This window comes from Carassius auratus, unplaced genomic scaffold (assembly GCF_003368295.1).
Source record: "Carassius auratus strain Wakin unplaced genomic scaffold, ASM336829v1 scaf_tig00214077, whole genome shotgun sequence".
Lineage (NCBI taxonomy): Eukaryota > Metazoa > Chordata > Actinopteri > Cypriniformes > Cyprinidae > Carassius > Carassius auratus.
In genome coordinates this window covers 1,292,334-1,416,263 of record NW_020527513.1, presented here as the reverse complement: position 1 = coordinate 1,416,263, position 123,930 = coordinate 1,292,334, and the positions used below count along the sequence as shown (strand labels likewise).

General features: G+C 37.6%; 3 protein-coding genes and 1 long non-coding RNA gene across 4 annotated transcripts; all 4 read left to right on the top strand.

The window, feature by feature from the left end:
- The first annotated feature begins 7,539 nt into the window (after positions 1-7,539).
- LOC113091139 (uncharacterized) lies at positions 7,540-9,759 on the top strand. Its single transcript, XM_026256587.1, has 2 exons — positions 7,540-7,821; positions 8,664-9,759. Exon 2 carries the CDS (start codon positions 8,716-8,718, stop codon positions 9,664-9,666), a length of 951 nt encoding a protein of 316 aa, XP_026112372.1. The 5' UTR covers positions 7,540-7,821; positions 8,664-8,715; the 3' UTR covers positions 9,667-9,759.
- Positions 9,755-11,132, top strand: LOC113091141 (uncharacterized). The gene is made up of 3 exons (XR_003287288.1): positions 9,755-9,817; positions 9,891-9,954; positions 10,610-11,132. It is a non-coding gene; the product is annotated as an uncharacterized LOC113091141 (long non-coding RNA).
- An 8,040-nt stretch (positions 11,133-19,172) lies between these two features.
- Positions 19,173-76,900, top strand: LOC113091116 (follistatin-related protein 5-like; the record flags this gene model as incomplete). The annotated part of the gene is made up of 12 exons (XM_026256550.1): positions 19,173-19,415; positions 23,269-23,389; positions 36,379-36,545; positions 40,597-40,717; positions 44,174-44,335; positions 45,853-45,987; positions 54,871-54,897; positions 55,035-55,153; positions 57,321-57,470; positions 61,968-62,075; positions 62,509-62,633; positions 75,165-76,900. Coding segments are annotated over 12 exons (2,181 nt in total), but the record flags the coding sequence as incomplete, so codon positions are not given.
- A 24,104-nt stretch (positions 76,901-101,004) lies between these two features.
- Positions 101,005-107,410, top strand: LOC113091110 (dihydropteridine reductase). The gene is made up of 7 exons (XM_026256546.1): positions 101,005-101,180; positions 101,360-101,452; positions 101,913-102,009; positions 102,159-102,299; positions 104,766-104,874; positions 105,735-105,818; positions 106,850-107,410. Exons 1-7 carry the CDS (start codon positions 101,094-101,096, stop codon positions 106,950-106,952), a joined length of 714 nt encoding a protein of 237 aa, XP_026112331.1. The 5' UTR covers positions 101,005-101,093; the 3' UTR covers positions 106,953-107,410.
- Positions 107,411-123,930: the final 16,520 nt, after the last annotated feature.

Here is a 123,930-nt window from a genome sequence, read left to right as displayed (position 1 = left end):
ATGATTTTTTTCTTCCACTTGCTAAACCTAAAAGATGGAAGATGTTTTGTTCCTCCTTCTGTCACAAATGCATTCTGAATACAACAGATGGTCCTTCTTTGTCTTGTTTATCTCTTCTACTGATGTTATCAGGTAATATGTCTCTTCTAATACCTGCTGTTCTCTAGTCCTCAATGTCAGCATTCATCAACAGCAATAACTCTTGACCACAACAGCTCAGTCAAATTCATCTGATACCAGCGCCTAAAAACAGCCCCACACAGAAGAAAAGAGTGACATAGCCTTAAGAAATCTCTCTGTCCTCCTCTCATATCTAGTCTCTCTCTGACACTGACCCTCAGGGTGGCCGAATATTGTTGTTGAGATGGCCTTGTCAGCCTCTCACTCGTTATATCTGTCAAAGTCAATTCCTCTGAGTGTGTATGGGCCTTCAGCTCTTAAACTCTGGATTTCGCTTCCACCGACCTTGCTAAAACTTACTGGAGTATACAGCACTTGAGTCTGTCCAATCGAATTAAAATATTGTGATGTGACCTTGTGTTATTTTTAACTGCGAACAGCTGTGCTTTAATATATATATATATATAATATATATACCTGCATACATTGCATGCTTCGAAGTGAAGCTCCATTTTTCTTACTTTTTCTATAAATATAGCGTTGAAGATCATCTCAGCAGGTGCTATGAGTTTAAATTCCGTTGTACACTCTGATTCCCTTTAATTGCACATTTGCACCATTACACACTATTTTTCTAAAGTTTCTATAGAAATCTAATGCACGTGCAGTGTTCCAACTGTGTTTTTCAATCTGAATGCCAGTTTTTGTTGTTGTTGTTGTTGTTGTTGTTTTTGGTGGAGATTTTCTTTCAGCTACTATTTCAACAAATTGTACCAATTATGCCAGTAGGTGGCAGCACGTGACTGTCAGCTATAAGTGAATCATTTGAATCATTCACTCAACTGATTTATTCAAAAACACTGGGTTATTTAGGAACAATTCAAGTGTTTATGAGTGAGTCATTGGATTTTTCATTCAATAGATTCATTCAGGAATGGTCTTTATGAATTGTTCACTGATTTGATCAAATAAGCATAGATTTTATTAATATAAATTTAAAATAAACTTTAAGTTAAATTTGCTTTTGCATGTGTTGTTATATGTTATATATGTTGTTTATTAATATAAAATTACATGTTATAAAATAGATAAAATATATACATACAATTTATTTTTTAAATATATATTTAAAATATATTTTAAAACTTAATTTCACACCCTGTTCAATGTAAAATGCTGCTGTTTTCAATTCTATTTGTCACTATTATGTTAAATGTTTATCATAATTCTTGTTAAATTGCAGTCACAATGTTTGGCAAAATAGTCACATTTTTAACAGCTTACTTAGTGCGTTACAAAATCAGAATACTGGCAGTAAAAAAAAAATAAAATAAAATAGAGTATATATATATATATATATATATATATATGTAACCCATATGAAACATAGGGCTACTAAAACCATATATGTTGTTTAGAGGTGTAGTTCTATATTTTCCCACCAGAGAGCGCAATACACTAGAGCGTCATAAACAGACTGTATCAGGATTGGTAGAGAGTGCTACGCGCAGTTTTCATGCTTTGGTAGATCTCTTCCTGAAACCGTGTGTGAGCTGTGAGCAAATTGCTGGTATGTTACACCACATAATAGTGTGAAACTTTGATTATATACACGTATCTACACTGATAAGTCCCTTTATTAGTAGAGCATCAACTGTGAGCACGAGAGGAGCAGCCTCAGTCGGGTTGTTGTTGTTTGAAACTCCGGTGAGTTTAAACATTTATTTTGCTAGTCTGTTGTTAACCACAGTGAGCAGAAAAACCACTGTAAAGTTCAGATACTTAACATAAAAAAAAACCAATCGGGGTTATAGACTGTTGTCTAATGTTCAGTGTACTTTGGTGCATATTGTATCATTGTATTTATGTTCACAAAAGATCGCTAGCTAATCGCTAACCGTTAATCATTAATGGCTAAGTGCCAAGCTAATAGTTTAAGGAGGATTTATAGCTTGGTTTGATTTATAGCCAACTACAGTGTTTGATTTGGTTTATTATAATGTTAAATGTGTTAGCACTGATAATTTAATTCAATTCATGTTGAAAAGCGTTAATATTAAGATGTGTGTTACCTTAAAAGCAGCTAAGGAAAAAGGATGTTACATATAAATGTGATGATAAATAATTAATTTGTCAATGTTAAGTGCAAATTTTGATATAGAGTTCATGATATATGTATTTAGTGCCAAAAGACCAGTTGCCATTACATGTGGTAATTCATTTTACAGTAAGCAAGGTATGTCTCTAGCCATTGGTCATACACTGTAAGATGCACTAAATGACAGAAACAAGTTAATGAGATCTCATGTTGGAAATGGAGAAATAGAACAGAATAACTTACTACTTTACAATGCTTGTGTAGGTTGGTTTTTGTTATTTTGATCACTACGAGAGAAATAGACGAATCAAAGATGGCGAGCCCAGCCCAGAGTGATGGTGGATGGTCGTGAGAACGGTGTGGCCAGCCGTGGGACCAGCCACCGAAGACGTCGGACTAGTTTCGTTCAGACAGGATACAGATAAGAATACACTTACGCTATTAACTCTACCCGGGTAGTAGTACTGGACTTAATATACACACACACAAAAGGACCAGGAACTAAACTCTGAACTCAATTTCATACTCCTCGACTTAAAGGAGCAGTGAGCTGAAGTGTCAGCTCACAGGGACATTTTCCTTTCCTTTTATTATTGAAAGAGCTCTATTTTTGTTTTATTTTATTTTCATTCTTGGTACATTATAGTACTGTGTTCATTGTTGTGTCCCTAATGTAATAAAACTGTCAACTGTTCAACTCATTACTAACTCTTTTGTGAGTCACTCAAGGCAGACCACACCCCGGACCTAGATAGATGTTAGTTGCCCTGTTCTGGTATTGGTTAGCACTAGGGGGCGCTACACAAACTTGGCGAGCCAGCCAGGAGTGGTTTTGAGTCCTTATTTAGTGAAAGTTGAGCAGTTTGGCACTTCTATTGCATTTCATCTTTGAACACTGGAAATTTGCCTGAATTTATCTTGCTGTCAAAGGGTAAATATGGATATAATTCAATCTCAAAGCGTAAAAGTATCTGATTCTGTCTTAGTAGGAGGTGTAACTGGTGATGAGGCAGACAATGAAGTTATGGAGTATTTAGGGCAGTTTGGTTCAATTGGAAGGATAATTCAGGTGACTAGCTCTGAGCCCCAGTTTAAAGATACGGCCATTGTGGAATTCAAGTCAAGCGAAGCCGTTCAGTTCCTCCGGGAAACTTTGCCATGTAAAAGACCCAGTAGTAATCCAAATATTGTACACCATATTCGGCTTCTATCTGAGCTGTATGTTGCTGACAAAAGTTCAAGCTTAACCCAGTCTTACTTAACTGAGTTGAGGTATATTGCTAAGCTAAGTGGAGCAGATTTTGAGAAGGTTTTGATAGATGAGCTGGTTAGAATTCAGGAGTCTACCCAGAGCCATGACACAACTGAATTAAATGTGCCAAATGTAAGCCAGGAGCCCCAGCCTGCTAGTAGCACAGACCAAACTGAACCCCATGCCAATGTTAACCAGCCTCCTATGGAAAAAGATGGTGATCTGATCCAGCCCCTTACACATGACTCATTTCCATTTGCTGCCGGTGCGGGGCATCACCATCACCCTCACATGGGAAACGGACCCTCTACTTACCTTCAGAGCAGCTCATCACTCCGGAAGTGCAGAAGGTAGTGGTTGAACATGTCATTAAGAATAGCGACATATCTCCTCAGTATCATGGCCATACCAAACTCAGACCGTTTTCAGGAAAGGTCCCTTGTCCCTATTTAGAGTCTGACTATGACACATGGCGCAACAATGTTGAGTTCCACCTCACAGATGCCACCGTGTCTGACAAACACACTGTCAGGAAGATAGTGGAGAGCCTTCTTCCGCCTGCTGCTAATGTGGTTAAGCACCTTGGGCCTAATTCTACTCCCCATGACTACCTTTGCCTTCTCGACTCCGCCTATGGTACTGTCGACGACGGGGATGAACTCTTTGCAAAATTCCTGAACACCAATCAGAACTCGGGTGAAAGGCCTTCTGGGTATCTGCAACGTCTGCAGACAGCCCTGAGTCAAGTAATCAAAAGAGGTGGCATTGCGGCCAGCGAGTCAGAGCGTCAACTGCTCAAGCAATTCTGTAGAGGTTGCTGGAATAACAGCCTAATTACAAGTCTCCAGCTTGAACAGAAGAAAAACAACCCACCCCCGTTTTCTGAGTTACTTCTTCTGCTACGTACTGAGGAGGACCGGCAAGCTGCTAAGTCCAGCCGCATGAGACAGCACTTAGGGGTTCCTAAATCCAAAGCCCAGTCAAATTCTCTTTCAGTAGAAGACCATGTCACTGATGACATAGACACAGAAACTGCTGCAGATAGGACATCCCCCATCAATGCACCTAAGCTGGAAAAGCAACTTGCAAAGCTACAGGCCCAAATAGCTTCTTTGAAAGCATCTTTGAGCAGCAGCTCAAGACAGGCTTCTGTTAAGCCAAGCCAGAAGTTAAAGTCTAAAACCAAGGCCTCAACTGAAGAAAAATCCTCATCCTCCGGTGAGTCAAAGCTCACAAGGAAGCCTCGCCCAGGATATTGTTTCAAGTGTGGTGAGGAGGGCCACATTGCATCCTCCTGCAGTAACAAACCAAATCCTGACTTAGTTGAGATAAAACGTAAAGAGTTGAGACAAAAACAACAAGCCTGGGAAGAACAAAACAGGCACGATTTAAACTGAACTCAGTTTCTGAGGAGGGACTATCAGGAACTGAAATAAGGTATGAATGTCCCAAAACAAAACCCTTGACTAAAGCCTTCAGTAACCCTCACAAAGTGGAGCACCAAATTAAGCTACCTAAAGGACTTGTAGGACAGAAATGTACAGCTGATGTTATTGTGTCAGGGGTTAACTGTAATTGCCTCCTTGACACTGGGTCTCAAGTGACCACGGTATCTGCTTCCTTCTACAACAGCAATCTGTCAGAACACCCCATTCAGCCCATTGACGGTCTGGACGTTGAGGGTGCTAGTGGCCAAAATGTTCCGTACTTGGGCTACGTACCTCTCATCCTCAAGTTTCCAAAGAGCTTTGTTGAAACTGAGCCTGAAGTTTCTACTTTAGCGCTAGTAGTTCCAGACTTACGCATTAACTATGACTTACCTGTACTGGTTGGGACAAATGCACTTGATGTCTTGTATGATGAACATTGTCACGGAAAAAACCCAAACGACCTTTCTTCTGTCTATGGCTATAGACAACTCCTTCGCACACTTAAGCTCAGGAGAGAAGTGAGCTCTTCAGGGAGAATGGGTTTAATGACCCTTAACGACAAAGTGCAGCCAGTGATACCTGCTCAAGGGAGAGTCCTTCTCGAGGGCAATGTCAAGGCTAGTTCCTTTGAAGAATGCGCAGTAGTTGAACAGCCAACCTTATCTATCCTGCCGGGTGGGATCTTTGTTGAGTGCTGTCTTGTCACCTTGCCTAAGCAGAACCCCCACAAATTACCTGTGTGGATTAGGAATGAAACTGAGCACGACGTGACACTCCCCTCCAACTGTGTCCTTGCTGAGCTTTTCACTCCTGAGGAGATCTATGACAGCTTAACTGCTTCAAACAAAAATGTTGATCCTGTGAAATGTTGCACTGCCGCTTCTCAGTCAGTCAGTGAACCTACCAAGGAAAAACTAGCATTTCACTTTGGTGATTCTCCTCTCCCAAAAGAGTGGAAGGATAGGATAACCCAGAGTCTACATGCTTATGCTGATGTTTTCGCCCAACACGATCTCGATTTTGGACACGCATCCAAAGTGAAGCACCACATAAACCTGAAAGACGAAACACCTTTCAAACAAAAGTCCAGACCAATTCACCCAAACGATTATGAGGCAGTACGGAAACATCTGAACACACTCCTGGATGCAGGAGTGATTCAAGAATCAGAGTCCCCTTACTCATCGCCAATCGTGGTGGTCCGAAAAAAAAATGGAGAAGTCCGCCTTTGCATTGACTATCGCAAGCTAAATGCTTTGACGATACGAGACGCATATGCTCTCCCTAACCTTGAGGAAGCATTCTCAGCCCTTGCTGGATCCAAGTGGTTTTCAGTAATGGATCTCAAGTCTGGTTATTATCAGATTGAGATGGAGGAACGTGACAAGCCTAAGACTGCTTTTGTGTGCCCTTTGGGTTTTTACGAGTTCAACCGTATGCCCCAAGGCATCACCAACGCTCCTAGTACTTTCCAACGATTAATGGAGCGGTGTATGGGCAGTCTCCATCTGAAGGAAGTACTCGTATTCTTGGATGACATCATTGTGTTTTCAAGTACATTAGAAGAACATGAAACCAGACTTTTACATGTCCTTCAGCAATTGAGAGAAAATGGCTTGAAACTTTCTCCAGCAAAGTGTCGGTTCTTCCAAGGCTCAGTGCGCTATCTAGGGCACGTTGTTTCCAGCAAAGGGGTGGAGACTGATCCCGAAAAGGTCAGTGCACTCCGCACTTGGCCAAGACCACAAACCCTCAGCGAGCTCAAGTCCTTCCTAGGCTTCGCAGGGTATTATCGCCGGTTCATAAAGGACTATTCCAAAATAGTCAAGCCCTTGAATGACCTCACCGGGGGTTACCCACCTTACAGGAAGGGTAGAAAAGTAACACCATGCCCTGGAAGGTTCTTCAACCCCAAAGAACCCTTTGCCGACCGGTGGACACCTGCTTGCCAAGAAGCTTTTGTGGCGATTATAGACAAACTCACCTCCTCACCAGTACTTGGATTCGCTAATCCAAAACTACCCTATGTTCTTCATACAGACGCAAGCACTTCTGGTCTTGGGGCTGCCCTGTACCAAGAACAGGATGGTGAAATGCGAGTAATCGCCTATGCTAGCAGAGGGCTTTCGCCAAGTGAAAAGCGGTACCCAGCCCATAAGCTGGAATTTCTAGCTTTGAAGTGGTCCATTGTGGAAAAGTTCCAAGACTACCTCTATGGAAACACATTCACAGTTGTAACGGACAACAATCCGTTAACATATGTGCTAAAGTCAGCTAAACTTGATGCTGCCAGTTATCGCTGGCTAGCTTCACTTTCCACCTTCGACTTTAACATAAGGTATCGGGCTGGGAAAAGCAATCAAGACGCAGACGGCCTTTCCAGGCGGCCCTGTGACACTCTGGCCGATGACCATGTTTCTCTTGAGGAAAGAGAGCGAATTAAACAATTTGCTTCTCACCATCTGTCTTCATCTCCTGCCCAAGCAGACATTCCAGCTGACACAATCAATGTCTTGTGGCACCGCCATATTTTAAGTGAGGCTGACAACAACCTACCTTCTATCACCTTGGTAGAGTCCCTTGCCCTTCACACAGACGCAGTGCCTGATATCTATGAAGATGAGGAAGCGGTGGGTTGTTCTACCATACCTAAGTACAGTGAGGAAGAACTCCAGCAACATCAGAGGTCTGACCCGGTCATTGGTCATGTTGTCAACCTGTTGGAGGTTGGAGATGAAGCAAACCCCAATCCCAGTCCTGATTCTCTGGAACTTAAGTTAATACTCAAGGAATGGAAACGGTTGGAGATGAGAAACGGTCTCCTCTACAGAACCCGCCGATCAGAAGACGACATCACTTACCAGTTTGTGGTCCCAGAGCCCCTAAGGTCTGCTATTCTTACATGCCTCCACGACGATATGGGGCATATGGGTCTGGAAAGAACTCTCGACTTGGTCCGATCAAGATTTTATTGGCCTAAGATGGCTACTGATGTGGAGAAAAAGATCAAGTCATGTGGACGTTGTGTAAGGAGAAAAACACCACCTGAAAAATCAGCTCCTCTAATGAATATCCAGACAACTCATCCCATGGAGTTGGTATGCATGGACTTTTTGTCTTTGGAGCCTGACAGTCGCAACACCAAAGACGTCTTGGTCATAACAGATCACTTTACAAAGTATGCTGTTGCCATACCAACCAAAGACCAGAAGGCTACAACAGTTGCAAAGTGTCTTTGGGAGCAGTATTTGGTGCACTACGGGTTTCCAGAGCGTCTGCTTAGTGATCAGGGCAGGGATTTCGAGTCTCAACTCATCAAAGAGCTCTGTAACCTAGCCAGCATTACCAAAGTACGCACAAGTCCCTATCATCCGAGGGGAAACCCGGTCGAACGATTCAACCGAACACTGCTAGGCATGTTGGGAACCTTGAGAGAAAAGGACAAAAACCACTGGCGTGACTATGTAAAACCCCTAACTCATGCCTATAATTGCACCAAGAACGAGGTTACCGGCTTCAGTCCGTATGAGTTGCTGTTCGGGCGCCAGCCAAGGTTACCAGTAGATATTGCCTTTAGCTTACCTGTTAAAGATGGTGCTCCTAAATCTCACTCCCAATACGTGAGAAACCTGAAAGCACGTCTTGAGGAGAGTTATCAGATCGCCACCAGGAATTCACAAAAGGTTGCTGAGAGAAACAAACGTCGCTTTGACAAAGTAGTAAGAGAATCAACGTTAGAGGAAGGTGACCAAGTGTTAGTAAGGAACTTGCGGTTGAGAAACAAACACAAGCTTGCGGATAAGTGGGAGCCCATTATGTACAAAGTTCTGAAAAAGATGGGCGACTTACCTGTGTACACAGTACACCCCCTGAACGGAGATGGTCCCAGTCGCACCTTACATAGGGATCTCCTACTCCCTTGTGGTGACTTATCTGAAACAGAGGAAACGGAACGGCCCGAACCAAAGGCCCGTCGGCCAAGAACTAGGCATAGTCAAACTCAGCCACTTGAAGAGCATTCAGAGTCTGAGGATGATTCACCCTTTTGTCCTACCCAGCTGTCTGTCATTCCTGAGGAAAGGTTCTTTCAGGTGTATGAAATTCCCAAGAGGAAGCAAACCATTTTAACTCCAGCCGCAGGGGGTAACAATTTACCAGTCATGCCAATAGCCTCCTCAAACTCCTCAGGCTCTCAGGATGAGCCTATTGTAGGCAGTCCCCCTGAGTCATCTACAGAACCTGATGGGACACCTCCTGAGATGATTGAAGGAAATGAGTCAGAGATTATGGATAAGCAAACTGCTACCGGGAAAGATGTAACTTCAACGGGCGTGACGAATGTAATTCCAGCGGTTATTGAGTATGACAGTGATGTTTTTCCTGTTAGCCTAGAGGACCCTGGAAATGGAGAAGCTGTTGATGAGGTTCAGCAAAACGAATTGCCTCGAACACAAACCTCTGAGATAACTGAAAGAACAGAGAAAAGTGAAAATATTGAGGACGGAGAAACAGATGACCCTACACGCAAATCTGAGAGGTCACGGCGACCACCAGACCGCTTCCAGTACATTCAATTGGGGAAACCCTTAATATCCCTTGCACAGAGTCTTTTAGAGAGCTTTAAACAAGCATTTGACATCATTGGGGGTAATGATAGTTTCCAAAGGGACCCCATATCCAAGCATGAAGGGACCCATGCAGAGTCAAGGGGGGAGGGTGTAACCCATATGAAACATAGGGCTACTAAAACCATATATGTTGTTTAGAGGTGTAGTTCTATATTTTCCCACCAGAGAGCGCAATACACTAGAGCGTCATAAACAGACTGTATCAGGATTGGTAGAGAGTGCTACGCGCAGTTTTCATGCTTTGGTAGATCTCTTCCTGAAACCGTGTGTGAGCTGTGAGCAATTGCTGGTATGTTACACCACATAATAGTGTGAAACTTTGATTATATACACGTATCTACACTGATAAGTCCCTTTATTAGTAGAGCATCAACTGTGAGCACGAGAGGAGCAGCCTCAGTCGGGTTGTTGTTGTTTGAAACTCCGGTGAGTTTAAACATTTATTTTGCTAGTCTGTTGTTAACCACAGTGAGCAGAAAAACCACTGTAAAGTTCAGATACTTAACATAAAAAAAAACCAATCGGGGTTATAAGACTGTTGTCTAATGTTCAGTGTACTTTGGTGCATATTGTATCATTGTATTTATGTTCACAAAAGATCGCTAGCTAATCGCTAACCGTTAATCATTAATGGCTAAGTGCCAAGCTAATAGTTTAAGGAGGATTTATAGCTTGGTTGATTTATAGCCAACTACAGTGTTTGATTTGGTTTATTATAATGTTAAATGTGTTAGCACTGATAATTTAATTCAATTCATGTTGAAAAGCGTTAATATTAAGATGTGTGTTACCTTAAAAGCAGCTAAGGAAAAAGGATGTTACATATAAATGTGATGATAAATAATTAATTTGTCAATGTTAAGTGCAAATTTTGATATAGAGTTCATGATATATGTATTTAGTGCCAAAAGACCAGTTGCCATTACATGTGGTAATTCATTTTACAGTAAGCAAGGTATGTCTCTAGCCATTGGTCATACACTGTAAGATGCACTAAATGACAGAAACAAGTTAATGAGATCTCATGTTGGAAATGGAGAAATAGAACAGAATAACTTACTACTTTACAATGCTTGTGTAGGTTGGTTTTTGTTATTTTGATCACTACGAGAGAAATAGACGAATCAAAGATGGCGAGCCCAGCCCAGAGTGATGGTGGATGGTCGTGAGAACGGTGTGGCCAGCCGTGGGACCAGCCACCGAAGACGTCGGACTAGTTTCGTTCAGACAGGATACAGATAAGAATACACTTACGCTATTAACTCTACCCGGGTAGTAGTACTGGACTTAATATACACACACACAAAAGGACCAGGAACTAAACTCTGAACTCAATTTCATACTCCTCGACTTAAAGGAGCAGTGAGCTGAAGTGTCAGCTCACAGGGACATTTTCCTTTCCTTTTATTATTGAAAGAGCTCTATTTTTGTTTTATTTTATTTTCATTCTTGGTACATTATAGTACTGTGTTCATTGTTGTGTCCCTTAATGTAATAAAACTGTCAACTGTTCAACTCATTACTAACTCTTTTGTGAGTCACTCAAGGCAGACCACACCCCGGACCTAGATAGATGTTAGTTGCCCTGTTCTGGTATTGGTTAGCACTAGGGGGCGCTACATATATATATATATATATAATAAAAACAAATAGGGAAGGATTGAAATGTTGCTCTGTTGCAGTTTTAGAACAGTGATAATAAGACCCCTGAGCTGTTTAATGTCACTGTCACCTCCAGTCTGAAGAGAAGCCATGTCCGCGTCTACCGGCAGGTAATGAGCTCCTCAAAGGTGCACCAGCGTCTGCGAAAGTGAGAAATCAGAGATAAAGGGACAGGGGTAAGAGAGGAGAATAGGAAGAACCGGTGACAGGAGAAAAGAGAGTGTGGAAATCAAATTAAAGGTGAAACAGCAGGTAGACAGCTGGAGAAGATGACTTACTTTATGTAGAATAAAGCAGCACTACTGAGACACAGAGAGAGACAAAAATTATAAAGACGAGAGAGGGGTGGGGGACAACAGGAAAAATCAACTAGGCAAATGCAAAGTTTTCCACTTGCACATCACACCGAGAGAGCCTGAATAATAGCCTGCCAGCGAGTTGTAAATTTGCCTTTGCAACATCTCATATGGATATCCAGTGGCAGGTAGATTGTTATTGAATGCACTGGCTGTGAAATTCTCCAGTGAGATGTTAGGTGGTCAGGCGCAGCAAGAGAGAGAGAGCAGACTTCACAGCCCACTGCGTTTACATGTCCAATTCTGCAGCACCAGAACTTGACAGCAATGGCACTGGCCCTGTGCCCTTAAAGAGCAGAGTCAGTGACCTCAGACTGAAGCCATGTGTGTGTGTGTTTGATGTGTAGGGCATGTAGAATACGGAGGGGAGTTCCCTGTTGAGCAAAAACAGCACATGGTGGTTAGGTATGTCTTGAAACATAGTAACTGGTTTTAGCTGGTTTAAGCTGGTCATTAGTTGGTCATGAGCTGCTTAAGCTCATCCTGGGTGGGTCCTGAGCAACTAGCTCCATCTTATAACCAGCTCATGGCCAGATTAAGCCAGCTCAAACCAGCTACTATGCTTCAAAACATACCTAACCAGCATATTTTATTTTATTTTTTTCAACTGGGTTGGCACATGAGACCCTGATCTACTATAAATTTTTTTAGATATGTTTTGATATATCCATATGCTTTACAATATTTTGCAAAGAGGAACATCTGGCATCGTTAAAAGTTACAATCAGCATAAAAATATCACATCAAATCAGCAACTTCTTGAAATACAGAAAACTTGCTTTGCTTTCATTTTCATCACACTCTCTGCATAGCAGTAGCAAAGAAAATCTTCATATCATGTCTTATTAAAATTATGTAGAGTTTATTGGCTATTTCAGTTTTACTAAATAATCACAGTACAGACCAAAAAATAAAAAAAACATAAAAACATTAGCACTATTTGAGGTGTACCTTATTAATATATATATATATATATATATATATATATATATATATATATATATATATATATATATATTAGAGGTGGGCATAGATTAATTTTTTTAATCTAGATTAATCTCACTGTGATCTTGAAATTAATCAAGATTAATCTAGATTAAAATGGCTCATTCGAATTCTGCCGACAGCATTCAGAATATGTATGTTACCCAAATCAAATTGACAAACAGTAAGTCTTTGAAAAGGGGTTTATCAAGCTAGATGGTGCATTAGAAATGTACATCTCCTGTTTCCAAAATGCATCACAAACTGCTTGAAAAAGCTGTAAACTAATTCCACATTGCACAAGCGGGGACCCGGTGAAGGTTGTACCAGTGGGCCCTGTTTGAAATTGTCTAATTTGTATGTTCGTTTATTTTTATTTATTTGTGCTATTTACACAATGTTTAAGGTTTTTTCAAGTTTGTAGGTGTCAAGGTACAGAAACTAAATAATTAAATGTAAAAAAAGCACTGGATAGTCTTCAATGTAAAAATGAAATATACAATGAAACCTACATTTATTCAGACACCTTCAACATTTCTGACATTATTACAGTTTTGCTATATATATCAAAAATATATATCTGGTGTCTGAATAATTTTTGGTTTGACTGTTAAAACTACAAAGTAGTCAAGAGCAGTGAGTGATTTTCATTTTCATTTTCTTGGATTAACATTACAGCAGCCAGTAGCTAAATTAGGCGTCCAAATCCAATATTTCAATTTCAATTTATTTATTTAAATGGGACAGTGCATATTCATGAACGTATAATCAAAGTTGAACGTAACTTTATAATACACATCCCATTTTTCCTCAACTGTTTACTTTCACTTAAGAAATAACTGACAGTTTTTTCGAGCATAATTTCCAAGGTTTATATTTTTACATATTTCGTATGTATTTGTCGGCACTAGAGCAAAAATAAGCAAATTCGATGTTCAAGTATTTTGATCAAAACACTTGAAAACGCTTATTTTTAGCGTCTCGAGACGCCCTCTCTGCGTGAGCCCTGAACACCAGAACACCGCGAGTACTGAATTAGGCTCTTTCACATCTTGTTGTTTGTTTCAAACTGCGATTTGTATTTGTTCGTTCCGGTGCAGGAGGGACTTTGAGGAGAACTTCGCAGAAGAGAGCTCTGTTCAGTGTCGCTGTCCGTTAGGCTGGCCTCAGCCAGTCGGTTATATAAAATATCAAGGTGAAAGTCATCATAGCTAGTATAGACCCAGCTCCCAACCCAACTTTGAGAATAGATTAACGGCGATATTTTTTGTTATCGCCCGATAAGAGATAACGGCCCACCACTAATATATATATATATATATATATATATATATATATATATATATATATATATATTATTTATATATATATAAATATTTTTTTATTATTATTATTATTGTGTCATTATTATTATTCTCTCAAATATAGGAAACACAAATAAAAAAGACAGTTTCTTACTGATTAGTGTGAGAGATAATTTAATTACACCCAAGAAAGAATAGTGGTCAGCTTGTTTTAAAAGGGGATAGTTCATCCAAAACCTATTAACCTCAACCTCAAGCTATTTCAAATCATAATGCTTGCCTTTGTTCTGTGAAACTTTTATTTAGAAAAAATGTATAATGTTGTTTTGTCAATACAGTGAAAGTCAGTTGGATCCATTGTTTGTAACATTATTTGCATTCAATGTATTGAAAATCACACCTGAAACTTTTGAAGTTTCTTTTTTTGTGTGTGTGTTCCACAGAAGAATGCAAGTTTTCAAATTACATGAGGATGAGTAAATGATGAAAGACAGACAAGGTCAAGAAGCATGTTACATTAATGGTACTGTTAAGCAATCTCAGCTGAGCAATTGTATTTTATCTTTGATATTTACCTTAATATGGTAAATGACTTACAACATCAATACCAGAATGTCCATTTTATTATTATTTATTATTATTCAGTATCTAAATGATCAGAATGATCAAATTGGCTCATTAATGTTAATTAGCTGTCCTTCAAGGTGTTTTTATTAATGCTGCCATTCTAAACCCACCTTCGGAGAGGACCGCATTTCATCTGATCTGACTAGATTTACCAGTGTGGTTTTCAAAGTGAATCAGGGTCCCATGCGTCACATGCAGTGGATCAAACATGCAGATATGAATGCAGGTGGCCGTCTAAACCCTTTTCAAACACAGACAGATCAATCTGCTTTTCCTCTGTGCCATTCCTCTGGGCTGCCTGGATGTGTCAAGTTTTACTTCAAAAGTAAATCACACAAGCCACTTGAGAATGGTTTTATGGCTTGTAATAAATGTCTTTGTGCTTAACGCAGCATTTGTGTAATGCTTGTCAAAGAATACGGATATTCTGAACAGTGAAGGGTTGTGTGCCATTCAAAACTGAATTTAGAATATATATATATATTTTTTTTAATTCTGAAAGTTCTGAATTTGAAATGAGATAGCAAACAGGATATAGAATTTGAATTATTTTTTAGAAATATCCAGACCATATTTAAATACAGGCTTGTTTTAAACAATCGTTCTGATATTCTGATTTGGTGCTCAAACATTTCTTATATTTATTATTAATGCTGATATCAGTTGTGCTGCTCAGTGTAACTGTGATACATAAGGATTGCAGAAATTCATTTGAAATAGAAATCTTTTGAAACATTCTAAATATCTTTACTGTCACCTCTGATCAATTTAATGCAGCCTTGCTGAATAAAAGCTGAATAATTTTTTTTAAAGTCTCACTGAACCAGAGTTATTATATTAACAAACTAAAGCAATTAAAAACAAAATTAAACTTTAGATAAAATTAAAATGGAAAAAAGGTAAAAATAAAACTACAAAAAAATTAAACAAAAATTAAACTTACAGTGTGTTTTAAAGAGCGAGAGACAGAGAGAAAGAATGTAAAAAAAAAAAACACAAATAAACATGCATTATAAATGTATATATATATATATATATATATATATATATATTCATGACTATATTTAGGTTAATGTGTATTGCTGTGACCTCATTTCTTAGCACTCAATCCTTTAAATGATTCCACCGGTTCCAATTAACAGCAGCTAGCCACAGTCTGTTAGACACAGCCTTACACTTTAATTTGCCTGCGTGTCTTGAATTGCTCATCACAAACTTGTTTGTCACAGCTGCTGACTTTTGCAAAGTAAAATGATGACCAGAATTCCCATCAGGATGGGCGACCAGCCGTGGCACGCTTTTAGCTGCCGCGCCATGGTTCATGACCATCAACTGCACGTGTCCTATGTGAGCAATGCCGTCATACTTTCATTTATGAAGGAACACAGAAAAGACTGAATCTGGGTTCATTTTAGAAATGGTGGGAGTGGTAACGACAGACCTGGTGAGCACACGCTCCCTGCACATGTTTAATGAGATGAGAAACAGGTGCATGATGGATCCACTCTCAGTGACCTTCTATAGCACTAGAGGTCTCAGTTGTGTTGTACATTAAAGGACAGATATATATTTAATAGCCCTCACCCATGCGAAGCTCTCTGAGGGATGAAGGTTGAGCAAATAAAGACAGGAAGGTTATTGTAGAACTTTGTAAATGTGTTTCTCTGTGAGGGAAATTTGGAGAATGCATAGAAAGATCACTTGGAAACAATGTTCTTTCTAATTTAAGCAATAAAGTAAAACCTGTTTCTGTCAGGTGGTCGTTTTTCAACTACCTTCTGTATAAACACACCATATATATTGGGAAATGGAGCATAATGTAACATATATCATAAAAAGATGCACAATCTCATGCACAGAGGACTGAAAACATGTTGAAAGTCATGATGCAAGCACTTGTGTTTTTCCAATCACCCACATTCACAAATCCAACTGCCGGTCAGAGCAGTTAAACACATATGCCATAGAAAACACTAGATTTGATACTCCTTTAGACTATATTGTCATTTTCTTTAAAGCTGCTTTGAAACTATTTATGCTGTGTGTTATATAAATAAATCTTAATAGAACTAAATAAATTACTAGTGATTTAAGGAGCCATCTTGAAGAGATTATTGTGGGCTTTTTATTATTTACATTTATACTGTATATACAGGTGCATCTCAGTAAATTAGAATGTCATGGAAAAGTATGAAAAGTATGCATGAGCCTGGTTCATTTCAGAAAGAAGTTCAGTGACACCGAGATGGCAGAAAGCCCACCCTGTTAGGTTTCTTTTTTTACAACAGAGTTTTGTAAATTTTATTTGTTATTGAGGCTGTTTTACGACCAAAACTGATGGAGCTAAAGCTCTTTCTGCTGTTGTCTGGATGACGCGTGCCGACCGGAGAAGTGCGGTAGCCTACTTGTTGAGGTTTTTCTTAAATAGGCTCAAAATCGGTTGGCTTTCATAGGCCTATTCCATGTTATTGTAGATCACATAAAGTAAAATTCAAATGCCATTGAATAAAGTCATTTCTGTTTTGTCAATAACATGCATATATATTGAAAGCATCGCTAGCAAAGAATCCGCAGGATTAATGAACTGCCGCTTTTCTCCTGCTGACAATGAACTGAGCTTGTGGTTGCCTCATATAGGTGCAGTACAGAAGGGATGAAAGAGTTGTTTCATCGCCACCCACACATTCCAAATAAATATTAAAGCATAATCAAATTTTTTTACCCATAGACAAAAATACGAAACAATCAAACACTTAATTTTCATTTTCTGTTTATTTAACAAATGAAAAAATGAAAATCACAGACCAGACCACTATGTGGGTTTCATTTTTAATATTTTTTCATTTTCAAGTCAAAACTTTTCATTTTCAACTCCCTGTTGTGTTACTATAATATCTCTGTACTACAAAAAAAAATTCTGGTGCGTATTTCTACATGCAAGATTTCTACATAGACTCATATTTTCTGTCCACCCTGAATATCAGTGCACAGGCAGATGGGCTCCTGTTGAAACACAGCTCATTAATGTAGCTCTGATTCAAGTAATCTCCAGCTTTCCACACATTTTAGAGTTTTCCTTCTGCACGGTTGCAACATTGCTGGGAACTACATCTGTCAAATCACAGGTGGATAACGCAGTATGGATATTCCCTAAGTCACACATCTGCAGTTCTGGAAGATGATAGAAGACATGCAGTTGTTCATTTGCCACCATGCCAAAAAATGAATGCTAATGTGCCGTGTGTACAAACGTGCACACACAGACAGGTTTGACGACACTGACCTTCATCTTCTCTGGGCAAGGCAGACTCTAGGCAGCCATTTATCTTTTATTCATCCTGCCATTTCTAAGGAAGGAAGCTTTCCTGCCAGAGTGGCTTGTCAAAGTAGAGGCCATTTTGTGATGTGTGGCATGATCAGCACACATACACACAGCAGGTTCATTCACATATATATATATATTCATATATCTCAGTATATCACACACACATTGTAGTTAGTGGTGCAGTCATGTGGAGATGAGCTGTGACTGACTTGACATCTGTCAGTGATACTAGCCTGACAGTCTTTAAAACCAGCTGCTTTTCCTCAACCTCCTTCTTTCTCCCTCTCTAGCTTTCATTTCTGATTCTGCCTTTCATTATCCATCTCTTATGCTCCAGAAACAACATTGGTATTCTCACAAGAAGCCATACTGCACCACCTGAGCTACATATAATGACGAAAACATCTCAGATATTGTCAAATGCTTTTTGACAAGCTTTCCCAGCCGTTGTTTCCAGCAACTGTTTCAAGTCCATCCCTAGCACCTTTCCAGCGCTTTCTCTGACGTGATTGCTAGAGTAATGTACAGAGTCTGTCCTTCTCTGCCATGTTTGCATAACACTGCATTTTTTCACGACAGAATTGTAAAATTTTGTCATAAATTTGGCATAGTTACGTCAGTGGGTGACGGCAAGTTACTATCTTCATCAGTGAATCATTCGTTGAGAAGATTTGCTTAAAGCGCTGATTCATTCAGGAATGAAACGGTTGACTGTTAGTAGTGATTCACTGAATCATTCGTTCAAATACTGAATCATTCAGAAAGAAATTACACCACTGTCTATTGTTTGGAGATATGCAACTGTTATGCTAAGGCTTTGTTTGAAACTAATGGCAATATTGTGTCAATTTAAGTCACTTACTGTAATATTAACTCTATATATATCTATAACTGTAGTATGAAATATATGATGCCTTTATATATATATATATATATATATATATATATAATTCTTTTTAATTTTATTTTATAAATCTGTTGCTTGACCACAGGTAATCACAGTCGTGCAGGTATAAAAAATAAGTATAAAAACAGTCTAAACATAGTGATTTTATTGAATATTTGCATTATTTATTTATAACCTGGAATTTTTCATCATTGAAACCCTATGTTCTTTAGATAAAAAAATAATTAACATATAATACATTGTGTGCGTGTTTTCTTAAACAATCACTAATAGTCTGATGTATCAAATATAATGCATACAGTAAAACTAAACATTTATTTATTTTGATTCTTCTTGTGAGATCCACAAAATCTGTTAATTCCCAGCATTTATTTACATACCAGACCGATTAGATTTCTCACATGTCCATTTTAGAAATGGGCTTCATATTGTTACACTATTGATGAATAAATGCTTCAGAACAGTGAATATTACTCCATTTACAGTACACTGATCTAACCAGCATTTATCTCCAACACTTTGCAGATGATAACTGTCATCTGGGAGACTATAAAAAATTGAAGACCAAGATGTTGGACTTACATGCTCAGAGGTACTTGACCCCCGGTAACCATGACAGCCACGAGAACGATATGGCAGCTAGGAAACATCTGGTGGACATGATGTTCAAGCGCTTTGACGCAGATGGTAATGGAAGAGTTGACAGCAGTGAGCTCTCACAGGTAAGACCGAACAAGACTGTTTCAAAGTCAATCTCTTTCTTTTCTTTCACCCGTTTAATTAACGTTGCAATTAGATGCCGTTTCTTGACCTTCTTAACTGTCATGATGATTTTGCCTTAATCAACATTTTCAAACCAACAGTATAGGTCAATCTTCAGAGACAAAAAATAGAGATTGTTTATTATACCATTATCTCAATTTCAGTTTACTGAAGTGTGCATGTGTAATATTTGACAGTAAAACATGCTTATGGCAAAAGTAAGTGCATCCGGAGTGTTTTGTGGTAGAGAAGGAGAGACTAAATCTCAAACTCTGAATTTGATCTAAGAAATGTGAAATAAAGTGCTCATCTTGTGTAGCCATAAGACATTAGAACAGTCATGGAAACTTCAGATATGAGAGGTGAGTAAGTTTTTCTCTGATATTTTTTGAATATTCTAAGGTTTTTAATGCTTTATTTAACATCACTACTCACATAAAAAATTGAATACTCTGAGTAGAACACATAGATGCTTATATTTGGATGTTACTTTCAGGGAATAACTTATTTTTAATATAGTCTTGTGAATGCTGTTTACTTGTATTGCCAGGTTAGTGATGTAAATGAATGTAAATGTGTGAATTGGGTGCAGCTGAATGCATTAATTGCATGTCAGCATGCATTGGCTCGTTTAGTTTATCGAACGACGTGACATCTCCATTCCCTCCTTCAGGGAACAAGGGTTACCATACGTAACATAGATGATAGAGTTAAAAAAAATATATAAAAAATAAAAAATAACTGGTAGCTAAACAGTTTGGTTGTCATTGGCTTTTTATAGTATTTTATGGAGAAAAATACTTTGAAGTAAATAGGAACTGAAACTGTTTGGTTATCAACAAAATATCTTCTGTTTTACAGAATATAGAAACTCATACTGGTTGGGAATGAGTAAATAGTGAGAAAATGATGACAGAATTTTGATTTGTGGTTGACTGTACCTTTAACGTTTTGAGTAAAAAGAAGAAAAAAAAACATTTCGAAGTCCAGTCATAGTCATTGTCCAAATGCATCTTGTTTTGTTTACAGTAATACAATATCTGATGCTTAAATCTGACAGATAATGACAATGGCTGGGGATCACTTTAACTCATGTTTTATTGCATTAATTTGAAAACCGTTAATGAGCTGGCAAGCTTGTCTCTTTTACAATTTCACTCATAGACTGATCACAGATCAACTGTGCTTTATCATGTCCTGCAGCAGAGAGATTACACCTGTCCACAGCAAAATGAGCAAAATATTAATGTATTCATATTTCTCCAAAGAGAAATCTCTGAAAACACTTTCACTCTCAGTTACAGGCATGAGCCATTTCAATTTGTGCAATATTTTCATGTCATTTGAATATTTCTTCATTCTCAGTGGGAGAAGAATAGATCTCTTTTCATGCAAGTTAGTTTAAAAAGAAAATGTAAAAAGTGAAAATTTTGTCTGCCCCTGAATACAAAAACCTGGCCTTTTGACATGAAGCTAGCACAGGTTGAAAGGTGGTAGAGGAATGGGAACATATAGAGAAATGCCTTCCAGCAAATTCAAAACATTCTGTCTTAATAAAGCAATTAAACTCCATTAGTATTCTGCTCAAGTACGTCTTCTGGTACTCCTGAAATGATCTTCAGTCCATGAACCCTTTCTGACTTATTGAATGAGTGCTTTTTTATGTCATATCATTAGTTTTACATTAAAATAACATATTTAATACATTTTGTAGCATAATGGAAACTCCTCAAAGCTAAATGACTTCAGAAATTGTAATTCACCTAAAAAAAAAAAAAAAAAAAAAAATGCTGACAGTTTACTAGGGCTGCACGATTAATCAAAAGCGATTGTCATGAGCATTTTGTTAGTAAAGCCGGCTCTGTAATCAACATTAAATCATCACGTGCTTTCAGATTGAGTTAAGTTAAGTTAAGTTAAGTTAAGTTAAGTTAAGTTAAGTTAAGTTACACAAAATAAAATAATATCGCAGATGATAGTATTGCGCGGTAATGAAATCAAATAAATTGTTCCCTATAATGAGAGCTGTTTGCATAGCTTTTCAGTGAACTGCGGCTCTGGGTAGTAAATGCTGCTCCATCTGAAAGTATGTGAAAATACAACATTTAATTACACGTTTTTACTCCAAACTCACTTCATAATGTCAGCCGAGTGTTCTGAAAAAATCCTTCTGTGAGATGAAGTGGCTTCCTACACACTACAAGATGTGCAACATATTACATAGAATTATAAGCAGTAATAAACACATTGAATTATAAATATACTTTATTTTAATGAAAACTATAATAATAATAACTCCAAAAATTGAAATTGATTCCATTTCGATTTATTGTGCAGCCCTACGAATTTACTCTCCTTCAGGCCATCTAAGATGTATATCACTTGCTCACCAGTGAATCATCTGCAGTGAATGGGTGCCGTCAGAATGAGCGTTCAACCAGTAATCTACACGAACCCAGTCCATCAATTTACGTCTTAAGAAATGAAAAGCAGAGTGTTTGTAAGAAACAAATTCATCAAGACATTTATTTAACCAAAAGCAATGGTTTAAAGTTAAAACTATGTTGCTTTTGTTTTATTACAAACACACACCTTTTTACTTCACAAGACATTAATTGATGAACTTAAGTGGATTATTGTGATGCTTCTAACAGCTATGTAAACTCTCAATCTGATCACATCCCATTCACTGCACAGGCTCTAAGTGAGCAAGTGATGAAAAGCAAAATTCCCAAATATCTTCTAAGAAACAATTTCATAAACATCTTGGATGTCCTGAGAGTCAGTAAATTTTATTTTTCCTTTAATAAAATATAAATGCCAAAATACACAGAACAAAATACTACATACGTGTATGCTTAAGACACACTTTAAAATGTGTGCATCACTGCATTAGATGCAAAATATCAAACTTCAAACAAATGATGCTCAAACTTCAGCCAATTTTGTGTTAGAAGTGTAAAAATTAAGAATGTGTCTGAAGCTCAGACTGTTACATTGACAAATTTCATCATTTGAAAGTTTGCTTTATTGCTTGCTTGTTTTGTCTTGTAAATAAATGGTATATCAAAACCGCATGGCTAAAGAGGTCAAAGTGAAGGTTGCCTGTCAGTTTCCAAGCTGGTATCAAGTCTCTATAAGAGGATTAGAGTTAGCAACAGATAATAAAAGGACAGGATTGAATCTGAACACACAGGTCTGGTTTTAGTAATAATATAGGCTAGTTCGGGTCAACCTTAGCACTGCCCTTACCAAAAAGTAGTATACATAAGTTAATTATCATTCATAAGTTAATTATGATTGTTCGTATGCATATGCTAAAGGCATTTTGTAAACCACAGTGAATCTAACCCCTAACATGCATTATAAACAAACCCTCCAGCTTTCTTTCACTAACTGTAATTAACATCAGATATTTCTGGCATGGATGAATGTATGACAGAACATTTTACAGGAATCCCTCATGTTTTCAAGCATAAGGCTGTTATAAAATCTTGCTCAGTTCTGGATGTTTGCCAGCTGACAGGATTCACAGTGTCTGATGCAGATAGGAATCGCATCTTTAATTATTCAGAATGGTACACTAGAGCAGTGCTTTTGCTTCAGAATGGAGATTTTACATCAGACGTCATGTAGAGACCCAAGACGGCACTAAAATTGTGTAAACAAACATGCCCTTAAATTCAAACATCAACATTTGTTAATATTACCACGAGCTACATTCAGCACACCAAACACATTTGCTTTTTATTAAAGCGTCAAACAGTAGGTTCTGCTTTGAATTTAATGATCTTTAATCTTGTTGTCGTGCAGGTCATCAAACAGGAGGGTCTGAGCAGTATGGCGTCAGAATGCACTCTGTTCGATCTGTTCAAATATAACGACGTAAACGATGATGAACACCTAACCAGAGAGGAGTTCTACACAGCTTTTGGTGAGTGTTGGGTTAAAAAAAAAAAAAGAAAAGATGTTGTTTAAGACTAGGAGTTAAAGCTAGGAGAAACTTTCAGCTGCATAATTAGCTCCATCAGGGCTGGATGCACCTTCAGTAACTGTGACACTTATTTTCAGTGTCATTTGTTAATATCACAATGGACAATTGCTGTATTTATTGAAGAAACTATGAGCACAATTTCAGTCTTGGTTACAGCCGTAAGAATTTTTTTATTTCATTGTGCAATATTTTATGTAATTTGGATATTTGTTTATTCCAAGTGGAAGCAGAATACTCTCTTTTTGATTAGGAATGGGACTGTTGAGGAATTTAATCTTTCCAATTCACTATTTCCATCTAATTGCACTACTTCAGATTTGCCGACTTGCAGTTCAGGGAGTAAGTTGAGAACTACTGATTTAGTCAATGATTTAAAAGAATGGTTCACCCAAAAATGAATTTAATTTACTCACCCTCATCCCATCCAATATATGTGATTTTTTTAATTTTTTATTCTTTAGAAGAACACTAAAGATGATTTTTATAGCTGAAACTATGTTCCTTTTGATTTATAAAATGCACGTCAAGGGGTTCCATCACTTGGGTTCCATGAGAGTCGAAAAAGCAGGTACAACAAACACAATATTAATACCCACATCTCCTTATGATATATTGGTTCTTATGAAACAAAACAATAGTTCATCAGCTAATTGACCTGAGGGTGAGTAAATAAACAGCACAGTTTCATTTTTGGATGAACTATTCCTTCAATTGTTCACAGTCAGACTGAGCTGTAATGTGTTTAATGTTGCATGCAACTACAGAGGACTTAACAGTAGGAAGATGTGTTTTCTGTTTCTTGTGTTTATATTATTTTGTAGCACCCAGTCTTTTTCTCTCATTATATTTAATTAGTCAGTAGTGGCATAGTGCCACCAGTGGGTCCAGATTTGGCCGGTTAGCATAGTCTAGTTATCAGGATGCTGTAACTTCACCCTGTGGATGCAAAAACATCTTTCTGCATTGAAGTCCATTCCGGAGTCTGTATTCATACAATAATGTGTTTATTTTAGTTTTTTATGTGTTTTTTTTTTTTTTGTTTTGTTTTTTTTAGTCTTGTTCTTCATTCATTCATTTATTTGTTTGTTTGTTTGTTTGTTAGATGAGTAGAAGATCAAAAGAACAACATTAGGACCAAATGCCTTCTATTCTTATTGCGGTTTTTTGTCCCAAATAAGAAATCCTATCCTAATAGAGAATAAATTAGTGCTCCCAATGCCTTGAGTTTTTGGTTATAAATAAAAATCTCCATATGGAAGGCTAAGACATCCCTTATGTCACAAGAAATGACACATACTGAAAGATTCTGAGTAAAAGTAAAGCTTGCAAACTAAATGAGGAAAATAGCAGTGTTCCAACCTTTCACACTGATGTTTAACACGTCTGCTCTGTTTCCATTTCCTTTTTAGTCTCATCTTCCTCTGACATTTCAATTTGACTCAGTTTGTGCTGACATTCAACAAAGGCCGACAATTTTAACATGTGGTTCGGGATGAAAAAAAAAACAATAATGCACTTGCAAAAGAAGCCTTTTTGGAAGAATCTCACTGTTACACACAGTTTTTGAGCAAAAGACAGGTAGAAGGTTTTGGAATGAAAATGGCAGCCTCTTTCTGCCCCTGTGCCCTTTCACCGATCTCAGCAGGGGTTTGGGCGAGGCGGGAAAAGCCCTACAGGGAATGAAAAAAAAAATGTGTATTGCTACTTTCACTTTTCTTTTAAACTAAAGATAAAAAGATAACAAGGCATTTTGTCTGACTCCTTCACACCATCTCTATTCAGCTCCTGACACTTTGCTTTCTGACACTTTGCTTTCTTTAAAAGATTGAAAAATACTACTTTATAAACAGTGCATGTTTGTTGTACCAACAGCACTAGGGTTCATGCTGTGAGCTTGTGCTTTAGATACCTGCCACAAAGGGTGTTTGAATATGTGCATTTGCTTAGTCGGTTCGACCTTCAATGTGCAATTTACCCACAGATATAAGCTTCTCAGATTCACCTGATCCTGACATGTTTTTCCATGGCATGGGCACTTGTCAGTAAGTTTTCTCAGTCCACTTCTATACTCAGTGATCCTGTTTAGGGGCATTCACACTGACAGTGATTTGCAGCATCAAGGCAAATCAGTTTAATGTCAGCATCAAAACACTGAGTCGAGAAAAGTGTACCTTTATGCAAATGAGCATTGATAAAATGTTCCTGTGAGCAATTTCACCATTCTGAGAAATTTGTCTTGACCCACATACAGCAATATCATACAAAAAGATAAATAAACTATATCAGAAATTGCTAGTATTCTCAGTGAGTTTGATTCATGCATTTAATAAAACTAATTAATCTTGTTCATGATATCATGTATTATATTATGCATTGCAATTCATGCACAAATACTTTCCCTGAAGCAAAAAAAAAAAAAAAATATATATATATATATATATATATATATATATATATATATATATATACAAACACACAGGGGTGCACATAATTGGTCCGCAGGTCCGCATGTGCGACCAAAATAAAAAAATGCGGTAATATAAATATGTTCTTGAATCGCATTCGCATACCTACATGGCTGACAGCTGTTAATAACAATAACCATTTTAGATCACAAACTGTACTATATAAGTTATATTTTCAAACTGAAAGCATAAATCTAGGCTATGCCTACCTTTTCAAAGCACAATGCAAAACTGTGACATTCATTCACTGACGCTCTTTAATCAGCAGCGCTAAATCCGGAAGTGGGTATACTTACTTGGCGGCAACCCGCCAAAATAAAAGGCTGCTGATTTTAAGTTTGAATATGATGGAAATGCTTTTATTTATTTATTTTTAGACGCTTTTATCCAAAGCGATTTCAAATTGGGGAATACATAAAGCGATTCTTCTTACAGAGGCAAACAAATAAAGTAGTAGTAAATATTAGCATTTTATTTTTAGGTTTACTATAAAATAATTGTATTTAATACTAGGAATGCCTTTTATTTTTTAATAATATTATCACACACTATTATTTAGTTTATTTACTATTGTTTTATTTATTTTTTTAACTAAATGAATAAAGTGCAATAATATTATAACTATTATTAATTCATTTTTTATAGTTATATTTAATGGGTCACGCAATATGCAGCTATGTTCCTCCATCATTCATTGCCATATTTGATCTGACTTTGTCTGTGGTGCAAGATATTGTGATGAGAGAGTTTTAGCTGAAAATCTGTAAATAATATAATTTATTGTTTGTGTTTTCAACAATAGTTTATTGCATGAATAATTCATAATTTTAATTCACTCTAATAACTCTGACATATTCTTGCATGATCTTGATCTGGGTGGTCTGACTTGGGGGCAAGTAAACTATGGTTAAGACACTATGGTTTCTTCTCTCTGATGGAGTTAGTATGGTTGAATCTGGTCTGAAGTGGTTTACTGATGTGTGAGTGAATAGAGCTTGTCAGCGTTGACTTGGGATGTTCAAACTCTCCAGGTCTGGGGGAGTACATCGGTCACATGGGTATAGATCTCAGTCCTGATAGAGGTTGACAGGCCATGAAAGCATAAAATGGTCCAGTTTTTTGTTTGGAGAGTCTCTGGCCTCTCCAGAGTAAGCCAAGAGAATCTAAAAGAGCTAAGAAAGGTATCTTTTGCCATGTGTAGGTCATGCAGCCTTAAAACTTGTTAATTGCTCGGCATCTAATTACATTATTGAAAAGATGCTGTCTGGGTTCTTCATGCCCTCTTGATTCGTTATTGCAGCAATTAGCACATGATATGCAAGAGGTTTTTGAGAAATGCTAAATATGTTTACTCAGATTCTGGCCCTTACCTCTGGCTCTAGGGAGCATTTTCATTTCTCCTCAAGAGTCTAAGTAGTTCACACATTTAGGCTAAATGTGTGGCTTGTTTATTCCTAGCTATGCAGTGGCAATTAATGTATACTTATATTTTTCATCAGACTCTGTTACCATGCATTTCACAGGCTCCGTGGATATTGTGGGAAAACTGGACTGGTAATGTCTTGTATATATTTTAGCATCAATTAAAAAATGACAGTTTTCCAAATCTGAGCATTTATCGTGATTGCAGATTGCAAGCGTCTCCTCCCATGCATTCAGTAGCTAATTAGTAAATACAGAGCCCCGCACATGACTTGCAAGAAAAAAATTATACATTTTGGGCATGATTTATTAATTAGTTCCCTCAATTTACTAGGATTTGCGCACAAATTTCATAATTAATTCCCTAGTTTCAAGTAAATTGTGCACACGATTTAATAATTTGTTCCCTCATTTTAAGTAAATTGCACTAGATATAATAATTTGTGCCCTCATTCTAGGTTAATCGTGTGCACAATTTAGTCATTACGTCCTAACAGGTACTGGTGCTTTTTTCATCATATAAGTATCATATCGGTATCTGCCTTCTTTGTGATACGAATACGCATTTTTTGTATTTAAGTGATACAATGACATAGCCTACTTGGACCTTGACTGATTAAATTTTCCCAGGTTTTAGGAATCTTATAAAATCAGCATGGATGCTCATTTGAGAAATTTCTTAATGAAGCACAATATGAGATGAAGATGAGATGAAGATGAAGAAGTGATTAAGAAGCTTGAAGATGAAAATGTAAGGCATTTACTTAACACACTGGTAGAGGTTTACATTTGAAAACAAAATGCAGAATCTTTTCTTTTTATGGAAACACTTTTAAATCATCACAGAACAACACATCAATAACTGCTAAGCCTTAGCAAATACTTGTTTAGTGTCTACAGAATCTAAAATTAATTATCTATTACATAAATTATCTATAAGAGGGAGGATCCGATAAATCACATAACAAATTTCAGCTATTAAGTGAAAGCATTATTATTATTATTATTATTTATTGTAACTGCTTCACTGAAGTCAGTGATACATTTCTTTAAAACAACTATAGTGTTTCTGGAAAAATCTGATTGTACAGTGATCAAGTGTTAAAGAGGATGTGAATAAGAACAGTGAAGGAAAGCAAAGCAGTATACTAATACACAAAGATAAATGGCTGCATTTGCCACATGTACTTAGTAACTATGCAAAGGAACATCATTTGGTTTTGTAACTAATTTATACATTTTATATTTTTGTTTATTCATTTATTTTAAATTGAAATGAAATGAAAATGTCATCCCTATGATGACAGACAGTGACCTGGCAAAGTACATCCCCAAAGCTGGAGACAGAATCTCTACTCTGGTCTTCTGTAGACAAGCCAGTGCATCACAACTTGTCTACTAGGAATGAGAGTGTACCTGCAAAGAAAAGTTTTTCATGGGTAGGAAACATAAGTGCCAAAAAGAAAGAAAGATGCATTGAGCTAGGATGGATGGATGGATTTTGATGAGAAAGAGGAGCGGTTCAAACAAGTGAAATCACTAAATGGTGGCGGAACAAGACATCTCTGTGTTGACATAAACAAAAGAGTGAAAGATTTGAAACCTGAGGCTGAAAATTAGTTGTTGTTTTTTTTCCCAAATAGTTATTCAAAGAAACAAAACTCTTGTCACTCTATACAACTGATTGAAATGCACATTGAAATGTCCAAAACTGTAGATCAACTGTATAGTGAAAGCAAAGTCCGAATGCTAAGACTCTATCTGTGTACCAAAATAAAATCAGATAGGCAGTCTTTAGAAGATGTTAGTAAAGTTATAGCTCTCAATGATGAAATTCAAGGAACCAGGGAATCTGACTTAGTGACTGACCCTGACATTACAACTAGAGCTTCCATAAGCGAAGACAGGGAAATGAATGACACATTGCCACGGGTTGATTCCCCACAACAAATAACTGAAGAAAGTATTGACCCTGAAACAGTGATTTTTCTAAATGAGGGTGTTATTGAAGATCCACAAGTGAATGACAACATCCTGAAACTCAAAATGCAGCTAGAGAAGACGGTCTGCCTGCTTCATTTAACAGCAGGGCTGGGAGTAACGAAATGTAACAGCATTACTTATTTAAAATACAAAATATGAGTAACAGTATTACATTATAAATACATTTTAAATAAGGGGTAATCAGATTACAGTTACATCTGAAAAGTATTTTAGATGACCAAAGTGATTACTTTTAATTTTTTTTTAAGTCATTTCTTAATTTAATATTTAAGTAAACAGTTTCACTTGCTTGAAGGGGTGAAATGGATCGTAGTTGATCGTTTGCACTTTAAGTCTTGTCGATTCAAACGTTTTAAACCTATTGCGTGCATCCGGAGCTTGCGCGCACTCATTCAAAGCATGCACTGAGAGCAGAGTTTCAGACAATGTGCACACAGAATTGATTCCTCTTTCGCATATCCTTGCTTCTGAATGAACACAAAATTATCTCAAAATAATTCTCTCTGGAAGTATTCTCGTAAACACACTCAGTTATGTCTTAAGTAATCGTATACAGTGGAGAAAGAAATCTCCACTTATTATATTGGATCCGTGCATTAGGTTTTAAAGAGGCTCGCTGACCTGATCTTTGCTTTTAAGAATCCAGAAGTTATTGATACATAGGTTATTGTCAAGATGCGATATTATAAAAATATCACTTTGGATTTGAGGCTTTAGTCTTTGCAACTTTACAAATCTTCTTTATGCACCAAGAGCTTGTAACAGTCCAAAGAGATTTTCAATTTAAATCGCATCATATGACCCCTTTAATGAATCTGCAGAACCAGTTCACAAATCTGGACTAAATTATTTGTTCTGGAATTGCACGGAATCAACCCAGTTCAGTGCATTGATTATTTTTTACATCATTACTTGAGTATTAATATTGGTTGTATCTGAATTTGCATATTTTTCCACTATAGATTAGACATAAATTATTCTGCTGAACCATTTTCACAAAACTGGCTGCTTCATTTAAAAACTGGGCTACATCAGTCAATCTGTTTTGTAAAAAAATTATTTAGTCTATAGTTTTGTGAACTGGTACAGACAAAAGGTTTCTCTCCAAATTTGTGCCATAGCATTTTTATGCTTGTACTGATGAAATATCCACTTGGAATTACTTTGGGCTTTCTTATAATGTTTGAAATGCAAAGTTACTAGTTTGTAAAATTTCTATATATTGTTCATGGAAGTTTGTAAGTAAAAAAAAAGTGGGGGGGGGGGGTTAAAAGTGGCAAATCTTTCTGACTTCAAGTAATTTTTTTGCCTTTGACCCTTGTTTATTCATGTTCCTACATCTATGTGGTTCGTTGTCATGATTGGTTTGTTCAATTGGCATATCTGTATGCTCCATGCACAACTATTTTCATCCCCCAGTAGAGTCAGAAGGCAATTACTTAGCGCCACAATGCCGTTCCTTTCATCTGTCAAGGCTGATATGCCTCTGGAGAGAATGTCAATCCAACTGCTCTGTCTGCTAAACAGACAAACGCACACACACACACACACACACACACACACACACACTCAAACAGAGAAATACAGGAGCCGCTCATATCATTGGCAGTGTAGAATTGTGTGATAAGAAACTGGGCCTCACTTGAAACAAAATTGACTTCAGTAAAAGGCAATATAGACTTTTAAAGATTGCCATATGGGAAGTGAAGAAAAAAAAGGTGTAAACTTAGAGAGAGAGACAGAAAAAAATTAATTAACAGCTCTGTAATGTGGTGTAAATTGCACTTTCATTTATCAAATTTAACCAGGTGTTTATCCTACTTTATTCTGCACTGTCCCTCTTGTATATGAACCACAAGTAGCCCAATTAGAAGTATGCATAGTGGGATGGTATGCTAATATGAGTGGGCCTCCGGCGTTCCTACTGACAAGTGCCATGGAAATGGTGTTTTTCACAGGTGGTGCGAAGTCAGCCTTTCTTCAGCTTCTATTACTGCCTGTCTCTCACATTGATTGGGTCACAGAGGTTTTCTTCCATCTGACTTCAGTGTGCAACACTTTTGAAAGATTCTGCAGCGATCACAGAGGCCTTACGGGCTCATAAATGTACTAGTGGATGGGGGCAGGATAGGAGAGCAGCTGGTAATTCTGATTGAAGACCTTTGACGGCTTTGCTGCTTGTTGGAAAGGCTCTGTTGTTGCTTCTGAATAAGCTTATATTGTATTTTGTTTATTATATATAATGTAATATTTCCTTAGATTAAAAAAAAAATGATATTTATTTGGTTGTCTCTTTAGCCATCTGCACATAGTTAGTGTTTGGCATTTACATTTGTTTTTACTAACATGTGTGACCCCAATTTTGTACTGCTCTTTTCCTGGGTTGTGTGCCAAGAGTTGTTAATTCCCTTTATATTTTAGTTAAATTCCTGAAATTTAATTTAATTTAAATTAAAGTCACAAAGATCACACTTTTGATCAATTTAATCTAACCTTGCAAAATAAAATAACTTTAAATAAAATAAGATAACTTTGTGTGTTATCTAAATGAGCCAATGCACATTGGCATGCAATTATTGCATCAAGCTGCAGCTGATCACAGCTTGAGCATAAAAAGGCAGCAGGTGCAATGAATGCCAGCCTTTTGCTTCGGAGCCGAGAAACAACATCGTTCCGCTCCATTCAAGTGTCTTCAGTGAGCTACGAGTTAAACTTTTGGAAGCTTTTGGTGTTGGCAGTACTGCACTTCAGTGGCGGTCATTCCTGTGTCAAGTGGGTTGCGCACTTCCGGTTGCACTACCCCCTGTTGTGCTGCAAGTAGCCATTCCCCTGTGCGCCTCAGCACATAAGAGAGCATTTCCCTAAAAGAGCAATTTCTCTAAAAGAACAATAAACATGTGCGTCTTTGTAAAGATGACAGATCATCATTTTAAAGATGCCATTTCACCCGTGCATTTCTGGATGCAGTTGTTACCCGCCGCTGAGTGATGGTCATCTGTCCCCGAGATTGGTTTGCAGCGATTGAGCTGAAAGATGCGTACTTTCACGAACCGATCCTTCCATGCCGCAGACCTTTTCTGCGGCTTGCTTTCAAAGGACGGTCATATTTGGGCGGTCCCTGTACCCCCATGTCTTCACAAAAGTCACAGAGGTGGCTTTTGTTCCCCTCGGAGAGCAGGGTGTTCACATCGTCAACTATCTTTGATATTGGCTTATACTAGTGCAGTCTCAGGATCAGTTGTGCGAGCAGAGGGACCTGGTGCTCCAGCACCTCAGCCTTTTGGGTCATTGGGTCAACTGGGAAAAGAGCAAACTCTCCCCGATGCATAAGATATCTTTTCTCGGTACGGAGTTGGATTCGGTAGAACAGACAGCACGCCTCACAGAGGAATGTGAGTGGTCAGTGCTGACCTGCTTAAATTCGTTCAAGGGCAGGACGGCGCTCCCACTTAAACTATTTCAGAGACTCCTGGGCCATCAACTGACAAGCTGGTCTGCTCTCCCATCGCATGTCACAGGCTGTAAACATGATTTTTTTCTGCTGTAAAGTTGGGCATTTTAACATGGGGAGTCTATGGGATTGACTCCCTTTTGCAGCCAGCCTCTAGCGACCAGTCGATGAATTGCAGTTAAAGTCACTTTCATATGGGCTTCACGATAGAGAGCGGGAGGTTGCCATTTGCATAGACTGGACACAAAGCTTTAGGACCTCAGACCAGCTCTTCTTCTGTTACAGAGGCCCGCAGGAGGGGAATGCCATCTCTAAGCAGAGGATGGCCCACTGGATTGTGGATGCCACGTGGAATGCTGAAAGAGGATAAAAAACATATTCTGTTTCCGTGTGACAGTGGGCTTTCTCATACCGGTTTTGATTTAGCTCTTCCTGCAGTAGTAGCATTACTGCTCTGGAATGGGATAGAGTTTAAACTTAATCAAAACTTGAATCAAAACTGCAGTCATGCACTTCAGTTTTAATTCCACACTGCTGATGTGAGAAATGGTCGAACCCTGAAGGAGAGTCTACTCATCTGCTATACGTGCCGTAAATGAAGGGGCAAAACCTCCACTTACTATACTGTCATTAATCACAAACATTGACTCAGGATTAAATGTCCGGACAGCACCTGACATCATTTTAACATCATTCACAGTCTTGCAGTATTATCAGTGCACCATATTTGTTTTTTTTTTATCTTTTATATCTTAAAATGGACTCTTTATCTATTTCTGTTTCCCTCACTGACATACACATAAACAAATACTCATCTTCACTCTTGCGTTCCTTGTTCTGAAAAATCAATTCACTTTCCAATCCTACAGGGAATTGTAAAATGCAGTGGCTTGCCCTGGAGCAAATTCCAAATCTATTAAGACACAAAAGAGTTTAATTGAATTGCTAGGCAGAATATTACTGAACGACAGAGATGGCGTCAGAGTATTGCTATACACACATACTGGTTTGATGAGAAGCTGTACTTGTACTGATTTACTACATTCAAGTTTTATTTATTGAATTCATTAGAGTTGACAATGACAATGGGGCAAAAAAGATTGGGTTGGGTAACCAACACCAGACAGAGTTTAAGAACAGTTCACCCCTAATGGAAGGTAGACATCTTTACACAGACTGATTAATTCTGCTCAGAGGTGGCATAAATGCATTTACACAGATACAAATACAACTGTATCCTTATGGGACTGTGGTGGATCAGAGCAGGTTTGATTTATTCTGGCCTTTATATGGCATTACATCCTTACACAGAATTTTGACCAGGCACAGAGCAGCCTTAATTTGGCTACGTAAAGATGGCTTAAATGCTACTTACGAAGCATTTTCATGCCACCTTCGCAGTATAAATTAGGCAAGAGAGACGTTAAGGCATCTCTGTGCCTGCTCAGTATTCAGTGTAAAAATGCAATGCAGCATAAAAGTCACACTAAATTATGCTTGCACTGACCCCATCTCCAAGTATCAATGTATATAGTTGCAATTGCTGTGTTGTAAATGCATTTATATCACCTTTGAGCAAAATTAAACAATCTTTGTAAAGACCCTTAAATGCCATTTCAGAAGCACTTATGTGTCACCCTTGCAGTGTAAATTTGCCATATATAGAGATTTGGAAATAAGCAGACTGTTCTAAAGACCTCATCTCTGGATAAATATATAAAAAGTTATGCTCATAAGTTTGTTCTATTGTGCATACTCCCAGATTCCTCGCTCAAACAACTGTTCCAAAAAAGTATTCCTTCATGAACACAGAGAGTGTGACAAGCAGAAGAATCTAACATTAAATGAGGATTGCTAAAGGTGCACCTATGTCCGCTATATGAGCTGAGAGTAACAGTGAATAAAAGACATTACCGACTAATTTGACAAATTAGATTTAAAGGAGAGCACAGACGATGAAACGTAAAATTGCAGTTTGCGAGGTGAGAAACTTGATTGTTTAGTGCATAGGCTTGTTTTAATTTCCCAGATCTTTAACTGCATAATCATTTTCGATACCCCAACCCATGTTTTCATTTGTTTCGCTGCAGCTTGATTATGTTTTCCACTTTTGTGTTTCTAATAAAAAAAAGAAAGAAATAAACATTTTGGATGTCATTAAATATGATCCTGAGAAGAAAATCAAGTCAATCAAGGCTTTAAAATAAGTGAATTTTTTTGGGGGGAAACTACAAGGCTACAAGCATGTTGTAATTTAAAGTTGTAAACTTGAGTTCTTCTTAAAAATATAGTTTCTTTTTTACATTAAATTATCTGCTGTGGCACTACTGAAAATCTGTTACATTAGCTAGATAGTTGCTAAGTGTTTTTCTTTCTCTTTTTTTCTTCTTTTTTTCACTCATTTTGACATTTTTCTTATCTCTTTCATTTAAATGCTGGTCGCTGTCTGCTTTATGAGCAGGTGGACTCAGTTAACCCAAACAGTCAGGGTACAACTCCACTGAAAAGCAAATGAAGAGACTTGTTAATTAGACCAAAAGAAGTGTTTTGCACCTGGCTCTATTATTCCTTTTACACTGTATAAAAACTGAGAAATGATATGCGAGGATCTTTCAACAGCTATCTTTTGACTGAATGGTGCTATTAAGTCTTGACTGTGGAGATAATTATATTCAAACTAGATGTTAAGTTGAATAGTTTTTAATTGAAAATAAGCTGCCATAATGAACTGCCAGGTTTGGTTGGCATTTCTTCTGAGAAGCTCAGAGGAGCAGCCATTATTTCCTGCCGTCATTAAAATGTTCATTTTAAAACTAAGTGAAACTATCAGGAGATGCATGCTTAATGCTGCACAAAGCCTATCACGATCATTATAAAGAGTGCTATGAAGCTATGAGTCAGCAATATCAGCTTTTGCCTTGAGCAGTACATCGACTTCAGCTGTATTAGAGGCTTGTCCGATTATCTGAAGCGTCACAACTGATTGATGGAGCTCATTTATAGATTTGGGTGTCAGGGGTTTGTTTGTTATACTTATCCTGCTCCAGGTCTGCTTGTTTGTATATTTATGAATGTATGTATACTTTAAATATACTGTTTGTGCATGTGTGCATGCGCGTGTGTGTGTGTGTGTGTTTAATGCCAGTTTGGATGTAATAATCTGATATTTAGTTCTCAGTTAGGCCATAACAAGAGCAGCTTTGTATTTATTCTTTTTACACTGTAAACACTGATGCATCTACAGTATGTTAGCAACTGTTAGCAGCCCAGCTTTCAGGGTAAGAAGCAGTCTTTTAAACCTCCATTTACACTACACTTGCTTGTAACTGTCTATAGTACAGTTTGTTTCTTTAATGAAGTGCTAAGTGTCAGATGAAGTGATATTCACATCAGTAATGTGGCATCTAAGAAGAGTTTGATGTTCTCACTAGAAATCACAAGTCTAAGTAGCTGGTGCACTGTTGATTTCTCAAATAATTTTCTGTGAACAGAAGTGAGCTAGCAATTGATTTTAATAGACACCTAGTGAACAAACTTGCTGGGAAGAAAAGCTGATATGAAACCACTCTTCCTCTGTTGTTTCTCAGAGGTCTATCAGCTCAGCCTTCCTGAAGACCAGAAGCTGAGCATCACCACTGTAACAGTGGGTCAGAGCGCCGTGCTAACGTGTGCCATCACAGGAGACCAGAGACCACCAATCATCTGGAGACGCAACAACCATGCTCTCAACATGCTGGAGCTGGAGGACATTAATGTAAGTAATGCACCTCTTTCACTTTTTTCTGTCCCTATCACACTCGGATGAGTGTTTGTACGTACAAGGCAACTGAAAAGCATTTCAATCAGTGACCTTTTTAAAAATGTTAAAAGCAAGTGGCGACACTTTCAATCCAATCAATTGACACACATGTGCAAAAGCACGTTCAGCAGCAGCCTTGTTTTGAAATGATATGACATGGTGTGGGATCATTCAATGTTTAATCTAATTCACTTCATCTCTTAATGTGCTTTCCACCCGATTTAGCTTTTGGAGTGAAATATCCAACAAAGATATCAAAGCCAGGTGGGATTTCCAAAAGAAACCCATATGTAAGACAGTAAGAGCTCAAATGAAAGTCTCCAAAGTCTCTGAGTTCCACGCTCCAGCTATAATATATATTCATTACAGTAACCTTAACCAACCCAGGCTGATGGAATCTGGCCCCGTGATACCAAATTGAGATATGAGTGATGTTTTAAATTTTCACGCTGTAACGCAACATCACTCAACACAGCCACAACTCAATAGAAAACACATTAGTGTAAATGAGGATTGAGACAGAAGAGACTCAAGAGAAACTAAATGGGTTTGGCAGTCTTGTATGATGCTTGATTGAGCCAATATGAAATGAAGTAATTTAAGAGGAAAAGAACGGTTAACAAAAACAATTAAACATAAGCACTTAAATGAAAGCAGCATAGAAAATATTGGATGTCTCTCTGGGGATATGCTGCAGGGAATAAACTGAGACTGTCTAACATGAATGAATACAATTTCATTAAAGTGATATATATTTATCTATATAAGTTGGTGAGTTTGCAGAAATGTTGTAATTCTTAAAACTGCTGTTTATCTTAATTTATTATCATTTCCATTGTCCTTGACTTTTATTTTATTAAATTTTCTATTTTTATTATCACTATTTTTTTATTATTTATTTGTGGCATATAATGTGAAGCTGTTCATTTTTCTTTACGTTACAGTATACTTTTATTCCTTCTGAGAGTGTGTAAATATGACCAGTCAAAAGCTTGTCTCACTGGGGTATTCATCAGTTGAGTCAACACTGGCCTCTGTGTCATCCTTAATACGTGTAAGGTTTATGAGGTCTTTAAATGAAGAAGGAGTCTGTGGCTGCCAAGATCCATCTTTAGAACCTACACCCTACACTCCCTTCCACAATATCACCCAGACGGGACATGCACACTCACAAAAGATAACATCTACATTAATAACCTAAAGATTCAGAGGAAAGCTTGTGTAAACGTCAGCACCTCTACAAGCCACAGACAATCGTTTAGGACAGCAGAGTTGCCTGGCCTAAACTACAAAAACATTCATGTACCTTTGATCTCTCCTTAATTCCCAGAGCACTTAATGTCATCATCTCTGACATGTCAAGCTATGCTGCATGCACATTTTTTAATTTAGTTAAGTTTAGTTTACTATTTATCAGTGTATAGTTGGGGTAATAATGTTAAGCTCAGTGAATTTTATTCTTTATTTCTGCATGTCTTTCCTTCTTGTGTCTAATTTTCAGTCTGCTATCAGAGACAGCCTCATAAATTTAAGTAATCTTGTTAAATTTAGTGAATCCCATCGACAGGAAGCATCTTTCGCACATTAATGTGCTGTAAATGATGGAGCTTGCTGAGCATTGCATCATGGGATGCAACTGAGACCACCGCACGGCCATTATTATGAACTGCTCCCTGAATACATAAAACAAAAGAAGAGGATTTAGAGACTAAAGTAGAAACTGTGGGTAAAACTTTATTAAGGATCAGCAGGAAGAATCGTTTGAGCTCCCATATGGTTTTACAGCGTAATTTTCCAGATTGTATACTTCCCTTTTTAACATAAAAAAAACTAGAAGTCTGATCTTTAGAAATGGGCAATTGTTACATGTACAGCAGAAATCTAATAACTATCAGTCAACTATGTTTGCATGTTGATATTTTCACATTTGCACTTAAAATTATATTTTTCACTGAAATGTTGTTGTTTGGATTGATTTCCTTTCTGCAGATCCCCTCTCAGGTAGGTTCATGTTTTCAGGTCTGCATGCCTTTAAGCTGCTACAGTCAGAAAACCCTGAGGTTAATCAGTTCTAACACCACAATTAACCCTCGGTGACTCACAAATCTGAAGACCACGTTAAGGTGCCTGCACTGTTGAGCTGGTTCTGAGTCAAGGGAAATGGTGGAGCTGGTGGTTTGCACTCTTCAGCGATTCTTCAAGACATCCTATTTCTCTGTTCATTTACCCTGAGGGTTATGATGCCATATCCTGGCCTTATATTTTGCAGTGGTTTAACATATATCATATGCCTTATATAATATACTGTGTGAACCAAAGTTGGGGAAATACTTTGAAACTGACAGATTTAAACTAAATACAGTTTTATTAGGTTAGAAATTATAATAATTATAATATAAAAATGGCAACATTTAACTGAATATAAAGCTGTAAAATCATGTAAAATGTCACACAGGGAATCAAATTCATCTTTCTTTTTATCAGTTCAAATTAGTCTGTTACTGAATTAACTGAATTAACTAGTTGGCATAAATGAACCACACTTCCTAACAGAACTTGAGAGAGAGTTATTTTGGAGAGTCCTTTTGGTAAAGTATGCATAATATTATGTCACATTAAAACCAGTAATGTGCCATTATTCTACACTGGCACTCGTTAGAAAACTGGGTTATTGTCATGCTACCAAAAAAATGTAATTTAGTAGCATCACTACTTAATGTGAGTATGAGTGTCGTACTGCATCTATCCGGCTTCATCTAGATTCTGCCGCCTTATTAAATCAAAATTAACACATTTAATCAGAACCATCTGAATCGTCCTTGAAGGAATTCTTGTGCATTCCTGGGCATCAAGATGTCAGGAAAGGCCAGTTGACCTTCTAAAAACAATAGTGTTTGAATTCATTAGCTTCGTGGGGTTTTGTTTGGACACTGATGATGTTTCTCTTCAGCCTTTGTTGTCTCTGATACTGCATGTTGCTCTATGCACTGATTCTTCTGTTTTCTATTCTCATCATTAGACCTTTAAATGACGGGTGCAATCTGATTTTATTTCATATTCAGAGGCTCCTCTGCTTTGCCTTTTTATAAAATGCTCTTTTTCTGTACTGCTGTTTTCACTTATTAATTGCACATTGTGAGGGAAGGGGCTTGATCATTTGCATGATAAAGCCTGTGGCCTGTAGTGAGCAGAGTTTCACATCCTTACCCATGCATAATAACACAAAGCCAAACTGGCAATTCTTCACTGATTGTGCTGGCTATGTAGAAACATCATTGTCTATTTAATTCTCAAACTGGCACAATAATGCAATGTCTTTGAATCATATTATTTTTCTGACTTTTCTTAGCAACTAATAAATCGGTTTTAGCAGCCCAAATTATGTGCATATTTTCTTTATATTTTCTGTATGTAATTCTTTTATCAGTTGTTAGACCTAATTTCCATTTCAAGTTACACGTTCTCTTACTTCTACATAAACTGGGGCTCAATTTTCTCTTGCTCCCATTTTAAAGTTCATCAAAAAAAAAGTCAGTTTCGTTGTTTAGACAAAAGCAATTCTTCATTTTTGGCTGGACTGTACCTTTAAATTTGGTGTTTTTCTCAAAAAGAGTGTGTGGAGAATAAATGGTGTGTGTAGAGCTTCAATGACGGCCTGCAGCAGAACTAATGCAAATGTCCACTGCAATCTGCTCCTATTGATTACCCTGTTTTTTAACTGTCCTCGTAATCCTTTTCATTCCTCCAGTCCTCAGTCCTTCTGTGTTTTCTTTTCGCTTTGTCACAGAGTTTCACCGCAAGCTGCTCTCTTTTCTCTCTGCAGTCCTGTATCTGAATGCTTGATTGCACTTCAGCATTTTTATTTGCAGATTTATGCATTCAAACTAATGTTGATTATAGGACTACACTCTGACATTTCCAGCTCTGGGCTGCTGTTTGCACTTGTGTGTCGTAATCTTTCACTCTGAAAGGTCACGGTGATGGTAGTTTTGTGTATTTTTAACAGGATTTCGGAGATGATGGATCACTGTACATTACCAAGGTGACCACTACGCACATGGGCAACTACACCTGCCATGCAGACGGCTACGAGCAGCTTTTCCAAACACACACCCTGCAGGTTAATGGTATGTAATGTACAACACATCCACTTGCAAAATAAACCAATCACAATCAAGTTTTCCAGAGAGCCGGATAGTAATAATCCATTAGATTTAAAGAAACAATGAATGGAATCTATAATGAAACATGCACTGTACTGCTCACTCAATATTTATGTCCACTGCCAGCACAGTGATAGTGAGTTTAAATACAACTTGACAACATAATAATAATAATTTAATATATTTTTTTTTGACGCACATCATTTTCATTCCAGCGATGGTGTTACTTTCTTCTGAAGGGCAAAGGGTCTTTTAGCATCTTCTAGGTCCTCTGTGATGAAAATACAAGTTTTTCCTCATTCCTTGAACTCTTGCTACCTTCTCCCTTGCCATTTCTCACTGACACATGAAACACAGAGCAATCAAATGGCCCTAAATGATAACATCACATTTTAATTGGATAAAAAACTATTGAACTTGCCTTCGGAGTTGTTGCCTAGCAATTAATCATGGTCAGAGCTGAGAGGAAATGGGAAATTAATAAGGAGATGACACATGTTCCCTTTCTGTGTCTTAAGCCACAAGGGTACTATTGCTCCCCTTTACTTAATTATGCTTCCTGATGATCAAGAGCATTGGAATATTTTTTGTTCTTATTTTCCCTCAGTCCTTCGTCAGTGTGCTGATGTTTTTTTTTTTTTTTCTATTATTGCATTTGTGCTGAAGTATTTAAATTTCTCTAAAGCAGACAAACAATTTTTAATTATATTTCTTGCACGGCAGATGGAAATGACCGCCAACCTTTTGGCTTTCAATTTAATTTCAATTTTCAAAGTTGTCCTTAGCGCCTTTTTATTTATAATAATGACAATATAATGATGTTTCTTTGTTTTCCAGGCAGGGTTTTGCTTGATTGCTACTGAGGTGAATAATACAGGAAAAAAAATAAACATTATTAAACATCTCTGTGTGTGTGGGGGGGTGTGTGTGTGTGTTTATATATTTACATATGTGTGGGTGTGGGTGTCATTTTCCGTTATTTGGAAAGAAAAAAAAAAACACTGAAGAGCACGAAGATTTATGAGAGCAGTGTTAGCTGGGAAAATGAAAGGGGTCGGACAATTTCACAGAGACCTTCTGAGTCTCAGAGCTAGTGAAATGGAGAGGAAACTCTAATTGAGAACACTGAAAGATCATCAGCACTGACGAACATATAAAAGCAGCAGAATAATGGACACGGCATGTAATGGACACGTCAGCGCACCAAGAGAGACAAAGACAAACATAAACTAATAAATCTGGCTCTCAATTTCACGGAGGAACAAATACGCAGAGTATTTATCTGGTCCAGTGATGGCGGACTTACACACTGCTGAGCCAAAACACTTGCTTATTCTCACAGAAAATCAACACTGAGGAAAAAAAAGAAAAGGAGGGCAGATTAATAAAAAGGAGGGAGATTGGAGGAGAAGAGGGCCCATGAGAGTTTAGTGATAGAGCTGTCAGCTTTGATGCTTTTCACACAGGGGACAATCTCAAGTCGATCCCCAGGTAATAAAACACACACAAAGATACAGGTACAGGTACACACAAAGAAAGAAAAGTCATTTCGAAAGGATTTTTTATATATATAATTTCTAGGTTGAGCTTAGTAGAGAATAAGAAAGAGAGATTACTTTTTGTTTTTTAGCCTAGCTCTCTTTTTCTTCTTTTTTTTTTAAATGAAAAGATAATTAACCCATAAATGGAAGGTCTTTCATTATTTACACTATTATTTACATAATTTACTGTCTTTTTTCACAAAATAAGTTTATTTGAAGATTATCCTGGCTAATGAAAGTGGAAAGAAACTAGATCTGTCAAGCTGCAAAAAATGGTGCAGAAACAAGTCCACATGGACGTAGCCAAGGTTTAAAAATTAGTGAGGTCTGGGGTGGGGTTAAGAACTGTGCTATAATAAACCCTACTAATACAACTCATTATATACACTAAACACTTCGATGTTTGTGAAAGATGTTTTAGCTGGATTGGAGGGAACATTGTACAAAAATTATACCATATTTATTTCATCAAAACTGTTTGTACTTTACTATACAGTAGGTTAGGGGTGGATAATTTTATCAGTTGTTTATTATTCATGCAACAATACATATTCCTGTTATAGTTTTCATTAATTACCATTGCTATATAGATAATAACTTTTTTTTTGCTCTTATGAATGTTCTTAGCATGTTCTTAAACTACTATACTGAAATAAATAACATAGACTTCTTCATGGCTAGTTTTTGCATATTTCATAGCCTACTTGTGTTAAATGCTACTGTTTACGTATTTTACGGAGCCCTGCACATGGCATGCAGGAAAAAATAGTAGGCTAAATTGTGTGCACGATTTACTAACTCATTCCCTCAATGTACTGAAACGGGCACACGATTACTATTGCATTCCCTCGATTTACTATTTCGTTCACTCAATTTCAAGGGAACGCAATAGTAATCGTGTGCACGTTTTAGTACATTGAGGGAACAAATTAGTAAATTGTGCTCACAATTTATTTCTTTTTTCTTGTATGTCATTTGGGGGGCTCCGTACGTATGTTACGGTTTCCAACAGATAAAATCATGTTGTTGTTATTTATTTATTTATTTTTACGTTAGCCTTACCGAATGTGGTATCCTGTCAGCAATAACCTATCAGGTAGCTTTTTAAATTACTGTCAGTTTAAGTGCTGGCAATCAGTGTTGCCAGATATTGCTATGAAAACAAATGAAAACTGTAAAATAAATCATAAAAAAAAAAAGAAATTTAAATAATTAACTAAATTCCAGTTTATTCCTCACAAACACATTTTTTTTTATCTTTAGAACACTTTTAAGTGCTCTTTCTTTCTCATACTCAGTATCACAGATATGCTTTCCTACATTTCCTTCATTAATGGCATTTTCACACGGTTTACTGTTTATCATAATCTGTTCATTGCCAATGAGCTGATCTTGGAAAACCACAAGGGCCTGACCTCGCGATTTTTACACTAAATGATTTCTGTGTTTCAATCGAAATTCCAGTCCTTTTGCCTTGAAGCAAATCTTTTCATTAAATCAACCCCCTTACGTGCTACAAAATGGTGCCCCCGCCATCGCTGCCTAAACATTTCCTCTCATTTCTAAATAAAGTGAACTGGTTAAACAAAGATGTTTGGTATTATTATAATCACCACCATCATGCTTGGCTTGCATTTTATTATTTTTTGAAGAAATTTATTTATTTAATAATTAATGACGGTTTGAGAACTTTGTCTCAAGCTCATTAAGTTTCTGTGATGATTTGGTGGCATCTGGAGAATATTTACAATTAAAAAAAAAAAAAATCTTGTAGACATAAGGGAAAATATAAACATCATTCTAACCATTCAGGGTGTTGTTTATTTGTTCATTCATTCACTTTGCTTACACTTTTGTCCTTTCTTCTGTTTTTTCACAGTGCCCCCTGTTATCCGGGTGTACCCTGAGAGCCAGGCACGTGAGCCGGGGGTCACAGCCAGTCTGCGGTGCTACGCTGAGGGCATCCCTGACCCACAACTCTCATGGCTGAAGAACGGGATGGACATCACCACGAAACTCTCCAAACAACTCACACTTCAGGGTACAGACTAATAACCACTGGACATTTTTCTTATGACTGAAACAGTAATGCTTCTAATGGCACAGAAATGACACACTTTCACATGGAAGACTATATATGACAATTATGTATGGGAATTATAAAGAATTAAATCATTTTGATTCTGGTTCCTAATTGTCCTGTTCAAGAGTATTTTAGTTTATTTAAGGAATAAATATTGGGAAGAAAATGCAATTCCACTGCCAAATGTTTTACAGACATTTTAATGACTTTTCACAGTCTTTTTAGAAATTAAGTATACACTACTATTCAAACTTCTGGGGTTAGTAAGTCAGAAAGGACGAATAAGATTGATCAAAAGTTATAGTTGACAAAAAAAAATTATATTTCATTCAAATGTAAAAAAAAAAATTATATTTCAGTCAAATGTAAAAAAAAAAAAAAAAAAAAATATATATATATATATATATATATATATACATATTCCTGTTCAATGAAAAAATCCTGAAAAATGTATCATGTTTGCACAAAAATATTAAGCAATAAAACTGTTTTCAACATTTATAATAATAATTGTTTTTACTGCATCTTTGATCAAGTAAATGCAGCCTTGATTACCAAAAGATAATTATTAGAGATTTTATGTTATTATATGGTGTTGCATTACATATTATAATATTAGATATTTTTCAAAAATATTTAAAGATCTTACTGAAAAATCCCAAACTTTTGAAAATGTGGTAGCATTTTATTGTGCATTTGAATAAAATGCTACGGACAAATGCGTAATTTTGTCTTACGAACATCCAGTCTCACAGTTAGTTGAAAGCTGTAACCATTTAAATCACTAAAAAGAGCTGACTCATAAGAGTCATTTATTCTGTAAACCGCACTTTCTGGTCTGTTTGTAGATTCGGTAGTGGTTGATGAGGCACCAATAAGTACTGAAGGAAATTTTAGGGTTCGGGTATTTTAGTATAGTATTCTGTCTACATCGGTGGAAGAATGCATGCACGAAAACCGTAAATGGAACGTTTTAAAAATATAACTAGCTCTGAATTAGAATTAAGAGAATTCCCAAGTCTAATGACAGTACAGTTCTCTGTTCTAAACAAAAGCCTTTATACTAGCTGATTTTTCACGGAATAAAAATGTACCCATATCTTTACAAAAGCAGATGTTGATCTTGTCATTTTGAAGAAGCTTTATATAGCCGTGTTGCCTGCTGGTTGCACTGTAGCAGTGATTGACGTGTTTTCATGATCTAGATCAAGATCTTTATTCAATCCCACAATCCCCCCTGTGGGGCCTCTCATCAACAAACATTCCTCCAACATCAGCTATTCAGACTAAAGCTAACATGACAACTTGAGAACGGCATAAATGTTTCAGCCATTATCAAACCCATTTTTTACAAACCCATTAAAGAACTTACATAAATAGAGCCGTTTCTGTCTCATGTGATTTAGAAGTGATGGAAGAAAAGTTCACTTCGGTCTTTCCTTCATTCTCTTTTTTTCTACATTTTTCACTTCCAGCGAACGGGAGCGAGGTGCACATCAGTAACGTCCACTTTGAGGACACTGGGGCCTATACCTGCATTGCCCGCAACGAGGCAGGAGTAGACGAGGACATCTCCTCTCTATTCGTGGAGGACTCTGCTCGGAAAACGTGTATGTATAAGTCATGAAGTGCAGCCCATCTGTCCTTATAATGGAACTTCACTTCCTGTTTCTTTGCATTATTCAGCAGACTGAACGTTAATAGTTTATAAACTTCAGATAACTTTAGATAATAATAGAAGGAGATGCCATAATGGGAGAAGAGTCCCAGAGGCCTGATATTTCAGTATTTGTCAGCAGTTTTATGGCACACTGTATTGAAATGTATAAAAAAATTAGATTTGTTTTCTCAACAACTAGTTGATGAAACCCTTAGCACAGTGGTTTTCAATTACAGTTCATGAGCTGTGTTCTGATTGACATGTCTGATTTAACATTATGTACCTCTATGAACTCTGTACCTCTCATATATGCTCCCCTTTGCACTGGAATTATGGCGGAATATCTAGTGATCACTTCGCAGGGCACTCAATGTCGCATAGAACAAGCATCTGAAGTGCTAAGAGATTTGCGGAGGTGTTGGGATATGTAGTCCACAGACTGAGTTTAGAGGTCTAGCTATTGTAGTCTAGTGAGATATGAAAGAGCAATGCACTGTGCACACAGAAGGCCAGAGTTTCCTCATAGGTAATATAACATGAGGCAGTGCTGTCTATGTCCATGCATAATAGATGACAGTATTTACACAGATTCACTATTACTCTGCCCACCGATCTGGAGTTCTTCCAGACCCGTTTGATTCTGTTCTCTGATAGGTGAACACCTCCGGCTGTCTGGATCAACACTCGCTGTAGACCAACTCACTCATGGTTTCTCCTCAAGCAGACTAATATGATCTCTGCCTGAGTAGAGGTGCACTGTTAGAGAATATTCTCATAGGCATCCCAAATCATTCGTGTCAGAATATATTTTCTGTTTGGACACAGACGTACCATCATTGTTGGTTTTTAAAGGATCATTTGGCCAATACGTTGGTAGTTTTTTCATGCTGTTACAGCGAATGGTGACAGCCCTTATCTTAAAAAGCATCATAAGAGTAGTCCAAATGGCTACTACACTATATTCCACTGATATATTTTTGGTCTCTGTTGATGTTGAATGATAATCTTCCCCAACAGCAGCATTATTTTAGTGTTATTTATATAATATTTTAGTATTCTCTTTATATATATTCTTCACAATATATATTTATATATATATATATATATATATATATATATACATATTCAGTTACTTTTTTATGTCGTTTTTGTATTTTTAGTACATTAACTTATTTCAGTTAGCTGCCAAGGCAACAGGCAACTTAAGACTTTCATCTAATATTTATATTTTATTTTATATTTTATGATCACGTATCTTATGAACTGTCTAGAGTTCTCTTTAGAAGATCTAGGGCATCAACATTTTCAATGTTTTTCACACAAAGCTATTGTATAGCTTGCACAAGTAAAATGGACCACTTTTATGATACATTAATGGTGCTTTTGCACCATTATTCATTGCATTATTAATTTCAAAGTGAATTCAGCTACATTACTTATAAATCTTTAATCTAAGACAGAAGATAGAAAGTCATTCAGGTTTTTATCAACATGAAGGTGAGCAAAGAACTGTTCTTTTAATACATTAGTGTGTGTCACAAGTAACTTTGATTTGTTGGAAATGGTTGGATTTGATAGTATGTATATTGCTTTCAATGTGCATGAGGGTAACAATCCTGTACTGTCAGCTGGGATTTCCTCTTTCATTATTCCTGCAAAAGCAGGTCTTAACCCATAAGCCTGGGATGATACATGGCTCCCGGCTTCCACAGAGCGCACCAGCCTGGCAAATACATTTCCAGCTTGTGCCCAAGCACTACATTTAAAATGTTTCTATTTATTGATATCAGTGGGCTTTTAGCATGCTGCTTCAGCTTGGTGTAATGAATTTGTCTTTGTTGCTGAGTAACTTTTGAATGGGAGATGGTGGTTTTTTTATACAATACAGCGCATGCCTGAAATTCCACTGACATTTGGTTACAGAAGACGAACCCTGATACAGAACAGTAAAAGCTAGGACTCATAGCACAAAGTTGTGTGTTCGTTGATGAATGTACAGTGAGGATTACAGCCTCTGAAAGGTTGTAGAGGTGTGTGATAAAAGTAATCGTACATCTAAAGGGCAAAACAAGGTGAAGTTGGTGGTCAGCCATGAGCAATTGGGGTCAGTGCCGTTCTACAGGTCAGGGGGGAAAAACACACTGCATTCAGAGGGGAGATAATGATCTTGGTCTTCTCTCTCGCTCTCCTCAAGATTTAAAGGTCAGACAGTGTCCCTAAGCCTAGCCTCTGTGTTTTAGAGATCATGGAATTGGATGTCCACCAAAAAAAGTCAAATCTTAAGGGCCACTAAGTAAAAGTCCTGCAATGATAGACCACTCTACTGATTTTGTTTCTAATGGTATTAAAGTTGAACTGTGTATTTTTTCGCTGTTAAAATGCTTTCCCAGTTTAATGTGTAGAAACAATTACACACTAAGTCTTATAGTTGCCGTTTTCAAATATTGCTCCCTTTAATCAGCCCAACATGTTGACCTCTGGCTTAACCAATAGGGTTCAGGAAGTAAAAAATACGTTTTTATACACTACAATTTAAAAGTTCGGGATCGGTAAGAAATATTTACACCACTTATAATCACCAAGAATGTTTATTAAAAAACATTTAATAATACATTTTATTAATAAAGCATGTTTGGCTCTTGATAAAAAATACTAGAGGATATAGCGCTGAAATATGTTTACCATAAACGACCCTGAGAGTTTGTTATGTTATCCGCTCCACTGTTTTGACGTGGTGCTGTTTTATGGCTCGCAGTCCGAGTGGATGCCAGGGTGCGGATACTGTTCGCCTTTTGAATATCAGTTATTCAAATATTTAAGGATAAAAATCTTGAGTTGCTTTTAAAATAGTCACGAGTCCTTTTCCTCGAGTCGAGTCAAGTCTGGAGTCATTTCAGGTCAAGTCTGAAGTCTATAAAAATGCGACTAGATTGCGACTCACTAACTCGAGAGCCCATCTCTGGTTTTAAAGTCACCATAAGTGATTGGTGATTTCATTTGTTAAAGCTCTTTTATCTTGCATATTCATTTATGCATTTTAGCAGATGCTTTTATCCAAAGTGACTTACAGTGCATTCAGGCTATACATTTTTTAACTGAACCACAGAAACATTTATATTCATATTCAATTTTCTGATCTAGTCATCTAATCTAGTCTTGTGCCTCCTTTTTCCAGATTGCAGATTTAACTTTTTGTTTTCAGAAAATATGTATGTTTTAATGTTTAATGAGGTCATTTGGCTTAGTTCAAGAATTATCTGTTTTGGAAGAAAGGGTTGGGAAACCAGTTAACCAGAAACATTATTTTTGAAGTACCATTTAGTACTGCTTGTGGCACACGAATGACACACTTCACCATTAGGCTTAGACAGCAAAAACAGTGCCCCTTGTAAAACAATGCAAACACCGTGATTCAGTTAAGTAGTAAAGCAATTCCTGCAGCAAGTTACTATCATCAAATATATAAGTGCATCTCCTGTCTCTGAAGAGATTGTTCAGTGGAAATTTCAGCAGATGTGAGCTGTGGGAGGAGGATTAAAACAGATGAGTGATTTGAGGCTGGGGTGATGCAAAGCACTCAGGTGTGCTTGTGTTCATCATGTAAGAAGAAAAGAGACAATATGTTGTTACGGTCTGGTCAAGGGGAAAAATATACTGGCCATGTATTTAAGGCTGTCAGATAAACACCACCTGCTGCAAACATACAAACAATAGTAGTGCAGCTGTGTGCTTGTTTAATTATAGGATTCCATGTACCCACAATTTCACATTCAAACACACATCTCCCGTATGTTAGCAAGAGCCTCACCGAAAGCAAAATGGGATGGTACAAAATGTACAATTATCTGGTAAGGTTTTTTTTTATCAAGCTGTCTAGGCTTTACTGTAGGGGACTGTCAGAATTATTATTTCACACAGTGTAATTTTGTGTTTTGCTCTGTCACAGACTAGGCCCATCAGAACAATGCATCTCTTTGCCATTGCATGCTGGTATTTGCCAGTGATCATATTTACAGTAAAGACAATATAAAGACAGCCAGATGTGGGGGGAAAATATCTGTGTTTGTTTACTGTTCAAGCCGATCAGCTGTGCATGTGTGGAACACATCTGCTCAGCAGACCCCAGTATACACTTTCAGAAGTAAATACAAGTAGTCCACATCCGTGCTGTCCTCAGCTGTCCATGTATGTGTTTTAACTGGAGTATAAACGAGCTTTAACCTGTTAAATGTCACCCCGTCCCGTATACGGGACGCCTACGTTGACTATACTATATTACAACCAAATCTAATCTAATCTTGACAAACTATATATCGTTGGAAAGGTCTCGCAAATATATATTATACCAATATTTTTTGTTAAAAATTATGTAGGAAAAGTAATAGATGAATTTATGACAAGAGTGCACCCTCAGAAATCTACATTACAAAAGGAGCTTTGACCTTTGTTTAAAAAAAAGACTTCCTCGTTGCCTTTTTCTCTATCACATTTTAGAAATCATCAGAAGTTATATATCACTTGAAAACACAAAATCTCTAAATTCATCCTTCAAAACCCATTTTAAAATCAGACATTGCATTACTATGTAAATGGTACATCAAAATCATGTTACAAAATGTTTTCAGTCATGAATTATAAAAATGTAGGTTTGTATCATGCACATTCATGTCTATCTTCAAAAACGTGAGTGACAGTTAACAGGTTAAGTGCACAGAGCTGTAATCTGAAGAAATTTTATTGAATGGGGCCTTTCCTTTTTTTAATGAATGGTTTTCTGAAAACATCTCTGAACAATTCATTCTCACAGCTGGTTTCACTAAATTGCTCCTTTTTTTCTTTAAAAGTTAAGTTCTTTTAAAAGTTCAAGTAGCATACACATCATAAAGGATCACTTTTCAAACAATGGACTCTGTGTTTTTTTTTTTTTTTTTAAAGTGGTCACAAGGAATGCATGTTGCACAGGTGAAAGTTAGTAATATGGATTTGGAGCTACTTGAGAGTGAGTGAATGAGAGAACTGTCATTATTGCCTGAAAAATTACTATTTATTAACTAAAACTCATGTTTATTCTTATAGCCCATAGTTGCAACATACCACCAAGTGACTGAATTTGGAATAAAACAAATTTTTTCTTCTTAATTTATGTTAGTACTCATGACATATATATGGAGACTGGAGTCTCATTTATATAGTTGTTGTACACATATATATATTTGTTGTTTTTAATACACACAGCCTTGGTGAGCATAAATGCTGACTTCAAATTGTTCAGCTAAAAATTGAGTGCTTTTTCTTATTAGTTTCTTAGTATAATGACCTTCCTGAACACATCCTGTGTGTGTGCAAAGATATGTTTAAAGGCCAGTTTTCCTGGATAGTTGAACCTTACACTCTGTATCACCATTCTAAGGCAGAAATTAGTGGCTATTTTCTTTTCCTTCTTTCATCAAATGGATTTACTGGAGTCTATTTCAGCATCAGCCCTTCTCTGAGGGGTTGCCCTATACCTGAGGGCATTAACCTCAATATCCAAAAGACTGTAAGTGCTTGTATTAAAGTTTAAAGAAAGCAATACCAGCAAAATAAGTTAGTTCACTCTTCCATAAGGTAGCATGACCTTCCAAACCTACTGAATGCACAGGATTTTTTCCTTATATATGCTACACACCACATGTAGAAAGTGGGAAAGGTTACTATAACCAATCCTTAAGTCGTATAGCATATTCATTTATAGTGTCTTCAAAATAGTCATAATTATATCATGTTTGCTGTTTTAATTATGCTGGAATTTGCTCAATGGAGCATTAGCGTGATAGATGCATAGTTGCATTCTCAACTCATGAATATTTTGATAGGTCCATGAATGATTCAGAGAGGCAAAGCAGAAACGCAGACCCCAGGCATTTGTCTTGATTAGTTTTCCGTTGTGTTGGAGACCTAATTAGAGTCTAACACTAGCCTTCACCTGTTACGCCATCACAGTCGACTCGTACCACTGCTTTATCTCCCACCAGCAGCTTGAAATGTGACTCTGCTTTCGGGGACATAGCGTTTCGGTCAGAGTGCATTTCAGGTAAGGTTTGTGGTTTTTCCCAGCAGCCGTGTTCCACTAACCTGAACCATTTCGATGGATGGAAGAGCTAAATTATGCAATGCATGATTGCTTTTTTTTTTTTCTTTTCTTTTTTTCAGCTTTTATTTTATTTATTTAATTTAATTTATAGCTTTAATTTTATTAAAAAATATATATATATATATTAGGGCTGTCAAATGATTAAAATTTTTAATCAAATTAATCAGAATTTTCAGTGGATTAATCAGGATTAATCACTATTTGCAATTACACCTGAATCCTTACCATTTTTTTTTTCTTCTGAAATGCATACCAAAAGATAAATAACAGGACACAGATACATAATTTTCATGTATTGATTCATCAGTATGTGGTTCTTTTTTTCTGAATTTCAAAAGTTTAACATTTACTTAGATCAAATTTACCTGACCACTATATCAAACCATGCCATTCAACTACAGATAGTGTAAGAGTTTTAGGTGAACCAGTGGTTAAATATAGCCACATATCTATGAAATTATGCATAGAGAAACTCGAAAGAATGAACTCAGAAACACAAACATGCGCCACCATCACATAAGCAGCACTCTGGGCACTCTTGTTTTTTGGGAGGTGTTCATTTGCTCTGCCAAATTACTTTAGGATCGATATTTTCACGTTCTGAAGGCTTCAAGTGCCAGTAAAACCAAGTGCATATGCTTTTCCAAACAGCTGTAATTTTCGCTGCATTGCATGTAGGCGTTCTGCGCATGTGCAGTGTGAAACACAGGACGCTATAACAGGGAGAAGCTCTAGCGTATCAACTACCAAAATCGTCTCTGTTTATCAAGCTTGACACGAACGTATTTGAGAGTAACTGGGGTAAAACCTTAAGCTTCTTCGGTGTTTTCGTCGCGGCGCTCGCCGATGTTTTTTACTATCTTGAGAATTCAGAGATCGACGAGACTTTCCTGACCTGAATAATTTGTCACACTGCGCATGCGTGAAATGCGTTAAAAAAATTTACGCAATTAACAACAAACAACTATTTAACGTCATTAACGCGCTATTTTTGACAGCCCTAATATATATATATATATATATATATATATATATATTATCATTATTATTATTATTATATTTATTTATTTATTTATTTGCAACTTTAAATAGTTTAACTTAACTTTAAAAAAAGAATAGCTATCCTGCCACTGTATTTTTTTTTTTATTTTTTATTTTTTACATGGCTTCAAAAAGATTTTTTATGTTTGAAGTGAATTTAAAAATGTTTTACAGATTTAAGAAGAAATATATTTTTGTATCAACACAAAAAATATTATGATATTGATGGCATGCTTAGTCTAAGTGTAAGATAAAGGCTGTTCCTTTAACATGAAAACTGTATAAACATCAAATATGAAATTACTTTGTACCCAGATCAACGGTGGAAACTTTGGCTCTTTATTTCACCACAGTCCTTGCGCCATTGAAAGCAACCTCTTGTTTGTATGATTCTTTATTTCCCCTGCCTGGTGATGAATTGTGTCAATACTCTGTGTCATTGGAAAAGACTCGGTCTACACAGATCACATTTCTTCCAAACCACTCCCTTCTTCTTTCATACTGTAGTGGAACTCCATGTTTCCTGAGTCTTTTTTACATTCCTCAATGGCAATATTTTTTACAAAAGTCTTTTAGATTGCGCCGATGCATTACCTCGTAGAAAAAGAACTTGACTAAGGACTTTTTAAAGATTAACTCTAGCTCTGTTACTCTGCTGTCCTGTCTCCCGGATGAAGTGAGAGAGCAGAATGAAAATCACTTGGTGTAGAGATTGTAGCAGGTGAATTGTGGAAGATTGATTCGTAGACTTAAGAGATTGAATCGCATTGCTGAGGAACAGCTGGAGGTCACATCTTCACTAGAAACTGCACTAGTGAACAGTCCAGAAGTAATGAGAAGAATTTGGCATAATTATATTGGCATAATGTGCTGTTATTTCATGCTAACGAGTCATATTTAACGATAGATCCTTGCACAAGCACAATAATGGCATATTGGTCATTTTTCTGTGTAATGGCCATCATTATTATTTTTAGCACAAACGCTGAGGCCATCAGGAATCATTTCTTCTTAATGGAGGTGTTTTATTGTAGTTATTATCCAATTTATTCTGTACTAAAATGCTTTTGGAAATTATTCAGGAGTTAATCGTGTGTGATATTTTTTGGTTATGCTTCAGCGACACTTAGCAAAGCCGCTTGATTGCCATAAGGCCCATTTTAAAGGTATTTGATCATTGTTAGTAAGGCATTGATCTCAATCTCCAAAGTTTAAGTGTTTTAAAAGGTAATACTAGTCACAGCTCCAGCAGTTATGAGTAAATAATCATGCTTAAAGAAAAGATAAGCTCTGACTTGCACCCTAATGCACATTGTTTCCTCTGTGTGCACACTGTGGTTGGCGACTGTGTGTGAGTGTATAAATCCCCGCAGGCCGACCTCAGTGTACAATGCTGACACAGTATTGATTATACATGAGCGAGTCAAATCAATAAGCTCCTCAGGCTGCAAAGTATAATTACTGGGCAAAATCAAACACAACTCTCAGCATTACACCACAATAGAAAAAAATATATAGAAATGTTGTTGCAAACAATCTGTGGGAGGTTTTTATAGCCAGAAGTGTGAGTTTATCTAGCATCTCTGGTGGGATGGATTTTTAGATGAGTAGAGTACAGCAATCATCTCTCACATGAGTCTTCTTTGTGTTCTCTTACAGTGGCCAACATCCTGTGGAGAGAAGAAGGTAAGTAAGCATTGTGTTTCAATTCAATATTAATGCCTAGTGTATGTCTGGATTCAGGTATATGATAGTGTTAGTGATAATGTTGAAGGTTTGTGGGGATCTGAGCCCTGAACACACTCGTCTATGTGATACTACAGGTCTGGGGATTGGAAACATGTTCTATGTGTTTTATGAGGACGGTATTAAAGTCATCCAGCCAGTGGCGTGTGAGATTCAGAGACACATCAAACCCAGCGAGAAGCTTCTTGGCCTGCAGGTGAGCTGTCGTGTAAAAGAAATGTTTAAGTACTAAATGTGCAACATAAAGCCTTTGTTTTCCCTCCTGCGTGCTGTAACCACAAGCAAAGTGTGAAGTTTATGACTGCATATTTGAGCAATTATTTTACAATAAAAATGATTGATTGCTGGTGTTTGCGTAAAGGGCTACATAAAGTATGATGTTTGCTGTTCTTTTTATCCATCCATCCTTCCATTTCACTCTCTTTCTTTCTTTCTTTCTTTCTTTCCTCCCTTCCTTCCTTCCTGCAATTTCATTCTCTTTCTTTCAATCAATCCAGCCACCCTTTTCTCTTTCACTCTTCCTTTCGTCTATGCATTCATGTGTCTTCGTTTATTGTTCACCTATCCATCCTTCCTTACTTTTTCCATTCATTCTTCCTTACATAATCCTCCCTTTTCTCATTTTTCTTTTCATCCATCCACCATTTCTTCTTTCTTTTCATCATCCATCCTTCCTTCCTTTCCCCAATCTCTTTCAATGTTTCATCATCATCCATCTACCCATCCTTCATTCTGTTCACCCATTCATCTTTCCTTCCTTACTCTTTCCTTCCAGCCATCCATCCATTCTTTCTCTTTCGTTCTTTCCATGCATCCATCACACATCTATCTATCCACCCTTCCTTCCTTCCCTCCTTCCTGCCTTTCTTCTTTCTTGACTTTTCTATTTCTTTCTTTCTTTTTCAATCATTCATCGGTCATCCTTCCTTCCTTCCTCGCTTTACTTTTTCATTATTTCAACCCTTCCTTCCTTCCTGCTTTTGCTGCATTTTTGCCTTTTCTATTTCTTTCCTTATTTCTTTTTTCTTTCCATTCTTCCTTCCTTCTTTCCATCTGAGTTTTCATCTGTTTCCACATTCTTTCCTGTTTCATTTCCTTAATTCTACTGCTAACATATTGAAATGAACATCAGCACATCGCTTCCTCTCCTGACATGATCAGTAATTTAACCGTATGGAGTTTAATCCTCAGCACAGACATCAGTTGAGCTCCTCCTTCATCACTTTACATCACTTACATCGCTTACATCGCTCCCTAACTCTGCATATCATTTCTCGGCTCTTCCTGATAGAAAGCTGCTAGATTTACACAAGCTATGAAATGATTGCCTTCCTCTGTTCTGCTGTTACACTGGAGCTGGGTATGCTGATGAAACAGCTGTGTTTATTTGGTGCTCTGGGCGGTGAGCGCTTGAGTTTCCAGCCTCCAGAGAGGCAGCAGGCCTCTATTAGGCCATCAATCAAATGTCAGGCCTTAACGGCAAGCACCGGTGCAAGCTCTGTCTGGGGAAGAACATTTGGAGAACATTACGATATGTTTTTCCTATGTTCTGCTTGTGGGAAATTGCTGTTGCATGTATTTCCCTCCTTTTTAAACATTCACTGATCATTTTAAAGATCTTACAGATTGCAGTTGCAGTTTTTGGCAGCTGACTTAATAGTCACTTACGTATTTTTATGTCTGGGACAATCCAATTTGATAAGTGGCACCCATATACTCGCTTATTTTTTTTTTTGTTGGTGTTTTACTTTCATGCTTAGTACACTTTTGAGCCTTTTAGGGCATTAAAAATAACCAAATGTGCTTAAAAGGCAGAGGTTCTTGCCAAATAATATTCTATTTGAGTTTTGTAAGAGGTTTCGCTAGACCAGACGCATCCAGTCACATCAGTCTGTGTCTCCGTCTTGTTTGTCATCGACAGCCGTTGAGTAGCCCAGTCAACAGAATCACCACACTTCTGCACAACCTCTGTGGCCATCAATCAGGCAGCTATCACCTCTTTAACCACAGCTCATTCAGCCTCAGGCCTGACAGCCGCTCACATTTTGAGAGTTTGTCTCCATGATGACACTTCTGCCCACTATCGGTCCACATCCACAAGGTCCCTTGCTCGGAGGCAGACGCTGGAGTCTTATATTGTTTGATTTCATAGTTGTATAATATCATTTGTTCTAAAGAACTAATATCATTTCTCTGGCTTCCCAGAAATTTTTGTAACATTGTTGACCTTCAACTCAAGACGTGCTATTAATAGTTTTCTTTTATGTGAAGAGCCACTTTTGAAATGCATTTACTCTAAAAATCCTTAGTATTTCTATGTGTAGTCAGTGTTGTTAACCTTTATTTGTACCTTATTCCTGAAGGAGGAGGTCTGTCCACAAGTGGAGGGAGAGAAGGATCAGAAATGTATGTGGACATCAGCCGTCAATGTGAAAGACAAGTTCATTTACGTCACACAGCCTTTGCTGAACAGGTTGCTCATTGTAGACATCCAATCGCAGAAAGCTGTTCAGGTAAGCCAATGAATCAGTAACTAAAACATTATTCTTGTGAACATTTCATAGACACATCATCAAATTTAAATAATGCTGCATTTCAATATACGTAATGTGCCATGTCTACTACATAATTCATAATCCTCAAATCTACCATTTTTAATTACAGTTCTAGTTGGCATATTTTAACATGTTTATTTAGCATGTTTATTTTTCATTTGAACATTATAGTATGAAAATTCGAAAAAAAAAATTCTGCCATGGGCACACAATAAGGGCATGTTGTTTGAGTAGTTCCCTCAAGTTGCTCTAAACCAACATTGCAAAATGTTGACTGATTTGTTGAAAGATTAAAAAAGATAGAAAGAATGTTTTGTTCATGAATAAAACATACCTTTCTCATGAACCCACCATAGGCAGTGCTGTTGTTGCTAAATTAAAACTGTTAAGTAAGTCTTGAAAAAAAATGAAATAAAATCAAATAAGTGCTTTGGAAACTAATTTGATTCAAATACTAAAATTACAAAAAAAAAAAAAATAAATAAATAAATAAATAAAAATTAGAAAAGATTTGACTTCAGCAGACTTGTCCATTAAGGAGGATGAGAAATTAGTCTCTTTTTCTGTGTTACAGAGATTAAAGAAAGTCATTCAGGTTTGGTTTGGAATAAAGTGACAGTGAGTAAATGATGGCAGAATTAAAAATTTTGAATAAATTATTCATTTAATTGTTAATGAATAAATTTGACTTTCCGTGGTCTGTCATCAGAATTGTTTGGCTTTAGGTTGCTGTGAATCTAATGTAGTGAATACCCAGATGAGTGCCAGCAAGACTTTCTCAGTGCCAGATCTCACTTGATTCACAAGGGTCACATTGGATCACACAAAGATCATTGAATCCCCTGGGAGTGCGGCTCTCATTACCTCAGATCAGCAAGTGTTAATTAGCCACCTGATTTTTTTTGAAACCGTGAAACGGAAAGAAAAATCTGATATTTATCTACAAATTATGTTTTAAGCCTGAGGACTCACTATTTAACCAAAACTTTTTTGTAAGATTGAACATTTCACACAACTGCTAAGGATAGTGACGCATTATTTATTTATTTTTTTTATCTGTGCTGAAGAGTTTCTATTATTCAGTCTAATCCTCGTAAAGAGGGAGGGATGTGCTGGGATAAAAATTCAGTGTGCACATCTGCTCCCACGGATTATTTCACACAATGAGATAGACACTGAAGACAACAATCACAGTCCTTCATCATAGCTCCACACGAACACTAGTTCTCTCTTCATTTCTTTTAATGCCATGTGTTGTCGAAACAAGCTGTGCAAATGCTCACATTGTGGAGGACTTAACAGTGAATGCTGCATCAGATGAATACACTTATCACTTAAAGTTAAAGACATTATGAAGAAAAAAATATGTCCGTCCCACTGAGAGAGAGAGAGAGAGAGAGAGAGAGAGAGAGAGAGAGAGAGAGTATAATCATTTTTGCAACGCTCAATGTGCAAATTAACCTTTTTTTCATATTTGTGTGCATCCATGTAAGCACAATGAGGTGTGAAAATTGCACAGTAAGGCTATCACTGCACAAAGTGAATCATTTGTTTCCCTGTGGAATATCTCCAGCCAGGTGACAGAGAATGGATATGGATGCAAAGCTATTATTGCGAACGGGCTGAGCTATTGTTACTGTCAGCACTCCATTTAAAATCCACACCCATAACCAAACTCTGCATGTGCAAAAAGGCATACAGCTGTGCTTTTGGAGGCGGCACACATTCTCTCTGTCATGGATAGTTGCTTGGATGTTGGACTTGTAAATTTTTATTGTGATTTTTGTAGGACGTTAAAAAGCATGGGTGGGAATCTGCTTCATGAATTAACATAATGAGTTCCAGTGATTTCATTGAATTCTCACTGGGACTCTTGAGAAGCAAACAATGTGGAAAATTGATCCATTTTTCAAAGATGCTCTTCTGACCAGGGGCAAAAATCTTAGTTGTGCCTAGCATGAGTTACTTACTGTATAAAATTTCACTCCACTTAATGATGAATGCTGTGTAGCATCTTTCTAATTGGAGTGTGTGCCGTTTTTAAGTGAACTGAATATGAAAATGTATGCTATATTGAATGACTTTTATCCTGTGATGGTAAATCTGAATTTTCAGCAGCCATTACTCCAGTCTTCAATGTCACATGATCCTTCAGAAATCATTCTAATCTGCTGATTTGATGCTTGAGAAAAATTCAAAAGTTCAAAAGAACAACATTTATTTGATTATTTTAATGCAGGTTTGCTGTTTAAAAATATTAATTTCTGTTAAAAAAAATCAAGTCTAACTGACATCAGACTTTTAAACAGTAGTAGATGAAAGTTGATGTATTAAATAAGGTAATAAATTAGATATTATTTAATTGTAGATATTATTTCATTATAAAGATGGAACCTTTAAACATAGCAACTCTTCTGTTTTTGCTCATTTTGTTGTTGTGTTGGACTAATTAAATTTCCTCTGTTGTGTGATTGTTTAATTTCTTTGAATTGCATTGCATTTTTCATCCTCTTCCTTTCATTCAGATTCAAAATCCTGTGTGGCCAGTTCAGTTCAGATTTCATTCTATGATTCAAACGTGTCATTTTTCCAACTGTTCTATAAACTACGTTTTCAGTTTTTAACTGTTACTACATTATGGAGCCAAAAGAGTATCAATAAAGATAAATGCACACTCTACATTCACATATGCACACATAGGATTCATACATGCACACACATAATTCATAAATACACACACAGGATACACAAATGCGCACAAAATTCACAAATGCACACACAAAATTTAAAAAGCACAGAAGATTCAGAAATGCATACAAAATTCAGAAATGCACACAAAATCCAGAAATACACACACAATTCAGAAATGCAAACAACATTTACAAATGCACTCAAGATTCACAAATGCACAGGACAAGATTCAGAAATGTATTTCTGATGCACACACACATATATCTTGATTTACAAACTGCTTGCGGTCTGCGAACTTCACTGCATTTGTGTGTAAATTTTGAGACTCCTCTGACTTGGCTCGACACACAAATGCCTTTTTTTAAACAGGGAATGATCTGCAACCAATCAGATATCTCCCTTGTTTGAGCCAATCACAAGAATGCACCCCACGTGGGGGATTGTTTACTTATAAGCCAATCAGCGAACGACTCACTTTCCTCAGCGAACTACTCACTTACCTCACGCAGCCGGCGACTCACTTTGCGCAGCCGGACACCCACTTTGCGCAGCAGGAGACCCACTTTCCGCAGCCGGAGAGTCACTTTCCTCATCGAACGATTCACTTTCCTCAGGAGTCAAGCAGCAAACGACTCACTTTCCTCAGCGAACGATTCACTCTCCTCACGAGTCACGCAGCGAACGACTCAATTTCCTCACGCAGCGAGCGACTCACTTTCCTCAGCGAACAATTCTCTTTCCTCACCCAGCAAAGTTGAACGAACGATTCCCTTTCCTCACGCAGAGATCAACTCACTTTGCGCAGCCGGAGAGTCACTTTCCTCTTGCAGCAGATCACTGACTCTCTCTTCATGTAGGGACCGAATATTATAATTAAAGTGATTTCTATATTGCATCCAAAAGAATATTTAGATATATATAAATATTTAAAAAGGTGTAAAAAAATGTATTTTATTTTACTTTCATTAAAATATTTCAATAAAATGAAATAATTGCCTATTGCAAATTTATGAATCCATGGTTAACTTTTTTTCTGCAGTCACAGCCTGGGCTATATGTATTGAGACATTTTTAAATTTATATTTTATGAATTGTAATCTAAACATCTGTATTTTCATACAATTTCATAAATAAGTAGGCTATAATATGCCGCACCACAGTCATATCACGCTGTGTGAACGCCTTCATGTCATTGGCTTATAAGTAAACAATCCCCCACGTGGAGTGCGTTCTTGTGATTGGCTAAAAGAAGGTAGATATCTGATTGGTTGCTGATCAGTCCCTGTTTAAAAAAAAGGCATTTGTGTGTCGAGCCAAGTCAGAGGAGTCTCAAAATTTACACACAAATGCAGTGAAGTTCGCAGACCGCAAGCAGTTTGTAAATCAAGATATATGTGTGTGTGCATCAGAAATACATTTCTGAATCTTGTTCTGTGCATTTGTGAATCTTGAGTGCATTTGTAAATGTTGTTTGCATTTCTGAATTGTGTGTGTTTTTCTTAATTTTGTGTGCATTTCTGAATTTTGTATGCATTTCTGAATCTTCTGTGCTTTTTAAATTTTGTGTGTGCATTTGTAAATTTTGTGCACATTTGTGTATCCTGTGTGTGTATTTATGAAATATGTGTGTGCATGTATGAATCCTGTGTGTGCATATGTGAATGTAGTGTGTGCATTTATCTTTATTGATACTCTTTTGGCTCCATACTACATTATCTGATTTTCCTAAGCAAATGGAATCTGTTGTTCTGTTGTTGTCAACAGACTGTGAGCACCGACCGGGTTCCAGTGAAGCTGCACTATGACAAGTCTCATGACCAGGTGTGGATCCTGAGCTGGGGAGATCTCGAGAAAAACTCTCCAACCCTCCAGGTAAGCCAAATCATGCCAGATTCATCACTGTGTGCTAATCACCACCTGATGCCTCTTGAACAAGAGTACTGGGACATTCTGCATAACTGCTTCTCTGATTATTCAAGTGTATGAGTCGGCTCTGCTGAGTGTGTGTTTTGACGATTTTAGTTTTGGAGCATTCTCAAGTGATGTAAAATTGAATCAGCATAGCAAGGGGTCTCAGTGGGGTTATACTGTATATCGCATAATTGGCACACTCTTGTCCGCCATAATGCATAGCTTTTGGTTAATCGCAGACAGAATACATTGAGTGCATTGAGACAATAGGATTTCTGGCTTATTGTGTTATCATAGATTCTCACACGTCTCCCTTTTGTGTGTGATCATGTGGATAACAGCCCCAATGAAATTGCATTGCTCATGTTTTTATTGTGCTTCTTCCATACATCAGGTGATCAGCCAAGCCAGCGGAAGCACGTCCCACCACACCATCCACACCCAGCCAGTTGGCCATCGCTTCGACAGGGTGGAGGATTTCTTTATTCCTCCCATAAGCCTCACAATCAATCACATCAGGTAAAAGAGAGAAAGACTCCCACCATTATATATATAATTTTTTTTAATTATTTTTTTGTAATGTATGAACACGTACTGGCTGTGATTAGAACTCCAGAGAAAACACTGGATAGTGTGTAAATTGCATTCGGGGAGTGACATTTATATCTTAATAAACCATTTTGTGAATTCATGGTCACTCGTAGTAGATTTAGAGGTAGTCGGGGGGGAAATGTGAGTTTAAACCCTGAATAAACAGTCCAGGAGATGTTGTGTGGATATGGAAATCTCATTTGAATTGATTAAAATCTGAGTTTAAGATTACTGAGCATGCCCTAATCCTCTTATTGCCCCCTCTTGGCAGATGGATGTTTACTTACGCTATCATGTCGTGCAAATGGAACGCTATATAAAGTTCAGTAGTGCCAGCCCACTTTTTCAGTGGCCTTTGGTTCCAGAAGTTTATATATATTGCCTCACATGGTAAGTCTAAGCTCTGTTCCAAAAACCTAGAGAACAGAGTACAATCCCTATATATATATATATATATATATATATATATAGGGATTGGGGAAAAAATTAAAATGAATTCCCTTATAGATAAAATTAATGGTATTTTTACTTCTGAAACTTTTGCACACTATTTATGTGTTACAGGAGCTTTGATTCACTGATTTCAATAGCCTTTATGTCTCCAGCACACCTATGATGCCTTAAAATACTGTCTACATGGGCTGCTCTCTAGGTTTACCATGTGAGGCAAGATAATTGACAGTTTCTTTGCAATCTAATCAACTCAAATCATATTCACAGCATTTTAAATAGACTGTGTCTCTTAGTATAGTGTTTATAAAGATGTTGGAGAATAAACATATTGTTGCAGTTCAGTTGCGGAGCCTCAGCACAGCTACCAGCTTTTGTTAAAAGACATGATCTCAGTCCCACAGTGGAGAGTTCATCCGGAGGATACGGCATAGTGCACAAAGACCAGTTTAATTTTCAATCCTTTCGGGGCCTGAGATAATACGGCTTATACTCATGCCATACACACTCACAAAACACACACTCTCCTCTTAGATGAGTCACTGAACCCAGCTGTTTGCGTTCACCCTAATATGTGCTAGCAGTAATTCTGCGCTAGTTGATACATGCTGCACTACAATTCAGTTTCTGTCACTGGAGTTCAGTGTGTGTCAGGCTCGTTTTTCTTGAATAAACTGCAGGTCGCTCAGTTGAGGGTATGTACACTTTTTTTAGCACCCTGTAGGCTGGTGACATTTAGCGGTGCTGTCCTCTCTCTGATATAGTAATGTGTTTCAGTGCCCCGAGTCAACAAAGTGCAACATCATCTCTCCATACTGAAATAGAGGTTAACCCTCTGGAGTCTAAGGGTATTTTTGGGGCCTGGAGAAGTTTTGTCATGCCCTGATATTTGTGCTTTTTTCCGTTTCTTATAAATATCTAAATGGGTAAAGTCTAATATCACTGTAATCAGCACAAACTGGGCTATAATAATATGTGAAATGCATGTATGTATATGATTGTATTTTTGAGAAAAAAAATGTTATGCATGGTTAGTGAAAAACTAAAAATGTTAAATCACTTGAATAAGGCCATAAAACACATACATAACATTGGTTCCCGGGATTGTTGAGAACTGGAGCTTGTAGCCTAGAATTTTTCTTTCTAAATTATGTGAAAATCATCTTGTTTACTCATTCACAGAAAACAATATATTGATTTAAATTTTCTAAGAAACTTTTTGTTGGTAAAAGTCATATGCGAGTAGGCGTCAACTATCATGAATATCATTGTGATTTACACCTGAGAAGACAAAGGCCTGCATAATGAGCTGCATAATGAGCCCCTCATTCAGCTGTGCCACTGAGGGAGGACTTACAAGAAAGAATGTGAGAACAAAATAAATCTATATAATTTTATGTTTGTAGTTTATTAAGAATATATTTAATTATCCCACAACATAATTTAATATCCACTTGGGGGAGCAGTTAAACTGTTTATTAGGGACAATCAAAGCTGACTTTCAAACACATTTTTAGGCATTCTTACTCCAGTCACACAATCCTTCAGAAATCCTTTTAACAATCTTATTTTCTACCAAAAAAAAAAAAAAACATTTATCATCATCATCATTATTATTATTATTATTAATGTTGAAAAGAGCTGAGAATATTTTTCAGGTTTTTTTAGGGGGAATAAATTGAAAGAACTGCATTGTTTTTACATTTGTTAGAGTTATCTCTATTTGACACATTTATATTATTTACATCAAGCTTTTGAATGGTATAGTATTGTATACTGTTATTGAATCTTCATAATGTTTCACTTGATTATACATTTAGTCAGGAATTATAGTTTGGAAAAAGTATTTGAACATAAAGTCTAACTAGTAAAATGTGTAAGTATTACATCCTTCTGATCTTCACCTGGCAAGAGTTTGGATTTAGCACATGACATTAGCTTTTGGATGGAGAAGTTGCGTTTCTTTGTAAATGCTGTTATGTAAGATGTTTGAGGAATTATGTCATTGTTTCAAAGGGAATGAGATAAAGATTGAGAGAGTTATTTTGTAAGACAACAGACCAAACATGCTGATCTCAAAGGTATTTGTATGTAAAGTGTACACATAGAATTATTGACAGCATCTGAAACAACTAAATCTCTTTTATGCACAACATTTGCTAGATATGGATGTTTACAAATCTTCTGAGAACTGGTTGGATTTGCCACCATCTCAAGCTAAATGGTCAATCCTATGCTTTCATTCATCAGTTACAGTAATTTGTAGTGATATTTTGTCTGAGTAAGTTCTTTTTTATGGAATTTTTTTTTTAACTCTGATTAGAGTAATAAAAGTTAGTACTCTTTAATTTAAATTTAAACTTAACAGGCATTAGATATTAAAAACATAAAGTGTTTACATAAAATCATATACTAAACTTTATTGTCACATTGTACCAAGTCTTTAGAAATAATAATTACGCTGTTAAATTTTGTAAATATTTTTGAACACCAAGGTTGTTGTGATTTGATCAAAAATACATAAAAATAAAGTCATATTGTGAAATATTTAAATAATATTTAAAATTTAAAATAACCATTTTCTATTTTAATATATTTTAATTAATTTGCTGATTTGGTGCTCAATAAATTTTTCTTATAGTTATCAGTCTTGAAAACAATTCTTTGATTATAAAGTTCAAAACAACAGCATTTATGTAAAAAAAATTTTTTTTGGTGATAACTGATTATAAAATAGTCGATCTATGACTCTCAAATGATTTTGTGAATAATTGTACATCTCTAAAGTTGTGTATACAAAAAGTTAAATTGTTTAGAAGCTCGTTCTACACTGATACTAGTGTACATGTCAGTGTTTATCTAACCATAATCATGTGCTAGGACCACACTTTACGCATGAATACCCATGAATAATAAATAGACCAACCAGAGAACTCAGTGTGCCTTGTAAATGTATATGAATTTTCTTGCGTAATCTTCAGGAGTATATTGATTTTTGTAAATATGCTGACATAATAAGATGTGCGACTGGTAAACAGTGCCAGTGTCATTTGTACAAAACACTGTTGTAAGGAGGAATGTTTGGTGATCCATGATCCAATAATTACTTCATTCGTTTCTCATTTGAAATGCCTCATATGTTTTGACTTCACCTGTGGCAGTGAACTGTTGAGGAGGGATTTGTACAGGGGAGCGACTGCATGTGACATTTTAGTCAGGTTGTCAAATTATTTCTGCATTTACACACCTTCTCACTGGGAAAATAACAGCCTACAGGAGTCCCATTTATAGCATTCATTGACTTTCTGTCATACTTTTGTCCGCGGCCAGCCTGCAGGCAAATATGTTTACATGTCAACAGTAAAGAAATAAATAAATAATGTAACCATTTATTTATTTTCTTTTAATTGTACAGTAAGCCCTTTGCTAATGCTAATTACATATTTTCTCAGGTCTAAAGGGTTTGTCAGATAAATACTGAAGGAGTTTGTATAAATGCAGGTGTTATGATGAATGAGTAAATGTGTTTTGTTTGTTCATAAGAAAGGTTGTATGGGATGCTTAAAGTCGGCATGAAACGGAAGTTGAGATTGTCATTTTTTCCTTGCTGTGACGTATATCCGAGTTAAACGGCTTCTGAAATTAGAAAAAAAAGGTTCAGTTAAGGAAACAGCATTGATTTACAACTGGAAATTGCCTCTATTAATTGCCCTACAAGTGCATAAACAAACACACAGAAGTCACAAAGTATAAACAATGCTACAAAAATGCCTGTTTGTGTTGTTTTTATTATCATATTACAGCGCTGTCCTGTTGTACTATTGGCTGCATGGTTAGATTAGATGCTAGTGACTTTACAGAGTAACGAAATCAGCAGATATCCATACGACAGAGCTGTGTGTGCCAATTCAAGAAGATGTATGTGACACTTAAGTATAGTATCTTATTCTGGTGTACCAACAGTTTTGTCATGGGTTGCATCAAACACACATCTGTTTAACAAACCTTAAAGCCGATTCTAAAAGCATTGCACAGACCTCTATAGCACACAAGCCTGATTGGTTTTGCTTTGTGTTGCATTGCATTTTGTGGCTTTGCTTTGTTCTGTTTTGTTCATCCAGGATGTATTGTGTTTGTTTTCACAGCCAAGTTGGATTACACTTTATTTTTTGTAGCTGAAATGTATTATGTTTGTATCATTGATATTTGTTCATGAGGACTGTAGTGGCAACCGTCTTCATTGTTTTATTCATGTTCATGTCAAAACGCAAAGGTATGTAAGGTATTGGATACCAAGTCCAAGTTTACATTTCATGAGAATATGTCCTTTGTCTGTTCTTTCTTGTTTCTGTTGGGTGAATATATTTTTCATTTTGGTGTTGTTTTAGAAGAAGAAGCTTTGTGCAAGGGCGGAAAATCGCTCGTAAAACCACATTTAAATAACTATTTATTTCTTTAAATGTTGTGTCTTTTACTTATTTAGCATCGTAAATGTTTATGCAATGTTTCAGCACATACAAGCAGATGTGTTTTGATGCAGAAGAAGATCTCAAAAGTGCTCAAAGCGGGTCTGATCCACATTTAAACTTCTTGAAACACTGTTTAATCCACATTTAAACTGCTTGAAACACTGGTTAAACTATTTATTTATTCATTTTCAACATTTTGTGACTCTTACACATTTAAGGATATAAATATGCACTGTTTTTTTACACATATGTGATTTGGATACAAAATGTGATGTGAAGTGTATAAAACATTGCACCCCTCAATGGTTTTAATTTGTCAAAATGTACCACTTTAAAGAACAAAGTAAGAAAATAATTTGAGGTCAGTTTGACTCTTAATACAAACAGAGAAGCTATTTTATTAACATAGCAGGAGATCATTTTCTTGCGAGCAAAATAATCCTGTTTTCAATTGAAGTGTCTGACTGAGTATTGAACACACACTTTTACATTCATATTCCATGATCTCGCCCCCCAGTTGCCGAATCCGTCGCCAGGCCTTCTACCGGGACCTCATAATTTAGAAATTAAGCCCCGAGCATACCGTCACAGCCAAAACAGCCTGGCCTGTAGCTAATAGACGGACGCTGGCTGCCAGTTGATGGAGCTCATCACAGGCGGTGATAGTCTGTCCCATCGCTCCGCGGCAGATGTGGCCTTTTGGCCAGGCGTAGACAGCAGCCACATTCTCGAGTGCAAAAGAGAAGATGGATGTCAGGGTTTGAAGTCTATGTTAGAATTGATAGGAGAGCATGCAGATTTAATCGAGCTTTGTCAGATCCTTTATTTCCCTCACCAACTTCATTTGTTCTTAGTTCTTCTGAGAATTTTTTTATAACCTATAATTGGGCTCTTTGGATTTCTCAATGGATAAGACAAAGTGTGGGTGATTAATTTTTTAATTGAAATCAATTATGAAACCAGACATCTGGCAGAGGCTATTAAGCATGGACTGATGAACAGAGATGTGACATTGAATTCTTTCTCTCCCTTTAAGCTTTTGGATCTTCCTCATTAGACTTGAACCTGCACTCTGGGTTCCCTTTCAATACTTCACTCGTACTGCGTCGAAGACGCATATGGGAAAAACCCCCTTTTTCTCCTGAACTGAAGCCTTATTCAATCACGCAGTGAAACTGCACAGCCATTGGATCGTGCAGTGTTATTAAAATAAACCAATGGCTTGGCAGCGGTGCTGCACGAACCTATGGCAGCGAAGCCCGCCAAAGCCCGCCGAAATGGGCGGGGAATCTGGCTATATATTGGCCGCTTCGCCACAGGAATTCAGATTATTTCTCCTTCAGCGACGACATCACATCGCTTCGCTGATCTCCGCTGAACTGCTCGCCGTTGACACGCCTCGCACTGGAACGCGACTGCCGGTCCCCACCGCAGATACATCGCTTCCCTGCGGCCATCCGGTGAGATATATATATTGAAAGAGCAAATTTCTCTAAAAGAGCCTTTTCCTACGGCGTTGTTGCAAATGCCGTCTCGTCATTGCAGCTCGTGCAGAGCCCCTCTGCACGCTGATGACGGGCACAGCGAGTGTGTCGCGTGCTTGGGGAAACCCCACGCTGACACAGCACTCGCGGGGAATTCATGTTCTCATTGCGAGAACATGAATATCGCCTCTCTGCGCTCGCGAATCGCTTTCTTTTCAGAGAGCGATCTCGCTCCTCGCGCCCTCCCTTTCTCTTCCTCCCGCGAGCCGGCGAGGAAGAAAAGGCGGGGCAGAGGATTAAAGCAGCAGGATGAAAGCGAGCTCACGCCGGCTCAGCCCCCGCGTGCCTCGTTTTCTCCGCCCAGAGGGGATTCCCCAGTCCTCTTTGTACAGCCAAACCAGTGTCCCTCTGCTGCCGCGAGTGATCTGGTTTTGTTTGGAGGGACTGAGGAGGAACTGCTAGAGGACAGCATGTCTCTAGCCGCTTCAGATGCTGAGGAGCTGTCGGGCTCGCCGGACCCCGCCCCCTCGATGTCATCTGAACCAAACCGCTCGAAACTCGGGATGGACGCCGAGCTTATCCGCGTTCTCTCCAGGGCAGTGGATGAGCTGGGTCTGGATTGGTCTCCTCCAGAGGAACCAGCCCGTAGCCGTCTGGATGAATGGTTTCTGCCGGGGCGCCAGCAAGCCCCTCGTCAGCGAACTGCTCCATTCTTCCCGGAGGTCCACGACGAGCTCACTAAATCATGGCGCGCCCCCTACTCAGCACGCCTGCGTACTTCATCTTCATCCGCCCTCACCTCAATTGACGGCGCTGATGAAAGAGGATACGAACGGCTGCCGCCGCTGGACGAGTCTGTGGCCGTGCATCTCTGCCCGCCAGCAGCTATTGGATGGAAAGCCAAGGCCAACCATCCGTCCAAACCCTGCCGTACGACGTCGGCGCTCGCCGGGCGTGCCTACTCATCGGCAGGGCAAGCAGCCGCGGCGCTCCACTCTATGGCGGTGCTTCAAGTCTTCCAGGCCAAACTTCTCGCCGCCACCGACGAGTCTGGCCCAGATGTCGCCACGCTCAGGGAGCTGAGAAGTGCAACAGACTTGGCGCTGCGTGCTACCAAGAGCACCGCCCAGGCCATTGGGCGCTCGATGGCTAACCTGGTCGTATTGGAGCGCCACTTATGGCTCAACCTTACGGAGATTAAGGATGCTGACAGAGCCCAGTTCCTAGACGCACCGATCTCCCCCAGCGGCCTCTTTGGCCCGGCGATAGAGGGATTCGCCGAGCGTTTCACAGAGGCGCAGAAGTCGTCCCAGGCAATGCGACACTTCCTGCCGAAGCGCGCTTCATCTGCTGCCAGTCGCCCCAAACAGGTGCCGATTCGTCAGCCTCCTAAGCAAGCGCCAGCTGCTACCACCGCAGCCCAGCCGGTGAAACCCGAGCCTCGACACCGTTCTCGCTCGGCCACCAGACGGTATCAGTATCCCAAGCGCATGGGACCCCGGCCCAAGATAGTGCTGGACCCTGCGCCGCCGCCGTCATCCTGATCAACAGGAAAGAAAGAGGAGGGGGCTAAGTCTCGCCACAGCCGGACCACCCCCCAAACTGCCCCGTGTTTTCTGCCGTCCATCTCCAGGTGTCGACGAAGTTGTTCCTGCTGCAAACAATGGGCCCTTGTTAGCGCCCAGACAGCAAAGCGCTGTTATAGTGCAAAAAATAAAAAACACACTCCTTCACAAAAAGAGCAGTTTTCCTCACACAACACTCACGAGTGCTATGTCCCCCCACGGCGGTCAATCACTCGAGTTAATACAACCTCTGTCCATCCGGGCCTCACAATGGCAAGCCATTCCCGGGGTATCAGATTGGGTCATGGGAGTAATAAAACACGGCTATTCCCTTCAGTTCGCACGACGGCCACCACGCTTTCACGGGGCGGTCACCACTTCAGTGCACAACGAGAACGCTCACGTTCTTCGTGCCGAAGTGAAAAATCTGCTGGTGAAGGGAGCTATAGAAATCGTTCCCCCAGCACACCGCGACTCAGGGTTTTACAGCCGTTACTTCCTGGTTCCCAAGAAGGATGGTGGGCTGCGCCCCATCCTCGATTTAAGACATCTGAACCGTGCCCTCATGAGACGGCGCTTCAGAATGATCACATTGAAACAAATCCTCTCGCAAATACGCTCGGGGGATTGGTTCTTTTCGCTGGATCTGAAAGACGCTTACTTTCACATCCAGATAGCCCCCCGTCACAGGCCGTTTTTGAGATTCGCCTTCGAGGGCGTGGCTTACCAATACAAGGTCCTCCCCTTTGGGCTGTCTCTGGCGCCTCGCACGTTCACAAAGTGCATGGATGCGGCTCTCTCCCCTCTCAGGCAGAAGGGCATCCGCATTCTCAATTACCTCGACGACTGGCTAGTTCTAGCTCAGTCAGAGGGGGAGGCATTGGGTTACAGAACTGTGCTCCTCAGCCATCTGGAATGCCTGGGGCTCAGGGTGAACTTTGTCAAGAGCTCACTGTCCCCCAGCCGACAGATATCGTTTCTGGGAACAGTGTTAGACTCAGTGACGATGAGGGCAACAATGGTGAAGGAGCGCGCTGCGGCTCTACAGCGACTTGCGGCCTCTTTCAAAATAGGTGCTTCTCGACCCCTAAAGACATTCCAGAAGCTGCTGGGTCTTATGGCGGCGGCATCGCCGGTGCTGGAGCTCGGGCTGCTTCGTATGCGCCCCCTCCAATATTGGCTGAAACCACGTGTTCCACCTCATGCATGGCGTCACGGACGCTTGAATATCAAGGTGAGTCAGGACTGTATTTCGGCCCTGACCCCTTGGAGGGACATGCAATGGATGGAACGGGGTGCTCCACTTGGTATGGTTTGCAGAAGGAAAGTGATCTCCACAGACGCGTCCAACAAGGGTTGGGGCGCGCTGTGCGAAGGGAAACCCACTTTCGGCCAATGGTCGAAAGAGGAGAGCAGGCTTCACATCAACTGCCTCGAGATGATTGCAGTTCAACGAGCCTGCCAGAGCTTCCTGTCAGACCTAAAGAGCCACCACGTGCTGGTCAGATCGGACAGCATGACGGTGGTCTCTTATATAAATCACCAAGGTGGGCTGTCATCGACGCGTCTCTTCAGACTGACGTCGCGACTGCTGGAATGGACCCAAAGCAATTTGGGGTCCCTGAGAGCAGTACATCTTCCGGGCAAGCTGAACAAGGGCGCGGATATGCTGTCAAGAAGCGGAGTCTCCTCAGAAGAGTGGAGACTCCACCCGCAGACGGTTCAGAAGATATGGGAGGTCTTTGGCAGAGCGGAAATAGACCTCTTTGCCTCAAAAGACAACTCTCATTGCCCAATATATTTTTCCAAGATCAAAGACGCGTTGTCCCAGGACTGGCCCAACCGTCTTCTTTATGCTTTTCCTCCGGTCCCTCTGATTCCCCAAGTAATCAGGCGGGTCAGGGACCAGAGATGCAGGGTTCTGCTTGTAGCCCCATTCTGGGAAAATCAGCACTGGATAGCCGACCTGTCGCAGATGCTGACTGCAGCCCCATGGCCCGTTCCCCTGAGACGGGACCTCCTTTCTCAGGCGGCCGGGACGATTTGGCATCCATACCCAGAGAAGTGGTCTCTGCACCTTTGGTCGCTCGACGGGAGTCCGCGGGACTCCCTGAGCGTGTGCTAGACACAATTTCACAGGCTAGAGCTCCGTCTACACGACGCCTCTATGCCTCCAAATGGTCTGTGTTCTCCACATGGTGTTCAGACCATGGTGAAAACCCGACCTCTTGTGACGTATCAGTGATACTGTCATTTTTGCAAGAGCTCTTGGAGAAGGGACGATCCCCCTCCACGCTCAAGGTCTATGTAGCAACTATAGCGGCGTCACACGCCCTTATAGCAGGCCAGTCGGTGGGCAGAAACGACTTAGTCGTCCGATTTATGAGAGGTGCCAGACGGCTTCATCCGCCTTGCCCTCCCACCGTCCCTTCTTGGGACCTGCCCACGGTGCTGAGAGCCCTGAAGGGGGCCCCCTTTGAACCGCTACAGTCCATAGGCCTTAAAGCCCTGTCGCTAAAGACCGTTCTGCTATTGGCACTAGCGTCTGTTAAGCGTGTGGGTGATTTGCAAGCACTTTCGATAAGCCCTAATTGCCTAGAATTCGGGCCTAACGACTCGAGGGTCGTCCTGAAACCGAGGCATGGCTATGTGCCAAAGGTGCTCTCCACACCTTTTAGAGCACAAGTGGTCACCCTCTCTGCGTTACAAAACACAGAGGAGGATCCAGGCCTGAATCTACTTTGTCCAGTGAGGGCTCTAAAAGTCTACATAGAGCGTTCTGCGCCAATAAGGCGATCAGAACAGCTCTTCATATGCTTTGGAAACCACACCAGAGGGTTACCGGTGTCTAAGCAAAGACTTTCAAGGTGGATTGTTGATGCAATCCAGCTAGCCTACTCTTCTCTGGGCCTGCAAAGCCCAATTGGAGTAAGAGCCCATTCGACGAGAGCAGTGTCTTCGTCTTGGGCATGGTCTAGTGGTGTGACTATCGCAGAAATTTGTGAGGCGGCTGGCTGGAGCTCGCCGTCCACATTTGCTAGATTTTACAATCTAGACGTCCCGGCGCTTCATGCTAGGGTACTTTCTGTGTAAAGGTCACCTTCTTGTTCCTCATTTGCATGCTCTTGGCCATTCTTGCCCAAGGCTCAAGCTCTACTCGTATGCACTCGGTCCCTTGGGTACTGAGGCGATACGAACACGGGATGATCAGGCTAGGTCAGACGTAACCTCATTGAGCTTATTCTGCCCCTAGTTGCTATTGTCATATCTTGGTTTAACAAATCAAGTGTGATTGCGTTGGTCGTCCTCCCTTCTTAGCATGGCGTGATTGAACTGGGTTCCCATATGCGTCTTCGACGCAGTACGAGTGAAGTATTGAAAGGGAACGTACTCGGTTACTAACGTAACCTCGGTTCCCTGAAATACGGGAACGAGTACTGCGTTCCTTGCCATGCTAAAAAGGCTGCACAACTCAGTCGTCGCTTCAGTCGAAGTAACCTGAATTCCTGTGGCGAAGCGGCCAATATATAGCCAGATTCCCCGCCCATTTCGGCGGGCTTTGGCGGGCTTCGCTGCCATAGGTTCGTGCAGCACCGCTGCCAAGCCATTGGTTTATTTTAATAACACTGCACGATCCAATGGCTGTGCAGTTTCACTGCGTGATTGAATAAGGCTTCAGTTCAGGAGAAAAAGGGGGTTTTTCCCATATGCGTCTTCGACGCAGTACTCGTTCCCGTATTTCAGGGAACCGAGGTTACGTTAGTAACCGAGTACGTTTATTCACTCAAATGCTCCGTTTGTTACTTTCAGTGTGGCAGCTACTTCTTATCCAAAGCAACTTCCACTTCATTAATTGCGAGCGCAGTGCCCTCAGGGCAACATTAGTCAAGTGGGTAGTAGAGTTAGATCCAGTTCCAGGGACACTTTAACTTGGGATTGGAGCTTTTATTTCATTGATACAGATCCTTAATGATTACAGAGCTTCAGGGTTGGGCAAAAGTGGGAATTTATGTACTGGCTTTCTTCAGAGTTGAATTGGCCCAGAGAGTGTTGAAATGGAATGACTGGAAGAGGAATTTACAGATTTTAAGGAAATTCAAGTTATGTGACAAATTTTTCATCGAAGCATTAATGATTTCAACTTTAGTTTGACTAATTATACCAATTTTTATGAAAATGTAGAAAACGTTATATATATATATATATATATATATATATATATATATATATATATATATATATATATGCATACACAGCAATTATATGAATGCTTAATTTTAAGTTCAAATTCAAAATCCCTCTTACTACCTCAGTTCAAAAGGATTGAATTGGAATATACTATAAAGTGCATTATTTAAATTCTGAATTCCACAAACTATTGAGCTTGTTCTGACAAAAGAAAATAACGTAGCTGTGTCAAATGAAGGTTTTGCATGACAAATAAACAATGTTTTTTCAGATATCATCTAACGCATATTTTTTCTTTTATAGGTTTGGTGTCATTCTCCACAAGAATGAACCAGCTCTTCATAAGATCGATTTGGAAACCACCTCCTATGTGAAAAATATTAGTCTGCAGCAGTACGATTGCATCCCACAATCCCTCGCCTACACGCATCTGGGCGGATACTACTTCGTCAACTGTCGGCCAGATTCAACAGGTGCGGTACGGCCACAGTTAATCATCGATACCGTAACAGACAATGTCATCGGTCCAAATAGGGATGTGAGCGGCACACCTTATGTCTCTCCTGATGGCCACTATTTAGTGAGCGTGGATGACCGTGATGGGCTAATGCGCTTGCAGTATGTGTCCGTGCGGGGTGAGATTGGCCAACCCTTTGACATTCACACCAACCTGCACCTGTCCGATCTGGCCTTTATGCCCTCTTTCACTGAGGCTAACCAGTATAACGTGTTTGGCAGCTCGGGTCACCAGACGGATGCTCTTTTTGTGGAGCTCAGCACCGGTAACGTCAAAATGATCAAGAGTCTAAAGCAGCCCACGCCGGCTGCCCGGTGGCCTTGGAATCGGCAGAACAGGGTCATGACTGGCAGCGGGCTGTTCGGACAGTATCTCATGACCCCGTCTCAAAGCTCCCTGTTTATTCTAGATGGGCGGCTGGATAAACTCAACTGTGAGATCACCGACGTTCCCTTGGGAAACACTGTGGTGTGGGTGGGAGAGCCGTAAGCTGGTTTATAGGGGCTTGAGAGGGAAACAAACAAACAGGTTGCACTGAATTTGGTCTCCGTTTAATTTATTGAGAACAAAATAAGTCTCAAAGTTTGTAACAAAAAACAAAACTGACTGTTCAAAAACTTGCATTGGAAAATAGGAGACTTGGGAGATGCTTGTTTTTGATAAGCTAGCCAGGTTTTTGAGTCAAATAGCTAATAAGTAGTTTTTCCAAAAGTATTTAGGTGGCGTTAAACTAGCATTGGTATCTTTTATTAAGAAAGTCAGTAAGAATCACTTTGATTGAAAGTGAGAATTGTTTAATTCACTGACTGGAACGATTCAACTGATATGGACCCATGTTTTAGTAATAATAATTTCTCATCTCCCTTAAAACTTAAAACACACATACAGAACACATTCGGCCTATTTTTTCCAGTGCCTTGAAGGAATACTCACAAAAAAAAGAAAGTAAACATAACGATTCCTCCCGAGCCTGTGGATTAAACCCTCCCCGGCTTTTCCACACGCAGAGTAAAAACGAGAGCTACACTTAAAATTCACCTGTTTATAACTCCCAAAGACCCTGAGGCATTTCTAGCTTATTAAAACAGCATCGTCCTGAGAAACCGTCACCTATAATGAGATATTGAGATAGATAATGATCTGTTTGACAACTGTAAATCGTCATGAAATGTTTGGGTGTAAGAATGATGACACAGAGAATTGTGTCTTTGTGCTGAACCCCCAATTTAAACCTACATGGAAACCAGCACTGGTTAGATCAGTGAACATCTGAGAGCTAGTCTGTTATAAAATAGAAAACATAACATACCTAGGGACAGTTATGATCCTGTTTAATCTTAGTAAGAGAAGTTACAAGGGCACATAATGAATCAAGTTTTAGTTGACTCAGCAGTCACAGCCACTGCCGTAAGAGTCTGCTTTCAGTAACTGGTGCATCGCGTGGTGTGATGTTAGACATAATTTATGCATTGCAAAGGTTATATAGCTGGGGGACATTTATTTAAGAGTTTCAGAGTCACAATGCTACAAGAGTACGAACAAAGGAATCTTTCTGTGTCTGTGAGAAGCACAAGTATGTGCTCACGATGTTGAATTATTTCCTCGATGGACAGAGTCTATGCATTTTCATTGACACGTCAGCCAATGGGCTGCATGAATTGAGCTTTTCCCCCCAAATTACTTACATATATGTTTTATTGTTTTAGTTTTAGATTTTGTATATTTTGTTAAAATGCATATAATATGGCTTTTTATCAACTGTATATTCCTTACTCCCTGACTGATTTTTTTGTTGTTGTTTTTTTTTGTGACTTTTACTTGCGTTCTGTAAATAAGCAGGTTGGTCTATGCTCGCATACAACAAAATAGCTAACCGTAAGTCATCTTCAAATGGGTCAGGTTGATTAGTTTGCCCTTGTTTATTTTTGAGACATAAGAGCTGCACTGTCTTTGTTCCACAAATGACCAAGTACATTGTGATGTCACATCCAGAGATTTCATTAGCTCCATGTAGCCATGTACGTTGATTCTCGTGGTTGTTATTTATGTAGAAACATGCTTGACATTTTGGCAGTTAAATAAAGCCTATAACTTTGAAAAAAAAAAAGATTTTTGGCATTATTTTGTCCCTGTAATATGAGTGGAATTGACCCAAAAATTGACTGAAATCCCAATCTGCATGCATTAGTGCATCGAATTAATTTGATTGATTCAGTATGAATCTTTTTACCTGGAAAGCTGAAGAGATTTGTTTAAAGTGTAAATGTTATTTATCTTGCAGAATGTCCTCATTTACAACTAATACAATACAATACAATACAATAATAATTCATGCTCCACTAGACAGCCAAACTTCATTATTAAAACTCACTTTATAAAGCTGATGTGTGCTATTGCACACAAATAATAGGAACCTTGTAACAAGATGAAGGCAGCTGGTTTGTAGGCACAATGTGACTAATAGGCTCACATACCTGATTCTGGGAACAAATGATATTTCATTTTATTTTACTTCTGTCCTCCTTTCCACTCCCTTCCTCCACTGTCTTCTTTTCCCCTCTTTCTTTCCTTTTATCTATATTCCTTTCCTCTTCTCCGACTCTGATCCATTATGTTAATAGTCTTCTTTTTTCAATCTCATAATGCCAAATGAATGCACAAGTTGCTGCATGAACGAGACCAAGGCAGCGTTGCAATTATCTTTTGTCGGTCGTTTATCTCTCCTCCATTCTCTCCTTCTCTCAGGCTGAACACCAACCATTTTTGGAGAGATTTTGGAATAATTTAGTGGACACCGTTTAATGTGTTCATGCCCTTCCTTTTCTAAGTCTGTTCACCATCACTCATGTTCACAATTGTCAAAAGGCCCAAAAATATGCAGTGCTTGAAAAAAAAAAAATGTACATACAAAACATGCTTGTTTTAAAGGGGAATTTGTTTAAGACCATGAAGGCCCAGGATGGTAACTTAACAAGTTTCATAATTCTATGAATATATGAAAGTACAGACCACAGCTATGGAGATACCAACACTGAGGAACAATAATTTTCCATCTGATGGACAGTAAAAACATTGACATCCCAATCCCAGTTCTTCTACATTTAATCTGCTCGTGTCACAGAAATTAACTTTAATTAATAGCACCGTATTAAGAGTACAGTTCTGTTTAATTCAGAGATAGCAACTAAGCATTTTTATTATTATTATACAAAACTATTGTATTCATCTTATATTCCTAATTGATAATTTACTGTATTTTATTAGATTGCCACACATTTAAGCAATATTTATCTGTCAGTATCAGTTGTACAGCTCTGCAGTTCCTTGTTAACAGTTGTCAGGCATCTGTGGTTAGAGGTCCCAGGGCATTAGGATCGTAATCCATCCTTGATGCTCACTCAGATTTCAAGAGATTTGATGATGAAGAGGTAGCAGAGGTTGATTTCTCTGTACCACTTCTGTTCGGCTTTCTGACTGCATTCACACAGTCAGTGTTTGGGATTGCCTCACAGATGTGACCCTTGAAATGTCCCATTCATTCAACAGCTTACTGAAGCAACTCAAATACTCTCTGCATGAATGAATAACTGAAGTCAAGCACCAGTTATGTCCTTAAGATATCTGTGAATAGTTTCTGTAACCATAGTGACAGTGATGACCGTAAGTATCAAAGATGCCGAGCTTATAAAGGGCCATTCTCACCAAGCAGTAGAATTATAAAAGTATCTATATTAGCACCCACACCAGCGGACGATAATGTTATGTTCTTGTTATCCACCTTATATTTTTAACGTCTTTTGCCTTCTGTTTGTTTTTCAACTGTTTGTTTGCTCATTTGCAATACATCTATAGGATGTTTCCTATCAAATGCTTAGAAGATGTCCTTAAGATGTTCATAAATGTTTGTAAAACTGACATCTTAAAGATGTCTATAAGATGTTTGTACACATCAGATGCTTTCAAGATGAAGAGATCTTTAAAAGACATCTTGCAGACGTGCGTGTGCTATCTGGGAGAATAAAACATGAAAATATATTGAGCTTGTGTTAATCTCATACATTTATTTCAGGCATTTAACCAAAAACCCATTTAATAAAACCCATTGACTTCAGGACAGTGGAACTGGGAGTGCTAAAATGATAATGATTATTAACACTCTATAATTATCATACTTGGTGTTCATAGGCCTTTAAACAACCTTAAATTCAAAATTTATTTCATCAATCCATAAAAACGAATTTTACTGACAGCTTTGATTAACTGGTATTATTAATTGTATATTTAAGCATGTCTATAACAAAAATAATGTACATTAAGCGACAGCATCAGAAGTCTCTGTGTACAGCAGTATATAAATTCGTTCAAGTTGACTGGTTTCTCCCTATTTTGTGTGTGTGTGCCTGAGAGAGAGAGAGACACACGCTGTCCTTTGAAATCACATCATCACATTGCACTGACTGTCATCAGTAAGGTTACGCCGCCGCTGCCCTGAGACATGGGTGAACAGAAACCAGTGAAGTTTTGTTTACCAGACTACAAAGCCTCAAAGCGCAAGACAGCAGCTCAGCCTGTCAAAACTCCATCTGGAACAATGTAAATGTGTCAGAGTTCTCAAAGTATATCAGAACACCTGAGGTTTGAATGTAGTTTTTCATTTTTAGCTGAACCTTTCCTACCACAGCTAATATCGCAAGATCTGTGCACAAAAACTTGTTTGTACAATGAAAACGGTCAGAATTAGGTCAAAATTGAATGAATCAATTAATATCTGTAAACAAGGCTGCTGCTGTTGCAGCAGTAGGCAGAGGTGCACTAAGGTATTAGCATCAATGTCACGTCAATGTCACGGTCATTAGCCTAGCGTACCTGTCTGAGCTTGAGCAATAAAACACCTGCCAGAAGTGATACTAAAGGCAAATAATCACTTTCCATAATTGCTTTGCTCATTTGGTCTGCAGAGGAGTCTTAATTACACTTTTGTGAAGTTGAAAGGACTCATTCACAAAGGACCTTGCCAAAGGACGTGCTAACACGGCGCTAACCACTCACCGCAACGTCTCTGCTATATATCTGCTACCCTTCCATTTTATTTCAGGAGGTCTCATAATTACAAATCACGTTACACCCATTTTTCAGATGTTGTCGACAAGGGGGTGGGAACGTAGAGAGATTGCAGCAGCTAGCATGTTAGCGCCATCATTCATCTCTGAACATGGCTGTGAACAGAAGCAAGCTAATTGAGTCACAAATCAAAAGGACCAGGAGTGTACAGGCTCAGAAAGCATGAGAGAGTGAGTGAGGCCACTTCATCCATATGAGCCCGGGATCTGTGCCAAAGTGCCATCTTTAGAGAAATGGTCCTCATCCTGTTACTTATGAGACTGAATACACTGCCAGACAGACAAATAGCTCTGTCTGTCTGTCTGTCTGTCTGTCTATCTATCTATCTATCTATCTATCTATCTATCTATCTATCTATCTATCTATCTATCTATCTATCTATCTATCTATCTATCTATCTAGCTGTCTGTCTGTCCTTGTTTCAGTGTAATTATACATTTAAGTGCTGAGTAATTTTAATTAACTACATATATGGTTAGGATTAGGGTTCGGATTAGGGTAACTTGCATATAATTATGCATAATTAATTGTTATTATTATAGTAAGTACATGTAACGTGTAACAAGGACACCTTGAATTAAAGTGTTACCATATCTATCTATCTACTATATCTATCTATCTATCTATCTATCTATCTATCTATCTATCTATCTATCTATCTATCTATCTATCTGTCTGTCTGTCTGTCTGTCTGTCTGTCTTTCATCCACCTTGTTATAGATGTTAATTATTAATTAATATTCAACATTATACATTGTATTCTCATTTTTCACCTTTTTAATTTTATTTTTAATACATTATGTATATATTCATTTTTTAATTACTTTTGGCCCCACATTTTGTGTGTTTTGTTTACAGGCCAGGGTCCCAGTTTAGCAGAAGTTCATTTATTACCCAATAAAGTAGCATCCGAGAAAATTGTAAAAACAAAAGTTTTTTTGTTTATATGCTTGGTGATATAGGGCTTAGGATACTAAAGGGAGAAATGCAATCTAGATGAGTGTAGCCGTCAAATAAACAGGTTTTCACGTTTCAGACGGCCGTACAGATACACAGGTGACTCAGGAAAGCAACTCCAATGCACTGGAGCGAGTTGGTCCAGAAAACATAGATACGCTGAGTGGCTCCTACAGACCCACGCTTCACAGTACTGAGAACTGAAAATAGTGTAATCAGACACAATGCTGAAATGATTCGACATTATATCACACAGCTGCCAAACTGTCAAAATATATAGGCCTATACAGGCACTGTTCATACTGATAGTGAGCATGTTTTCTGTTCTTTATTACATTTGATAGTGACATAACAAGGTTGTTTTCTTGAATAAAATATGTGAAAAATTAAAGAGAAGGAGAGGTACAGAGGAACCCTATAAAATCTGCAGTGCGATTTGACTTTCAAATCAGATGCCAATGTTAAATAACTGATAAAAAAAATAAAAAAATAATTAATGAATAAATAAAAACACCTGGGAGAGCTCCACGCTAAAAACCAAAAGTATAATGAATAAAGTTGTATATTAATTTATCATTAACATCTACAACAAGCTAATCAGTGGCAAATAATTAATTTATGTTTCTCCTGTAGTATTAGAAATGCACTAATTGGAGCACTTTGTTGCATTTGCATGTGTGTCAGTCTGCCAAAAACCTGTTCTGACTGCTTTATTTTTCTCAATTCATTTCAGCACTTTTTTAATATGATAGAAAATGATAGTCTATGTTGAATTTAAAAAATGTAAAATGTGCAGATAATTTGCTATCCACACAAATGTTAATGAACACATTTAAATGTACGCACACATGTGGGCAAATCTTTCGAAACTTGATGACACCATATATTTTCTTCCAATAATTCAATTGGCCCAATGTCAATTATTCGCTATTCCACTGAGATACGTCTTGCATTTTTAAACAAGTTCAGTGTGAATCAGTCCTAACAAGTCATTTCCCTACAAATTCTAAACCGAAATAAGAAGTTACACTCATTATATAACGCTCTGTAATGACTGATTTTAATTGGTCAAGTGTGAACTGAAAATGACTACAGAGGACTTCAGTATTAATACTAGGCCTACTTTAAAGGGAATATCTCACTAATATACTCATTAAGGCATTTCACTTTAAACTGACACTTCTGGATGTAGTCTATAATCCATAATTAAGCTTCCTCCAGTTAAAAAGTCCATTCCCTGTTGTCCTCTCACATCAAAATCCACCATCCACAATGTTTTGAAGAGTTTTGGCTTGCAAACAGTGCTTGGTCTGTGCATAGTTCTCGTCTGATTCAGACAAGATTACTTTGTCACTATTATAAATAGAGGACTAATATTTTAGCTATTTTTGGTGGATTTTTATAAAAAAAAACATGCAGCATGCAGCGTTATTGATTGAATGGACTGCTATGGATTACTTTTGGATCGACAAAAGTTTTTATCATCTGTTTGGACTTTCATTCTGATGGAACGCATTCAATACAGAGGATCCATCAGTGACCAAGAGATATAATGCGAAATTTATCCAGATCTGTTCCAATGAAGGAACAAACTCGTTTACAACTCGGATATGTATATATATATATATATATATATATATATATATATATATATATATATATATATATATATATATATATATATATATATATTATTATTATTATTATTATTATTATGTTTTTTTTTTTTTTTTTTTTTCACATACTCTAAATTCACACCGACCTGCGTGATGTGTTTTTTGACTGATTATATGTCTTGGTCCCCTCTATGTCACTATATTCAAATTTTTCCCCTTCCCATGCATATTTCGATCATGCACACTCATGCAAACACATCCACCAGTGCACCCCATTCTAATCTTGAATACTGAGGTCACACAGAGAAGGGCTATCCATCAGAGACGCATGCATCATCATCAAGGAGCAAAGCATTGGACGTTATTGTTTGGGCTGGAACTGACCTCCTGAATTGTGTTGCTTCACAATCTCTAATCTCTCTTCTGAACTACAATTATTTTGTGCTTAATAGATGAGACAAAGAATTATTGAGAGATCAAAATACAACAGGGCTTTGCTTTAATTCAGGGGGCTCGTTCCAGTGGAAATTGAGTGCCAGGCGCATGTGTCTCCAACATTCATCATAAATTGTAATTATTTGCTTGAGTAGTAAACTGTAGTTCTGCAGAAATATCAGACAGCTTGAAATGTCACAGTGATTCATAGGAAATGTTAATGACAGGGTCAAGACCTGTTATGATTTGTATGGAAGCCTTTTTAATTAATTTGTTATCACTTGTTATGTTTCTATTGTATCCATATATAATTTTGGTCCCATTAACTATCTTCGGATATAAATAACATCAGACATCTTTGCTGCAAAATGTTAGTTCATTTATTTGAACCAAACAACTGCACCACTTTAAAGTCATTGATTCATAGCCTAGAAATTAAACTTTATATTCATAATTAGGAAACATCTATTTCAAAGACACCATTTTCAACAACTACATGCCTTCCTACAATAGTCTTTTGGTTTACATCAAAAAAAAAAACAACTCTTGTAAGACTATAATTCATATAAGAATGTAATAATTCATGTGGTGTGCTTTGGTTGGTTTTTAGTTGGAGAGTTTGGAGCATACTTAAGATGAAACCAGACAGACTGAATAAATAAAACATGAAGAAAGTCCATGACCTACAGCATCATAAAATGGTTCTACAGTAAATACATGTCCTCAGTGATAGCTATATTGCAATGGTTTCCCACAGAGATCTCTTTTCATCTTTGTGAAAATTTTAAAAATCTTTAGAAAAGAATTTCAAGAGGGAAAATGTCAATACATTCCATTAATGACCTTAATCAGAGCATTATGATTTACAGAACAGATATGTAAATTGTAATGAAGGATTTTTTTTATTATTATTATTACTGGAATAACAAGAAAGGTGACTTGATGCAAATATACGGGAGAATAAGAGGAATCTAGTTCATCTCTTGTCCCACCTTAAAGAAATGGTAATAAAATTTGATATTATAATGTACAATATTTGTAGGTTTCTTATTTTTATTTTTATTTTATTTAGATTATATACGTACATTGTCTCTTTAATAATACTTATAAAAATCATTCATTTGTGAGGGATATTTTTATTTAATTTTAAGGGGTATTTTTTATCTATCTAAATTAATTAATTAATATTAATAATAATAATAATAATAATAATCTAATATAATGAATATGAATATATAATATTAGAAATAAATTATTATATAATATATTATTAAAATATACAATAATTAATTCATAATATAATATTTTAATTATATAATAAATATATTTATATATATTTATAAATTAAATAAAAAAAATTACTTTGTGAGGGGTGTGTATAGATTCAAAACACACACAAAAAAAAATATTTTAAGGGACAATTTACCACAGTATTTTAAAACCTTTTACCAAAGTTTATATTAATTTAAAGCTTAGCTGAAAAAGGCAGTTTTTAATCACTGAACTGAATGCAAACACGAGCCATTGTTTCAACATTAGAAGCTCTGGGCAGCTGCAGTGTTTTGGCACTCTCTACAGGATGTGTCGCCTGGCTAGCCTGACCCCAGACAGTCTGACATTTCTCCAGCACTGGGCTTTCCAGCACGCCTGCAGCTGTTGAGATGCTCCAGTGTTTGGCAGGAGAAAAGAGGGATTTGAAGGTTTTGAAGCAGCCAGGCAGGAGCCCAGAACCTAGAGCCAATCCCATTGAGCCCCACACACACATTTGTGCACACATGCAGGTGCGAACGTCTGGGTGGCCACGTGTCTGCCAGGAATGCACTTCCTCACCTCCCACCTGTTAATGTTCTTTGTGCCCATATTAGTCTGATTTGCTGGTATTTTGCAGCCTTGTTTGTGAAGCAAATCCCTTCTTTTATTGAGGAATCCAGCACAGATGGCAGACGCTGTATGCACTGGTTCACAGAAAGCCGTGTCAAAGATTTCAAGTGTTTTTAGATGGCTGAACCAATGAAAGAGTCCAGAGTGAATGTCAGAGAGCAGCAGGGCGCCTCACAGCAGCCGGTAAAGGTGTGAAAGAGAATATGAAAAATCAAACAATCACTCTAAACAAACACAGGAACCTGTGGAAATATTTACACCACAAGCCAGTGTTGGTTAAGCTGTTTACTGATCACACACACATGGCTGAAGAGTCAAGAGATGGTGGAGCTCACCTGCTCTGTGTCTGTAAAGTCTTGACGAAACACATTTATATCCAGTGTTGATTGATGTGTTCCGAATAAAGTAATTTGATAGCTTTATGATAGCTGATTTAGACTTTTTATGTATTTGATAAGACATACACCCTTAGATTAGCGCTGCAGTAAAACACTTTATGGCACATTACAAATACATACATACACAGTATTTACCAAAATCATCCATATATTCTGTATGATTTTCCAAAATCATTGAGGTTTTATATGAAATAAATTAAGATGATAACAAATAAATTAATTTTAAAAATTGCACACAACAAAATCTAAATCACAAATGTGTCAAATAAATATTTTAAATGTTTTTGACCGGACTGTAAATCTTTTTCTAGTATTTTCCTGCAACTTTATTTTTGTTGCGTCTATTTCTTTGATTATTTTAACAAAACAGCATTTTGTAGTATTGATTTGTAGATTTGATTGTTTCACTGATTCGTCCACAATGTACTGGAGTAAAGCCCGATTGTAGATTTTCATTCTCTATTGTAGGTTCTCCATTTGGTTTGAGGCCTAGTTTCGCATTTTTAGCATAGCTGCTTAAGCCTGCCATCTCTGTGGAAGCCTTAAAGGTTCATAGAGAAAGTATGGAATAAAAATAAAAAAATATATCTTTCAAGTGTCTCTTAGAACTGTCTCAACTGTTGTATGCATTGCTGAAGTCTCTGCCTGTTCCTTTTGCTCTGGCTATGAAGCTTTTCATTCATTCAGGTGTTGCTCACTATGTCATAGTCTCTTTCTCCTTCCATCTCTCTCTTTTCTCTTTGTCTGCTCTCAGATTAAGACACTGCCAAATCAATGTTTTCAGGCCAATCCTTCAGATCCATTTCCTCATGAGGAGCTTGAGTCCGTCGGCCTCTCGCTCTCCCTCTGCTTCTTATTATGTTTCCTTCTTCTGTCAGCCTCTTCTGATCACAAGATGTCTTTCCTTGGCAGAACCATGGAGAAGTGGGTAGTAAAATACGCAGAATCCTTTGCTGAAAGCTCATTTGAAGGATTGAGCCTCTGAACATGAATTTCAAACACAGCCATTCTTTAAATTCCATCACTGAAAACTAATGTAGAAAGGAGAAAGATGCAAAAGAAAACTGGGTGGCTCAAGTAAAATAAAATATGCTGTTTTGAAATAAAAAGAGAACTTTAGCCTTGTCAATTCTCTGATTTCTTAGATAAAACAACAGTCTGAGAGATTGATAAGAGTAAGCATTTTATTCATGTTTGTGCAGACTGTGCTTGCTCAACCTATGATTCTTTATCCAATTAACAAAAACATAAGGCACGTAACAGAAACACTTTGCAATGAGGTCACATTAGTTAACATTGAATAATGCATTAACTAAAACAATGAGTGATACATTTGTTACAGAATTTATTTATTTTGGTTTACTGTTCATTTTTAGTTCATGTCAGGTTCATTAAATGTGAAGAGATGCAACTTTTGATTTAAGTAAAGTTAAGTAAATGTTAAGAATTTTTTTTATTGTTAGTTCATGTTAAATTTAGCTTTTTTGTTATTGTATATGTTGTATATAGGTCACGTGATGCAATTTGAAATTTTCCTTTCTCTTTGGAGTGTTACAATTCTGCTCATGAATAGATATGATCCCTAAAGTTGCAAAAACTAAAGTCTCCAACAAATCAGTGGTTAAGTTGTATTTACAGCACTGTTCCAAAACAGTTCAACCCAAATATTCAGAGGTGTGCAGTGCATTTTACGGAGGACGATGACTGTTTCCTGAACCTGGCTGTGCACAAAGGCTGTTTCTATAAAGTGGGGCAATTCCAACTTTGCAAGGACAGTCTGGCGCTTCTGACTAACAGTCTGTAAGTATGCTTTCATATTTAAAGAATTTGCCACTGACGATTCAAACGTGAGTTTTTAGCAGTGTAGAGTAACACTTGTTGTTTGTCATTTCTTTAATCACAAATGCAGACATGGTTTTATCGTTATGCTGCACAATACGCAATGCAATGCGTAAAAAGACAGTAGAATTCATTATAATCAATATATAACATTTCCGTCACATGCTTGAGGTATTCGGCCAATCACAATGTACTGGATAGCTGGCCAATCAGAGCACACCTCACTTTTCAGAACGATGAGCTTTGTAAAATTCTACGTGTTTCAGAAATGTGGAGCACAGAGGAGATACAATAATGTACAGTATGTGGAAAATAATGTGTTTTATTTTTTTTACCTTAAACCGCATAAACACATTGCATTAAAGCAAATACACAAGATAATGTTTTTATTAGCAACGTCATATGACCCCTTTAATTTAACCTTTAAGTTAAAACATCTTAATAATAGATTTGTTTCTTAAACACTCAGCTTTTTTTAAACTGATATGATATGTTTTATGGTGTTTCATTCTTCTACCCCTTGCCATGTTGCCATGTATTGGCTAACAATTGTGTGAACGCATTATGCAGTTACTTGAGCCGTAAAATTAACTTACTTTTATAGAGTGGCCATTGAATTGTTTTGTTGTTTGTGAAATGACCCAGATAAGTGTGATTTAAAAGGTTTTATCAGCTTGTCTCTGAAATAAACCTACAAGCTAAACTGTCAGCTGTGACGCATGGCAGCCGGGGACAGAGCTGCATTTATTTTGCCATTTGGTGAATCAGATCAATTGATTATTTGTCTCTTTGGTAAGACTCCAGAAGTCAAGAAAGAGCAGAATACTAATTAACAGAAGACTGAAAGAGGCACTTGGCCCACTGTGATGCACAAAAACACACTTTCAAAAAACAAAAACAAAAAACTGAAAAGAGGATAAATGTATTATTTATGGTTTATTTCCTGCAATATGTCCATTAAGATGTCTTACACTCCCTGGCATGGCTCTAAACCTGCCTGTAACATTTTAATGTTCTTTGTCTCTGGTGGCTTCCCCTTTGTATTTATGGTCATAATTTGTTATCTTTAAAAGGAAGACTTATGACCATTAAACCTGCAGTTCACAACCTCATCGTGTTGATAGGCGGCTCTCGGTTGGATTCCGTCCATGATCAAGAGGTTGATTTAAGAGAGTAAGTGTAGTCATGAATAAGACATGTGGGGAAACAGAGGGGAAGATATGTTAATTCGGTCCTAGGATGATGTAGACTGTGATGAGGTTGAAAAGAATTAAGTAGTTTTGAACTGTTCTGGGACCTGTGGGTGGGTTCAAGAAGGCTAATAATGAATAAAGGCTTCCTCACACTGACAGTTATTAAGTTTAATGGCTATCGTAGGACTCCTCCCAAGGCCACTGGATGGCTGAAGATAAATGAAATCTTTTCTCTTCAGCAGTTAGGGGGATGTTCTGGCGCAGCAGTAGTAAGTTTTTTAAATTAAATCAGATGAATTTGAAGAAATTAAATACATAGATAAACACAAAATAACACAACTTTGCATTATTTACCAGGAGAGCTTTGTATAATACAAATCATAATAAAATGAACAATATTTGTGTTTTGGGGAAATAGTATTGTTAAATAAAATAGGCACCGATTGGCAAATGTTAATTTTATCTTTCTGCAGCTTACATTGTGGTAGTCTTTTTAACACCGTCGGTGTGTCTGAAATCGTGTACTGAAGTAGGTACTACATTTGAATTTAAAATTCCTTTATGACAGCTAAAGAAGTATGTATTATAGTATGAATAGGAGTAGAATGTATGAAAAACTGACATCTAAAAGACATCTATCAGAGGTTTGTACACAGCAGGTACTATATCCACTCTCACGTGGCCAAAACTCACTGATGCCATCTTGTGCAACTAGTCTAACAGGTTGCGAACTCACATTGATTTGCAACAGTGCACCATGGTTTCATGAGCTAAATATGTAAACAGCCGGTGAAGAGGAGCTTAGGGATTTCTTTTCCTGGCCTCATTCTGACAAGCAGAACAAGAGATGGTTTGAAATGGTCAGGAGATGATTGGATATGACTGCTTGTGCTTGGGGAGCTGGTATAATTGTTTGGTCTTAACCAGAGATTTGCCTGACTTGCTGCTCCATAATGGTCTTCCCATGAGTCATTGCTCCTCATCTGAGAGGTGTCTCATGAGCAAAGGGCAACGCTGCTGTCAAAGTCAACTTCTCTGAGAGGCTGCAAGCGCATTTGTCATCTCTTCTCACTGTCTTACTCTTTGTCTCTGCTTTTCTCTATTCTTTTTCCATTAAACCTAGACGCAGAACCCATATGCCATTGGAGCTCTCCTCATTAGTTGTCAAAACCCTTGTAGAATCAAAAAAGATCTTAAATTTGACACTTTTTGACAGTTTTATTCAAAATGCTAATTTAAACAAACAGGTATATGCACACACACACACATATTATGTATGTATGTACTTATTTGTGTGTACAGTATATATATATATATTTATATCAGTAGTCCCTTACTGATTCCTAATTACATGATAAAAAAAGTGTAGTTAGTCCATTACATTAGACATTTTAGGTAACATAATCAGACTATTTGTTTTATTACTTTTGACCTAACTCGTATTTATATAGGATACTCTTATACCATATTGATATTAAAATACAAAGAGTAAGAAATTCTATTCCATTTTTTGTAATTAACAACATGAAGTACATTAAACAGTATATTAAGATATTAAGGTTTCCCAAACGGGTTCATATAGGTACTGCAGGGGGTTTATGAGTTTAATGAAAAGCTAATAATGAATTAAATCGTAACAATGTGCAATTTAAGTAAATTATTTTAAAGTAATATCAATCAAAATAAAACTCTTATTCAAAATATATATTGTTTTATTTATCCTTTTATTAATTAAATGTAAAATGTATTTGTTGAGCTGATATATAAAGACAGCTGTAATGTGCATTTCATGCAAGAAAATTACAAAATGATTGAGGCAGATTTCATTCACACTATCATCACCTGTTTTCCTTGCTCTCTTCTCTCTCTCTCTCTCTAACCTTGAGCTGTTGCATCCTGCATAAGCAGCAGTCATTGATATGACTGCAGCTGGATTCACTAAGGTGAGAGGAAATATAAGATTTTAAATCAATAGAGAAGGAGACTATTGAATGCAAGGTGCACTTCCACAGAGTTAGCAGTAATGGTTTCTTATCTAGCTAATTCCCTTCTGGAATTGAATAGAAAACAGATGCCAGGAAGAGAGAAGCTGCATTTCCTTCTTTTCATGTCTGTCTTCTCCCCGCCTCTTTCAGCTGTCCAGTATTCTCATTTTGTTGGGTTCGGTAATGTTAAAGGAATATTTCAGCCAAAAATGAAAATTCTGTCATCACTTGATGTCATTTAAATGGTTGAGAATAAAATTAACTTATTGTTGACGTGGCAGAGAGATAATGTGTTTTTATTCTGCGCTGGCAACTAGCAGTCATGCTGTCATTGAAAAAAATCTAGGACCTTGTAGCTACTGTAAACCCTCATAAAACGTGACACCAGAAGCTCCAAGAACCTGTTATATATCATACAGATAAACCCCACTGATCAGATGCCAGGCCAATTGTTCCCCAAAGCCTTCCCTTCATCTGTGGCAATTCATGAACAATGTGAGAGTGAATCATGCTTAAGGTGGAAATGTAGCTATTAGCTTTGGGTTTTAAAATTATTAAGGATCAGTCACAGTAAAATTAATCTAACAGCCGCTCATTGATGCTGTTGGAATGCACTCATTTACATGATGTCATTTTAATGACTTGGAGAATGAGAGAACAGGTGGCCATGGATATGCCTGAACTGTCTTACCCACTCCTTTTGTCTATTTGTCGCACCCCCCTTCATTGTTTCTGACTCAAATACTGATGGTGGTGTCTGATAAACTAAACTGCTCTGAAAATGAGAATAGACAGTTGCGGAATATAGAGTTATTTTAGTTTTATTATAATAGAGTTCTGATCATACAATGGCTGCCTCCCTCAAAAGGCAGTTATTATAAAGCTTAATAAAGGATGTCGCAGCAGGTACAAACTGCCTGCTGAGGAAAGCAGATGGGAGATGAAAGGAAAGAGAAATGGAACCTATTTAGTCCTCTTTTGGGGGTATATTCTACAAGAGAGACTCATTTACCCACTAAATATCAACAAACAAAGCAAGTACCACCCAAAGATCACCCTAGTAAGTGTGTGTGGGTTGATATCAGGTTTAAAGCTCTCAGCAGGTTACGCTATTCACAGGCAAGATCAGAATGAAGTGTTTTCAGGCGTGACCATCTACGGACTCTGTGAGTGCCGCAGCGTATCACTGCAGACATCCAGGTGAAGAGAGTCTGTAAAAAACCACATCTGGACTTCAATTCCTGAAACAGCTTCTACTGTAACTCACAGCGGGACTGAAAGCTCAGCGGGCTGCTCATACTTCTCTCTTTTCTCTTCTGCTCTTCTATCACTTTTAGCCCACATCACGCCTCTGTAGATAACAGTGACCTTATCTGAATGCACTTGTGACATAATATCACATCTGCTCTGGACTACGCTGGCCAGATATCACCAATGACGACAGTACAAGTATTGCCAAAAAGGGACCATACTCTGTAAATACATTTTTTTTTTCTGAAGATATGCCTCAAGATGAGTTGCACCAAATTCATAAATACATTAACAAATTAAACAGACTGCTTATGTAATTGTTCCTTTTAAGATTTGTATGTGTACTGACAACTGTTAGCTTTAAAGCTCTTCTTTGAAAAAAATACTAGCACTGGGACTCTTAAATTCATTAGAAGGGTACAGAATACCAAGAGTACAGGTGATATGTTACCTTGACATTATGGCAGTTATGTTGTTATTTAACAAACTAAAACTATTGAAAATAGTTTTTGGTCATTAAGATTTTGCTGAAGTAAAATCTAACTGAGATCAGTAAGTTTAAGTACTAAAACTCAAAGCTATAGAAATATTTGAACTAACTTATAAAATAGAACTAAACTAACTAATAACAATGACAAAAGCTCAAAAATATTTACAGTACTTTCAGTAGAACAAGGAAAATCTTATATTTTGAAGAATTTTTATGCATCTTATCCATATACAGCAACATTTTAAAGTTCCCATAACCTCTTAAAAATAAAGGTTCTTTAATGGCATTGGTTCTGTGAACAACCTTTTACATCCTTAGATTCCTTTCCATTCAACAAAAGGGAAAAAGACAGATTATTGGATTATTAAAATATTCTTCACACTAATTTATTTTAAGAACTGTTCACTGAACGGTTCTCTTTGGGGAACCAAAAGTGGTTCTTCTTAGGCTTTGCTGTAAAACCCCTTTTTGGAACCTTTATTATTTACAGTGAATGGTGTCTGTAGCAAGAAACTGCTGGATGCACATTGTCTTCTTAATATGACACATCAGACATCATTTAATGCAATTAGCACAGAACCAGGCTGAGGTTTGGGCAGCTGAGAGAGACCTTGGCTAGTCAAGCACCAGAAGTAGCCCTGACCAGTGGCAATCATCCCAAACTGAGCTCTGTTTAGACGATGGGGAACAGCCAGGCAGAAGAGTGGCGAGCATAAAAGATTTGGTGAACAGATGGTGGTGTGAAGAGCATTTACCCCTCTGTCACTAATCACAGAAATAGCCAGTGCTTGCTAAGAGCTTGTTGCTTGAAAGGTTGAAGATGTCTTCTCAACGCTTGTCATAACTAATAATGAGAGCGTCATGGCAGTGAAATTATTGATGAAAATGAGGATTTTTTTTTTATTATTATTATTATTATTATTATCATCATCATTAGCATTTTGTCTAATCTTTGCCAGCGCTTTAATTAGCTCACTCAAACACAAATTTGTCCACAAAATTAATCTTTTATGTTGTTTAAATTTGAGAATATTTATTTGTTAAAACATTATTTATTGAATAGATTTTACATGACTAAAATATGGACCACATTTAAAGAAAACCTTCTTAATAAATTATATAAATTAGGCATATATGCATGTGCAATAAAGTTACATGTGTTTTTTTTTTTTTTTTTTTTTTTTTTTTTTAATATATTTTGTTGTTTTTATCTACATTGACAAAAGAAATAGCGATACAAAATGCTTTTTGCGTGTGAAAAGATAGTCACTGTTGTAAAATGAACATCAGGGAGGTGTTATAGTGTAATAAGTACACATAATGTGCGGAGACAGAAGGAGTACACTATGTGTCTTGTAAACATCAGAACATCAAACATATGACATTAACATTTTATTCCGTACAACCCTGAACACAGGGAGAAAAGTACAAGTGCCTTCTTATTTGAAAAGCAATACGGCAGATGGAAAATTGTATTTGTATAATAGTGCACATTACTGACAGTGAGTGCCTCAATAAAGACTTTTTATTCCAGGAGACCTTTTCTTGGCTGTCTTTACCTAATTCTCCTGTCATATAAAGGTAATACATGCTGTAGATTAGTGTTGAACAGCTCTGGAGGAAGCATATGTCTGATCTCATCAAAACAGCAATACCAGGAGACAATGACCAAACACTAAGGTCACACCAGTGATAATTACTGCACTGAGCCTGTGCAGGCAATGCATCTGGACAATGCTTCACAATGTGCACTTTCTCCGGACATGATAATGAGATCAAGCATTTCTTTTTATGTCCTTAGTGCCTCTGGACAAACTGTAAAGTAGTTGCTTAAAGCTGGTACTGCATTATATCTATCCATCTATCTATCTATCTATCAATCTATCTATCGTTCTATCTATCTATCTATCTATCTATCTATCGTTCTATCGTTCTATCGTTCTATCCATTGCAAAACTCTGGCCTTATGTACTCATATAAAAGCATCTCAGAACATGGAGCTGAGCTGTGTTCTCATAAGCAGATTCATCTCACACTGATCTCCTTGCATTTTTGCACCACACCACATTCTATTGCTGATCCTGAATATGAAGGGATGGATGGAATCCATTTCTTTCAGAAATTCAATTTTAGCACTTAGAGACCTTAAAGGCCCAGGTAAGTGAGACAGGGTAGGATGCCTATGAAGAATTTGGCTTTGCAGAAATCAATAAAACGGCGTGTAGGGGAAGGAATTACATTGCAGTGCTCAAGGTTACACCGAGCAACATAGATGTGGGGAAAAGACGTTTATTAGTACTTCTTAGTCTCTCTCAGCACTAAACGGAGAGCCAAGAATTTATTAGGAAAGAGAGCAGGGATCTTAAAGGCTATGAATATGACAGCAAGGTTGGTTTGAGAGGATGTTTTATGAGGCTGTTATGGCAGAAGTTGTGTGGTAAACAAGTCACTTCCAGACGTCAGTTCCTGTGGGGGCACCTGGCATTATTCAGAGTAATTGTTCCAAGTCTCATTTTTCAGACACACTTCTGGCCTGTCAGATGACCCACCTTGATTCACACTCTGCAATTGGTGTAGTTTTGCATGTTTGCAGCAAGTTTTGAGTGATTACTGTACCTATGATCATGTTAGTATTAGAGTAATATCAATTATCAATTTAAATAATCATTCAAAATATTTTTATAAAGCACAAAGAAATACTAATAAAATGGATTGCAAGGTCTTCAGTACAGCACAAATATTTTTTCAAGTTAATACTTTTTATTTTATCCAACAGTGCTTTTTTATTTAGTTTTATTTTTATTCTTTTTACAATGGTAAATATGTTCATTTAGTAGCATTCCCAGTGAACTTCAGTTTTGCAATGCAAGGATTTGTTAAAAGGCACATGCTGCCTTTCTTTGTTAAATGAATGCTTTTATTTTGAAATAAAGAGTAATAAAGAAAATAGAGAATAGAGAGTAATAAAGAAATAAAGAAGTAGAAGTTAAGTGTGACAAAATATTATATGTCTGTGATGACTTTTGGTTATGGCGTACAAGAAGTTGTTTGAGCTGCAAAATTTGTATCATTTTGATTATCTTTTGTCCTTGTAATCATGTTAAGGATTTAAGATGATGAATTGCAGAAAGTCACTCATAATAAGAAAAGGTAAATGAGCCTTTCATTTCTAAACATGAAGGAGCATTAGCCTGGCATAGAATAAACCCAATCAAATCCAAACAGGGCTTTCAACTCATATCATGTCCCACAGTTCTGCATTCAAAGGAGAATGGCAGAAAGGATGAAGGCAAAGAACATGGGGATTGATTGAGACATCTCTATTAATTAAAGACATCCAAATACTCTCGGTATGATGGGCCTTTTGAAAAACTTCACAACTCGAGCTTCAAAGTGCCGTGTTAAGAGGGACGATAGGCCATCATGCTATATAGATCTGCCTTTAGAGCTCACTCCACAGAATAAGAAGAAAAACATCATTAAAATCCTGCAAAACTTCGGCCACGGAGGACTAGATCCCCTAGCCAAAGGTTGATAGAAAAATACTAAATTCAATAAAACTTTTAAATGGCAGCATTTTCGTGATATATTAGTTTTATTGGTTGAAAGATATGAAATAGACTGACCGATCTGGTACTCTACTTGGATGGGGAAGTTAATTGGAAGAGGGCTATTAAAACAATCTGAAAGAATTATTCTGTGCTTCAGCAGTTGCTGAAGAAGTAACAAATAGTTTGGTACAGTACACTTAGGAATAAGTAAATTGCCCAAAAAGAGCTTTTTAATGATTATTGAATATTTTCGCTAGAGATGAGCTACACAGAGAAACAGAAGAACAGATGCTAATTTGGAAAAGTACAAGATCTGCTTTCACGGACACATTACCAATTATATTCATGTTTTATCTGTAAATTAGAAAGTGCACAAATAAATAATTAAAACTTCTATTTAACCATATTTTGGGGATAAATTTGTACCTGACAAAATCTCCAAAAACCTCCCTTTGGGGGCATCCTCATTTGTAAACCGGGTATAACATTTTTTTATAAATTTTATTTTTTTTATGAAAAGTTTTTTTTTTTTTTTTTGGTTTATTGTAAAAATGCAGAAGGTTTCCTGTGAGGGGAAGGTTTAGGTGTAGGGTTGGTGTAGGGTGATAAAATGTACAGTTTGTACAGTATAAAAACCATTACACCTATGGAATGCCCCCCTTTATTCTGAGTGTGTGGATATTGGAGAAAAATTGTTAGCACTTCATTTTTATCTACCATTTTTCTTAACTGTTTCCTGATATATTATATAGGATAAATGTCTTATTAGCACTGACATGGAGAAGAGAGTGAAAAGCTGAAAGTGTATCTGTGCTTTCAGTATTGATGTAGCAGGCGGAAGGGACCATTTATGCAGAGTAGGCTGAAACTAATTGCCTACAGTATCTTAAAAACATTTAATCTTTTATTCCTTTAAAGGGAAATTATCTGTTGTTGTTTTTTCTTCTTCTTCTTAATATTATTAATAATAATTATTATTTGTAGTATACTATACTATATACTATATATTTGTAGTATAAGCTAGTAAAGATTCTCTGAGAGAAGTGAGGCAGGTCCTTTCATCTGTTCATCGCAGACACTCAAAGCTCTGTCTTTGCTCGGGACAGCTGAAGTAGAGAGATGTTTCTGTCTTATCAGGATGAGAGAACTGAAGAAGCTGGAGTTTGAAGCCCTTGATCTGGTCAGTGCTGCTCCAGTGGACCATGAGTTTTCGCACCACCAGCACTACTAGATGTGTTTGATGAAGAGAAAGTTATGGTTGATATTTAACACATATTTTGTTTACTAACTGAAATTGAGCCAAGGGCATACACAACAGCAAATTTGAGGAGCGAGGGAATAAGTTTGAACTGCTTTCTAGCCTTCAGAGGTGTGCACCAAGCAAACATCAGAGAATGTCATCCATAATTGCCTCCAAGATCCATCTCGCTCTGTGCTCAGCTCGCTGGCCTGTGTGGAGAAGCCATAGGGTACCTTGTTTCACAGAAATGTCAAAGCTGCCTCTTGTTACAGTAGTGCTGCCCGCTATAGCAATGATCAACTGCTTGGGTAAAGTCATGGTTATTATTGTTCATAGGATATAATAAACTTTGAACAAAATTCATGGCACACATTTTGTCATATAGGTAGGTAGGTAGACAGACAGACAGACAGATAGATCATAAATAACATCTTTCCCACAGTGATGCCTATTGTCTGTCAGTCTAATTTAATTCCCAATTAAAATGAGTGACGGTGGGCACTAAATGAATCAGCTCAGGTTCAGACTCTGTGTAACTCATCTAGCCATTCGCCAGCAGACTCATTAAATCAGTCAAACCTCCGCCCTTGTTTGACCAACCTCTTCCATGACACTTATGAATTTAATGGACAGTCTGCATGCGTGAGATAAAGGGAGGGGTTCAGACAGGACAGAGTCAGATAGGAGAATATAATGTTCTGTCACTTTCAGTGGTGTGGACCATTTAGAAATTCATAAATTAAAAATCATGAAGTATGTCAGTATAGTTTGAATTTTGTTACTTTGACAAAGCTCACAGACATGGACTAAAAGCCACAAAACTCCACTTCAAGTTTTATGAGGCCATTCACTTCTGTAGATTATCAGTTTGCTAATCATCATCAGTCCACAGATCATTAGACCAGTGCTTTCCAAGAATAGGGATCCAATGCACTGGATTCATTTCAAATGTATAAACGTGAATCAAGTGAAAAGTTCATAATCTGTTCACTGTTTACCAAAGCAGCAGATGTTCTTTCAGGTTTTGTGTTTTTAACACCAGAAAACAGCAGGCGCGCAATAGGCCTGTGTTTCTCTTAAGATGCAGCAGAGGACAAATATCTTGTTTTTATTGTATCCCTCTTTCTTTTCTTTCAGGGCCCATTAAGATCGTGCACACAGCAAGAGATTCCAGTCTTCAAGTCAGCGAGTTCATTGTAATCTAACAACCTTGTGCATACTATAGAGTGCTCCTCAGATAGGCTGTCGATTATGGCTGCCACATAAAAGTCTGGAGAAAGGTTTTGCTTTTTTAAGGTCTGTTTTGCTCCAGTGTCCTGGTGTGTCAATTAAAAGGTTCAAGAGGAAGAGAGAAGAGTGAGATTGTGGTCATGATGTGATTTGCTTTCTGACTTATTTTTACAATTTAGTTATTTTTACAATTGCTGATGAAGTTACAGTAGCCTACATTTAGTAAGTATTTGGTATTTTTATTCATTTTTCTATTTATTAATTAATTGGAAAATTAACGATTGAGATTGATGTGGAAAAAAACTAATGTGAGCATATGGCTGTGTAACAGAAGGAGGATCTGAATATTTTCTGAATGCACTATACATGTTATACAAAAAAGTTCAGATTTGATGGATAGAATCTGATTGATGGAGTCTTTCGACGCAAACTTTGATTAGAAAAATGTAGGTTTTCAGTGGGCATCCTGGCTAAATTAAATTCATCAAATTTCATAATCGTGAGGCCCACAGTGGCATGACCGTCAGCCATGACATCCTATTATTAGCCATGACGGCAAGCAATGAGCCTGTTAATGCAATAAGACAAATGAAGACGGCCACAGATATGACAAAGACAAGCAGATCCAATCCCATGGCTTTTCTTCATAACATTTAACTCATAAAAATTCTGGCCATGAGCTTAGATGGTTATCTGCTGCAATTTAAAGCACCATTGCAGCTGCAAGCAATAATATAAATTTAATTTAAAAGCTTATTTGGTTGTTTTCAGCCATTTTTGACTTCATTAAAGCAGGCTTAAGTGAAGATCCTATATGTTTCTAATTGCTCTTAATTACATCCTGACAATTTAATTATAACTCTTCTTTATGTCATTTACGTTTCTTGTATTCCAGATATCATTGAGAACTGCAGAAAAAATGAGTGTGCATTTTTTTGCGAAGCATGTTTGGCAAGAACCATTGTAGCTGTGTTTCCAGCACTACTCTCATTGTTGTTGTTGTCATTCTCAAAAGCACAATGTATTCTCCTAATGTATTCATCACTCGCGCAGGGGACCTGCAGAGCCTGAAGAAACTCTTTGGTGAATACTGAATGAGGAGAGAGCATAGGTTCAAACAGAGAGGCTTCCCTCTGGGGTTAATAACTCTGCTCCGCTGCCTGTTGAGACCCCAGCGTTTGTATATGAAACCTAAAAGCCATCCTTGGCAATATGCTGCTGATGTTCTCTTTTGAAGATGCATAGATAACATCTATCTATCTTTAAAAGCATGTACAATTAGATTGGTGATCTTTGACACACAACCTAAGGCTGCAATGCGTAATGGATAGTGCTTATAGTATGCATATTAGATCATATTGAACTACATGCAAACCAACATCTTGATAGAAATCGGCTCTGGACCCCCTGTTCTCGGTCCCACCCTGCTCCCACTTGTGACGCCCCTTTTCAGGATCACATGGGAAGTGCATCGCTGAATTTTTCACAGTAGTATGCTGCTCTCTTGTGGTAAAAACAGACATATTCAGCATTGTATTAAATGCAAGTTATCAAAGTGCATGAAGCTTTACATCACTGCATTTGTGTGACTTTGAATTACATTTAAAAATAACTACATATACAATGTATGAAGTAATCTTGCACAATTACATTTGCTTACTACCACTGACTTAACATTATCAGCACATTTTTTTCCACCATCCTTAGCTTATGGCTGCTATATCTTGCTCTTGGTTCTTCAGGTACTTTGACACGACCATCCATTTTACTTTTTAATTTAGGAAAATTTAATTGTAACAAACTGAATATTAAGTAAAAAAAAAATAGAAAAATAAAAGTGTGAAATGACCTGTGTAGCATGGGAGTGCACCTTTGCACATTTGACCACTGCATTTGGTAAAGCATAAAGTTTTTCGCTGACCCTTTTATTTTATTTAATTTTTTCCCCAATTTTAATTTTGCTTGTAGCCTACAGCAAAGCTTGCTGAAGTTACATCACCATGACTTGGCAAATGAGATGAGAGAACTTTGTACTTTATTATCTACATGCTTAAAGGGCAATAATGTTGGTTTTAGTTTGTATATATTGTAGTGATTCAAATACAGCCTCTAAGAAAAAAAAGTACTAATAGCCTATGGAGCCTATTAAAAGTTATAAATTTACATAAGGTTATATATAATAAATTAATAGATATTAATAAGCTCTTTGTCAAGTGTCAGAATTAAAAAAAAGTTGTAATTTGGTTTGGTCTTCGGGGTAATAAAGGGTTTGTGGATGCTGTTTGTTTTTTGTTTTTTTTGTTTTTGTTTTTTACTTTTCGCTTTAGCTTCGCCTTCTCTAAAGATGGCTTTCATTTTCTGTTTATTTTAGGGCGGAATGTCGGATTGAACCAATCATTAACCGCTACACAGCGCGTGTGTGTCCCACCCTCTCCCTCTCTCTCTCTCTCTCTCTCCGTCTCTTTCTCTCTCAGGGCTGAAAGGATACTCATCATCTTTGCTGAAGCGTCTCACAGCGGAGAAAAACCATGGCAGCTGCGAACCGTGTCCTTATTTACGGAGGAAAAGGAGCTCTTGGCTCGGCATGTGTGCATTATTTTAAGTCAAAAGGCTGGGTGAGTAGAAAAGCCTCTTTACTGTGATTCTATAGGAGCCGAGTCACTGTGAGTTGCGTGCTGACACCTGTTGATGTGACGGGACTCTGCTTTTGCATTATTCTGCTTGCATGTTTGTTTTTAACAGCATGTATTTAAAACTTGTAGCATAGCTAAAACGTGTTTCTTTTGTGTTAAAGTGGGTTGCCAGTATTGACATCGTCGCAAATGAAGAAGCGAACGCAAACGTCCTGGTGAAGCTCTGCGAGTCATTCACCGATCAAGCTGCTCAGGTGGGTGGAGCCAAAGTCCTGACGTCACCTCGCCGTGTGTCTGTCAGCACATAGGGTTTATTAAATTGCCTGTCATGCTGCCATTTACTTTCCATTTACACTGCCTAAGTAATTTCCTGTCTTGCCATGAAATCCCCAGTGTCCTTTTTTTCTCATTATTGGCTTTATTGTGTCTGCCATTGACTTAAGATGCTGCTAATAATAGTCTTAGTTATGTGGCACCCATTGGAGCTGTCCTCCTTGTGCCAGCATTGTGTCTCTCGTTTTATGGTTTTCTAAAACTATTGTGCTTTCACACTTGAAATTATCAACCCTAGGCCATCATAAACCTTCTTTCACCACTCCAGTTAACACGATGATCTGCTTTTGTAATTTGGACATGGCATTCATTTTTCTTTAACTGTACAAAGCTCATAGAGCATGTAGAGTATTGTCTCATCAGTAAAGTAATTTGATGCAGGTGACATCGGATGTAGCCACTTTACTTGGGGAACACAAGGTTGACGCCATTGTTTGTGTGGCAGGAGGATGGGCTGGAGGAAACTGTAGCTCAAAAGGTCGGCATATCTTAATTATTGTCCCATCCCAAGCTTTTTTTTTTATTCGCCTAAGGTCATATTTTATAGTAGATTTCAATCAGTTCATAATATAATTGGTTTTGCTGGAGTTATTAATAGAAACTTTCTTTCTCGCTTACTTGTTTTAGACTTGTATAAGAACTCTGATATGATGTGGAAACAGAGTGTCTGGACCTCCACCATTTCCAGTCATCTTGCATCGCTCCACCTGAAGCCAGGAGGCCTGCTGACCCTCTCTGGAGCAAATGCCTCTCTGGAAGGCACTCCAGGTACAGTAGGAGCATCAATCCTTATACTCCTGAGATGTGTTGCCTACTGGAAAACACACTGTAAATGTATTTTCAGCACAGGTTTACCTGAGGATACTTCAAAATTTGAAGTTCATTGTGTAAAGGTGCATTTATACCCCCAGAGTGGCTAAATAATATTGTTTATGTAGGAAAACACTTCAGTCTTCATGAGGTTTTTCCCTTAGGTGGGTTAAGTCAGTAATAATGTTCATTTATAACAGCAAGAGCATTTTCCCTAACATTGAAAGTGTATATAGTATTGAATTGGCTGTCACTTCCATTGTACTTGATTAGTTTCACGTATTGCCTCACATCCCAAATCTTTTCATAGCCCCAGATGTGAAATGTTCAACTCATGTCATTATGTCTTTAGTGACAAAACTCAATACAGGACACAATAGAGGTTGCCTCCAGCCTATTCAAACCTCCAGCATCAGCAGACTGCTCTCATTGGTTGAGGGGCCAGGGAGGGGGAATGAGTCAGCAGGTTTTTGGGAAATGGGAACACATGTGGACTGTGTTTAGGAGTCTGTATTCCTTACCCACACAGAACTGATTTAAACAGGAAATGCCCTGCAGCGAGTAACACTGCTTTGATATGATATGAAGTGAACCTGTAGTTGGACCGTTTGATGTATCTTGTTCAGAGAGACAGGAGCAAGCTCTGGTGAACATTTCTGATAGAGCTGTCAGCTCTTACAGCTGTACATGATCAGTATCATGTGCTAGTCACACCACAAGCTGAAAAACTAGTACTATGATGACGGTAAAGACGGCTGTCATGATAGTAATGTCAGCTGCAGTAATGGTTAAGTAGCTAACTGGTTAACTAAGTAAAAAAAAAAAAAAACTTTAATAACAAAGCAAAAACTACATTTAAATACAAAAAGAATGAAAAGAAACATCACCCTAATAGTAAAATCCAATCTAAATTAAAATGGGAAATAAAAATAATAATTATAATAAATAAATAAATCCCACCCAAACTCTCAGAATATGTAATGTTGCATTTTAAATGACTGTAATGTGTCGTTTTAATGACTTAGAAATATTAACTTATTTATTATCAATATATATTATACATATTATATAAATATATGTTATAATGCTTAAAATCTGTGCTAAGCTGCAATGTCCTGGTATGCTGGATATGCAGGGTATGCTGGGATTGGCTGACCTCAAAGCTAAAGTTCAGTCTGGAAATCAGACATAACAAAGAGAGTTTAAGCCAAATCCTGAAGGATAGAGCATGTGATTCAAATTGTGACCCACAAAGTTCATTCAGTTATTAGGGGTCACGCAGCATGCCTGAAACGATCACAAAATACTGAATTATCAAGTTTTAGAGAATATTGAAAATAAAATAAAAAAGAAAGACAAAATAAAAAATATGGGCTTCTCCAGCCCTCTTTCTTAATGCCTAAAGGGTGCTTTTTTTAACAGCTGTCATGCATTTTCGGTTTGAGACTGGAAAAAAAAAAACTTTAAAAAAGTTGCATTTACCCCCTCATTACATCAAGCATGCTGGTTATTGATTCCAGATGCCAAGCCAACAAACATCTAGAGAGGGGGAGCTGTAAAGACAAACACACTTCAAACAAACAGTACTTGAAAAATATCCAGAGTATTTATTCCCTGAGGTCCACTTAAAATATAATTTAATTGTCGTACTAAAAAATCATAAATATGTTTAACTTCTTTTATTGCAGAAAGAACTGAAAAATGTACATTAAACAAAATTTATTTGCAAACAATATTCCTTTTTTTTCATTTTACAATTTTCTTTCCCCCAACCACCCCCAGATTGATATGAACCTAATTCTAATGATATAAGTAAAATTAAATATATATATATATATATATATATATATATATATATATATATATATATATATATATCAAAGTTTAAAATACTGCTAGTATAGACAGTGATGAAATAACTCTTTAAATAATATTTTTAAAACTACATTTCCACTCTCTCACTGAACCTTACAATTTAACTGAACTGCTTTTGCTGTTCCTAAAAGATTTCTGTGTAGGTACCCTGTGTAAAGTTTAGATTACAGTTTAAGTGTCAAAGTACATTGGGAAATCTATTTCATTCCTCATAATGTGACCCCTTTAAATACACACTGGTATTTCTGCACATAGATTTTCACTGACTGTGTAGGAGGAATCACATTCGATTATCTTATTTTGTATTGCAAAATCCAGTTTATTCTCTGCTTAAACCCATCCAACCAAATGGTTATTGATGAAATTCAAAGCCACAGCTGTTGCCTGTGAGACATTGTTAGGCAAATTGTAAAGTTGGCATGCTCTCAAGTGCTGTGTGAGCATGCATTGTGTCCCATAGTTTGGTTTATTGAGCGAGAGCTGCAGCACTCAACATGTGAAGAGGGCTCATTGCTCCATTCACTGCTTTATGTTTCTCTTTGGATGCAGGTATGGTTGGGTATGGCATGGCCAAGGCTGCAGTCCATCAGTTGTGCAAGAGTCTGGCTGGTGAGAATAGCGGTCTTCCATCTGGAGCTGGAGCTGTGGCCATTCTTCCGTAAGAGCATCTCTCAGTCTGTCATATCTGTCTTTATACAGTCTTTATACTTTATACACTGCCTGTTTTAGTTATGCTTCCTCCCAAGATCAAAGTGAAAATATCAATATTTTGGATACTTTTAGCTCAAATGTTACTGTAGCATTTAAAAGTTTGGGGTAAGTAAGATATATATATATATATATATATATTTGAAAGAAGTCTCTTATGGTCACCAAGCCTTCATTTACTTACAGTAAAAATAAATACAATAATATTTTTTTTAATAATTTTTGTGGAAACAGTGATACATTTTTTTCAAAATCTTGCAACCCCAGACTTTTGAACAGTAGTTTAATTATTAATTAGTAATTATTAACCAATGTTATTGATACAATAATGTTCTCATGAAAGTCAGTGCAAGATGGCATTCGCAACTCATTTCACTTCCATAACACGATACATTTCATAGTGAAACAGGACATTTAACCTGAATTTTTTTTTTTTTACAATTTCAGATCAAGAGCAGTTTATGATATTTTTTTCCTTTGAAATAATGTGCATCAACATATTCTCAATAACACCAAACAATGAGCATTAAGAAAGGAAAGCGGGTCCTTTTTGAGTATTCATAAATCTGTGTTGTACATATGTGGTATATCAATGAATCCTGTCTTTTTTATGTTTGAGCATCTGCAATCTTTTGTACTGTAAGTGATCTGCGTGGTACACATTGGACTGCTGTCTGTTTGCATTAACTCAACATATGGGGTGTGAGTTTTTTCAAAAGGCCATGCTAGTCTAAGCTATTGCCGCAGGCTCTGTTCCACAGTCTCATCTTCCACCGAGATAACAACATTATGACATCATCCTCCCTCCAGGGTTACCTTGGATACACCAATGAACAGGAAATTCATGCCCGATGCAGATTTTGGGAGCTGGACACCGCTGGAATACATCGCAGAGTGAGTTCACGTTTATCATGTCCACTGAGCACCAGATATCACTATGCTTGCTGATAATATCATAAATCGCAGATTTGACCTGTTTGGAAAATAAAAGCCTCAACAGCTGGATAAATCAGAAAGTGGCAATTTCTTACCAGAAGAGGGCAGTAATGTTCTTCCAAAAGAGTCCTGATGTCTGCAGCATGTGATTCAGCCATGATCAGAATATTTTCAAATACACATTAATCCGAAATCCATTGTTATGAATTATATCACGTAGGTCTCATGTTAGAATTATTGTTATACCAGATGACAAAATAAAATCTCGCTTTCGGATAATAGAAATGTTTTAAATCAGGTCTTAAAAACCTTCCTCGGATGTTACTTTTGATTTGATTCAGTAATATTAACCAAAAAAGCCACAGGCAATGTTAAAAGCCTCTTAGAAGCAAACATACCCTGCATGAATGACTGAATTACATCCAAATGTAAGTGAATAATGTCAAGCATCAACCCAAGAACAGACCTTTTAGAGAAACGCATGCATTTACATTCAGAGGAATTGATATTAACTCGAATGCCTCTCAAAAAAATGTCACAAAATGATTCTACCTGTTTTGAAGTTTAGCACTGTGAGTGATTGTACTTTTTGTAGCATATCTCTGTGCCTCGCTCAGATGTGGCAAGTATGGCCAAATCTCTCCTTCCAGTCAGCACAGATTAGGATGAGGATTTGATGCAGCTCAATAATCCCAGAGGAGCCGCAGCAAACCCAGCTGGATTAGAGAAGCACATGAGTGATGGAGGAGGATAAGTAGTCTTTGTGTTAGTGGTAATTAATGTGTAGTCTCACTTCAGTAGCTACACAAACATCTGCAGTTTCTCCCGAATGTTCCAGAGTACACAAGACTTGTCATTCGGTTCTTATTTTCCTTTCTCGTCTCCCTCCTCCCATCTCTGTTCTCATTGTCTAGCTGTCTCTCTATCCAGCGTGCACCACCATCATTTACACCTGTCTCTCAATCCCCCCTCTCTTTCTGTCTCTCCAGAACCTTCTACAGCTGGGCCACTGGGTCAGGTCGGCCAGCCTCAGGCAGCCTCATACAGTTGGTGACTACTGGGGGGAAAACCGAGGCCTCGGCTGCTAAGTAAAGGGGCAATAGAGATACAAAATAAAAATACAAGAAGATTTAAAAAAAATTTGAGACCAATGTTTACCAGTATACTGTGCAGAAGAGGAGAGATAGGCCATACAGAATGCAAATGAGAGCTGTGGCATTTCCAGTCATCTAGTCTCATTGGAAATACACAGTACATTATCTCTGAATTGACCAAAGTATTAACTTACATGTTTAATGTTGAGTCAGTCTATACATTAGAAAACAGCCTAGATGAGTGTATGTTTGTGACTTTCATCTCGACAATAAAAGATGTGCCGCTGTCGTATGTGAAACGTACAGTCTTCTATTCAGAGAAGTGGCCTTAGTTTGTGTAAGTGCGAGTGTGTGTGATTACTGGTTTGAATTTCATGAACGGATGCTGCATCTTCAAAGTATTTCCTCTCCACTGTGCTGTATGATTACGGACCATACTTGCATAATAAAGACAAAGACAAATAAAAACAACATTGGTTGTCAGCATATGTCATTATTTGAAAATGTTTTAAAAATGCATATTTTAAAAGTTAAAATGTATTATTTGCAGGAATCGATTACCTAAAAATGACATTTCCATCATTATTATAGAATGTGGATATATATGGATATAGTACAAGTCAGTTCAAACCTACTGTGTATATGCTATTTTATTTTATTTTTCATCTGTCATACCTCATTCTTCATCCCTAATATTTGAAACTGACAATTCATGTATATTATCAATATATTTTTTATTATTACTATTATTATTATTTTGCATCAGTAATGTAAAAATTGGCACATGAACACATGATAAATATTTCCAAGCTGAGGGGGAACATCTTCAGTTTTACGAAGTGACTTTATGAAAGTTTAGTTTATTTAAAATCACCATTTGACATCATAAACTTTATATAATGCAAGAAAACTCTTGTTTGGTCTGACAATCTTTCACATTCAGGCATATCTTATGGAATATATAATCTTGACAAATTAACAATGTATAGTTCTGTTACTTTTGTTGCAAGCTAACCAGGCTTTTTCAACTTGCCTTGTCTTGTCTCATTCATTTATTTTCTACTGGTTTATTTGAACAAATAGTTGCTGATGGTCCGTATTCAGTCAGGATGTGCTGAGGACAAGGTTTGTCTTGTATCTTGTCTTGTTTTGTTTTGTCTGGCTGATGGTTTCTCACTGCAGTGCTGGATTTTGTTGGCTAAATCTTCTTCTCTCCCTGCAGTTGTTGTTTTTCCAGCTCGACTGCCATCCATGTGGAAGCCATTCTGTCTGGCAAGCGTGGTGACTGTATAAATGAAGAGCTTACAGATGGAAGTGGTTAGTTCAGCCATGGTAACTGTGTTAGTGTGAGGACACTGGAAGGTGAGTGTGTGTAAGAGAAAGGACAGAGTTTGTTGCTTCCAAATGTTTAGCATGCACATCTTGGCTGGCACAGGTAATTTGTATCTTTCTCACAAATGTACGCTGAAATTTCTGATGTTGTACAATTTACAATAATCAGAAGATAACGTTCACCTCCTGTGCAGTGTTTGCTGCGACATCACCTCTAGATGGCGCTAGTAAGCAACCGCGCTGACCTGGACATTACAACAGTCAACACGTTGAACTGTTTCTCTCTGTACAGCATCTCTCGCTCATACACTAATATAAGACTTAGTCACAATAGAAATGTACTCAAAATGTACTCCAATATATGTTATTTACTTTATAAATGTACGTATAGGGGAAAAAAATTATAATGTAAATAAGTTCGGTTCATAAGGTCAATTTAAGAATAATAATTATATGCGGAAATGGTTGTAATATGGTGTAAATCAATTTTATCTGACATGCTTTCTAAACTGCAAAAACAAACATGCTTCCATTTATTTAGCTATTTTACTATATTTTCTAAATTAAACCCTTTGCATTTTAAACAGTATACACAGGTCTATGAAATAAGTCTTTATGTCATGTCCTCATTTCGATTTACTTATTCTCAGATTTATGGTCTTTTAAGATCTTCCTATATATTTGAATCTGAAATGAATGCATGATGTCAGTAACCACCACAGGTAAAAGCTATATCAGATGATTAGAAGACGACGAAGCCTTTTTTAATGTTAAATATTAATTGGCTTTGTAAAAAGACATATCGTGAATGTAACCGTGACCTGCTTCAAACATGCTGAGCAGTTTCAACAAATCAACAAATAATTTTACAAGTTACTTTCAGTTGTGTTTTATGTGAAATGGTTGTCTATACTCTACATAAGCACTAGTTATGCATAAAAGTTTTTTCATAGAAACATTGCATTCCTTTACGCTCAAGCGTCAATCAAATGAAATGACAGATTCTCTACAAGCATAAGGACTGAAGTCATCAGATAATATTGTACTGTAGAGTCTCCCTTAACAGTGCCTGAGGACTGCAGAATAGCTAGACTATCAATTATTCACAAATGCAAAAACATTTTTTGTGTGTTAACTTTAACCTACTCTGCTTTCTCAGCAATTCAAACCCAGAACTGTTCAATGCCTTTGCTCTGTATATTATAATACATAATATCAGGCCTTTCTGGGAGAATATTCAATTTGTTTTGAGACAAAAGTTGAGATAAAATCTGAATGATGATACAGACAGTGGTTTTATATTGTGATCGCTGTTCCACTGGTCAATCAATCGGTTCTCTTGCCTAAATAATGAGGATAAGTGACATAGCCCGTGACATATTTCTGTTCTCCACAGTTCTTCTATACAGTTCCTAGTTCAGATGCTAAGATGCCACATTCAGTAACATTGCTTCAACTTTGGGGCTTAAAGCAAATAAAATCGAAATTTTTAACAGATAGGTTGACACTACTGTGAAACTTCTGACTCTGGCTTGTATCAAATTGTTAAAAAGTACTATTATTACATTTACAAAATTATCTAAAAAGAAACTAAATCAATGCAATTTTTTCAAGCAGTTTAAAGGGTCCAGTCCTCCATTATTCATGTTAATTTATGCAATAGAATATAAGCCTAATGATATTTTTGAATATGTAAGTGTCTCTGTCAGAGGTAATGAGATATGCAGATAATGATATGCAAATTTGGTGAATTATTAAAGAGGCATAGCTGAAGATTCCTATTAGTTCCCATTTTATTTCAAATAAATATCTGCAGCTAAACCCTTCGCTTTGTATACATAAACTTCCTGTTCAGCTGCATTGCAATGTTATTTTGAATGCATGTCAGATATGTAAACTGTCAATCTGCAGCCTTGTTAATTACTCATTATAAAAAGGTAGTATTGTCCGATTACAGTTTAAGTACAGTTATGACATTTTACTGCAAGCCGGCCAAATTGTCTTGTTTGAAACAAGATAATGGTTGGTCTCCAAGCAATTTCAGGAGTTATTTTACTCAAAACTACAGAAGTTATATTTAATGGTTTGATTCACTTTTTTCATCAGTCACACAAACACTTTCACTCATTCAGTCATTCTCTGCATGTAAGTGCTTTGGTTCCCTCTCTTTTTCTCGCTCTCCCGTTCTCTTCTCATCTTTGGATCTCAGTCTAACTCTGTCACCCTCTTTCTCTCCCTCTCCCTCCGTCTCTCTTCTTCCTGTGCCTCATTTGCAATGATTATGTTATCAGGGCAGCCAGGCAAAAGGGTGGAGCAACTATAATTTCAGCGCTGGATTAGGCTGAAATAACGAGGTCACCAAGTTACTGTTGCCTTGGCAACGGCACATCCACGAACACAGGATGCCATTGCAAATCCAGGACCCGGGGAAATCTTTTTTGCTCTTTCTTTGTCTTAGTTTAGAAAAAAAATGTTTTCCACAGTGTAGCATTTGGTTTTGCCACCTTTAGAAATATTCAGATTTATGAATTAATGAGTTCAAGAATTGCGTTCTGGTGGTGTACCGTAAACTGAACCTGTGCTGAGCATTCAGAAACATTAACTTGTTTATCGATATGAAGTGCAACAGAGTTCTATGGGAAAATTAGCTGAGGTGACACCAGCAACTTACCTGGACATTAAAATAAGGAAATAAATGTTTGTTTTAATATATAAAATCACAAATGTTATTGTATTCTCTCCCAAATAGTATTAATTTCCTTTTTTTTAGAAAGTAATCTTATGCCTGAAGTTCAAATTTAATTAACTTTCGTCTTAATTAACATGTTAATAACTGACTTAATTATTTTGAAGGTTTTTTTGCGATTTTTAAAAGGTTGAATAAAGTAAATCTAAGACAATAGAAAAAATATATACATCTTTTTTTATTAAATCTATTGTTTAGTTTTGTTTAATAACCTATTGCAAAGATCAAAATAACAGTTTTGCTTTGCAAAAAAAAAAAAAAAACTAGAGTAAGAGCCTGTTGCTCATGTCTCTTTCTCTCTCACTTATTTTTTATTTTTAAATTTTTTTATCATATACTGTATGTGTTTGGCTCCTTAATTATTTTCTTCTTCTTTTCTCAGTACTTGTTTTTTTCCCCCTTTTTTCTTATTTGTGCTCTTTCCTTCTAAGGCAGACATCTGTGTTGCCATAGGACCATGGCCAGACTCAAACGGATGAGAAAATGAGAGAAAGAGGTAGAGCTTATGATAGTGACGATCAACTTATTTGTTTTATTGCATACTGAGAGTTCCCTTTTTTATTTTAATAATCACAAATGTCTGTCATATGCTATTTTATAAAATGACTCTCCAGTGATTTCCTTGTCTAATGGAATTAATTCCACACACAGTAAAACAACTTTTTGTGATCTTTAATGGTTGCAAAGCTCTAAGTCATTAAATACATGTTATATGATGAAGTGGGTCTTTTTGATCTCTGACTGAGTGAAATTTAGGAGGCGATTTCACATTCAGCGATTTAGTGACTGTGATTGGCCGGGGGCCAGAATAATAAGCTGGCTTTTGCCCCTTGGAGTGTGGTACATGGCCCTCAGATGACCCCTGTCATGTGGTCTGTGCTCTCTGTTCCAAGCCGGCATCAGTGCTGGTCATTGTGGAACAGCAGCAGAAAGAAATGACAACCACACTCATACTGGGCACTGATGAAAAACATTAAGATATATGTGACAGGAAAGGAAAACAAATGAGAGTTGGGTGAAATATTGGGAGAAGAGGAATTGTGGAAAAGGAGATACAGCAGGAGAAAAAGCTGGAGGGATACGGAGAGAGAGAGGCAGAGAGAGAGGCAGAGAGGGGTCAATGTTACTGTGACTGCACAGAAAAGCACAGAAAATCCCCAAAGGAATTTTTGAAGGCTTAAATCCAAAAAAGAAAGAAAAAAAACAGCAAAGGAGCAAGTCTTAACACAGATGGAAACTGGTTTAGTGCTCAGATGCTGAAATGACTTTTTGTGCATATAATGTGGATGGTCACACCTCTTATGCTCTACATACATATACTGTATACAAGTACCATTTATTATAAAGATAGCACACATACACTTTTTTGTGTGTGTTTGCTCAGTTTTGAATGATAAAACAATGGATATGTTTTCCAAGTTGAACAGAATAATATTGTCACACTTTCTGGTCATGCAGCATTAGTAAAACATATTCATAGTTAGTATGATGAACACCTGTGGTTTCTCTGTGAAAAGAGAGAAACCTAACCTTCTTTTTCTTGAAACCTAAAAATGTGCTTCATGTGGGAACATCTAAATTAACTGATTTTATTTTGAGTTCATTTTAAACTTATAATGGTAGCACTTTATTTTACAGTCCCGTTCCTCATGTACATACTATGTACTTATTATAGTAATTACAATAACTATGGAATAACTAGGTACTAACTCTGAACCTACCCCTAAACTTAACCCTACCCCATGTAGTTACCTTGTATTACCAGAAATTTCTTAGTTAAATACAATGTAAGTACACTATAAGTACATGTAAGCACATGTACTGTAAAATAAAGTGCAACCCTTATAATGCTTGCTTTTTTAAAAGACTAAATTATCAACATAAAAAAAAAACTTTGCGGAAAAAAAAATGATACTGTACCGTAATCTGATTGATAGTTTTAGGATGTTAAAGTCCTTTTAGCATTAAATATCTTCATAATATAATCAGACTAAATCAACCTGATACATTAGGTTACACTAGCAAACATAGAGTTTATGGATTAGATGATGCACATTTTACATTTATGCATTTGGCAAATGCTTTTATCCAAAGCAATATAATTGAATTCAGAGTATACTTTACATTTTATCAGTTCATGCATTCATAGGAATCAAACCCATGACCTTGCCATTTATCACGGAATGCTCTTCTGATTGAGCTATGTTTGAGGAATGTAGAAATAGATCTTTGAGGAAACAATTGCATGTTACCACTTTTTTCATTGTAGGGCATCTGTATGAACTTTAGAAAAATGACTTCATACATCCATTCAAAGTCACCCTATGACCAGTTAAAATCATTGCAAAAATGGCTCATGAAAGTGACACTATATAAATGGACTGCATTCATTTGTTTGCACATGCCACACATTTTGATATTTTGTTATCTAATGCAATGACATGTCCAAATGTCCAGATCCTTTTAGGGTCATTGTATAACATACTAACATGAACTTCAGATGCACATCAGATGCTGTTTTTCAATCATAACAGCAGTGTATCCAGATCAGGTCCAATTCTGTGTGCAGTCAGAATGTTCTGTGCAGAAGCTAACTGCTATCTTCCAACAACATGAGTTCAGAAACTGTGAGAATGATAATCTCATCAGCGCTGTCGGGGTAATCTGCAGCGTGTGCATGTGTGTGTGCGAGAGAGAGAGAGTAATCTGTCGATATGGTGGGTTTTGCCTTTCTCTCTCACTCTCTCTGTGTCTGAATGCCTGCAGCTCTGGCCGCTGATGTTCATACAGTCTTGCTGTCTGTGTTTGTGCTTGTGTGTATGTGCATTTCTTGATGCAGAGTGGTGCTTCCTCATTTACTGTCTCCACTGCATCTGTTAGGTTTTATGTATACACTTTGCAGAAATAAGGCTGTGCATTACAGTGATTTTACCACTTAAAAAGGAAAGGAAAAAAAAGAAAAAGATGTACAGGATCTATTTCTACATTTTTTAAGAGATATACATTTCCTTTCATTGGTGTAACCTACATTAAGAAATTCAGACTTATTTAGCCATTTTTTGTATGTATGCATTTTTTTTTTTAACCAGTTCATTTAGATGTTTAGATGCACATTTAGGTTACCTTACAAAGCATACACTCGTAATGTAGGAATAATGCAAATATTTTATTAAACATTGGCAAATGTAATAAACAAAAGTCACTTATATTCAATAATTTTTTACATTTAGAAATCAGAATAGAGAATTGTTCATTAACTGGAATTGTTTACGGTTGCCAAGAAATGTAGCAACTTGGATCTTCTTTTTTGCTTTGCTTTGCTCTACTTATGAGTGTGGTCAAACTCGCTAACTATTTTTAGTTTTTAAAGACAGCAGAATACAGATTGGCATATAATTTATCTGTTCATCCCAGTGTCACATCAAATAAGCCAAATGGTATATATAACTTCAATCGAATACTTCTTCTGGTCAGGTGAAACATCAAACACTCAGATGTGAGTGAGATGCACTTCTGAATCCACAGAGAGGTGGGAATGTGTGTCAACACATGCTAGTCATTTTCTGTTGTCTGGTATAGAAGGAATAATCATGATGCAGCTATGGAGAACAAGATAGACAGGCTGAGAGAGAGAAGGTGTGCGTGTGTGTGTGTGTGTGTGTGTGTGTGTGTTAGGGTCTCCTACTGAGGTGGAGTGTAGGTAAAATTCCACTCCCTTGTTCCAGCAATGTTCAGCCTGAGACTATTCCCTTGAGACTGGACTGTGTTTGCCCTAGAGAGACAAATAAACACACACACACACACAGAGAGAGAGAGAGAGAGAGAGAAAATCACAGCACATACTCACAAACAATATGATCGCATATAGTTTTATATACATATTTGTCCATGTGGATGAACAGCTGTCAAATGTGCATGTCTGTGGGTGTTAAAATGTATTGCATGGTTTACATGCTTGTTGTGTGTGTGTGTGTGTGTGTGTGTGTGATTCAGTCAGACTGTGAGGTTCAGGCAGGCTTCCTCTCTTATTAACTGACCTGCAGGGGGATGGGATGCAAGCTTCAGGAGAGGAGAGAAAGTAGAGATGGGGGAGGGAATCGGGGTGTGTGTGTGTGTGTGTGTGTGTGTGTGGTGGTTTTATAGATGTGTGTACTGTGTTCTTTCTCCCTCTTCCATTTTCTCCATCAATAAAACTGGGCGTTTCCCAGTAAGAAATGATAAAATCAAATCACAGGACACTGGGACAAAGTCATTCATCATGTTCGCCACAGATCACCATGAGACTGTTGTGTTAGTTGATATGTAAGTGTTCGTGAAGGGCCTCAACCCCATGACTTAAATTGTAAACAGATGTTCGATGATGGTGAAGATCTATGTAGACTTCAAGACTGGGCAGAGGGTGAGAGTGAGCGAGTGAGTGAAAATGTAGAGACGGAAAAACAGTGTGCTGAAGAGAGTAACGCAGAAGACTTCAATACTCAATCAATGCAATGCCAGTCATTGGCAGAGTTCAATGATTATCAGATTGAGAAACAATAGCAGAAAGATTTTCAGAGTTCAGATGACACCAAATCTGTAGCAATCAGTTTTACGCTGAAAAAAATAAGTGTAGAAACAATTTTCACTCAAAAATTGGTATTAAATTTGCAAACAGCAGGTAAAATTTTGAAGTAGAAAAACTGAAACAAGTATTTTCTTGCTAAATATGTTCTGATAATCTTTGGAATGTATGGGTGAAATGTTAACTTTTTTTTTATATATAATGTTTCCTTTATAGATCATATCGATCTATATAGATTATAGATAATAAAATACAATAAATATTAAATATAATAAATTATATAATGTGCATCAAATTAGATTGATGGGCATATTAATGGGCATATTAGATTGATATGGATCATGTGACACTGAAGACTGAAAAATTCAGAAATAGCACCACAGAAATAAATAACATTTTTAAAACATTAACATAGAAAACCGTTATTTTAAATTGTAATAACATTTCACAATACTAATGTTTCTACTGTATCAGATTTATCAAATAAATACAGATTTTTTTTCAAACAGACATCTGACAACAGATTTTATATATACCTGTATATAATACATTTTGGCTATATACCTCAACAGGGCTATAAAAACCAATGAGTTTAGTTTACTCTTGTGGTTAAGTAAGAATAATTACCTTGATTCTTCAAGTACAGCCTTCCTTAATTTACTTTAATGTCCACTACTCAGGCACAAAATATAATGTATGTACACAAAAATACACAAATAAATTATGCTACATAGCTCACATCTAAACTAAGTCAAGGTAATTGTTTCCCATAAATCACTCGGAGGAAGTCAACAGTAAGGTTTTGCATGCTCAAGTGACACAAGTCAGACAAGCCAAGCATGTTAAACTGTGAAATTAGATTTTTTTTTTTTTTTCTGTTATTTATTACAGTTGGAAATTTTAAAGGTTTCCAGACCTCAAGGTTTGGTTTTAGACTTGTCACCATCAAGGAAAATGAATGTGTGTGAGACTGAGATACTGCCGTTTGGTGACCACCAACCAGGCCACCACATTTAAGTAAATATTGTTTTAAAATCACAAATATGCCATACTCCATTTAAATGAAGACCGATATCCAAGTCAAACAAATGGAGACACACAAATACCACATGGAAAGGTCAACTGTAATGAAGTATGCAGAGGAGATTTGAAGGCACCAAACAGAATTGTCTAATGTGCATGAAAACAGTTCAAATATACATGACACAAAATGTCAGTCTTTAATTATCCTAATTTTGAGATAATATTGTCAGCAGTACTTCAAACATGTGTTTGTGTTCATTAATGCTAAAATGTCTCTCATGTGACACATTTTCGGTCTTTGGAAAGTTTCAGATTGAATGAAGCTTAAATTATGATGTTTTTGTTCATTTTGTTATTTATTTCTTAATTAATTAATTTATTTGTGAGAAAAAAAACTATATTGTTTATCTCTGCAGTAATGGCTGTTTTCTTTGCAAATGCTCAACTATTTGTATCTAATACAAGTAGGGAAACAAAATTGAAATGCGTCTTTCAATTAGAATTTATTTAACTTAAATAATGAAATAAAATATGGAGCTTCAAAGTTTAAGCTTTTTTTTAAACCAACCCCCCCCCCCCCCCCCCCCCCTTATCCAAAGGAGAAGAAAAAAAATCACTCTCGGCAATATGCAAATAAAGCTGCAAGCTATTACGATGCTAATGAGATTCTCCAGCAAAACTAGCAGTTCCTCCTCGAGCACTGGGGTACATTTCATCCATATTCAGAAAACATTAGAGTGAGTATATTTGTGTGTGTGTGTGTGTGTGTGTCTGTGTGTGCGTGCGTGCGTGTGTGTGTATGTCCTAGGTCAAAATCACAATGTTCGGTGCCTCTGTTCTTGTATTTATCCCTGTGTCCTGCAGTGAAGATTTGTGTAATTACTCATTGGCAAGATCACACAATTGTTCATTATTAATTTGTTTGTGTTGATGAAGATGCTTTTTCATAAACTGAATAAAGTAAATTGATCTTGAAGGCTTGATGATGTTGCTGTTTTTCAGAAACTATTATTATGTGTTTTTGAGAATTTTGGGGAAAAAAGCAGAATGGATGTTTGATTGCTAATTATGTGGATTTTTACATTCAGCAACATTAAAACTGTTGTAATCATGGATACACCATAATAATTAACCACAATGAAAACAAAACAAAAAATCATAAAATTAATTTTCACGGACCCCATGAATTTAGGATGCCTATTTCATCTATGCCCCAGTAAATAAATAAAGTCTGTAATGGTAGATAAACTTCGGTGATAAATCTAGCAAGAAGATTTCTGCAGGTAAAAGCTGTGTTTATGTTTGTGTGTGTGTGTGTGTGTGTTTGGGTTCAAACCTGCCGAGAAGGCGGCATCCGCCACGCACCATGGTATGTTACCATAGTAACAGTGGGGAGCCTGGTGAAGGATTGTCTATATGTGTCCTGACCCATTTCGATTTCCCCGAGAAGTGCTCTTCCTCTTTCACCTTACCAAATACAGTATATCTCTCTCTACACCACTAACTCCACGCTTGGGCTGTACTTCTAATAAATAAAAAAAAAAAACTCCAATTCCAGTCCCTCTCATTTTACACCCCAAATTAAAAGTAGATGTCAACCAAAGAAAAGACAAGTTTTTTTATTTATTTTTATTATTATTTTTTTTAAGATGCATAGCCTTAAAAAAGTACTTTGGACAAACAATCCCATTCCTTTTTGGAATGTTGAATGGAAAGGTTATGAGATATTAAATAATGTAATTTTTAATTAAGAGTTTTATTAATAGATTTTCACCCCAACTTTCATAATTACCTATCTCTGTGCCTGGAGTGTTTGTAGTTGAACTTTCATTTGTCTAAGATGGCTAAGCCTCAAATACTTCACCAGAACAAGCAATATAGAAAGAAAAAAAAATGTATTATGGTTAATAAGCATAAATTTAAAGAAATGGATTTCAGAGAGCATTTGTGGCCTTGAAAAGGCTTCTAAAACTCAGTATGAAAAGATATGTATTAGAATTAGATTAACAAATTAGCATTAAAATAAAATAAATAGACCTCATCAAAATCATTTTCCAATTCTGAAAAACACCAGCAACCTTCTTTTCAGTTTTCAAGGACGTTTGTACAGCACTATTTGTATCTATTTACAACTAATGCAGCCAAACTTGAGAAGCCTCAGGTGTGGCCATTACTCTGATATATAGAGATTTGGTGCTATAAAATTGCTGTATTATTTTAATTTTAAGATATACAGGTTATTTCTGAAATTATAATGTATTAGGATGTTGTGCCATATTAACAAAAATGCAATTAGATTAAACCTATATAAAACAAAGCCTTACAATGTGGGATTAATAGTGTTGTTAGTATATGCTGTCCATTTTTCAGTCTAGTTCAACAAGGGTTAACATGCACCCAAGCATTACATCTGTCCTCTATATCTGCAGACAATATATTTAGTTAAATTTCTTCTAGTGTCCCTGTATATCATTTTAGGTACGTGTTTTTGTTAGATTTTGACCACATAGAACCATGTATCAACCTTTTATATATATATTCAAAAGGTTGATACATGGTTCTATGTGGTCAAAATCTATAAAAAACACGTACCTAAAATGATATACAGGGACACTTATATATATATAATTATATATATATAATTTTGCTGCACTCGATACTCACACACTTGGACAGTAACAAAATATATGTATGGATATTGTTTGTTGACTTCAGCTCAGCATTTAACACTGTCATTCCCTCCGAGGAAAACAAAACTTGGAGACTTGGAGACTTGGACATCAACACCTCCCTCTGCAACTGGATTATGGACTTTCTGACCAACAGACCTCAGGATGTTAGGGCAGGCCACACCTGCTCCACCACCATCACACTCAACACCGGTGTACCACAGGGCAGTGTACTGCGCCCATTCCTCTACTCACTCTATACCCACGACTGCAAGCCTGTGCATGGATTCAACTCCATCATCAAGTTTGCAGATGACAACACGGTGATTGGCCTCATCAGAGACAATGATGAGACTGCCTACAGGGATGAGGTGATCCATTTGCACACTGGAATATTTTTCTATGCACTTTTTAATATCCACTGCACTAGTGTAAAATATCTTAATATTTCTGCTTATAGTGTACATTCACTTATTACAAAATCCATCTGTATAGTATGGTCATAGCACACATATATCTATATCATTCTGATAGTATTTAAAGGGGTCCTGTTATGCTTTTTCAACTTTAGTCTGTAATGTTGCTGTTTGAGCATAAAAAAGATCTGCAAAGGTACAAATCTCAAAGTACACTTCAAAAGGAGATATTCTTTTAACAGAAATCACTCGTTTGGACTACAAAAGATCGACGAATGGAATGAGACCTGGTTGAGCTGCACTAGAGAAGGCAACAAGTGTTATCACTATGTCGGAGACATGCTAGCTTTCCCAAGGTAGATGAGCTTAAGGTGGTTACAAACATCTGAGTTTAAATTGATTTGATTACACTGAAGCTCTCACAGCAGGTGGCTATGTTAAGAGGCATGACATTAGCCAACCAGGTGCCGAGTGCTGCCAATCACAACACACACAGGCCCAGCTAACCAATCACAGCACATTTTCAGATTTTCATATTTCAGAAGGTGGGCCTTCATTTGATACAGGAACTATTCAAGCCATTCATGCCAGACTGGGGAGAGAGGTGTTGTAAAAATATAAAAGAGGAACGATGACAGTGAAGGACGAGAGAGGACCAGGCCTGGGCTTTATTTTGTGTTTGGTTTTTAGTTGTGTGCGACAGTCGTCCGCGAAGGGCTGTCACACTGTTTTGTGTTAATTTGATCATTAAAGTTTTATTTGAATGTCCGCCGGTCCTTGCCTCCTTCATGATGATTGTGAAGTTTTTACATTGTTGTAGGGATGCGCTGCCAAAGATCCCTCGCCGCTGGGTTGCCAGCGAGCATGGCATAGCAGTCTGGCTCCGGGGATGCTCGAGACAGTAGGCTGGAGTGAGTTGCCGGTGATGGACGAACTTGCTGCTGAAAATTGCCCAAAATTGGAGCAGTCGCCGTCCACCGTGGTGGCGGAGGTGTGTCGTGCCATCCACCGAGGGTCATCCAGTGCCACCCCCAGGCACAGTGAAAGAGTTTACACAGCTGGTGGAGGGCCTAGCGGCAGTGCGTCTGGGAGCCAATTTTATTTTATTTTTTTCCCCTCTCTCGTCTCTGTCGCTCCTCATCCTTCCATCTCCTTTTCTCTCACCTCATCTGTCCTACCCCCAGGTTCCCGCAGGCCACCATGAGCGGTCCCCCCCGGACGAAGGGGGGGTAGAGCGCAGTCTCGGGAGTACCCCCCCCGGCCTGCGAGGGCCAAGAGCCATGGGAACGGAGCAAGGCCGGTGGAGTGATTGGAAAATGAGCAACACCTGCTCCACTCGCCGGTCTCGCATCCCACAGAGGAGATCATAAGGATACAAAAGAGGAGCGACGATAGTGATGGATGAGAGAGGACCAGGCCTGGGCCTTATTTTGTGTTTTTGTTTGTGCGCGACAGTCGTCCACGAGGGGCTGTCGCACTGTTTTGTTTATTTTGGTTATTAAAGTTTCATTTGAATGTCCGCCGGTTCCCGCCTCCTCCTTCCCGAGATTGTGAAGTTTGTATACTGTTACTATGTGAAAAATAATGTGTTTTTCTAACAACCTTGTATAAGAGTCTGTTCTATTACACCTCCAAACAAAATCAAGACTTTGTAAAAGAGCATTATAGGACCCCTTTAAAAATCTGTAAATGATGTCCATAGTACTGCCTTTTCTGTATATTTATTGTACATTTGTAACATATTGTAGCCACTGTATATCCTGTACTTACTGCTTATTGCGCTTCTGGTTACTTTATTTTGTTGCCTTGTACCTTACATGTGCAATAAAGGTGAATCTAATCTAATAAAATTCATACATTGTATCAGTAAGCAAGCGTGACACATACCCAGTTCTTGCTGCCACTAACCTGTTACCCAGCAAACAGGAAGAATCCAGCTCTATGTGAAGGATGTAGAAATTCGCGAAGATGTTAGGTGTAGCTCAGCCTGCAGCTCTGCAGATATCTGCTAGAGAATTGCCATGTGCCAAAGGAGGAGGCTAGAAACCAGGTGGAGCACGGATCACCTTGGGATTGGTATGCCAAAGCAATGGCATCCACTATCCAGTGGGCCAATGTCTGCTTAGAGATAGGCTTCCACTTCTGCTGGCCTCTGTAGCAGACAAAGAGCAGCTCACCGAAAATTCTTGCAGGTCCCTGACCCTTTTGATGGAGGTGAGTGTGGTCAGGAGCGCTGTCTTAACAGACAGGATCTTCAGCTCAACTGACTCCAGTGTCTCAAGGGGATCCCTGTGAAGTCCTTTCAGGACAACAGAGAGATTCCAGGAGGGCATGAGGGGTGACCTAGTGTCCAACAACAGTGACAAACACTTTCAAGGTGGAGGATGACGACAGCCTATACTCCAATCTTTCTTGCAAAAAAAGAAGGCGCGACTCTGATCATATATATTCTGGGTTCTTCTCACTGAGAAGAACACCAGTCAGTGTTCCAAAGATCTGGACACAGGTGCTAAATGAAGGTCCTAAAGAAGGTCCTTCCTCAGGTGGATCTGCCAAGGAGGGGCTGTCATGAGGAGCATGTGTTCCGAAAACCAGGTCTGGGTGGGCCAGTAAGGCACATCCAGCAAGACCTGTTCCTCATCATCCTTGAATTTGCACAGTGCCTGTGCGAGAAGACTTACTAGGGGAAACAGTCAAGGCCCTCTCCAGGACCCCAAGGTTGCCCACCCAGGAGGCAGGACAAGTGGGTATGTGCAGCGGCACATCCTGGGAGGACAGAATGTGCAGCAGCACATCAGTGTGATGGACATGCGATTTGTGCCACAGCGCAATGCCCATCTCAGGACTCGGCTGTGTAACCAGTGCAGAGGTGGTCTCATATAGAGCAATCTGAACAGAGTGACTGTGGCTGGAGATGCCATATGCCCCAGGAACCTATGAAATTGCCTCTGTGGTACCACCGTGCTGCCTCTGAAGGAACTCAGAGTTTGTTGGTGAGACACAAAGTAATTTTGACCGAGTCCAGCTCCAAAATGAGAAAAGAGATTCTCTGCACGGAGGAGAGCTTGCTCTTTTCCCAGTTGATCAAAAGCACCAAATGGCTGAGGTGCTGAAGAAACAGGTCCCTGTGATTGCACAGCATTTTGAACGGAACCTTTTGAAGGGCCCAATTCAAGACTTGCAGATCCAGGCACATTCTACATACCATTGGTGGTGCAGCGGAACATATCAACCCAAATATGTGTGCAACGCATTTTACGGAGGATGAGGACTGTTTCCTGTGAGAGTAGCCAACAACATGATGTTTTATTAACAAATGTCAGGAGGAGCATGCCCAGATAATCAACGCGGCCAATTCACCATCAGTAATCGCATCATCTATCCAACCACCACGAGACAGAACCACTGTAAATAATCATAGCAGCCATAACTACATTCTCGTGAAACCATTGTCTGTTTCTATAAAGTGGGGCAGTTCCATATTTGCAAGGACAGTATGGTGCTTCTGACCCACAGCCTGTAAGTATGTTTACATATTTAAAGGATTTGCCACTGATGATTCAAAAGCAAGTTTTGAGCTGTGTAGAGTAGAGCTTGTAGTTTGTCGTTTCTCCAATCACAAATGCAGACATGGTATCATGTTTACGCAGTGTGATATGCAACTCAATGCATAATAAGACAGTGTAAGTCATTATAATCATAATAGTTTTTATCCCCACTGGATTCAACAGATGCCTCGTTTGTAATGGGTTTTATTTTTTTTGTCTTGTTGTGCCGGGACTCATGTCATCACAGTATGGTGAGGGTCGTAACATTTCTGAAACACGCTTGAGGCATTCGTCCAATCACAACGCACTGGATAGCTAACCAATCAGAGCACACTTTGCTTTTCAGACCGATGAGGTTTGTAAAAAACGATGCACTTCAGAAAGGCAGGGCATAGAGTAGAAACAATAATGTACAGTATGTGAAAAATATTTTTTTAATATTAAACAGCATAAGCACATTTAATTACACCAAATCTCGCCTTGGGCGCCAAATAACCTAGAGCAGGTGTCCTGACATTTTATCCTACCCTGTCAGATTTTCCTACGTGGGTTTACTGCGCACGCGCACATCAATATCGCATCCTTTGTCTCATGCTAAACAACGATATTTAATGTATCTGCATTACTGTAAGGGTAGGTTTAGGGCTGGGGTAGTTGTAGACTTTAATAAAAACGCAATCT

What these genes read in the sequence shown, in the direction of transcription:
- LOC113091139 (XM_026256587.1), top strand. Translation starts at nt 8,716, where the DNA reads ATGTACAAAGTTCTGAAAAAGATGGGCGACTTACCTGTGTACACAGTA.
- LOC113091110 (XM_026256546.1), top strand. Translation starts at nt 101,094, where the DNA reads ATGGCAGCTGCGAACCGTGTCCTTATTTACGGAGGAAAAGGAGCTCTT. An exon ending in ATTTTAAGTCAAAAGGCTGG is followed by an intron (nt 101,181 to 101,359) that starts GTGAGTAGAAAA and finishes TTTGTGTTAAAG; the next exon opens with TGGGTTGCCAGTATTGACAT. An exon ending in GGAGCTGTGGCCATTCTTCC is followed by an intron (nt 104,875 to 105,734) that starts GTAAGAGCATCT and finishes TCCTCCCTCCAG; the next exon opens with GGTTACCTTGGATACACCAA.